Source organism: Pagrus major, chromosome 19, assembly GCF_040436345.1.
Source record: "Pagrus major chromosome 19, Pma_NU_1.0".
NCBI lineage: Eukaryota > Metazoa > Chordata > Actinopteri > Spariformes > Sparidae > Pagrus > Pagrus major.
Window position 1 is genome coordinate 18,710,441 of NC_133233.1, and position 144,179 is coordinate 18,854,619.

At 41.1% G+C, this 144,179-nt stretch overlaps 5 protein-coding genes, 1 long non-coding RNA gene and 1 other non-coding gene across 8 annotated transcripts in view; 2 read left to right on the forward strand and 5 right to left on the reverse strand.

Moving 5' to 3' along the window:
* Positions 1-2,594: 2,594 nt before the first annotated feature.
* Positions 2,595-28,673, reverse strand: LOC141014671 (uncharacterized). Its single transcript, XR_012180509.1, has 2 exons — positions 28,577-28,673; positions 2,595-3,758 (listed from the first exon to the last, which is right to left on the reverse strand). It is a non-coding gene; the product is annotated as an uncharacterized lncRNA (long non-coding RNA).
* Positions 28,674-29,729: 1,056 nt separating this feature from the next.
* myca (MYC proto-oncogene, bHLH transcription factor a) lies at positions 29,730-34,477 on the reverse strand. 2 transcript variants are annotated; one of them, XM_073488920.1, is made up of 4 exons: positions 34,257-34,477; positions 33,227-33,416; positions 31,090-31,774; positions 29,730-30,757 (listed from the first exon to the last, which is right to left on the reverse strand). In XM_073488920.1, the coding sequence occupies exons 3-4, from the start codon at positions 31,739-31,741 to the stop codon at positions 30,123-30,125; spliced, it is 1,287 nt and encodes a 428-aa protein (XP_073345021.1). In that variant the 5' UTR covers positions 31,742-31,774; positions 33,227-33,416; positions 34,257-34,477; the 3' UTR covers positions 29,730-30,122. The 2 variants fall into 2 exon arrangements, with proteins under 2 accessions (XP_073345021.1, XP_073345020.1); XM_073488919.1 differs by lacking the exons at positions 33,227-33,416; positions 34,257-34,477 and adding an exon at positions 32,126-32,364.
* A 1,791-nt stretch (positions 34,478-36,268) lies between these two features.
* Positions 36,269-36,341, forward strand: trnar-ccg (transfer RNA arginine (anticodon CCG)). The gene has a single exon. It is a non-coding gene; the product is annotated as a tRNA-Arg (tRNA).
* Positions 36,342-43,071: 6,730 nt separating this feature from the next.
* On the forward strand, positions 43,072-56,536 carry ankha (ANKH inorganic pyrophosphate transport regulator a). The gene is made up of 12 exons (XM_073488165.1): positions 43,072-43,635; positions 44,646-44,862; positions 45,069-45,187; positions 45,438-45,521; positions 45,616-45,786; positions 46,216-46,350; positions 47,058-47,150; positions 47,249-47,341; positions 53,581-53,710; positions 53,844-53,967; positions 54,194-54,293; positions 55,619-56,536. Exons 1-12 carry the CDS (start codon positions 43,540-43,542, stop codon positions 55,742-55,744), a joined length of 1,488 nt encoding a protein of 495 aa, XP_073344266.1. The 5' UTR covers positions 43,072-43,539; the 3' UTR covers positions 55,745-56,536.
* Positions 56,537-57,392: 856 nt separating this feature from the next.
* On the reverse strand, positions 57,393-69,646 carry LOC141014401 (uncharacterized). The gene is made up of 11 exons (XM_073488164.1): positions 69,301-69,646; positions 67,962-68,305; positions 66,340-66,993; positions 65,259-65,453; positions 64,625-64,960; positions 62,682-62,767; positions 62,440-62,546; positions 62,184-62,327; positions 61,501-61,632; positions 59,993-60,262; positions 57,393-59,442 (listed from the first exon to the last, which is right to left on the reverse strand). Exons 2-11 carry the CDS (start codon positions 68,111-68,113, stop codon positions 59,236-59,238), a joined length of 2,283 nt encoding a protein of 760 aa, XP_073344265.1. The 5' UTR covers positions 68,114-68,305; positions 69,301-69,646; the 3' UTR covers positions 57,393-59,235.
* An 893-nt stretch (positions 69,647-70,539) lies between these two features.
* On the reverse strand, positions 70,540-73,499 carry otulina (OTU deubiquitinase with linear linkage specificity a). The gene is made up of 3 exons (XM_073488461.1): positions 73,295-73,499; positions 72,988-73,109; positions 70,540-71,215 (listed from the first exon to the last, which is right to left on the reverse strand). Exons 1-3 carry the CDS (start codon positions 73,406-73,408, stop codon positions 70,723-70,725), a joined length of 729 nt encoding a protein of 242 aa, XP_073344562.1. The 5' UTR covers positions 73,409-73,499; the 3' UTR covers positions 70,540-70,722.
* A 16,215-nt stretch (positions 73,500-89,714) lies between these two features.
* pou6f2 (POU class 6 homeobox 2) overlaps positions 89,715-144,179 on the reverse strand; it is a 73,281-nt gene continuing 18,816 nt past the window's right edge. Inside the window, exons 4-10 of the mRNA XM_073488854.1 lie at positions 139,054-139,273; positions 120,816-121,144; positions 108,104-108,235; positions 101,572-101,781; positions 99,749-99,890; positions 95,222-95,390; positions 89,715-90,332 (exon numbers count right to left, since the gene is read on the reverse strand). Coding sequence (XP_073344955.1) covers positions 89,825-90,332; positions 95,222-95,390; positions 99,749-99,890; positions 101,572-101,781; positions 108,104-108,235; positions 120,816-121,144; positions 139,054-139,273 — 1,710 coding nt within the window. The 3' untranslated portion in view covers positions 89,715-89,824. The remainder of the gene's footprint in view (positions 90,333-95,221; positions 95,391-99,748; positions 99,891-101,571; positions 101,782-108,103; positions 108,236-120,815; positions 121,145-139,053; positions 139,274-144,179) is intronic.

A 144,179-nucleotide genomic window follows, 5' to 3' on the forward strand; every position in this document is an offset into this window, starting at 1 on the left:
ACTTTGTTGACATATAGCCAACACGGCTCCGTCCAAAGGTAGCAGCCATCATTAAGGAGGTCAAAACTCAAGGACATTGTACTCCCGTTTCCAGTCCTTATGCTAAGCTAACAGGCCGCTCGACACAGCTTCTCATCTACTGTACAGGCGTGACAGTAAATGATGAATGTGATACCTTCTGTTACGTTCTAGCCTCCTCTCCTTGCTGTCTTTTCTGACCCAGTAAAAGACTAAAAGACTCGTCAAGCTCACTTAAATTGACGTTTAAACGGGTTTACTGGGCTGTAAAGCATCGCAGCACATTGTAAGCACACGAGACGACTCCACGGGTCCTCATCATAAACGTCACTTTGTTGCACAACAGAAAGGATCGTCAGTTTTTCCTCAGATCTCCTTAAAACCCCAGAAAACTGTCAAAAATCTGAACTATGTTTATGTATTCATGACTAAATAAGCAAAATGTAGGGTTTATTATTTAGTAAACATTTTTTTAATTCACAACTTCCCTGCTCTGTCATCACATTTTGATTCAAATGTTGCTCAACACCGATTGGTGCCTGGAAACTTGTGACATCACAAGTCCAGCCCACTGGACAAATAGACAAATATGGACATTTCTGATATGAAATAACCACAAGTGCACAAACTTTGGGAGAAAACTGTGTTCATGTCGGACTCAATTGCTCCTAGTAAGAAGCTGATTGAGAAAATAGGTTTTCAGGAACTTTAAACTATGAAACAAGTTTAAAATGAACTTTAGGAAGTTGTTTTTCCTCAGCGAGATGATGGATGATAAAGATTTCGATGCAATAAACACTGTGGAAAGTTTTCTCTTTCGACAGACAAAAAGGAGTAGACGTCTCGGGTCGTAAAAAAAGAAAATGAAAAAGATGAATGAGAGTATTGGTTGTGTGTACACAGACTACCTTATGCCAATGTTTGTTTGTGTGGCTTAAACCGTCGCGTATGATGAGGTGGCACGGTGGTGGGAAACTCAGTCATGCTTTACCAATCTGGGAGTGAAGTCTGCAGTCTGTCTTTGTTTCCTGGTTGCTGGGTGGGCATCCCCGCTTCATTCATTACCTGAAGTCCTGCAGCAATTCTGTGTGGGATGTGAAGCACGACAGCGCATTCCTGTACCTCAGAGAGAGGGAGTGGGAGTTGACAGAGGTTTATTTAAATGAGGTTTTGTGTTTGTTTAACCTCGTCTCTTTTCTTCCACATCCAACCTCGGCTTTCACATGAAAGCAAGCGAAAGAGAAAATCAGACAGGTTGACCCGGCGCGGTCGATAAAGCGCTGTCCTATGAGATCAACCGAAAATTGCGAGGGATGAGCGTTTCGAGTTAAAACCGGAGACATTTATCGTGAAGCGAGGATGTTTAAATAAAGTTACAGGAGATAAAAAGCGACGCTGGCAGAAGGATCTCCAGTCCAGTGAGCGCGACTAACCGCTCAGCTGACCACATCCAAAGGTTTCTGCTGGCCTGACAGCTAAGAGGGATGTAGTGTGAAGTCTAAACCAACATGTGCACCTGCAAACCTGCACACGCAAATGATACTCAGCTGCCTTTGAGCAAGGCACTTCTACACCTGCTGCCAGAAGGAACAGCTTGTCATTTCGGGAAATACATATAACTCATACATATATTTACATTAATCTATATACTGTGTACTATGGGTCAACTTATATTTAGCATTTCTATGATTATGGGAGCATTTGTTTTGCCGGTTTGCACGAACTTATACACACGACACAACTGATTCAGTGCACACCTCTTCTTGGTGATGATTGGCTCGTTGGCCTGTCCTGCGTCCAAGACAAAACACTTCCTCCCCCGCCTCCTTCAAAAACACACGGTTACAAGATAGCCGATATATTTTTGAGGAAGAGGAGAACAACAAAGCACGTCTGCTGCAGAATGGTGACAGCCATTAGTCTTTATTTTTTTATTCTTAAGTTTTGACACAGAGACATCGTGCTGCTTTTTCCTGTTTTGGTCGACTTCATAAGTTTGCTGTAGATTTGTCCACAGGTCCCTGTGCAGAGTCGGAGAGCAATGGCAACTCCTCCAAGGATGCGAGTATGCGCGCATTAAAACAGCTGCGGGGGTTTGTTGAGTATCTGTTATTATTTACAGTTATCTGGACTATGCTAAGCCTTTAACCTCGCAGCTTATTCGGTTTCTGAAGATGTCTGTTTAACGTTGTCGCTGACTTCACTGATCTCAGCCGTCACTCCGGTGAATACAACGTTCGTAACGCCAATAAAAACTACCTGATGGAGCTATATAAAGAAACAACTGTGACGTAAAACACTTGAGAGACTTCAATAACTGGAAATTCTGTGGGACAGCACCATAGTCATGCGTTGTGGTTGTGATCTTATAGTAAGTACAGATATAGCATCTTGTGAGCGTAAATGACCCTTTGTGAGAACTGTGTGGAGCTCATGTACAAAATAAAACGCTTTCACTCTCTGCAGCTGTAAACAGGAGGCAGCCATGCAGAACAAACCAGGACCGGCTTCAGTGTAAGGAACATGCCTCGCTCACTTGTCGGACTCGGAAGAAAAACACACGCTCAGTAGACATCTGCCAGGGTGAAAAATTTATTCAGACAAGGTTTTTTTTTTTTTTTACAGGATTCAACAGTGTTAAAGTGCCAGAAAGATACATACAACATGTAGGAGGCATTATGAAAGTAAAAATGTGTGTGGCTTTAGAAACTGTTGCAAAACAAATTCCATTCCTCTTTCACCTCATTGTGGTTTGACTTCATTTACACAACATCACGAATTCTCACTGTATTCAGGCTCAATAGTGTCATGAACCCAGAAGTTATGATATTTTTAGGTTTTCGAAAATTTGATCGGACTTGTTTCCTTTTTTCTCACGAGTGTGAAGAGGGCCTGCATAGAAATGGAGACGCCTAAGAAGCTTTCCAGTTGATCGCTTATCAAAAAGGTGCAATAATTAATAATTAATTTAGTTAATTTTTAAGAATTTTAGTTGAAAACGTAAAAAAAAAAAAAAGATCAACAGAATGTGAACGTTTTGATGTTATGAGATATATTTACTGAAGTTAGCATGCTAACCAGCTAGCACTGACCAGTCCCGGTCCAAAGCTCCCTGTGCTCACAGTCCGGACCGCTAGCTGTACTGCTAACTGAGCTGAATAGCTAACTGCAGCTACAGTTAGCAGCAGTAAGGGGTTACCCTGGTGATATGCTGCCCTCTGAATTCGGCACATGGCCAAGTCTTACATATTGCACCTTTAAAGAGATATTAAACAAATACAAACAAGTCTTTCTGCATTTTAAGAGACAAGACGATATCCTGATCATTTGGAAACATTCATGTATGATACAGAAAATACCTCTGCACAGAAAAATTATAGATTTCTATAACCATCCATATGGTTAGGGTTTCAAAGCCTTGACAGGAGAAAGTAGTGTAGTGAGAAATCAGCACTGCCCCTTTAAGCAGACCAGCATGACAGTTGTAGCACTAGGTACTTCCCAACCACAATGTGTATCACCACAGGGGCCCATTCAGGGTGTATATCTGTGTCCTCTCAAAGAAAGGGGGAAGTGGCTAGTATTAAAAACATGCAGTATCTCTGTGTGAGCCTGTGTGTGTGAAACCGAATCCAACACCGACTGCTTCCACCTTTTGCATCCATCCCATTCAGATCAGTACCTTCAGAGCGCGACAGCTGCAGCAAACCTCTGCGCGAGGGTCTGCAACACCACCCGGCCTGCAAAACAGAGAAAGAGGAGCATGTTTGACTACTGATATGACTGTTTGTGAGCTGTCCCCTGTTTCATAATGCGAGTTATTACGAAGAACACTTTCATTATGAGTTGGGAGTGTTAGCTGTGGGAGAGTTAGAGATAAACTAAACATGTTAATGTAGAGTTTCCCCCTTGCTTTCCCCTCTTAAGTAGCACTGAAGCCAAACTATGCAATTTAAGTGATAGTGAGATGATAGTGAATGCTAGAGTGAAAGGTAATAGAGTCACACAAAAAAAAACAGTGAATTGACTGAGTAATATCAGTAACACAACAAAAACTACAGCATGTAATGTTAGCTAACATCTGCCACTGTTAGCCAACATATACATTCAATTGATTATTTTTTATAAATTAAATATTTCATTTGAAGAAGAAAGACTGTCATTTATATTAATAGTGATAGTGATAAACCCTAACCTCAATAACACAACTACAGCATGTAACGTTAGCTAGCATTTGCCACCGTTAGCTAGGTGGTGGCACCAGAACAAGCTGTAAAGATGGTGAGTTTTACTTCTTATGAATTCAACTTCTCATTTGTTCAAGAGGAAGATTGTCATTTCTAATAAGCTTCGTGGCCAGTTTATAAAAAGGTACACCTAACGAAGACTAACCCTAACCTCAATAACATAACATCTATGGCACGTAACGTTAGCTCACATGACGAGGCTGTAAAAGCTTTAGGTGTATTAAATTGAAAGAAGGTGAGTTTTATATCTTCTGAATTTGTCTTTTCATTTGTAGGAAGAAGGCTGTCATCTATGTTAAACAAAGTGGCCTGTTAATTAGATAGAGCTAGCTAAGACTAACGCAACAGTCCAGTGTCAAACCTTAACCTCAATAACGCAACAATATCTACACCACGTAACGTTAGCTTGCTAGTGGTCACACCAGAACAAGCTGTGAAACCTTGTATTGAACTGAAAGAAGGTGAGTTTTATATCTTCTGAATTCAACTTTTCATTTGTAGGAGGAAGATCGTACTTTCTACTAAACATAGTGGCCGGTGAATTAGGTACAGCTAGCTAAAACTATCGCAACAGTCCTGTAATAAACCCTAACCTCAAGAACGTTGAGTTTTTGTTAGAACTTCGCATTTGTACCTAATTTTGCCCCGTTTACGACGAACGATCAGTAATTAAGAAAAGGCTATACTGTACGATCATTCTGTGGCCCTTATATTAGTAGTTGTAGTCGTTTTAAGGTTTAGCTGTCCCGTTTTAAATCATTTCCTGACAGGATCAGGTTGGCAAAATATGGATCCTACGTCTATTTAAGCCTCTGGTACAAAAGTTTAACACTTTGGGTGTAACTGAATGGTTCGGTTGGTGGCTGTTGGCTTATAGTGGAAGGTGTTTTCTAATATTTAAGCCCATCAAATGCAAATATTGTGCTGGAGGTGATTTTAAACATCTGTAACATCTCCAAGAATTTAAACCTAGACAAGAACAAAAGACATGTGGGTTTCAAAACAAAGTTTTAGTTTCTAATTACACCTCTCCACTGAGGTTTAAGGGGTTAAAACATCGAGTTGCTCAGACACATTGATGAACTAGATGAATACGTGTTAATTTTGGCCAGCCATAAACCACATGACAGTTTAGAGGAGCCTCTGGTTGTAAAAATCGAGAGCAACGTGTCACAGAAGAAGCGCTGACGTCATAATGGAGAGCTCCGCTTTCAACTGTGACTTCTGAAATTTAAACGAGAAGGCAACGCCAGAGGACGCCACCTTGTTTGCTTGTACAAGAAAGAAAACACATAGGCTAGTAATGTTATTTAGGATGGTGACAACACCAAAGTGCTGGTAATTTTATTTCCCCGCCCCCAAATATCACCAAATTTAGTGATGAAAAAGTCAATTTGATGATCAAATCCGTAAAAGAAAATTGACAAAAACGGTCAACAATCAGATTTGCCCAATTTTAAGCTCACTTTTGGAGTCCAGTGATTCTTTATTGTACGATTAGAAAACACAGTGATCAAAGTTGAGGTGACAGAGGACAAGATGTGATGACTCAAGCTTAAAAAAAAAAACAAGGAAATCCACCTCTCTCATAATGAAAAACCAGTAATGAATAAATGAATGTGTAAAATCTGTGGAGTGCCCCTTAAAAAAATCCAGGTGTGTTCCAGTGAAAACAAACACAAACTGAAAACAGTCAAGAGTAAAACAGTAATAGAGGAACTCCAGCTTCATGTGTGTTACTGCTGATATAGTTGGTGCCTCCATCACTGTCCCATTATAAGGACATTACATGGTTCACACAGAGGTTGACTTCTGGAGCAGCTGAGTGGCTGTAAAAGCAGGAACGCCACGTGTCAGACAAAATGTATTTCCAGGGGGCTGACAGCAAATCAAAAGAATGTGGGCGAGGTTGTAACCAACACGACCCAACTGGCACCGTGCCCTCCTCACGTGACCTCGCACTATTCGTGGAGGTTTGGTATCCGAGCGTGGCCCGGCTAAAACTGGCACTGGGATGAAATCCGCTCACCGGCACTCGGTCACATGTACCTTTACAGTATGCAGCAGCAGCAGCAGCAGCTCTTATGGACATGCAGGCGCTGCATACTCATATCTGAACCTGACTGCACTTTCATTTATGCACCATCTTTATTTATACGTGATGAGCGGCAACCAAACTTAACTGCTGCTGAAACGCTGAGGCTCGCAAGCAGGAGAGCTTGTATGACATTTCCCACCGTGACTTTGGTTCGCTGTGGGAAATCCTTTTTCATCTGACGTTGATTAAACCAGGTCAGTCACTTGATAACCGCGGCGCTCGGAGGGGAAAGTCTCATCTACAATGGGTCACAGAGGGAGCTGGCTGGCTGCCGTCCATAAACACTCACGATGCCGTGATACTGGCAACACATTAGACTGAACCACCGCCTGATATCAAACCAGATCAGATGTGACTTTATTATACAAAAAGGAGGAATATGGCCAGAGGTGCAAATAATGAGCAGGAGCAGTACAGAAAGTAAGAAAGGACTGATAACCATCCTCCATGAATGCACAGGATGTTTTTTCTGTCATTAAAAAACTGTAACTAAAGACAGAGTTCGATGATGTTATGAAGTAGCGTGGGACCATAAGAGTCGTATTTATCTGTGTTCGAACATTGCTGGAAACATTTGGGATTATGTAAGTAGGACTACATAACTCCCATTTTCATTGTTTGCACATAGTCTGTAAGTCAAGTCTATTTAGCAGAGCGATGAACATTACGTACGATCGAGAGGCATGTGTTCATCCTTGCATGAATGACACGTCTGCCCCTTCTCCCCACTCCTTGGGTACTGGGTCATGGAGGATATGTAAGAGCTGCAACGAGCTGCTTCCAACCAGTTGAATAAAAGCAACGTCAGCCCTCTTTGAGTCACCAGTTACTAAACTCGTCCAACTCCAGTTGCTTCGTATCTCCGCTGTAACGTGAACCGGCAGGAATTCGCAGCAGTGCCGACGATCTGCGACACGTCTTTCATCGACAACAAGCTCATTACCCAGAAACCTCTTGACCGGAGTGACAAACAGGAGGGCAACAGTAGGCAGGAACAATCCTGAAGGGAGGTTAAAGGTCTGGGTTTGAGAGACCACCTGAGGCTCACTGACCACCACAATGACGTCTCAAAATGTAGTCAGAAGAGATGTGTAAACAGCAAATCTGCAGATGAGTGCGCTTGAGTGGTGTGCGTAATATTCAGACGTCTGAAACTTTTCTCCGGGGAACCTCGTCACTTAAAAAACGTGTGATGCCGAGTTCAGGGCCAGGCCTTCCTCAAGAGCTGCAGCCTCATTAGCAGTCTGTATTTCGGAGATTTACCCACTGACACGCTGACCGACAGCTGCTCCAGAGGAAAGCCAGCAGGCGAGAGGAGCTGCCCGGTAATGGGGCACTTCCTAAAATCATCCATTTACAAAGCAGAGATTTCTCCTCACACTGACACGCTGTTATCCACTGCAAGTGCGTCCTTCTCTGCCAAAAGCAGAAATAAAATTGGCACGGACTGTTCAGCTACTCTTTGTAATGAGTCAGCATTGCTAATGTTTCTCTTCACACAGCTGCTGGCCTCACATAAAAGTCCATTTTCTGCTGCCAAGGACCACACATATGAAGAACTGGGGGACTTTTTAGTGGTCTCTTCCTGCCTCTCTTTGATTCACATGAAAAGATACAAATGAGACCATGAGGAGAAATGAATACACCTTTTTATTTCTTTGAAAACGGCTTCAATCAGATAGAAGCTAACAGCTGACGGAGGCGGCGTGTCAAATCAGGCTGCTATCAGGTTCAAGGTGCAGAGAGCCTCCCCTCCCCTCCTCCACGTCTCTTTACACGAGGAGCCAGTGAAGTCATCACAGCTGCTGCAGCTCTCCCATAGAGGCCGAGTGAAAGGTCGTCCCTCCAGCTGAGGGCTGTAAATTCAAGACGTAAAACGGGAAAGACGTATGCTCCAATCAACAGGTGCAGATCCAGAATGAATGCTAAACCGTTAGAGGAGGAAGGACAAAAGAGGGACGAGACAGGAGCATTCAGCCTGGAGAACTTACGACGCTTAAACGGCCTTAATTAAAACAAGGATAGTCCTTCATGGGAGCAACGCAAATTAAAGCGACCGGACAGAAAGTTGGCTCGTTCGACTCGTCCTGAGGCGATAATTTCTGCGTGAATGCCACACGTGAGGAATGTAAACAATCAGACACCTATAGCTGACCACACACTGCAGCCACAGGATCTCAAGTGAAACTGGCTGAAAGATGTAAACCCTCTGCACCGCTCCACTTCCTCTTAATAAAAGATCCGTCACATGAGCTGCATTCAATGAAAGTGACCACGGTTGTATATTCAAGCAGAGTCCGCAGGGGATGAATTTCCTGTGAATGCTGATTTTGAACATACATCTTTGTCCTTTGAAAACGAGTTCAAAGTGATGTTTTTTCACATTTCTTCTTAAAAAAAGGTGTATATTATTCTTAAAGTTATACTCAAGAATAAATCTCTTTTCAGTATCAAAAACAAATGTGCAGAGACTTGAAAGCTGGCTGGTATAAAGCTTTAACTTCATTTGAAACTTTAGGAAAGGAAACTCCTAAAATGAGGCTAAATACAAGACAATCCCATGCATGTCATCAGTATGTGTGTGCTGTATTGTGCACGTTACACGGCCCATCTCCTGATCTTTCATTGCTTCTGCTAATTGGCACCCTGAGATGACCGATCAATAAACTTTTGTTCACGTCAACTGGGACGGAGAGAGACGTGGGAAAGATTTACAGGTTTATGACGTCCAAGGGAGAAGTTATTTTTTAGCAAAAACGCCAAATATTTGATGTTTTTTTGCTTCTAAGCTGTATGAATGTCTTTCTGTTTATTTAGTCTCTCCTGTTTTCTGACCAAATACAGACCAAAATGACTTCAGCAGAAGAAGAACTGGTAATAATCACAATAATTATTTGTTTCACAATCAGCTTTATTAGCTGAGAAAGTGTACGTGGACAAGGAAACTGAATCTGGTTTTAAGATTGCTCTCAATGTGCAGAGACAATTCACAGGAAGACAGGACAAAGCTGAACAAGTGAACGCATCAGCACACCCGATTCAAATGATCAGCTCGTCATCAATCTCTGTTGAAGCCTGATAACGACCCGCTCATTTGTATCAGGTGTTCGGACAAGGACAACTCCAAAAGATGCAGTACAGGGTTGAAAAACACAACACTAACAAAAAATACTTGCGCATTGCACCTTTAAATTAACAACCTGCACACTACACCCTGTTAAGGATAAAACTAAGTCACCTTGTAAGCCAAGAGAAAGATTTTGGGTCGCCTACAGGTCACATTAGGTCACAAACTAACTTGATAAACCGCCTGCATTGTCCTCAGGGTGCACCGGTTTAACTCACTTCCTCAAAACATTTAGTAAATTTGTGTGAAATTGTGAGATATGACACAGAAGGGAAAGTTGAAGCAGGCGTATGATCCTTCAGGACAGCTCGTCATGCTCAGCCCATGGTGATATAAGGCCAATTGTTTTCGATGGCATTCGTGGAATTTCACCCTGTTTCTTCTGCTTTAATCTTCATTTCCAGTCATTAGGAAACATCCCACACAAATCCAATAAATGAACAACCGGGCCTCACATTAGCATTGTGCGTTTATTTCCTGCTGTAAAGAATGACGACATTATCTTTCTCAGAAAATCAGGAAGAATTTAGTTAGGGTCTTTCCACATCATAGCTCCTAATTTGACAAAAAAAAAAAAATACCCTCCTAATTCAGTTATTTAGGAAATTTAACTCTTTAACAGACAGTTTAAGAAATACTTGAGCGAGAACTTTCCCCGTCTTTGAAGCGCATCTCTTCCTTCCATTGACAGCTTTGACATTTTCCATGATGTCAGTTCATCTGGTTGATCCAACCGTGAACCCATCAGATGCTGTAAATAATGAAGATATATCTGACTTATCTAAATGTCACAAGGAATTTTGTGTAGTTTTTGTGCCCAGGGGCCAGCAGCTGAAGCCCTGCATGCCGAGGACGTTACGGTAATGAGACGGAAACAGTCGAGGCATGTACAGCTTGAAAAATTAAAGATATATATATATTTTTCCATATCAATAACTGTGGATTATGTACAGTCATCATTTCAGGGCATTTCAAAATTAAGGGAGTCAAAATGAGGAAGTTAAATTGCTTCCCATGAACTGTCCCCCACCCAGCTTCTGACCTTTCTGACCAGACTGTCTGGACACTGGACACCGATATCCAGGCTGTGTTTTCCAACGACAGCCACTATGCTCGTGGCTAAAAGGACCTCTCGTGCCTTTCTCACCCTGCGTCCCAACCCCTTATAACCCCTTTCCTCTTACACACCCCAGTCATTTTGAGGAATAACCAATAGCTAACCCGGCTTTACGGGACAGTGGAGTTTGGATTTGAGGCACATTAATCAGCAACTGTGGTGGGAAACTCAAGGGACACGTGAAACTGGAAGCACTGGTGTCCTACATTAAAAGACACGGTTGTGATTAATTGCTGCCCCCCTCACAATAAAAGTGTAGGTTTAGCTGTGAAGTTTCTTTATGGACATTTAATTCGGCTTCTTTTATCTGGGTTAGCTGAAGTTGGAGCACGTCCTCCATTCATTTCTGCGGCCGCCTTTGAACTCTCTCAAACGTGGAAGGCTAAATATTTACACGTCTGCCCTTGCTTGTTTAATGTTAAAGGCACACTCACACAGCAGAGTAAATGAATGAAAAAGCTTTAGACAAAACACCTCCAGCAGCTGATGAGTACCAGGCCACTTTTACAGCGCCGGTCCCACAGGTCCAACCTCCTTTTCAGGGCATGGGAGACAGTGACCCAGGGGTCTGCTCGGGGGCTCAGCGGAGAAGCACAGCCCTGCTGACACTGCTGTCTCTGTGAAAAGAGGCGATCTGTGCATTTAGAGTTGGCTCAGGCCCAAAGAGATTAAACGGAGGTGGGCTGGAATACCATGTGAGGGCATTACGGACAAAGACAACAAGCCATCTGATCAGCTGCGAGCATACCATTCACGATCACAAAAGGACGAGGTGTACAAAGGCACGTACTAGCTTGTTTTTTCAGTTTTTCTTAATTGACCCTTCACTTAACCCCTCTGTCCAACAGTGACTGTCCAATCACAGCTTAGCAAAATAACTAAGCTTTAGATTTTTCAAAGTCAAAGTGGTGCATGGAGCTGTAGTAAGAGTGAAAACCAAAAACATAAGGAGAGAAGTGAGTAAACAGTGTATTTGCCCGTTCTGTTAGCATGAACGGCCAACTAGCTTGCTGGTAAACTAACTCAACGTTACTTCCAAGGCCAAAGAGCATTTCATACTTTGTTGGACCAGCTAACATAAAAAAAACATAAAAAAAAAACTTAATTCAAGAGTTAAAGCTAATGCTAACGTTAGTGACTGTCTTCTTTGCGACTCTTTAGTGTATTTAGGGAAGTTTACCAACCCCCACCTGAACTCATTACTTGAGATATAATTTAAGGCCTCGCCCTATATGTAAATAAAATAATTGTTTGAAAATACGATGAGTAAAGCATAAATCTAACCACCGTCTTTTTCGACCGAGTATGTAAGGGGGCGTGTTAGCCTCGTCTTCAGCACAATATCATGCACCACGTAGCCGTAAAGTGTCTGTTTAAGAGAGGTCACAGGATTAATGGACCAGTCGATTAATCTCGTTGACTGTATTTAGTGAATGCCAAATGGCAGTGCCAGAGGTGTGAAAATCTGTTGGATTTCAGGCTTTAAGCTTACCGCTGTAATAATGCAACCAAAACTGCCCTTGTGACATTTTTCAGCCCAGATCACCTGGCAGCATAAACCTGAGGTGGGAAGAGACGAAACCTAAGACGTGCTGCAGAAAAAAGGGGAGGCAGGACTGAAAGTACAAAGGCAAGTGAGCAATAAAGGGAAAGAGCTGTGAGAGCAGGATTGACTCCACTCTCTTACTCTTAATCCTTAATTCAGTTTACATTTAGAGAGCTTGCTAATTCTTGCAAATGAAGCATCTGTTTTGTTCCCCATTAAGTAGAAAAAGTGTCTGGGTCAGTCAGAGGAGCAAGATTTCAACTTCCAGGGGAAATAATCAGGGGAAGGAAGCTATTACTAAATGAGATCCGCTGTCAGGGTGTTTCTAAATCTGTCACAAATGCTTTGGACACAGCCTTGAATCGACATAGAGACCAGATACAGGACATCAAAGAGCTTGTCCTTTACATCCTATGGCTAAAACACTCGTGTGTAATGGCATGCATTATGCTATAAAAGCTTCATGTAATGTTGCAGTCTGAAACCAAGCAATCTCACGCTTGGGGACAGGAATCTAATCTGTGGTGAATCAGCAGCAACTGAAAAAGTCCCGTCCTGCTTCTCCCTGATAGTAAAAAAGAACAACAGCCATCAGCAGGAAGAGGAAACAATGTCCAATGTCACCACAGAGGAGAGACAAGAAAAAAGACTTGTTCCATTCTCCAAAAATCTTGAGTGTTAAACAAAAGGATTCGATTTGTGCATTTGTAACAATTAATGGGGAGTTTCAAAACTGTCTCCTCGATCCAAGATGTAGAATTCATCATGAGTCTCAGACAAACAAAGACAATCTGCTGTGCGAATGAAAAGCTCATGAGACATGGCAGAGCACAGACGCTTCTGGGACGAGGCATTTTTCAGTCTGGTGCTGCATTTGTCTCATTTGGCAGAATCTGATGATTAGATTTACAAGTACAAGTGCTTATTTTTTTCAGACAAGAGAGAAAAAAAAAACACGTTCTGGCACAGAAACACTGGTGGATGGTTGAAAACCAGAAAATGTTTAATTGGCTGTTTTACTTCTACTTTTATAGCGTTTGGATCGACCACATGCTGCTCTTATCCAATTAAGAATTACTTGACCCAAAGCTGTTACAGTCCGAGATGCTCCCGAAACTTAATCCTCTGAAGAGGTATCAGTCGATAGATTAAATATATTATATCTACGCATGGTAGGAAGGGCTGTAAAGGTGGACTATTTGAGGATTAAAACAATAAGTCTGTCAATCAATTAAGAGAAAATGAATCTAAAACTATCATTTGAGTCATTTTCTCAAACATAAATGTCTGAAAAAAAAATAGCTTCAAAAATTGATTATTTACTGTCTTTCTTAGTTTTGTCAAAGATTCGCACTGTAGGTTGGACAAAACAAGTAATGTCAATACTTCAACTTCAGCTTTGAGACATTTTGATGGACATTTTTTTAAACTACTTTCTGACATTTCATAGAAATAACAATTGATCAATTGAGGAAACTGCAACAGATTAATTGACGGTCAACATTATCATTTAGCAAATACAGGATGCACTGATCCAACCTTTTCTCTTCCAACACTTAAAGGAGACATATTATGCTCCTGTCTCTTTAAGGCCCCTCCTCCCAAATATTTTGCTCATCAATCAATCTGCTCTGATTGGTCTGCTGACACATGCCTGAGCCAGCACTGCTAACAACAAGAGACCACCTGTGCTAAATCAATTTTTACGTAAATTATGCAAATGTGTGACGTAGCGTGATGTCACAGAGTCACAGAATAAAAGGCGTGACTACTGACGAGGCGTTTCAGGACCAGTGTTTTCTGTGGGAGAGAGGAGCTTCTGTTGGTGCGGACTTTGACTTTAACTTTCAAGAACTTTTACACACACAAGAACAAAAACAAAACACTAAAGGAAAGGAAATAAAACAAGAAAGCATAATAATAAGTCTCCTTTAAGATATCATCAACCCTTCCTGAGTCGTGATTCGATTTTCTCTCTTTCCCCCATTTAAAAGCTGCATACATCACTGAGAGGAACATTTTATGTAAGGCAACATGAGGTCAGGGATCGCTGTGGCGCTACAAACTGAGTTACTGTGAGCGAATGAATGAACTGATCGTGGAACACTGAATTAAATTATGAACTTGATGTCAAACTGCATCTAAGTGACATTTTCAAAGACTTGTTTTGTTCAACCAACAGTCTAAAACTCACAAAGAAGATAATCTGCTCATTTAAGAAGCCCAAACAGCAAATGTTATTATTTTTGATTAATTTTGTTTTGGTCAATTATACATAATTATACATTATATGATGTGGACTCATGTTGCTTATTGTATGTTATATTCATTTTATTTATACTGTGAACTTTTACACGTTCTTTAGTCAATACTTTGCCCTCGTCATCCTCTTCATTCAAAACACTGTGTTGTAAATTTCTATTTCATATTCATGAGTCTATTTGCAAGTCTACTTCTTTATTTTGACTGTAATGCACCACAGCACCAAGGCAAATGGCTCGTATGTGAAAACCTCCTTGGCAATAATTCTGTTTCTGATTCTGACGATAGCCAAAGTCCTTTTGGGCAAGTCTTGTAACTCGGCAGCCATCTTAGCAGCGCTTCAGCCAGGTATTTCGTGCTATCAAGACCAGGTCCAATATCTAAATGAATGGGAAGAGAGCCACAACTTCACTCCCAGTGGCCACCAGTCAAATCTGATTAAAAAACACTGAAGAAGTTTGGTAACTTTTGCCCTAAAATAAGGTTTAAAACACTTTTTTCCCCACAGGTTATATTTCTACTGTGCATGCGCAACTCTTAACTGTACTCGTGCATCAGTGCAACAACATGATTGGCTGATATGTTTACAGGTTGGGCTGTGCAGCAGCAGATTGGCTTTTGGAGGAAGGGGTGGGATATGTGTCATACTGCCTTCTCTGGAGTCACAGACTTCTATTCAAAGGTGTTTGTCTATTCTCTTACAACATCTCTGCTATAGAAGCACAAATAGAGCATCTGGAATAACATCAGAGCTGCATCTATCAATGAAATGCCAAAGAGTTATGAAAAACGCCCATCACAATTTCCCAGAGCCCCCAGTGTCGTCTTCAAATTGCTACTTTTGTGAACAGTCCAAAACCTAAAGTAAACCGAAAGGAATTGATTTACTATCATAACTGACAAAGAAAAGCAGCGAAACATGTAAGAAACACACACACACACACACACACATGAAAATCCTACAGGATGGCAGCACTAGATCAGTCATTGTGCCAGTGTGTCGTCCTCCTGCAGAACGAGGACAAAAGAGGAAAGTCTTAACAACCTGCAGTCCACACCTGACAACAGCAGAGTAATGAGCCGTTGTCTTCGGAGTAACTTTGTGAAGGTGGACGAGTCACAGAGGTCACCTGTAGGTCAGGTGATTGTGCTCAGGAACCTGTTCACTGATTAAGATGAAGGATGCTGAGCGCATAAGGCACGGGAGGTGCAAACGAGCCGGGGGCCCCAGGGGGCCCATCTGTTGTGGGCAAATAAACGGGGGCTTCAGTGAATGGGAAAACAGCCCTGCTCTTCCCCTGCGAGGCACAGCAGACAGCTCCATTAATCAGGACCAGGATGAGCCTGCTGGGCTCGCAGTGACAAGTCAGCAGTGGCACAAACCCTCCTCCTCCTCCTCCTCCTCACACTGTATCTCCATTAGAGGCTGGAGGTGTCAGCTGGCTGCAGCTTCTGTTCCTCTGTTGTCACTATCCATGTTTTCACAACTGTCCTCTAAGAATAACTGGAAAAAGTGACACAGGTGGAGCAGGGGAATAATTTATGAGCTGCCATTAATGACACCAATAAATAAACATCTGTTTTAGGAGCCGGTATGGTACCAAGTGACCAAATGACTTCAGCTTCACTCATATCTCTGAAGCGACTGAGCCTAAACTTAGATCTGAGTTTGACTTTGTTACAGTAAGAGTTATGCAGTAGTGACTGACTTTGTCATTAAGAAAGATTTACTGAACCGGATATTTTTGTTGGTGGCCTTTAGCTAGAGGAAGATGGAGAGATAAATCTGAAGGGTCATGAGATCATTAAGAGAAGAGGAACAAGAAAAAAACATTTCCGCAACACAAAGTTATGTGTTTTTAGACTTTACTCAAATTTTACAATTTTTCAAGTGAATCATTGGACAATTTTACCAATTGAGGTGTTAAACTGTCTGCAACCAGTTATTTTTCATTTATTAAAGGGGTCACAAAAATGGCCTTTCAGATGTATGGATGTATACAATAGAGCCACAGAGATTAGTTGATTCATTGATTAGTTGTCAAGTGTTAAATTTATTGCAAAATATTTTGATAATAGATTTATTGTATGTATGCAGAGTATGTTCTTAGAGAAAAAAAATGTCAAAGTTTGTTGATTTCAGCTTCTTTAATGTGAATATTTACTAGTTTTTTTACTCCCCTGTGACAGTAAACTGAATATTCTTTGTTTGTGGACAAAACAAGACATTTGAGGACGTCGTTTTGAGATTTGGGAAACGTTGATCGTCATTGTTCACCATTTTTCGGACATTTTATGGAGCAAACAATCGACAGATTAATGGTTAATGAAAATAATCATTAGTTGCGAGTATTGACTAGAGAAAAGGACAATGACACTGCTTTAAACACTGGGGGATTCCCCCGTCATAACTTTACTGTCTAATAGTCTTCAAACCCTCTGTAGAGTGTTTTGCCATCTTTTAAATAGGGATTGACCGATATGGATTTGTCAGAGCCAATACATATACCGATTATTAGTAATCAAAGAGACTGATAACCAATGGACTTGAGTACTGTGCTGAAGTTCAATTTAGAGGTTTCCATTTTCTGCCACTTACTTACTTCCACTTCACTACATTTATTTGATAACTTTAGTTTCTATTTACTTATATAGTAAAAAGAAAGAATGCTGCATCAGAGCCAAAATTTATTTTATCAGCCAGGCCGATAAGTTTCGTGCTACTAAACATTTTCCTCGGAGGTTTATCTTTTAGACAATAGTAGGAATTTTGTTGCATTCTGTTTACAATCATTTACAAAATATGTTAAGTAATTAAATTAAAATGTATAATGGGTTCCACCTAAATTATGTGATGGTGCACCTCAGTTAGGCACACCAGTGTAAAAAAGGTGCCCTGCAAACGCATGGATATATTTTTGGAAATGGACCACGGTGTTCATGTTCAATCTTCTCACCAGTCGTGGTTGGACTCACACCGATGCAGAACCTTTTTGTAATGCATTGCTATTTTCGGTCTGAACACGGCCTTAGCCCCAATTGGCAGTCATGTCTGCTGCATCTCTGGCTGTAAGATAAGACGCATCCCCTCAGAAAAGGGAGAGAGAGGGGGGAGGCAAGGGAGGGGACGAGGGGGAGCTCGGGGTGACAGGGTGCGGGCTGAGACAGTGGAAAAGGAAGATGGAGGAGCACTTTAATAGTATGATTCAGCAGAGGTATCAATTCCCACAGATGGCAGGCTGGCTCCTATTGACTTACATAGGAGGGGAGTAAAGAGGCAATCAAAACCACCCCTGGGACAGACAGTCAGCACATCAAAAGGGAGTGCGATCTGTGCCACCAAGGATCCCCATCATGAAGAACGGAGGCTGAGCTCTGTGAAGTGTGAAGGGAACGTACTATGAAATGCGTTAAAATCGAATCTTTAAATGTCAGCGTAAACAAAAACCTCTATATTTTTATTTCTATCTTAATGGATCTCTCCTGTCAAGAGAAAAATAAATCTGACTGGCGTACTGAGGCTCATCTTGAAGACTAAAGTCCAGACAACTGGAAATCCTGAGTGACAACCTGAGGCCGTATTTAGGTGTCAGAGGATGTCCTGTGACACCTAGACTCGCTGGGCGATGGCAGACGCAGACGTGCCTCGGGCTGCTTTCCTTTAGGAGGCCGGCAGCTTTCACACTTTCACACCAGCCGCTTTGAATAATAAACAACAGGAGAAGACAGAGTAAAGGTGAGAAAGCTTAAAAAAGGAACGACCTGGTGGAAGAGGATCCTCATTTGGTGACAGCACACCAGCCGGTCTCACTCCAGGAGAAAAACAACGACATTAACCTTTATGAAGGCACTTTTAATCAGCCTGATGAATTCTGCCAGACAGACAGCCGCCTGACCTCCAACCCCTGATGAGCGAGTGATGGAGAGAGTTGGCTCTGACATGATGCTGTTAATATTTCATTAACGTTGCTTTAATGATCATTAAACTGCACCGTGAACTCCACCTGCAACATGTGATCCTGTGTTGTGCCGTCTGCTTCTCTGTGTCATAAATAAAGATGAATTAGCCTGGTACACACACCTCTTTTCAGACGTGCACTTGATTACATGAATGCATTGGCGACTTTACAAGAAATACAGCTTTTAAGTCACATTTCTGTAGAAGTTAAGCAGCAAACTGACAAGGTCACAGCCACTGTTTCCACAACACAGCTCAAGTCTGAACTGAATGTTGTTTTGTCAATGTAAAAGCTGCATTTTCACAATTAATTTCCAATATAAAATCTGCTTAATAAACCACAAAATCATATTAATGAGCTTTACGTTGTGTAGGACATTCTTCCCATGATGGATCAATCTATAAAAATGTGTTTTCATTCATTTATTCCACATGCATCATGGAAAATAAAACACATTTTCTGCTTCATGCCAACTGCTCACAGTATGAATATCCAGCAGAGGCAATAATGTGCGAGCAGATAGGATTTAAACGAGAGTCACAACCACAACAGACAAAAATGTTTTTTACGATGCTGATACTGTCGGATTTGTAGGTTAATATGCAGCAGAGGTTTTGCTTTGCCCTAAAAATCAGTCGCAAGTGAAATGGAACAAAAATCTGCAGATTTAGGAGATTTTACCAATCGTACTCGACTTGAAGCAACCTGTACAGCTCCGCCAATCTCCTCACTTCTTTTGCTTCAGCTCTGTTACAGGAAGATAACGTCCCTATTCTCAATCAGACAACAGCACTGCATGAAAACGCACAGGCTACACATTCATTTTACAGAGACACAAAGGTCTTCGGCAAAAAAGATAGAGGATCATCCAGAAAATGTGTTGAACCCGGCTCATCTTTGACTGCAAGGTAGCGCAATCTGGCAACACACCAATCGGATACTTATGTGGAAGAGCGCACATTCCTGGTAAGATATATTGTAACATGAACACAATGTTTGCAATTAATTCATACTGTTTTGATTATTAATCATTGAGTAATTGTTTCATTTTTCAAGCAAAAAAGTCCAACATTTGCAGGTTCCAGCTTCTTTAATCTAAGGATTTGCTTCTTAGTAAATGAAGAGTCTTTGGGTTTTGGATTGTTTTGGATGAAACTTTGAGCTCTGGGAAATTGTGATGAGCATTTTTCACAATTTGTGACAAAAATGGCACCATTGACAAGTTGCATCTCACCATCGTTGGGACAGGAGGGTGTCAGGATTACAACCAGGAAAACATCCTACAATGAGCATCAACACCTATCAGAACTGTTTGAATCAGTGAAATAAATTAGAAGGGTGGGAAACAGTGATATAAAAAGACATTATATACATCATCGTCAAGCTTGCGCACCCACTTCAGTCAAGGCGCGTGCTAACTTTTTCGCAGCTACAGTGAAGATTTCACCTTAAAAAAAGGGTGTAAATGATGTCTTTTCGAATCAGTTTGGGATGTCAGGATTTCTGGAGACTTGGACAACAAGCTCTATGGAGCCATTATATTGTATTTTTTCCAGTTGTTCCTTTCCAACGTCTAAAGGCAAGTCCCCCATCTACTTCTGTTTTGCTGTGAAACTGCAGAAATGTTTTGTGGACTATGAAACTTCACCTGACCTTCCATCGACATGAGGGTGAGTAGATAACGACTGCGTTTTCTTTTCATGTTTCATTAGTTTTCTTATTTTCTTCCCTGGTAAATCATCTAATGACCCCTCGGATTGACCTCAGCATGGGAACTACTTGGAAAGAGCCATTACAAAACCCTTGTTCGAATGCCAAAAAGCCAGCGTCACAGGTTCAAAGTGTGAAAATGGTTTACACAGCAGTGCTGGTAATGCATGTCAGATTACTCATCCTATTTGCACAGAGTTGGCATACATCAGCATCATCGCAAACGCATGTGGGCTTTACTTTTAACTGCTGCGGGCAAACAAGCGGTGTCTATCCGTCTTGCACTCCTCCTCTGCTCTGTCAGCTCAACAATGGGAGTTTTGACACCCGCTTATTAAATGTGTGGGATTGTTTCCTTTCAAACTCAAGTCCCTTCACTGGCACAGCGGCAGGACACATAAACACAGTATGTAGGTCAGTCAAACAGTTTGTGTCTGCTCTCTCCCTCCACGCCTGAGGTGAACTGACAGCGAAATCAAACACATTGTTTGTCGTGTGTGACTCATCTCGCCAGGAGAATCTGGGAGGTGGAGTGGGGGGTTTGCCTCCTCCACGCCACTGTTTTTACCTCCACTACAGTTTGTGCCAACGTCTACCTGTCGGATTGTTTCGACAGCAGCCGAGGATCACGTTTACTCTCTCTTATGATTGATGGTTAACTCCGACCTCCTGTGTGTTTATGGCAGTATGTCATTCAGTGGAATAAACTGTGCCGGGCTGTAGCGAACAGAGAGAGCAGAAAGAGATGTCATGGGATGAATGCCGTGAAATCCATTCAGTGAATTACACAGATAAAACACACGCATGTACAATTTCCCATTTGATTTAGTAGTACAGCAATAAAATGTGGCGCCATGGGTTTGCGCACTGAACTTAATATAAGTGTGACAAAGCTTCAATTGAGCTCTGGAACAAGTAGGAACAGAATATATGGGACACTATATCCACAGTGGAAAACTATTTCTTACTTTGAAGCGACATTAAAAGGAAAACTGGGGAATTCAAGTTGGGTTCAAGAGGTTGAAGTTGATGTAACGCTATTTTCAATCCATTTCTTTACACATATAATTATGCAGAGGGGTCTTTGTAGGCACAGCTAGTCACAGGAAATGAAATGTGTTCAGTGATTTAAGCAAATTACAACTGTAATTTTCTGCATTTGTTGACAGCGGATCCGTTTGAAATATGTCAGACAGGCTGCACACCTCCAACTTCTCAGTGAGGTAACTAACTCCTTTACCCTCATTAACGTTATCAGGTTCCCTGGTAGCATAAAGTAAGCAAGTCATGTCATCAGTGTATACCCAACCACTGTGTAACACTGACACCACAGACAACCGCGGCTACAGTCTACAGACAAGCTGGTTAGATAATTTCAACCACAACTGACAACCATACCTGACAACGTCTTAATGAAAGTGTTGGTGCTTGTTGTGGTTTTGGTTCTGTGAGGGATATTTTTGATGTATGAAGCTGTATGAACTCTAGATATTACCAGGACATGTGGAACAAAAGAGTACGAAGCAGTAAATGGCAGACCCTGAACTCATTTTTGGGACTTATCTTTACAGCATGAATATTTTAAATAGAAAAAGCGATTGTGAAAAGATCAGATTAAGCTCATTTTCCAGTCATTTATACAGTTTAAAAATACAGGAGCACTGAGTTCAGTCCGGATGCAAAGAGAAGGTCAGATGACATCAGTCTCATTCTCTTGCATGGAGCATCTCAAGGCTGGTCATCAGTGTGACTGAGTGAAATACCGGGTCTGTGATTCCTTTCCTGGAGGGTGCACAGACAGTGATTGGTGAGTCCTTGGATAGTTTTTCCTCTTCTACCCTTCTGCTCTAGCTGTACACGGTCGGTCTGTCTCTTTAAACTCAACACTTCTACTCTGTACCACGAGTTGTAAACATAACAGACAGACACAGCCTCTCAGGTTTAGTCCCAAAAATGCAAATGAAAGTATTCATGGTATTTATGGTCAGCAGTCTGTAACCAGTGGCATCAATCACAACTGTGACGTCAAGCCCAGTCAGTCTCAAGGAATGAATCAACACAGGAGTCAATAGAGGTGTTAGAGGGCTACAACGCATGATTCTTCTTATTATTTATTAATGACTTAGTGTAGAAAAACGTCAAAGGAGAGTGAAAAATCCACATCGAAGTCAGTTACAGCTAAACACCATCGATAATAACATAAACATTTAAACTTCCATCAATATACAACCATATCTACTGTGTCCTGAGCCAGTTTACTGCAACATTCCTCTCCTCCACCAACGACTTGGCTTCAAAAACCTGCCCTCTTCTTGGCCTCCTGTGTGGAGGTCTGCATACACGGGGCTGAGGGGAAACGCCTGTGGGAGAATTAGCTCTAATCCAGCCAGTACGCCCTGCTTTGATGAGGATTGTCGCCACAATATAGTGCATGACAATGCTCTCCGCACTCTGCTATGCACTGATGTCGTCTGCATGCAAATAGAAAAAAAAAGGGCTGACCAGCTTCAGTGTTCAGCAGCTTTTTATCCCTCAGTGCTCCAACTGAATGATGGAAAAGCTTGGTGAGAAAGACATGTTAGGAGATTACGGCGGTTGAAAGTTAACGCTACACCTTTGAGAAGGAGGGCTGGTAATCTGAGAGAAAACACATAAGAAAAGCTTAAAATTAGTGTTTTTTTTAATGGGAGTTTGGAACGTAAACATGTTTCAAGTCTCGTTTTCTCTTCTTTCTTTATCAAATTGTATATACTAAAAGCATATGAGGTTAGGCAATGACATCATTCACCAGAGGGACCAATAGTGTTACATAACAGCCAGACGTTGCTGTGAGCGCCCCACAACACTGCTCCACGTGGTCTCTCTCTGAGGCTCCATACAGCACAAAGGCCTACTTACTTATTCAAAAACTGAAATAAGTGAACATTTGAGTCAGAAACTGATCTCAAGTGCATTATTTGCTGGCAACAGTTGCGTCATGAAAAAGAGGCCACTAATCCATACCACCCACAAAGTGAATATGTAATGACTTGTAGTTTTAACTCGCTTTAAGGGTACTTAGAAAATGTATTTTATCATTGGTGTTCGTTTTGACTTCTGTACTTATTGAGCCAAAATTGTAATTATAGAGGAGGTAAATGTAACTTAACATCTCTGCAGTGAGCACACTCTCTATATTAGTTTTCTCCAGTGGACAAGTATTTGGATCCAACTTTGGTAATTCGATTTGATTGGTGCAATGTGGGCAAGCACTAAAGATAGTTTGTTATACCATGTCATGTCCAATGAAGTGATATTACATACTATTTCTAGCCTACAGTTAGCTAGCTAATAGATGCCCATAGCTATAGCTCAGTCCCATTTGTGATTTCAGCAATTTGTTACCCTGTGGCTCAGCAGTAGGGCTGGGCGATATGACTTTAAAATAATATTGTAAAATCTTCTCAAAAGCACCTCATCAATGCAAGGACTGGGCGACAAACGACAACTAAGTTGGTCAAGGCAAGTATTAGAACAAGTGGAACAGTCTGATAAGTTTAGAAAATTACATCACTTTATTGTAATGCAGCCTTAAAACCCTAAAACCAGGAACAACACTTTTGCTTTCATGATTTAACCATATCCAAAATCTAAGAAAATATGTACTCTTGTATCACATTAATGATATAATATCAATATATTGCCCAGCTTTACTCAGTAGGTGTTGAAATAACAAACTAAAAGTAATGTCTAGTAATGATTCAGTGCTATTTTTAGCCAGCTAGGCTACCTAGCTTCCCTTTCAGAACAGAGAGTGAGCCTAGCTTGCTAGCTTCATCTTTCTGAGTGAATGTGAATGCGAATGTTGAATGTTGCAAAAGGGATAAATCGCTAACAATACATAAACAGCGCTATGTGTGCTTGTATCAACATTTTACCAGAAAAGGAGTATTCAACTTTCAGTTTTATTTAAAGGTGTAATTTGTAAGAAATGGTAAAAATTCGAAGGTAGCTTATTTCCAAAACTATCCGGGGGCAGCAAAATTCCTGCAAACGATACTGGACTTACTACTTTTTGCTGTAACCATCTTTGGTTGTAGTGACTAGCTGCCATTAGCAAGTAGCAGCTAGCTGTGAAGCAATCGCAAGACAGGGGATACAAAACAGAGGTGATTTACAGCAGCTGTCATCAGGATAATGACTCGGGGAGAAGAAGATGAGGCAGGGACAGGAGAGGCGTGGCAGAAGAGCGAGAGGGTCTGACTTTAGCAGTGGGTGAAAATGGTTTATTTAAAATCAAACCAGAGGTAATTGTGCAAAGTCAAACCAAGACTGTGTGGGTGAATTTATTTCGTTTATGTCGGGTTCGAATTAAGTTTATATCACGCTGACTTAACAAGGCAATTAAGCCTGTCTGACTAAGTGCTATATCGTAGGCAACCAGACGTGTTTCAGTTTCTTGAAGACGTTTTACCTCTCATCGAAGACGCTTCTTCAGTTCACAGTTCTTGTATCAGTTCTCACTTCTTCAGACCTGACGAAGCATCTTGGATGAGAGGTGAAATGTCTTGTTGTGTGCAAATGTCAGTTGTCGGTAATTCTAAGTGCTATATCGTAGGCAACTGGACTTGTTTCAGTTGCCTACGATATAGCACTTAGAATTACCGTGACCTGGATTACTGAAAACTTTCATCAACAAGCTCGTCTTAGTTCGGTAAAAGAAAGAAACTTGAATTCGGAAGGCGTACCGTTGTTTTTTTTTTTTTCCAGAAAGGAACATAAGTGTAAAAATACCTCCTTTCTTGACATTTGACACTTACTGCCTTTATATCTTCCAGCTGAGACTATGATCTGACGATCACCTCTTGCGGTACAAAGTGGTACAATGTGGTACAATGAGACAGGACGGGCCAAGGCTAGCTGGTTAGCCTTAAGTAACTTAAGTAGACGTCTCTGCAGCACAATACATAGCTGCATCTGACATAATGTCAACACTGTTGTCTCATCACACTCTGTTGGTAATGTTAGTTCATTTTTTTAGTTTTTAAACTAAAATTCTGGCCATATCTCACACACCGCTCCTTTAAGTATGAAGTTGATTTACATCCAAGGGCTCATGAGTCTCATTCCTCAGAAACATATTCCTCAAACTCTCACGTGGTAAACTGTCTCACACTAAAAACACTGTTCAAGGAAAGACGCTTGCAGCCAAACACAGGTCGTCACCGCCAATAAAAACACGCTGACAGCTCAAGAGACAGAAACAGAGCATGCAAATGAGGCAGCGTATTCCCAAAGAGGAAAGTGATGTCATCTGATAATAATGATGCTGTAAAATGAGACAGCCGGAGAGAAAAGTCGAGCTGGCGAGCGGCTGCAGCTCTGACTTCAGGAGTTATGAAGCGCTTTAATCTATTCCAGCTTCCAGCTCTGAAAAACAGAGATTACATAACGGCAGACCTCCAATGTATTCCTGGGCCTCTAAAGTATCTGAGAAGTATGTGTGCAGTCACTGTGGCGAGGCAGTGGAGTTTGGCACGGTGCGAGTTTGCCTGGAAAACACACAGATCTCTAAGATACACACTAACATACACAACATTTACTGTAAACGGCACTCCAGTGAGGAGGACAAGGTTTTAGCAGAAGTACCAGACGAGAGGAGAGCTGATGTAATCGTATCAGAAAATAGAAAATTCTCTTCCTCACTCGAGGAATAGCAAATATCTATGGATGTGACTCCCCTGTCCAACGACTGCAAACTATTCCTGTCGCTTTCAACTGCTATTATTTCATGTTTAAATGTTGAGTTCACGTGAAAAACACAGATGTTTTGCTTCTTGTCTCAGTTTTACTTCACTGTCTTGAATGTCTTTGAGTTTTGACTGTTGCAGACAAAAAAAAGACATCTGACGTCATCTTGATCGTTCTGTTTTAGCTACTTTCTGACATTTCAGAGACTTAATACTTGGTGGAATTTATCAGTAGATGAATTGACGGTGAACCAGGATGAATTCATTAATTGAATACAGTTGGGTTTAACGTATATCTTATCAGATCACCTGCGTCCATCTAAACAGTTAAGTTGGAATCTCTATTCAGAATGATTTCAATAAGATGGAAGAAATACAGCTAGAGGTTGGGTCATGATCCTCCAAATTCAGATACGGCGATTGGTCCGTCAACCCGTGTACCGTATCTATCATGCACCGGATGCAACTTCCAGTGTGTCTGCACCTTTACGTGTCAGTTTATCTTACAGATAAATACACAGCAATGTTTGACCCTGGATAAGAGAAGGAGAAGAAGAAGGAGGAGCAGAAGAAGAAGAAGATAATGATGATGAAAAAGAAGAAGAAATGGAAAAAGGAGAAGAAGATAATGATGATGATGATGATGACAGAGGAGAAGAAGATAATGATGATGAAGGAGGAGAAGAAGAAGAAGGAGGAGAAGGAGAAGAAGAAGGGGAAGGAGAAGGAGGAGAAGGAGAAGGAGAAGGAGAAGAAGAAGGAGAAGAAGAAGAAGAAAGAGAAGAAGAAGGAGAAGAGAGAAAATGATGATGAAAAAGAAGAAGGAGGAGGAGAAGAAGGAGAAGAAGAAGGAGAAGAAGAAGAAGAAGAAGAAGAAGAGAAGGAGGAGGAGAAGAAGGAGAAGAAGAGAAGAAGGAGGAGGAGAAGAAGGAGAAGAAGAAGAAGAAGGAGGAGGAGAAGAAGGAGGAGGAGAAGAAGGAGAAGAAGAAGAGAAGAAGAAGAAGAAGAAGAAGAAGAAGCCCTCAGGTGTGCATAAATTACTGGTTAGGAACACAAAAATGTGATATCGATATCTTATCAGTATCAGCCATGAGGTGCAGAAAGTTATCGGTTATGGATAAAGGCTGAAAACAATCCATATCATACATTCCTTTTTTTCTACACGATTTCTACAAGATTTATTTTTTCACACTTCTCGTTGCTTCTAAAACAAAGCTATTGTAATGATCCATAATTAAATAACAGATGAATGTACTTCCGCTTTCAGTAGTTCTCACCAAAACTCAAGAAGTAGCCTAGCTGACGATGTAAACAAGACGAACATGTTGACGTCCTCTGTTCACCTTCTACCATCCAGCTGGTTCAGCAGTGAGGAACATACAGCCCAAAAATATGACAGGTGATCATAATGGTGAGAACTGGGTTTTAAATTTCAGTTTTTCAGTTAGGCGAACCCAAAACACTAAAATTTGTGGCAGCAGTGTTTCTTTTCCGCCGGCCGCTTTTTCTCTCAGTCATGCTGCTTTTGTAAAGTTTTCTTAGCTTAGCTTCCTTGGCTAGTTGGCCAATGTTGATTTATGCATACGAGGCTGAACAAAGCCAAGATACGGACATGTGGTGCGGAGACGAGGATGCTTTTAAACCTGGTACAGGGATGTATGTCGGTGGTAATGGGAGATATACGCAACTGCAGCCTCATGACAACACTGAGGGGACACGCTGCCGCAAAACCGTAAACAACGATGTCATCGTCCATCGCGATGCTTCACTGTAGACATCGTCATATGCCAATTCAGCAGACATCGCCCAACCCTACCATTACCCTGACTTTTATGGGTGTTTTGTCGGTGAAATTACATTTAGACACTTGGATTAAAACTGGTCACAGAAAGAGGATTCACAGAAATGGCAAATAAGTAAGAAAGACATGTAAAAAAAAAGTCACCTTTTCACACAAACGAGCCCAGTTTTAACATAAAATGCATCTGTGTCGACGTCTTTTGGCTTGTAATGACATGAGAGCACCTCTTCCACTGGGATTCAGTACATACAGGGTGGATGCATGTTGTCATGGAGGCTTGAACCCAGGTCACACCGTCCTGCCCACACACTGAATCCACACTCATCCCATCTTTTGTGGTGCTCCAACATCTTCATATCAACTCAAAAACACACCTTAAGACACATTTCTCCTTTTATAGCACACGAACAGACTCCACACTGGCTGTGAGCTGCTGATGCTACTGCTAGATGCCTTTTATCATGTTTTGTTATGGTACCAGCACACTGACAGCACAGATTAAACAACGCTCGAAGCAGTATAGACTTTGTGGTCCATGGAGAATAAAAGCTACAACATGGAGCATTAAAGTAAGCACGAGACAACAATAGACTAGCAAGCACGTGCGTTATAAACACCTCCAGCTCTCAACTGTGCCGTGTTAACAGGCAGTTGGACAGACAATGGAGAAAGCCAGACAGAAAATGACACTTATCCCGAGAACAATAGTTTTAATAGTTTTCAGACAGGTTGCACCACGACAGCTTTTTACACTCACGTCTTAATAAACCTGTGCAAACTCGTCGCCATTCTCCTCTGTCACTATCACCCCCTTTTCAAATGAAGTTTCCAGCAAACAGACTGGAAAGATAAAGAGATTCTACTTCACAAACACAACCAGGCCCTGTTAATGAGTGCAATTACAAGAATTAGTGGAATAATAATGAATGCAGTCGACAGGGGAGGTTATAAAGAGCTCTTACCGCGCTGTTCGGGCTGGTTTCGCCGCCGCTTTGTCGCTTTTATATCCCATTTTTCCTGTTGATGATCAGTCGCGCGGCTCACACACACAAATCTCGACCTCACTTCCATGTGCTCGCGACCAGGACCACGCGCTCAGGGGAGCGCTCGGGATACGGCGCGTGACGTCACGGCGAGACTGGAAAGCAGGGCGAAAGAATCGATGCGACAACAACAACAACAATAATAGTAATAGAGGTTTGTTTACATGTGGGGCTCAACTTGGAGGTTATTTTGATTGTTTTTATTTTATATTATTGAGGATTTTCCCCAAATATTCCCACAAATATTTAACTTTTTGATATGATAAACTCATTTATAATAGAGATTATGAGTTTCTTGTCTAAATGCACACACACTTGGACTGTGTAAATTGTCTCCACAGGCAAATGAGCCCTAATTAATGTGTTTTCAACTCTTAATTGACCTGTTTTGCTGTCAGACACCCAAAAAATGACTTAAATCTGACCTGTGACATAAAATAAAGTGATTATTTATCATCTATGTATGTTTAATCATTCAAGGACTTGGAAGATTTGTCCAAGAACTATGTCCAGGAAGAAAATGATGTAGGAAACTGACTAAAAACTCACTCAGATTTGATGAGTTTCTCCTTAAACACATCTAATTCTGATAGCTAAGTTCACCCTTTTGCCCATAAAACAAGACAAGGAGTGACTTATGACACCTTTATAATGAAATTTGATCACCTGAGTATATGTAATACTAGAATGTCCTCAATAACAAGCTCTCAATTAGGTTAAAGTGTCCCATTGTGCCAGGTCAAGTGCTTCTGTACACAGATCTGACACCATAGTCCAGGCTTACCTTGTCTTCTTTGTGACTGCATAAAAAATGGCACCTTCAAGTGAAATACTAGTCATTTGAACTCTTATTGTGCTTTATGTTTTAGCTCAAGATGTCAGAGGGAGCGTCATCACACCTAAACAAGACCCTCTCAGTCCACGTCACTCATTTAATACAAATCATGCAGTCATTCCAGTGTCTCGTCTCCTCCCGTTGAACCCAGTCAGCTGCAACATGTACCCCCCCAGCTCGTTTTAATGTCAATGATGCAATGTGTGAAGTGTTTCTTTGCAAGAACAAGGACACAAATTCAAGAAGAAACATTTTATATTTCAAAAAGAATCTAGGAACATAATGGAAAAAAACCAAACACTGGGTCTGAACATCCAGACAAATTGAGATCCAAAAATACATTTTCTTAGGAAATATTAATTATATACAAAACATAAAAATTTATATTTTAGTTTGGGCCCTCATCAGGGTAGCCCCATTTTTTAATATTTTATTAATAAAAATAAACTTTTAAATATTTAATCCACCCATAACTTCAATTGAGGCAGTTTTAACATTGAAATCAAACAAGATTCCAAACAACTTAATCCATTTTGCATTTGCATGCAACGACAACTGTACACCCTAAGTCTTGAACTTGCATAAAAAAACAAAACAAAAAAAAGGCCAAAAAAGTCTATGATTCAAACTTTAAGCACGAGAGCCCTGCAGCTGTGCGAGTCTCTGCTTTAAAAGTTCACTTTTCCTCCTCAGCTGTTCTTTGATAGTGAGGAGTGTCTGTTCGTCTGACTGCATGCTGTAGATGCACTCTGTTGCCTTCTTCAGGATCACCACTTTGGCCGCCTTCTCGTTGTTGGCCACCTCGGGGATCTCGTCCCGCAGGGCGAAGAAGCTCAACTTGAGCTCGTTCCTCCTCTGGCGCTCCAGAACATTGTGAGTCCTTCTCTTGTCATAGTCCTCCGTGTCAGACGTCCGGGGGCTTGAACACTTGCGGTTGCTGCTGATCTGTTTGAGGACCCTGCTGTGGCCACCGCCGCCGCCTCCTCCTCCTCCACTACCTCCACTGCTGCTCTCCAGCTTCAGCCTCTTGACAGCCGGCTGCTCGTGCCTCATGGATGGATGGGCGGCGTAATTATGCTGGTGGGTGGAGACGTGGCACCTCTTCAGCACGAGCGGGCTGGGATGCCTGGTCTCTGACGGGCTGGGGTCGCACCGCTTCACCGCCTGCCTCTTCTCCACCGTGACCACATCGATCTCCTCCTCCTCTTCCTCCTGGTCGTCGTCCTCCTCCTCCTCGTCATCATCATCATCTCCATCTTCATCTTCTGCAACACACACACACACAAAAAAAAAAGCAAAAACAGTCACTCTCTGTGATGCATTCACACTGGGTGGGGAGGGGGGCTGCAATCTCTCCTTCCACATCAGTTGATTGCTTAACACTGCAGCCATCCCCTCCAGCTAATCTCCCAGCAGTCTAACAACATGACATGGGTGGAACAGACAGCGTGTCCCCACCTCCCGCCTGGAAATCTGACTGCAAATCACAGGAATTAAAATGAGCTGACCTGCTTTCATTCAGAACAGTGCGGACAAGCCTTTGGGAGGGAGATTCCTAATTGCACAGAGGGGTGTGACGGCGTGATGAGCATCTTACCTGAGTCACTACAGCTGCTGCTGCTGCTGCCGCTGTTTGGAGGCGTATCCAATCCCAAATCCTTACTAGGCGGCGTCCCTGCGCTCTGCTTGGGCGTCTCTGCTATCGGGTAGGGGAACACCACCGACGGATCGATGCACTCGGACGCGGAGGTGTTCAGATCTTGCAGGTAGCTGCTGTTCAGCCTCCACGCGGCTGCGCCGGCGGGCTCCGCGCACTCGCCCGCCGCGGACTCCTTCCTGGCGGCGTGCAGGGAGGCGAGCCGCTCCGACACCACCTTCTCCAGCTTGGCCGCGGCGGAGAAGCCGCTCCACATGCAGTCCTGGATGATGATGGACTTGAGGAGGTTCTGGGAGTAGTCGGCGTCGCAGATGATGCTCTGGTTGACCACGTCGTCGCCCAGGAACTCGGTGACCATCTCCAGCTGATCCGCCGTGGAGGGGAAGAGGCTTGACAGGGACGGCCGGCGGCTCGGGGAGAGGGGAGGGGTCGGCAGCAGTTCAAATTTCTTCCAGATGTCCTCGCTGGGTGCCGGAGGCTGAAGCTGCTGAGGGTAGAAGTCCTCCTCCTCGTTGTCATAGTAGAAATACGGTTGCAGAGAGTCGTAGTCGTAGTCATAGTTTTTACTCGCCAAACTTGAATTCAGCGGCATGATGTCTGTGTTCTCGTGTTCCTTATCGTGAAGCTGGTTAAAGAGGAGGGAAAACAAGCCCGATTAGATGTTTACTCTGAAATGTGTGCAGGTTCACAGCAGACAGCAGCTGCCCGCCCGCCTGCCTGCCTGTGCTGATCCTGTGAGCAACATCACATGGTCACTCCAAAACATCACCCGTGTGTGCACGCCTTGCATGCATGCACCAGTGCTGCAGCAGCAGGTGCTCAACTGGGAAACTGATCGTAAAAGGGGGGGAACCCCATCCTCACTTAAACAGCTACTGGTGATGAATTAGCTTCTCTTTTTTTTTTTTTTTTCCTAACTAAACTAGTGTGGGAAGGTGACGTGCAAAGCTCCTGAAACCCCTCTCCCTCCCCTTACCTTTCAGATTTCAAACTGTCGGCGGAAGAAGACGGGGCGAAATCGACCCAAAAGGCGCAGCGAAACAAAAATACAGGGCAGGAAAAGTTATTCCAACGCGAAAAGACGCATTAAATCCTTCCACGGAGGTGCTGCAGTCGCTTTCAGCGCGGCGGTGCGAAGCGTGCATGGGGAGCTGAGAGGCTGCACGGGGAGAGCCGCTGCGGACGACGCGCAGTCTGTCACGAGCAGCTTGAGAATCACAGCTGAGCGCTCAGCCGGCTGCAATAAAAACCGCCGCAGCACTACCTCCCTCCCTCCGCCGTGTCCTTCCGCCAGTTTTCCCGCGAAACGCTCACCGGCGTTGAAACCTCACGCGACTCGCGTCCACGCCCCAGTTTTATCGCCTCGAAAAATTCCACGCACGCCCTAACAGCTGATTTAAACGCAAAACACGCACTTTCGCCGGTGAATTTCGCTCACAGATGATGTGTTTTTCTTTTTTTTCTTTTGCTCCGGGTCTATTTCGGTGCCGAAGTGGGAGGGGTCATAGTAGCGTAGAGAGCTCCCATTGACGGGGAGGCATGCAAAAAATACTAATGTCAGTAGTAGTGGGAGATAATTAGGATGAGTTATTTTACTACAACCCCGCCTAAAATATCACGACACGTTCAGATCCACCTCGTGAAATCTGAGTCTTTTCATGCAGATTTCGTCCCCATCGAGTGAGATTTTAAAACTCCAGTTAATTCACCTGCTTTTTTTTTTTTGCACAAACAAAACACACATGCTTTTTGATCACATTTTGCAGAAACGCTGTTAATTTGCACGTTTTCCTGCAGCGATTTCAGGGAAAAATGCTCGCAGGTTGCTGCAGCTTACCTCGATCTGTCTGCAGGCACTGACAGCTCTGAGTCGGCTGAAACAGGTGAATTCAACCGGCAACACGCCTAAATTATAATAAATGTGTAAAATGCGTAACTTAACGTGCACCACAGTTAAGACACGAGAAATGATCTGTGCGTCCCTGACCGTGTAATGTAGCTCTGGTTTTTGAGGGTTGGGACAGATTGGCACCAATTAACTACAGGAAGGAAGTAATTAAAGGAATCTGATGGGTACCGCAGTTGGATGGAGGTGGTGGTGGTGCCCTCCTCTCCTCTCCTCTCCTCTCTCCTCTCCTCTGATGAGGGCTGGGGAGGGGGAGGGATTGAGCGGGCTCGGGGCGCCCTCTGCTGGTCAAAGCGCTCCAGGCAGCGGGACAGCAGCCAGGTAGGTGCAGGGTCACACAGATGGAGGTGAACTTTACACTCTAGAAAAATCCCCCCATGCATGAAGCGAGAGGTTATTGATTGAAAGCAGATTAAAGAAAGTGAGAGCTTGTTGGGGTTGAGGATGATTGTCTCAGTCATAAAATTGGGCTGTGCAGTGGGTTAGTGGGGCTGTTTATCGGGGTTACTGGGTCACTTCATTAAAAAAATACAGTTCTGGAGAGAACTAAGTGACAAATGTATCTTAACATGCAGACTTTGACAAATTGGGCTGTGCTATTTATAATTAGCTGAAAAAAACCTCATATTTATTAGCGACATATGAGCCACTGCAATTAAGTTTCTTTTGTTTTGTTGGATTGGATTGGCATCTCACAACCCGCGTAAGTAAAAAGATGATAATAATTGTGAGTTAAAGTAAGCAAGAAAACACAGAGTGAGACCTGTGGAGTTTGTCTCCCATCAATTACACTAAAATATAAGCATTACAGCAAAACAGCATTGCAGCATGGCTTCGTACAGCTCATCTGGCTTAATCAAAGTCTTAGGAAGTCCTGAGTTTGATTTGGAAAGATGTTGTTTACACCCTTGGCGCTCGATTTAACTTCAGACTGGGTGCATGCTGACTCTTCCTGCTTGGCTGCTACAGTGAAGAATTTAGCTTTAAATTGGGATCTTGGGTACGAGCTGTATGGAGATATTTGACTTCCTTTTATCAGTTTTTATTACTTTTTTAAAACAAGTCTCCATCTACTTCAGTTGTTTCCATCAGCATGAGGGTGAGTAGACTATGACATATTGATAATTTGTGCAAACTTATCCTTTAAGATGAATAAACCTGTGAACCAGTCATGGGAATAAAGAAAAGTGTGATGTCTTACCTGGGCGTAATCATACCAGTCTGTTAGAGATGTGTGATTATTAATCCACCGCTCATTACCAGTGTAACAGAAAGAGTCTCTATCAAAGAAATTATAGGTGACTTTGGATTTATGAAGCAATTTACAGCCTTTTTTTGGTACACTATTATATGACAACCAATTTCTTTAAAGTAACTTGGTACTGACAATTTGCCGCCTCCACACACACAAATAGATCTCTGAAAAACCACAACCCCACCTGGATGTAATCAGTCTAATTTGTGCTAATCTGTGCTTTTATTCTGAAGGGCCTATATGGTTTTTCTTAGGCATATTATGTCTCTTAACAAATAGATCTTGATCTCAGTCACACTGTTAGAATAAAGGATTCACTAGCTAACATTGTTTTCTTAGCATTCAGAGTAATTAACAAACAAAGTTTAGCCTCACATTTAAACAACACAAGAAGTGAACCTGCAGCGTTACTCAGTTTTTCTCTAAAATGCTTTTAGTTTGTCAAGTTACAGTTTTTTAAAGAAAACCCTGACAACATTTTTGACTAATGCACAAAACTTCCCTTTGAACATTGTGTTTTTTAGACCTGGTCCATTAATCCACAACTTCTTTAAGACCAAGTGAGATTGTACTATGAATAAGGAGTGCCCATAGGCTCACTGAGGGATCTGTGGCTCATAATGCTCCCAGGCTTCTTCAGGCTTCAGAGGAAGAAATAAATCAATAGTTGAGCGGGTGACTGCAGAGAGAAAAGCAGACCAGAGGGCAGAAAAAGGAGAGAAGAGAGATACAGTTCATGATTTCTCTTGTTATCGCTTGAAGTCCAGAGGAAGTGGAAAAGAAAAACCCAAACTGAAATGACACCCTCTCTCCTCTCTCCTGTCCTCAGTACGCTTTCCCTCCCTTCTCTCCTTTCCTCACACTGCCGTGTGGAGGATAGCGATCGTATCCAGCAGACTCATGTGTTGTGGTCATTGTGTTTATCGGCTCCGGATGTTTCTTGTGTTTGCAGAGCGCCTGGAGACACAGAGGGAAGCTTTGAGACTGACTGGCATCATTTCCTCTGATAAGTGGAGACCGAAGGTACTGGGGAGAGGTTTGATTGTGGGTTTTTTTTCCCTCTCTCTCTCTCAGTTGAACTGGTTCTACCACTTTTGATCAACAGTGTACTGTACATTTGACAAATTATGATAAATATAGCAAAAAGTGCTAAAGACATGACAGTTTAATACTCAGTGCTGAAAAATCTATATTATAAGGATGAAAACCAGCCATTCAAATTGTAATTTCTTACTTTGCAATCTTGACAAACAGTAATTAGCTACTTCAGTCCTGCACGAGTTAAGAAACCAAATAGTTCTGCTAACTGCAAACTATTAACACCCTCTACTGCAAATACCCAGCAGTGAAACCATCGCAGTGCACCACAAATCCATGCAAGGCAGCTTTACTTATTCACTTATAGCATATTTCATGCTCAAAGGCAATTCAAAGTGGGTCTATATAGACATTAAATATGCTGAAAAAGGAATGAATGAATTAAATATGGCACTTAAACAAATAAAAGCAAATTTCCCTGCAGGGAATCTATAGAAACTCAAAAATTAAAAGAAATGAAAGACAATTAGAGGTAAGAGTGAAAAGCTAAGGAGATTTGTGATGTCTCATGATCTTAAAATGCAAATAAAACGAGGCTAGGAACGACGTATGACAATCAAGCCACAGCTCGCTACTACACCAGCAATCCCAGTGACAGCAGCACATTATAATCATGAGGGGAGGAACAAGGAACAAGCTTTATCGGTTAATCTGTCAATTATATTTTAAATTAATCGATTCATTGTTTAGGCTTAAAAAAGCCACAGAACAAAATGAAAACTGTACATCATAATTACCCCTTAACTTGTTTTTGTCCAACCAACAATTGAAACAACACACTGTAAACCTAAAAACTACAAACTGAAATTTTTCTCCTTCTGAGTTTCTGCTTCAAAAATGACTTGAATGATTAACATAATGACCCAGTGGCCTAATGGATAAGGCATCAGCCTCCGGAGCTGGGGATTGTGGGTTCGAGTCCCATCTGGGTTGCATTTAGGGGCTGTGGTTCAGGGGTAGACGCCCCCCTTGTTATCGCAAGCTGGTTTGATTCCCCTGGTCTGTATGTCGTGCTGACCCAAGTGTCCTTGGGCAAGATACTGAACCCCAAAACTGCTCCTGATGTGCTGGTCGGCAACTTGCATGGCCATCAGTGTATGAATTACTGTTAGTCACTTTGGACAAAAGCGTCTGCAAAATGTAATTAACCTATAAAGGTGATTATTTTCATGACTCACTGATTAACCAACTCGGCGTTTATGCATGAGAAGGAACATATCTCAATCACAGAGCCTGTCTGAAATCACTCCCGAGTGCACTAAATTTGCTTTACATCATCACATTTGCGTGTCAGAATTCTGACAGTGACATTTAAGCATGTATAGCGCCCTTTTAGTGTCCACACCATGTACACCAAATTTACTTCTACAATATAATGCTTTTCTATAGGTTAAACTACCCAGCAGTACATAGGAGAAGTAGTTGAAATTAGCTCAACTTTTAAAACATCTACAGCGGCATCAACGTATGCAGCAGCGATACTGAGAACATTTTACTGCACAATGAGCAGGCCCTTTAATTGTGATACATTTCGCATGCATACACACTGTTACTAAGTGGGGTTTTTAGTGCAGTGTTTGTTTTTTGGGAATGATCTGAATTCTTCCACGACTGCGTAAGGGTCTGACGTCTGTGCTCACTTTAGAGTAAACTATTGAGCGTGGGGAGGAAAAGAGACCATAATCATCTTCAAACAGACAGGAAGCAACTTATCAAACTAAAAGAGAAAGCAAAACTAAACAAAAGTCTTCTTACAGAGAAGAATATATCACTTTATTTATTAAAAAACTTCCTTCCTGTCCTGCAAAATCTGAAGATTTTGCCTTAACTATTTTTATTGAACTGATCTTTATATCCAGCACAGATCTACTAATCTGTACAGGGTACTTGTGCAGCACACACACACCTTTTCCACTGAGCAAACAGTTACTGTAAATATATAACTGTTGAATGAGTCATGAGGGAGATTTTCACACTATGGGCACCAACTGTTGTCCTTCCTTTTGACTCAGAGGCTGCCTGTCTTAACTTCCCTCATTCCTGACCACAAACCCAACGTCCTGTGTTCTGTGGTCTCACATATATCACACACACACACGCACACATATATATGCAGCACATTCAGCATACACTGGCTACACCAGCTCTGCTATAGTGTGTGTTACTGTGCCAAAAGTCAATGGTTTTCCTCATGTGGCAGCATTTAGACACATACAGTCGAAGGTGTGTTCAGTATCATACAGCGAGGAAACAGTTCAGCGTGGTGCCTTCGTACGAGACGGAAAATCGATAGTTGTTTAGCTTAGTCGGTGAGAGGAGGATGCCAGCTAAGCAGTCAACAATGAGAGCATGGCACGTCTGTCAGACTACTCAAGAGCTAATTGTGTCATTAATTATTAACAGTGACAACAGGCAGTTATTGACACAGCCTCTAACAGCTACAGAACCAAACCTACACCCCAACCTGCATTGCTTTTATAGCAACAGACTCGTGATTTTTGATTCGGTTCTTCAACTTCACGTATACAGTGGAGATTTAAAAAACACACTTTAACCTCGACAGGGACAAAGCAACCTCTCCAAAATCACTTTATTTCCAGGAACAGGGCGTAATTATAAAAACATCTGATTTTGAATCATTTAGTTTCAGGAAGTTTCTGGATCTCCAATTTTTAATTTCAGTGACGCAGAACATAATACAGGATGCATCCATAAGTGCCAGGCTTTATTGGAAAACATAACATTGGGTGTCATTGGCATAGCAGTGGAAATAGATTGCATGTAAATAGTAAACCATAGGGGGGCCAAAACAGATCCTTGGGGAACTCCACAAAATAAAGGAGCACAAGAAGAGAAGGCATCTCCAAGCATTACAGAGAAGGATTGACCAATCCAGTGCCACACCACTGATGCCATGCAGCTTTTCAGACAGTTGATTAAGACATTGGGGTCCACTGTATCGAAGGCTGAAGTAAAGTCAAGGAGAACTAAAACTGAGTGGCTGCAAGCAATAGATCATTTGTGACCATGATCAGACTAGTCTCAGTGCTGTGTAGGGAGTGAGTGAAGGGTTTATTTTGACCAAACAAGAGTTGGTGATTGTTGAAACAGCGGAAAGATGAACCAAGATGGTTTTGGTAGGTTTCATCTAGTTTCTGTTGAGTTTGAATAAACTGTGTTTTACAATGCCAAAATTAGTTTTTGTAAATGGAGTCTGGTGAATTTGGCGAGAGCGACATATCGGTTTCTTCATGTTTCTGGTTAAACAAAAAGGTTTTTTCTTTAGCAATAAGGTCCATCTCTGTCACCTTCACGTTACATGTTTTTAACTTGACTTCATATCAGAAGATGGAGGGGATGGTGGTGGACTTAGATCCGAGAAGACAGCCAAGCCAGTAGCCACAGTTCAAGTCTGCGATTCAGCATTTGAAAGTGTGAAATACGCAGGATATTTTTTGACAAGAGACCACAGCGTTTTAGCATTTGTGATTTCCTAACCCTAACCACGTGGTTTTTGTGCCTTAACCTAACCAGAGCATAAGCATAATGTTGTTACAAGATCAAATTTAGAATTGAACCAAAAGAAATGTAAAGTTGCAACATGAAGAAATGTAAAGTTGCAACATGAAGAAATGTGAAGTTTCAACAAATCCGTGGTTTGCAGAAATGTACTTTTGAAACTTTTATTCTGGCGATCGTGTTGCACTTAAAGTTGCCCTCATGCATTACATGGCAGCCGTTGCATCCTGCATCACAGCAGCTGGCTGAGGTGATCTACGGGACCAGTTCCAAAACATTTGTACCTAATGGGACCCAGGTTAAAAAAAACAAACACAGAATGACTTGTTATTGTAAGGGAACAATCATCATTCAATTGTCATTCTAGCCAACTGTTTTTATGAGTCCTCGTAAATGATTTTAAAATCCTGTTCCCAAGGTGACAATACGTCCATTGTTCTTTTTATTTAGTTGTTATTAAATCACACATGATGCGTGGTTACATAATCATGTCTTGTATAACAAACTGTTGTGAAACCGGCAGCACCTGGAGTCGTATGATGCAAGTGGCTTCTCAGTAACGGGATTCAAAAACAACAGTGGAACAGTTTGTGCTTTGTTGAGGAACAACATTAACAAAAGCTTCATTTTGTCTTAAGTTGTTAAACCACTTATCAGTTCTCATAGTTGAGGAGCAACAAGTGTGAAATAAAATCAGCTGAGCACCTGTTGCCTCGGAGTCCATTCAGTCCTCTAAACGCACATAATACAATCTGTGGTAAGTGCAGGCGGTTCTGTATCCTCCACATGAAACAGGATCACTTCCATGGATTTTTACTTCCCCGAGAAAACTGGGTCAGCCAGTATGTCAAGTCACTTTCAGTAAAAACAAACCACACCCGCAGTATGACAGACGACAGTTGACGGGTTTTGTGATGTTGTTTTATATTCGGGGCCCCGAGCCAGGAGCTATGAGATGATGACCCGTCATAACAAGAGGAGAGAATATGAAAAAATGAGTAGGATGATACAGGGCAAGAAGAGAGGATAGCGTGAATACTACCCATCATATTCAGAGGGTCTATCCACAAAGACAGACGACGCTCTGCTTGAAGTTAATATTTCTTGCTCTAAAGTCAAATAATTGGACAAAAGCATGAATGTCTTATGTCAGTATCTTCCAATGTAAATGACAGTATTTTTTAACGTATTGTTCCTTTAATATCATATAGCTGCACAGTGTATATTAATTGAATGAACCTGGTTTGATAATCATATCTAAATCAGCAGTAAGAGCTGTTGGACCCCTACATGGCCACTAGATGGCGTGGCGTCTTACCTGAAAATGACCATGAAACATGAAATGTTATTTTGGACAGGGTTTTAAAGGGGCATTATGTAGTTTTGGAGAAGAAATTCAAACTCAAACTTTTAATATTTACAATATTAATGAGGTAATAATACAAACTCAGAAATATGTATTTTTTCCATGAGTGAATAAACAAGCTTTTCTCAGAGGAAAGTAAGGTCCCCAGAACACTATTTGAAGCTAGAAAGGTGGCAGGGTCCGCCAAATATAAACAAAGTAAAACAGTATGAATTGTGTTGTCCTTTAAGGTTGACAAGCTGTCTTTAAGCGAAGTCTTTAAAAAGTGCCGTTCAAGTTTAGGAAACTTTAGCAACTCCCTCTAAATTTCTAATCTCAAAACATGGAGTCAGAGCACCATGAAAACATCTTTATCAGATCAAAAAAGCAGACAGATATTTGGATGTGCTAAGAACCAATATCACCAAACCACACAATGCTGAAGGACAGTTTTATTAGTGTGGGAAACTTGTAAACACATTTTTGTTCAAGGCAGGGAAAATTAATCACCAAATGAACATGTTCATGCCGATACCAGTGATCTTATCCAAAGCTGCCACCTCGTACAGCAACGGCAAGAAAAAAAAAACAACCTGCTGATCTGAATGAAAATATTGTTGATGTGCACATCCATTATTCTAATAAATACAGATTTGTGTCAACAACGTACACAAACTGACACGTCAATGCATTCATACGAGGATACCTTGGCAACTCTCCATGCTTTATTATGACAGAGTGAGTTGTAGTACACACAGCTGGATACCTGCCGCACTAAACACACTTCTGGACTTTTTAAAAAGCTGCTTGTAAAAGAAAACCACAAAGTCATCAATGATTCACAACCCTGTGAACAGTTAGCAGTAGATGTAATAAAACAATCCCCGACATTATTAAAGAATTATATTGCAGCTTTAGGTTTCTAAGCGTACTTGCAGGTATGGGCTCTTTGGTAAACATCTGACTTCAGTTACAGCTGCCAAGGAGAGGCATGTCTGCCTGTAAAAAGACTGAGTCAACTATTAAAATCACGGCAGAACTGCCCTCAGGCACCAGGCAGACGCACAAACAACTCACTGTTTTGACTGAATATTGCTCAAGTTGTAGACTCATAGCTCTTGAACTACCGCAGAGGCATGTTTTCATTCACACTGACTGTAAACAGGCCATATGGCATACTTCTGCATGAGTGGAAGGGAAAGGTCAGTGTTGTAAAAAGACCCCAAAAGAAAAAATGAGTTGAGTTGAATTGAGTAAAAGTCTGAAAGCATGTAATATTACTCAATGTACTTAAGTATCAAAAGTTATTTTTTGGAAAATTGTGGATATATTTACGTGTATACATGTACTATGGGACTGTGGTCTATTATCGGATCAAATAGCCAGAATTTTCCTAATTATCGTTATCACTGTTTTTTTGTTTTTGTTTTTTTTTTTGCTGACAAATAAATCAATATAAAGATATGCTACTTTGGTTCGGATACAGCATGTAATCTGTAAAGTAACTAGAAACTAAAGTTAACAAACAAATATAGTGGAGTAAAAGCACAATATTTGCCCTCAAAATGACAGAAAATGGAAATACTCAAATAAAGTAGAAGTATCTTTACACTCAAACAAAGGTCGCATGTCAACTGTGGAATTTCCCATTTCTTTAATATCTATTATTACATTGGTTTGTGATGCTTTAGTTCCCCTTTGATGAGACTGTTTTTTCTTAGGTCAGCATGTCTTTGTAAGGAAGAGACTGTTGACCTTCCTGGTTGATTAAAAGGAAAATAAGGAGGAATTATTCATTTCTATAATGGCACAACCCCTCCTGTAATGTACACACTCACCTGATATGAGACATATTATGTGAATTTCATACTGACTTTGTTTATATGTGGCGGACCCTGCCACCTTTCTAGCTTCAAACAGTGTTCTTGGGACCTTATTTTACTCTGAGAACAGCTTGTTCTTTCAGTTATGGAAAAAAATACATATTTATGAGTTTGTATTATTACCTCATGTGTTTATCCAACTGTATCTGTGATTCACTGCATTTTGTGTGACTATAACACCATTAAAAAGACCTTGAGCAAACACATCCGTGACAGATATACACTACGCAAAATGAGTTAGGGATATTGGGATTCTTGAGTGTTTCACTGGATTGTTTAATTTGTGACATATGTGAATTTTATTTTGTTTTTGAAGTAGTGTATTCTTGTATTGTCATTTTCTCAAAAGTGATGTGTTGTGAAATATGGACATGCCTATGTGAGGTATTTCTCTAGCTAGCTTTGTCCCCCAGGGGTCAGTATTTCCCTAGTTATTGCCATATCAGGGTTTATTTGTTTATCCTAGATTTTAATGTCCTATCCTCAAAGGACGGTGCAGTGTAAACACTAAAACTCGATCAGGACCAACTTTCCTGCGTGAGGGTTCATGTGGTTGTTTCTCACCATTTAAAATCCAGCTGCACAACCTTTGTACCAGGGTCCAGTCAAATTTCCCAATATTTAGTGGCATCTGCGCGTAAAGATAACATTCCCAAAAATGCCTGTGTGTGTGTGTTTTATTCACCACGACACGCCAGCCGGTGCAACACTAGCTTAGAATGAGGCTATTTCTGCCCTGCTGTAATGTAAACACACATTATGCAGCCCTGATTGTGTGTGTGTGTGTGTGTGCAGGCAGTGATAATAAAAGCCAGGTTTAGACTCGCTGATGATGTCACGGCCGGGATGCCTGGCCCACGTGCGGGCAGCAGTCGGTTCCAGCCTGCGGGGAGGGTCGACCACAGCCGGACTGCGCAGCACAGGCGCAGTCAAACGCGGAGCTCGGAGACTTAATCCAACCAGTTTCGGATTATCGCCCTCATCCCATCCCGAGTCGGCACCGGCGACACCGCGGGACGCTTCCTCGCTTCGAATTCGGCGCTGTTTGATGTCACCTTGCGTCTCTCCTCCCCCCCCCACCACCCCCTCGACGATGATTTGGGAGGAAGATGCGCCGGTCTGAAATTCCCGTTGACCTTCGCCTCCGCTCAGCAGCAACGAAGCATCGCGAAGAAGAAGAAGAAGCAGCAGCAGCGCCGCCGCCGCCACCACCGGAGCGCCCCGCCGGCTCCTGCCGCTGCCCCACTTTCGCCTCCCGCGCTCGCTAGAAAACAACACACAGGTGCTGCCTGACCGCCCCGCCAGCCGCCGACTGTCGTCTTTTTTTTTTAATCAAATCAAGACCGAGGCAGATGCCCCTCGCTCTGTCATCCCGGCTTGTACTATGGTGGAGTTTCCATCTCTCAGTCCTTACTGGCCTCTCATCCGCTTCCTGGTGCCTTTGGCGATCACCAATGTTGCCATCGACCTCGGGGAACAGGTAATGGTGCTTGTGTTGTCTTTTTTTCCTCTCGCTTTAGCGTCGGTCAACAACAAGACTTGTCAGCTTTGTCTTTGCTAGCAGCGGCTAACGGCGTCAACATTTATCTGCTGTGTGTGTGTGTGAAGCGTGTTTCTGTGTGATAACAGCTGCATTCACGTTTAATCTCCAGGAAAAAACCCACATTTTCGACCTCCGCGTCGTCAGTAAGCTAAACGCGGCTGGCTTGTGTTGTAGCCGGAGCTAGCTTAGCTACAGTGGAGGTGTCCATTAGGGTTTTTTTTTTATGTATACATTATTTAGGAAGAGGAGAGGCGTGTGGAGCTCTCACACAGGGAGGCCCCTTGTTTATTCTGGGAAGAGAAGATGCCACCGTTTATATTTCCGCGTTATTTGACACCCAGCCTTGTCCCGGAGAAGCGTCACACTACTAACCTGTGATTTATTTAGCTTTTTGAATAATCAAGTACATCTGACTCAGGGCCTGTTAGTACATGATGGCGGATGTACATTTTTATTGGGGAGGGAGGGGGGGTTCTTGTCATATTTTCTTGCTCAGACATTTCCTGTCCTTTCTCCACCAAAATGACTGATGTGGTGGCTGCCCTCTCCCAGGAGACAATGGGCAGATAGTGTGAGAGTAATAACAACAAAAAGAGAAAAAAGCTGGGAGATGTCAGGATTAAGCTTATGTAATGGCTCTGTTAGCTGGTATAAATAGCACACACAGTTCTGCAGAGGAAAAGGGCAGCTGTAGTAAATGATCTGAAGGTAAAACTGAATGGAAATCATTCTGGTGGGTGTTTCCTGTCTACACATTATGATGACACTGCTCTGCAATAGTCAAAGGTCTCATTTTTTTATTGGGTCACACGACTGCAGTGGAGTCTTTATTTCCATCTGGCCAGTGATAAAGTTAGGCTAAGTCATGGTCATGTGGACTGGTCACGGTGCCACAATCAACTTCCCCTCCTGTGCTGTCTCATTCCACCGTGTAATATCTTTTCCAGGCCCTCAACAGGGGCATAGCCACAGTCAAAGAGGATGCAGTGGAAATGCTGGCCAGCTACGGCCTGGCCTACTCCCTGATGAAGTTCTTCACCGGACCCATGAGCGACTTCAAGAATGTGGGCTTGGTGTTTGTCAACAGCAGGAGGGACCGGAGGAAGGCTGTGTTCTGCATGGTGACGGCCGGCGCCATCGCCTTCGTCCTTCACATCTTGATAGGTGTGTTGTTAGGGGTTGTTTGTGCACGCCTGATGACACGCTGTGCTTAAACCGCATCCTTTAAAAGCGAAGTTTTGGTATTTGTGGCTAACCTTTTAAGTTCCATTGTTGTAGCACCCTGTGCCAGCTCAAAACAATGAAAACAGGGTAGAAATTATCTCCTTAACCTCGACTCACTTGTGGTTTCCTCTTTTTTTCATCTATAGCTTACACAGATTTAGGATACTACATCATTAATAAGCTCCACCATGTGGATGAATCTGTGGGGCACAAGACAAGAAAGGCTTTCTTGTACCTGGCTGCATTCCCTTTGTTGGATGCAATGGTGAGTATGCAGTACAGCAGGATTGTTCTACATGAGAAGTCAGACATTTTATCACTCGAGCATGCACTTTCTGTAAACACACCTGGCCTATAAATAGGTTTTTAATCCTCTGTTCATGGTGTATTTCCTGTTTCAAACTCAAGCCAACTTTCATTATATAGCCTCTCATCCTGCTGTGGTCGAGCTTTTGTTTTTGAGGTTAAAGCTCGGTATCTTGGCATAACATATGTGTCCATTGTTCTGTCTGAAGGCGTGGATTCACGCAGGGATACTTCTCAAGCACAAGTACAGCGTCATAGTAGGCTCAGCCTCCATCTCTGATGTTGTGGCTCAGGTAATTTCCCTCATTTTGAGTTTAATTCATTTTGGAAGCAAGTTTTGCAGTCTTGAGATTTTTGGTGTTTTATGGTCGCTGTTCTTTCCCACAGATTGTGTTCGTGGCCATTCTCCTCCACAGTAACCTAGAGTGTGTGGAGCCTTTACTCATCCCGATCCTTTCCCTGTATATGGGTGCCTTGGTCCGTTTCAGCATCGTAGGTCTGGGTTACTACTGTAACATTCACGACAACATCCCAGACTCCAGTGGGCTTGATGTCGGGGTTAGTGCTGCCTTTTTAATCTTAAACTGTTTAAATTCCTCCTCTAGAGAAAAGTGTTGTTTTCTACATGGTTATATCTTGTTGACCCTCCTGATCCAAAGAAACCTTGACGTTAGTTGAATTTAGTCATAATAAGATAAGGAATTAACTGTGTAGTTTTGGAGAATAAATACAAACTCATGTATTTTTTCCATAACTGAATAAGCAAGCTGGTCCAGAACACTGGTTGAAACCAGAAAGGTGGCAGGGTCTGCCACATATAAACAAAGTAAAACAGTATGAAATTGTGTTGTCATTTAGGTTTGGTCATTAAAAAAAAAATCAATGAAGAGCTTTCTCTTCTGATTAAAATTTCTTCCCCAAAACATTTATAAGAGCAGCTTTTAAATGTGTCTTAGTGATTTATTCGATGTGTCTTAATCCCTGCAGGGCGACGCCACTATCAAAAAGATGCTGAGTTTCTGGTGGCCCCTGGCCCTCATCCTGGCCACTCAGCGCATCAGCCGACCCATCGTCAACCTCTTTGTGTCTCGCGACCTCAAGGGGACCTCTGATGCTACAGAGGTGGGTGTATCATGAATTTAATTTGCCCAAATATATCTCGGCTGTTCCTCTAGAAATCCTTTTTTTTTTAAATACTGACTGTCTTTCATGATGTAAAAGTTTTGTTTTTTACATTTTATCTGGATGTTATTAATAAATTTGCCACAAATTACTCGTGTAATTATAGACTATTGTTCAATATAAGGTGTCATTAACAGGGAATTTACAGCTATGTGAAGCCAGTGGGCCGATTTTTCCCTCAAGTTATTACACATGAAATGCCAGATGCTAACAAACTCCCTCTGGAGCTTTCTGGCTTACAGAGACCCTAACTACTAGAGACAATACAAAGCTGTTTACCAGAATGAACTGGAAATCATTGACAACACTGGCTGCCAGTGGTTTGGGTGATTCACCATGTTCATGTGAAACTCAGGGCATGATTACAGCGAGTGAAAACATTCCGACATGGCCCTACTGTTCCCGCGTAAAGCCTGACACTGCCCGTTGTTGTTCGGGACACAATAACAAGCTCAAGGCCGTTATCCAATCGTAAACTTGTGAAAAACCGCACACCACTGGGAAAGTGAGGGACACACGTGTTGCTTTCATGTCAGCTTTTGTTAGACACCTGTCATTAATTTAGCTGTGTGTGCTGCGTGGGATATTTTTAACATTAAAGCGGTGGCGCGCTGATGACTTATAGCTGTGTGTCTTTGTCATTCCAGGCCGTGGCTGTCCTCACAGCCACATACCCTGTGGGTCACATGCCCTATGGTTGGTTAACTGAACTGAGAGCAGTGTACCCTGCCTTTGATAAGGTAACCCAGACTCCCTTTTTAAAAGTGTTAACTGCAGTGGTAACAGTTTATTGTCGATGGCTTTGTTTATGTCACTAATTTTGCTTTCTTACCAACAGAACAATCCCAGCAACAAGCTAAACGCTTGCACCCCTGTCACCAAGTCCAACATTAAAAAGTTTACATTCTGCTGTCTGGCTCTATCACTCACGGTAAGATGAGGGTGAAAAATGTTTTCACTCGCGTATAATTTGAATGTTTGTGCTTTCAAAATATGGCAGTACTTAGCTCAGAAAAAAGGTGTGGTTAACGGTTTGTTTTCGTGGTTGGTGTTGAAACAAGCCTGAACTTCTGGCTGGAATTAAAATTTATGAGGTGTAGAGCTGAAATGTTTTGACATTTTGACCGAAAATAAATCAGCAACAGTTTTGATAATGAATTCGCCGTCATTAAGCCAATAATTTCTTTGACGCTAGCTTCTCAAATCTATGCATGTTATATCGTTATGAATTCAATTTATAATTCTATTGTCTTCAGGATTTGGACTATTGATTATTGGCAGTAGAGGTGTCTACCTTCTTTTGAATATGATGGCTCTAGATGGCACTTGTGGTCCTCAAAACATATATTTGAAAAACTTAAGAGCAATGTCTCTCTTTTGAAATCACGACCTGGTTACTCAAGATAATCCACAGACTTTGTTGTGAGCGGTTTCATGTAGGAACTCTCTTCTTTCTGTGTCACTGCACGGAAGGACATTTGCATCTACTCATGTGCGAGAGACTTGCTAAATAAGCTAGCTAACGTTACAGCTCAGCCGAGGATGATATATTTGATATGGTTGGTAGGCTCGGGCCAATATTGGATATCATCAAATATCGCAATATTTGCAGTCATATGCAATGATTTTCCACATTATCAAACAAGGAAAAGCTGTTTTCCGGCATCATCTGGCTTTTTTTATTAGGGACACCACAACTGTCCCTTTAAGGCGTTGTTATTCAAACATTTAGACCCACCTTGATAATTGATACAGCTAGCATGAAGTTCTAGTATTCATTTTCATAATAGGCACTTCTACACTAGCTGAGTATTAGATTACAGCCTACAGTAAGGTGTCCTTTATTGAGATTTGACCTCTCCTACAGTTGGTGTCAGTTAACAGCTACCATAGCGCCATACTACAACAACAACCTCATCCAAAGCGAGTCATTTTTCCTTTAAAAATGCCTAATTATACCGCATGATCCATATGTTTTGACGGCAAATACTGCAAATTACAGCTTTTAAATGTATTTCTGCACATACTGATGTTTAGATTCTGTAATAACACATCACTAACATGCAGAATGTCTACCTCAAAACACCTGACCTAGGTTGTCCTCTGCTGTGTTTACCTTCATCAAAACCTGTTGTATTCCAGATTGGAAGATATAAGTATGTCGGTCAGAGTTCAGATCTATGACTGACATATCTAGTTCAGTGTTATGCAAAAACATGTTTTCGCAAAGCTTGCTACAGGCGATGTTGTCAAAGGTTTTGCACTAAATTATCTGCAGAAAAACGAGCACACTTTAGGAGCTCTAAAGGTCTCAGGCAGCTAATTATGCTCGTTCAGCTGTACACTAACGTGCAAAGCGACGGGGGGTGTTCACAACTTAGTCACAGGCGTACTGAATGTACTTTTCCTTTGCTGTCCTGTCGTGGTTTCAGGTTGCAGAGAGAGGGACACACAGTAGGATGGAATTTGTGAAGAGGCTCAGGAGCTTTTGTGTCACCCCCCAACACACCCCTCCGAGCTTAAAGAGCTTAATAAAACAGGCATTCACATAAAACATATCGGTTAACACATCCCTAAAGCCTCTCACAGGTGAACGTTCCTGCTAAGTAATGAGCACTGCAGTCACATTATGTTCGCTGCTGCAGAGTGTTTTTGTTTTTCAGCAAACTGTTTGGACAATTATGCCGGCAAGAACTCTTGATTAGCCAGTCTCTCTGGTAATATTTGGCCTTGACTCAACGTTATGATGCAAAGTTCATTTCTTTTAAGTAAAAACAAGCCCTTGCACCAGTTCATTGTCTTAGCAGCTCGAGTAAGAAAAACAGGAAGTTTGTGGCCAAGGTTGGGTCTTTTTAGGAGGAGGAGAAGGAGGAGGAGGAGACTGGCACGCCAGATGTGGAGTCCCAGAGCTGTAAACATGAATGTGAGGGTGTGTGCTCGACACAGCACAACAGGCAGATAGGTATGGCCTGTAGGGGTGTTGAAAAACTCAAACTGACAGCTCTCATGCCAGGACTTGTTCTGATGCCAGATGAGGGAAGTACAACAGAATGGAAAACAAGCAGAGAAAGTATGCATGGTACATTCAGTAGAGGAACAGTAGAAATGTTTCATAACCAATAAATCCATCTTATGAAAACAGTTTGTGTTCAGGATGTCAAGGCAGCGAGTGCATATGTGTCACCTTGTTTGGAGAAACCGCAGCTGAGTCAGGGGAGACGCCGGCTTTGCTTAAGCTACACAAATGAGTTATTATGTGCCTCCATCTTGCTAAAATAATGATAGATGGTAAGGTGATGCCTAATGAAATCATCATTTGTAAGTAATCTATTCCTATATTTTGGTTCAGGGGATCAAAATACCGCAAAGCCACATCAAAGGCTGTTGAGAAATTCATCATTTCCTACTAGATATGTAAATCTTTCACAGGTGTGTGATGGTATCAGTGAACTCAAAGTATTGTAGAGCTTGTACTGTGTGTCATCCTCACTCCTCCCCTTATTTTCTCTTACCTTGAAGTATGACTGTCGGCAGCATAAAATAATTTTCTTATTTTGCAAACACTTTTGTTTAAACAAATGAGGTACAATCCAAGCCACAGTAGATCAGAGAAGTGTCACAACACTCACATCCTTCCAGTGACACAAATGCCACACAATTGACACAACATTGAGAGCATAAAATTTTAGATTTTTATTAAAGGATAATTAAAACAAGGTTTGTGTACTGTAAGTTAAGAAGAATAGCATCTAAGACCATTCACTTCTTAAGGAGGTAGCACTATGTGGGCACTACAGCAATGCATGAGAGGAGAGCAAAAAGCCAGTCCTGGTGTATCAATACCCAAAAAACCGTATTGAGAGTATTAAAACTGTTTCAAATTTCCATATTGGATATGTATTAATATTTTGATATTTGCCAGTAAGTACTCTGGGAAGAGGTAGCTCCTCAAGGAATTTTTTAGACAGAAAGCTAAGATGGATTTCCTGCGTGGTGAAAGAAAAGGCTCATAAATCTGAATTTTTGAGCACACTATGCTGGTGCTGTGCTGGTGGCCCATATACAGTATAGGTGAGCGCTGATGACATGGTTTGAAAGCCAGCAGTGACAGGGAACCAATGGAGGATAATGAAAAGTGAAGATTTTGGGCAGTTTTTTGACTGAGCTACTGACAGGCCTGCAAGACCCGTGTTACAGTAGTCAAGGCAAGAGATGACCAATGGCTGTACATGGAATTGACAGCCTACACAGTCAGATAGGACATGGTTATTTGGATGTTGTGTAGTGTGAAGTAGGTGATATCCAAAATGTTATTTCACAATATTGTCCTGCCCAAATGATGATATCATCATCGCTTGTTTGTTCAGCTGGGTGATGACCACAAAGATGGCATGCAGCCTCGTTAAAGTCCCTCTGCTCAACATTTTCTCCTACTTGAAACCCAAAATACTGCCAAATTGGAGAGCTGACGTTCTTCTTAGAAACTGAGACCTCCATGTCTGTGTTAAAGCACTGCGTGCATACCACTGCGTTAGTCCAATTAACCTGTTATAACCTTCCAAATATAGGCACGCATTACCTCTGCTGCTACGACATGCTCCATGTGCATTTTCTTTTCAAAATAAAAGCCTAAAGATGCCGTAACAGCGGTTTGATATCCAATATTATGAAAAATATTGAATATGATGGTGAACACTACAATAAAAATTGGTCCACGCCCAGTGTGAAGTAACATGGTTAAATGACAGATGCTTGGTCAACACTAGTTGGTCTTCAATCAGGATGCCCAGATTTCTTAAAGTTTGTTGGTGAGAGTGAGGCGGAACTGAGCTGGATACTAAACAGAAGGACTTGCTGAGATCACTACAAGGTCCATCATCCTTGAGATATTATTGAGGCAGACTAAGATCTGCACTGAGACAGCAGTCCTCTGGCAGGAGGCACAGATACAACTGGGTATCATCAGCATAGAAATGTAAGAAAAAACATTTTCCTGGATAATCAAACCCAGGTGGTGAATACTGAAAACCAAGGGACCATGTACCAATCTTTGAGGTATCCCATTGGAAAGAAAGGGATGCTTGGATTCCTTTGAAAGGATCCCTATTAGCCTGGTGAGGTAGCACTCAAACTAGATAGGTCTAGATGGTATAGATAGGGTTGACAGGATGATTTGGCAGTTCAGTGTCTTCTGACCTCAGGGTTTAATGTAGAACTTTGTATTGAAAAGATAGTAGTGAGACCAGCCTACAGTTTCCAACTTGAGATAGGTTTAGGATTGATTACGGGGTAACCTGAGCCTGTTTACACATTGTGGGGCAATGTCCTAGTAGAGTGTCAATAACAATATAAAGACATTTTGACTGGTGTTCAAATGAGGACTGGTTTCACAGAGGGAATAATTTGGATGAATTTCCATTTGTTGAAATTAGAATGCCTGCGTCACCTTCTTATCCAGCTGCCCGAGCAGGTTTTTTTTTTTTTTTTCTCTTATGTGTTTTCAGTGAGGGATAGTGTATATAGTGTGTGACTGTCTGGCGAGGACAGGGATGAAATTGACTTGTTGACAGTCGACAAGCAGTTCAACTCCGGTTAACTGCAGCATTATAAGAAGATTGATTGAGGTGAGGTGAGGTAAAGGCTGACTTTGCAGGATTTTTCAGGTGCAGTAAGTGATTCTAGACAGAGATAGTTAAGAGTCGTTAAGTCAAATTGTGCAGTTGTCAAATACCAAGGCCCTGGGTTGGCGAGCCGCCAACACAAAGCGTTGGTATTTGGTGCCCTTGGAATGGTATTTGACCTCATTTTAAGGTCGTCAAATACCAAGGCTTTGGGTTGGCGAGCCACTCAACAATCAGCTGTCTTTCTCTAGAATTGCTGATGCCCAGAAACGTCCAAAGGCAGAGGACAGGGTCTCTGTGGATACAGTTACTGCGTGGGTCATAAGTGATGATTTAGAGGGATTATTTTTGTATGAGTCTATAGAGGAATCACTGTGACGTTCTGCTAACAACTGGCAGTTTATTTGCATTGTGGAAATATGCGAAATCGGCAAACATGCTTATTACCGTTGATATATAATATTGATATATAGTTAAACACAGTGGTTCGCTCTATCTGACATTTCTTTATGCTTATTTTATGTACTGTGTTGCTTTGCTAGCATCTTTGATATCTATCCAGCAGCAACATCTCTAACTTCTCAAGCTGTAATTTTCTTACCTGTTGGCCCAACAGGTAAATTAGGTTTCCAAGCTGACATTAGCAAAAGTGTTGTTTTTAATGAGATATGAAAGCATCAAGCATGCATTTTAGATGAATAGATGTATACACTTTGAAATGACATCATGAAAAGAGACAAATTGTATGTTGTATGAATATTTGCTGTCGAGTCTTACATTAACGCTGTCCCAAAACCCATTTTTTGGGCTTTGGAGCTTCGGTAACCTAGTGAGTAATGCAGGGGTTTTCTGCCTGTAGGTTATTGTAATCAAATATTGTGATTGGTTCTTTAATTTTTTCTTTCTTTCTTCTGCATAGTACCTTTTAGATTATGTTGCCTTTTTGTAAAGATGTGGAGATGGCCTGTTGGTGGACTCGCTCAGGTTGACTTGCAGGTCTTTACACAAGGAAGGCTGGATTGCCCTTTGTATAAATACTATGTGCGAAATGCCAGATATGAAACACGATTACTTTTTCCTCACAGCTGAGACAACATGAGAGTGCGTGACTGAATTAGTGACAGTCTAGTAAGTCAGAGTGTAACCAGAAAAATACCTTGTATGGCTCTCTCGGCCCCCTGGTGCTTGTTTTAAGTTTGGAGTGCTCAGAAACTGTCTTTATACAATTTTAAACACATTGATGTATAATTCATGTTCAGGTCTGACAGGTCTATTCAGTGTTAAACCCTCTAATGTGCTTATTATACAGCAATAGCTTTGAGATGCTTTGGTAATGTTGCACGTGCCTCGGCAACTGCTTCTAGAAACAATAACATTGTCTGTCATGCGTTCGCTCGCTCGCTTGTGTTATGCGAGCTTCAAAGGCCCACATTCAATCCAAAACCCCTTGAGTTAATGAACTAATGAAATCTAATGAGGCGTGCCTAGCGACTCTATTGTGGTGCAGCGAACGCAGAAATTAATTTGCTTTTGTTCATTTTGTGTCCAGCTTTGCTTTGTGGTGTTCTGGACTCCTCACTTGTCAGAGAGGATCCTGGTTGATGTCATTGGAGTGGAGTACGCTTTCGCTGAGCTGTGTGTGGTTCCGCTCCGAATTTTCTCCTTTTTTCCCCTGCCAGGTAAGACACTTGATTTTAGATGTTTTTCAGCATCAGTGTCCAGCTGTATTTTCCTTCCCTGCTGTGGCTTTAACCCGGGGCGTAGCTCAGACCAGTGGGGTGATGTTTCCACTTTGTGTGTGTGTGTTTGCAGTGACTGTTCGGGCTCATTTGACTGGATGGCTCATGACCCTGAAAAAGACCTTTGTGCTGGCCCCCAGCTCGGTTCTCCGCATCATTGTCCTCATCACCAGTCTAGTTGTGCTGCCTTATATGGGGTAAGTCAACACTTCAGAGAACACTGTCAGGGTCACAAAGGTCAGCACTGTGACTCAGGCTTACTGTAATATGTCACACAGTAAAATACTTTTATTACTTTTCTATTCTTAAATCCTGAAAAGATCAAACAGGAGGAGGATTCACTGCCACGGTTCTAAAACAAACAGTTTTTGTTTAAAAAGCATTTAAAAACTGAAAACTTTCTACAATCCTTTTGTATTTCAGGGTTCACGGGGCCACACTCGGGGTTGGATCCCTCCTGGCCGGCTTCATAGGAGAGTCAACAATGGTTGCCATAGCGGCCTGCTATGTTTATCGACAACAGGTGAGAACACCTGGTGTGTGGCACTACAGTACACACCTTATTCTGTGCTTTCTGCAAATCCCATCAGCAGCTATTTTGAACTGGGTGTGTCCGTCACTCATTATTATCATCGTGTTCGGTGTGAATAGAGATGTAACTGAGGCTAATCGGTTACTTATGCACACGGAGAGCAAAGACCTCTCAAATATGGGGGACCAAAACTGCCCAAAGAGTCCAATAGTGTTGTAGGAGTGCAATGTAGAACAGTGGACTGCTTTTTTTCAAACCTGGTGCCTACTTTACCAACAATGCAATTTAGCCACTGAGACATCACTGGAGGCAATTTATCAGATTACATGCAGCTTCCTCTGGAGCCACAAAAGGATTTATACTACTTTTTCCACATATACAGTAGTTCTCCCCCCACACCTGTAAACACACTTGGAGTTGGCCTTTGAATGTGCAAATGAGGTGGCTGTAATTCAAAGCAAATCTTGGTCACCTTTTTGCATAGTGGCTGATTGATATCAGAGTGCAGAGATTTAAAAAAACATGCTCACTCATACCTGTTTGCCATCTGAGACAGTCTCAGGTTCACCACACTCCAGCATCTGGTTGGCTTAGCATAAAAAGCTAGGGTGTAGGAGAAGGCTGAAGGCCGACAAAATCAGGAAAAAAACTCCCGCACACTGTCCACTTCCTTTGCAATTAAGTTAATTGACAACAACATTTCGGTACTTAGGCCTTCATCAAGTTATCTTACAAGACAGTGGGGGAGGTTGTCTTGAGTAGGGTTGTGGACTCGCATGGCCCAATCAGGCCACATCGTCTGTCACCTGATGAACGTCTAATTACCGAAACGTTGCTGTCAATAAACTTAATTGCAAGTGAAGTGGACAGTGTGCGAGAGTCTTCTTTCTGTATTTAGGGTCCGAAATGTCTTGTGTTTCTTAGTTTCTATTCGAATAACTACAAGTTTGGAAAAAAATTTTAACCACCTGTTTTTTAGTACAAGATCCCAAAGAGCAGCAACACCAGTTTTCCCAGTTGACAGTTTACTCTTATCACAGTAAACCTTCTAAATATTCCAGTTGGTAGCGAGTTAGTGCTGATAACCAGCAGTGTGACCTAATGAGGTCATCGGGTTCAGGAGGTGTTGCGTGCTCCTAAATACTTCCATCTTCACGTGAGGACTGGATTACTCACAATTATACTGTTCTTCCGTTTTTGCAGCTAATCAAGTACGAGATTAGCACAACAATGGTCTCAGTTGCAGTTCTTGGCACTGCTAGTTCTCCTTTTCTCTGTGTCTTCCAAGCATTATGCGGTTTTCATTGTCTCTGCAGAAAAACGAGATGTCCAACGAGCTGGTGGTGGAGGGCGAGGACTCGGCCCCGATGAGCGAGGTGTGCTCCAGGACTCAGATGGACGCCATCGAGGAGCTCCAGGAGGAGGAGGAGGAACAGGAGTGAACTCTTGAGAGCAGGGGGAAGGTAAAGCCGACCTCTATGTGGAACTTTGCTGAAGAGGAGACTGTCGAGTGTTACAGTGCTGGAGAGGAGCGAGGACCTGAGTATGATTTGGTTTCAGAGGTCCTCCGGACAGACTTTAAACTTTGAATCAAGAGTGACGAGGTCTTCTTCACGTCGACCTTCACACCATTAAAACGCACACTGTAAAGAAAGCCATGCACCTCCAAGTGTTCATTCATCGTGTAAATACCGTTGTCTTCCGACCTTTTCAACAGTTCTCATAGTTTTGCATCATCACACCAGTGGCTGTATTAACCACTTCCATGTGTCTACTGGTAAACAAGGGAAAAACGACACAGGAGAACTTTTTTTCCTCCTCCGCAGCAAGAATGAAACATCTGTCGAGTGGTAGTGGAGTTGCCAAAATACAGGGTTCATTATGTTATTTTATCAAGACTAAGCAGCAAGGCCTTGCTTGAATTCAAATATAGATATGTTGTGGGACTTGTTGGGTTGTGCAATCGTATTTTACATACAATGGTGTACAGATTATTGTTGTTTTATATAGGTAATGCAATGTGTATATTTAATTGCCCAGAGGGGTCAGGAATCCCTCGTTATATCATTGCGTGTGTTACAAAATACAGTTATGATTGTTCACTTTCCATGCAGTCTGGGAGTCCATCTACTTTTGTTTTGCCAAGCATTTTCCTGGTAGTATTCAGACTGTCGTATGTACTGTATATACTGTATAGGCATTCTTATTTGGCTAATAAATTGCTTTATTATTAACCCTTGTGTTTTGTTTTGACATTGGCTTCAGGTCCTCGTCGTTTGACCTCACTGCTGTATGTGTAAAAATAGTAGTAATTGCAAAATCAACCAAATTTTGATCATTTTAATAATTAAAGATGTAGGAAAGGATTTAAAGAAACAGTGCAACCAAAAGTTAAAATTCAGTCACTCATGGAAAGTTGGGTGAAGTTTCGTAGTCCACAAAACACCTTTGGAGCTTCACAGCAAAACAGCGTTCTCCTAAACAACTGAAGGAGATAGGGACTCATTTTTAAAATGTCTAAAAAGAAACAAGAAACGGCTCCAAGCAGCTCGTCCGGCATGATCCAAATCTCCAGAAGCCCAGAGATCCCAAACTGAATTGAAAATGTTATTTACACCCTTTTTAAAGCCTAAAAAGGCACACCAGACGAGCCGTATGGAGCCATTTTGTGTAATTTTTTCCTGTGATTTTTGGATGTTTTCAAACTAGTCCCCGTCTACTTCAGTTGTTCAGGAGAGCAATGTTTTGTGGACTACGACACTTCACGTACCTTTCCAACAGCATAGAGGCGAGTAGACGACGACTGAATTTTCACTCTTGGGTGAACTTTTCCTTTAAGTGTTTGACACAAACCAGTTTTTGCACATTTGGTGAAGGTGACAAAACACTGAAATGACCATAAAGCATGTTATTACACCAAATAAGGAAATGTTTTTGATTTCTTTTGTTGACAGACAAAACAAATGCACAGTATGTTATCCTACATAGTGATGTTACTTGATGTTTTACCCCAGTTAGAAACAGAAATCCAGAAAGACTTGTTTGGGATGGTAGTGCTGCTGAAAGAAAATACAGTCGACACCGATCAGATATAGAGCGTAGGAAAATCCATTGTATTGAACCATGTTTTACAGATGTTATGTCATTTTCTGTAGCATACCTCAGAAACTTCATCAGTTCAAAATCATGTTTATAGTTCTTTAAATTAGGCAAAGTCAAATACCAAGCTGATAAAATCAAACCAACCTTAAATAAACAAAGACTTTTACAAAAATTGTACTTTCATTTTATCTAAATGCCATCCAAAAGTCTGACAGTGCAAGAACGTTCCTGCAAATGGCGTGAGCAATGCTTTTACTGTTAACGTATCACCTTCACCTGCTCTGGAATTAGGGCAAGGAAATGGCCTCTTCTCACTAACGACCAACATTCATTCTTATTGTGCATTATTTCTAAGGCAACATGGAGGACCAAGCGAGCGTTTTACTACTGAATCCAGTGGCTGGTGGTTGGGACTGTTGCCAGTATTTGCAGCAACATTGGCACGTTTTCCCCCTCAGAGCAGCTTGGTTAAAGGCAACATGTTACACATTGAGTCTGACTGACACACACACACACACACACACACACACACACACACAGAGTTACAAACACACACACACGGACCTTCACAAATCCTGCTGCGATTATACTTCAAAGTCCTCCGATCGTAATCTGGTGTGAGCTGCTGTGAAACCTGATAGATCATTAAACCCTTTCATTGACTAATTCAGTCATGTCACTTGCGGCTGTCATTTAAATGCATTTTTTTTTTTTTTACATAATGAAATCAATAAATACGCAAATCAAAGTGCCCAAATTCCAGTGTAAACACCATCCATGTAATCAATTTGGCACCGTTTTGGCAGCTCACTGTGTTTTTGATCAGGATTTTACAGAGTATAAAACATAAAAAGGTTGCTCAGAAAAATCAAAATGACAACCTGCCAACTAATTTGAACCTAACTGAGATGCTCCTGCAATATCGGATGCACGTATGTACAAATACTCGAATAGAAAACTCTGTGTACAGTACAGTGTGTACAAACGTGTAAATCACATCTTGTACAGGGTCTGAATCAGCATATTTTTTTAAAGGAACAGACATTTTGGATCATACGCTTGTTGGCTTTCTTGCTGTGAGTTAATTATGAAGATCGCTACCCCTTCTAGCGAACACTAGGAGACGGTTAGCTTAGCTTAGCTTAGCTTACACAGACTGGAAACAGAGAGGAAAACAGCTAGCCCACTGACTGTAACATGTTAAATATGGACGGAGCTTCCGCGTCTTAAAAGTGAAGCCGTTAAACCTGCGTTCTTTCAAACGGCCAGCAGGGGTCAACTCAACTGGTTACACAAAAGTTGATTTTATATATGCTTATGAGAAAATGACCCTTCTCAGTTGATTTATTACCTCAGTAAACACTTCCTTAAAGAGTTTATCGTCTCAGCCGTGACAAAGAAGAAATAACATGTTAAAGAGCGAGTCCGTCTGCGCTCTCTTCAGGGTTATTAAAATTATTACATGTTAGTAAAGGCAGTTATGTAGGTTGCAGCACTTTCCTCCACACAATTTTCAGATTTGAATAGATAAGGAACACTACTGGGTAGCTACAGAGTGATATAAAAACCTCAGAAAGACCCTTTTAATTAATGAGCTTTAGAGAATATGTAGGCAGATCTGATTACATAAAAGCCAGAGCCAGGCTAGCGATGTTTCTGCTAAGCTAACTAGCTGCTACAGACATGAGTGGTATCGATCTTCTCATCCAACTGTCAGCAAGAAAGCACATTTCCCCAAAATGTCAACCCATCCCTTTAACTGGCGTAAATCTTTTCATCTAGATCGACCTGAGGAGTGTTTGTATGGCAGGAGATTTCTCTGCAGCGGCGATCAGCTCTCGTCGAGCTCCTTGTGTTCCGCGGCTTCTACAACTGGCACATTGTAGTGGCGATCGTCCTCCGTGACGAGGCACACGGACGGCCAGTCATCCTTGTGGTCGTCTGGGTAGTAGGTGACAAACTCCTCCGTGTCAGCCTTGTACAGTCTGTAAACTTGAATGGTGCACTGCAAGGCGTAGCCCAGCAGGAACATCTCCACCTGCACCAAAGGCAGAAAAGGCAGGGAGGTAATTGCACGGTGACAGAATGCATACTTAACAGCTGCGTGAGCACAGGATATCTATGGGTGGGGTTTCTTTATGGGAATCGTTCCTGTAGAAGCTTTAATCAAAAGAGTCAAAATAACAATTAAACCACTCGGCACCTTGTTCTTTTTGAAACCTCCTCTGGCCCGAGGCTGGTGATGCAGAGATGTTACAGCTCGAAAACAGAGAAGCCACACAAGTGCTGACGTGTTTTTACTGTTCAGGTTTGAGATGATAAGAATGTTACACACCCAAACTCATCTTGTTGTTGTTTTTTTGTACTTTACCAAGCATGACCGTGGTTTATTTAGCAGAATTAATTACTGGATTCAAAAGAAATTCCCAGTAGCTACTTTCTTTGCTACACAAGCTTCCTGTGAATGCTCCCTACCTGCCAGGAAACTACTGTATGCACCCAGTAAAACATTAATTACACGTCTTTAAAAGCCCATTGGAGTGAATCTGCGGTTTGCAAATAAAAAGGAGCACTGGGTGTTCTCCTACCTGCTCTAGCCCGGCGCTGAGGCCCACGTGGCTGAGGTGGTTGGAGAGGAAGGAGCGTGGGCAGTCGGACGAGTCCCGGGCAAACAGCAGCCAGCAGAAGAGCGGCACGTCGCCGCCGGCCTGCATGCAGCCGTGCAGCTCCACCGCTCTGCCCAGCATGAGCAGCTTGAGCGCCTCCAGCAGCCCCAGCTCCTCTTCTCCTCCGTGAAACACTTGCTCGCACAACTGCTGCCGCTCCACAGCAGAGGAGCAGTCTACTGCTGCCTGCCACTGGAAACACATCGAGGAAATTCATCAATAACTTTTTTTGTAATTATCAAGTGCAATGCCACATCTTTGCTGCTTCGTATTAACAAATATGAGGACTGATGTCTGTTAGTGTAACAAAAAATGTGTTTTGTGAGGTCACAGGGACCTTGACCTCCGACCTCTGGCCAGCTAATCAGTTCATCCTTGAGTCATAGTGGACACTTGATGTCTGAATAAATTCCCTCAATGTATTTTTGAGATATCACATTCACAAGAACGGGACAGACGGTCAGCTTGAAAACATAAAGCCTCCGGCCACGGCCCAAACAAACAACAGTGATCTAAACGATACTCTGTCCGGCCATGAATGAATGATATTTAGTGTTTTGATAAGTGAGACACGATTTTGGGTGTTTTCAGCCTTTCCACCTCTTTCCCTCCGCTCAAACATCGCTAACTGCAAAACATCAGAGAAACACAATAATTCTGTGTTGAAGAACAAAAACCAAAGACGCTTTTTAATCTATTATTGATCCATTGGTATTAAACACAGACAGGACTGTAAAAGAGGGAGCTGCAGTTGTTTATTTACTTCCTGGGGCTGTTTGGTCGAACATTTTTTTTTCATTTTCAGAAACTGCAGCCTCAAAAACCAAGAAAAAAAATCATTTTAATATTCACTGAGGGGAGAAAGGAAGGTGTTTTTCCCCCATTCCCTGCATATACATATACAAAACACACCCCCCAGTCTATCTGAGTGCAACTATATAGAATCCATAATGTCAGGCGCAAACCAGCACACAGCTCCCCCTCATAAAGCTGAAGGGGTCTGACTTTTAAAAAACGTGTGTGCAGTAAACACCAGAATTCCTCACAAGCTACCAGCAGCAGCGTCTGACCGTAAATTCTGTCTGGGGCCTCACTCTGTTATAGTAAAGACAGACACTGTGGTTTTAACAGCTGAAACAGTTTCTTTGAGGCTGAGGGTCCTTCTTTACCTCCAAATTCTTCAGGGCATTACAAGGCTGTGTGTTAATGACACACAGAGAAAAAAAAAAAGCCATGAGAGACGGAGCAGGCCAGCATTTAGAGGACTGCCTCCCTTTAACATATGGTAGCAATCACAGCTAAAAGCTCTGCGGATGAGTATCAATACCCTCACTGTCCATGGATGGCACAAAAATAGCGCTGTGGTTTGGTGGCTCTGTGTTTTTAAAATACTTTCTCACATGTTTTCCGGGCAGATCTGGAGTCGGTACCTTATTTCGGAGAAGCTCCATGTAGCCTTTTAGCTGCAGGGAGGCATCTCCAGTCCCATCTCCCTGCAGGCATTCTCCAGGAAACATCCACTGACTTATCAGACCTTCCTGGGCCTCGAGTTGCTTCGGCAGCTGTAAATACAAAGATTAAAAAAGGCTAAGATGTCATTTTAACTGCGTGCAAACGAGCTGAATCACTGATTGTTAAAACATGGATGTTAGAGTCGAGTTTTGTGGCTTTTCTCATGTTATCTTTTCTTTGCTCTGATGGTCTTGAGTAATTACGGTGCATTCCTATTATACTGGGAAGTCGGAATTTCTGAGTTCGCAGTCGGAAATTTCAACCAAACAACGCCCCCAGAAGTCGGGAGATCCTCACCAACCCCAACCAGAAAATCCAAGATGGCTGCTCCACGCATCAGCAGCAAGTGAAAGCTGTAGAAGATGTTTATTATCACCTCCGTCTTATTTGTGTTATTAAATCAGTCGTACACACTTTGCTCTGCCATGCAATACGTTGTTATCAACTGGTATTGCTAACAATGGCTAACGATGGCCAACCAAGCTAGAATTGGTTTTACTAACAAGTTATCTTCGACTTTATTTTGTAAAGGTAAAATCTGCTAAAATGATGGCGCTTGACCAACAGTCAAGTCATGGCATTTCATTAAGTGCGTGTTTACCATAGTGATGTCCTCGTCCTGCAGCCACTCGGGCAGCTGGGTGCTGTGGGAGAGCACCTGGAACAGCGTTGCTCTCAGGGCGCAGTAGTTGTCCCCCCTCACTCTCCTCAAGCTGCCAAACTTCTGGGACATCTCTTTGTAACCCTGCAGCAGCACACAGGGACACCACAGGAAGTCTTTTAGCCATTTAATGTGCAAAACAACAACTGGCTTTAATCTGAAGCACTTCTTCCCGGGAGCTGCAGGCAACACCGACCTTTCTAATTAGAGCACTTTTGGCAGTATTTCCTTTCCACTCTCTCTCACTGTAAGACAGAATATCCATCGCCGGGTCCAAACTGCATTTGTCCTCCACCTTTAAAACTGAGGAAGAGAGAGGAGAGTAAAGAGGAAGTGATGGATGCAAACAAAAGGACCATTGTCTGTGTTGTACATGACAAAACAAAAGCAGTGTTGTTTCAAATCTCTGATGCAATTTCACTTCTTGGATTTACTGACGTGTAGTTTCTGACACAGACGGCGGTCCTGGTTCATCCTCTTCTGGTGCTGACAGCTCCTCAAATCCTCTGTACAAGTCTTCTTCACTGAAAAAGGAGAAAAAATAGCTCATATTTTTCTAATTGTCAACAGATCCTAAGAAAAGAAGACAAACCCTCGTAACAAATATGGTCCAAAGACAGATATATATTATTCTGCTGTGCCACAGACCTCCAATGTCGTCCAAAAACTATTAAAAACACATCAGTGAGCCACACTGGGTCACATGCTGCTTCGTTACCGTGATCTCACACACTAGTTTATTTTGAGTCAATCCCACATGCACTGTCCTGCTGCTGTAAATACTCACTAGTGCACCAAACTGGCATTAATCCACAGCCGAAAATCGTCCCCCAAGAATGCACTGTTTGTTCCTGCTTGAGTAACGTTTGCCTATAAAAGGGACTGTTCACCCCAAAATCAAAAATACGTACTCTTCCTCTTATCCGCAGAGCAATTTATGCATCTAGACTGCTTTTGTGTGAGTTGCAGAGTTTTGGAGATATGGGCCTTCCTTCTAGCACCACAGAACGAGATAGCGCTCAGATGGTGCTCATAGCGACAGGCTGCTGCACCCTAAGTGTGTGAAGGAGCGATATCGCAGGTCCTTCCTTCCTGCTGCTGTTAAGACTGTACAACCAGCACTGCTTCCAGTAGACCCCCCCCCCCACACACACACAAACACACACACCAAATCGACTTCAAACTGTGCAATCTCATTATCCTAATGTGCAATTTCTGCGTCTCAATGTGCAATGGTGTAAATATAGTTTTTTATATTTATATATATATAAATTGTTCATATTGTTTCTACTGCTATCCGCCTTTGCTGCTGTAATATTGCAAATTTACCCCGTCGTGGGACTAATAAAGGATTATCTCATATTAAACACCAAAAAGATGCATCTAAAAAAACTCAACAGCGACGTCTCTTTGGAGAAATCATGACATGATTACTTAAAATAATCCGCCGAACTATTTTCTCACTGTCACCAACCATAACACAGCATGGAAGTTTATGTGCATCTACTCACGGACGAGCGACTAGGTAACTAAGCTAGCTAACATTACAGCTCATCTGAGGAGGACGACGTTAATGTTTATATCCCACATTGTCCTGATGAGCAGGAGTCTTCATATCTTACAGCTCTATTTCTAGCCGCAATTCTATTTCTAGATATAAATATAAGTAGTTGACACATATTATAGTTTAATGCAAACATTTTTACAGTTATTTTAGACTTTATTACTTGTATATAGTATCTTTACTTACTCCTATTTATTAGTCTCTTATTTAAATCTCTCTATAGTGTGATCTTTCTATTCTAGAAGAAGCAACATACCAGTTTCACCAATTTTTTTGAGCACCAAAAGCCGAGTGCCATCTACTGTCCCTTTAAGAGATGAACGGAGGTTTAAAAACTGAAATATACTGCATGTTTGTGCCACATTTTTAAGAGTGACGGGTTTGAGGTCAGCAGACACTGTTGATTTTGGTGTTTTTATGGAATGTTGTTGACAATAAAAAATAAACACCAACCTCGTCCTTTAAACTCCCGATAGACTAAACCAAACCGTGGCAACATGCTGTATGCCAAAAATATCAATAGAAATAGTATTGTCTCTGTTTTTGCATCACTTTCACCAGAGAACTGTGTGTTCTTAGTGGTCAATCTGAGGCAGTAATACACTCACTTTTGTAACGATGTCCGTCTCTGGGGACGATGATGTGTAAGCGCTCTCAAAGCTGGAGACTAAACACGTGGTGCTGACTGTGTTGCCACACAGTTTTAAACAGTGCCTTCCTGTTTTGTAACTCAATCTTACTAAATGGCAAACATGTGATGTGTGTGATGCTTAAATCAATTCACTCTACAAAGCCGCAGAAACACAACTTAACGAACCTGTTCCCCAGGCCGTCTTCAGCAGAGTGTCCCTTCTCTGTGACAGATATCTCTTCAGGCTTTACACCACTGGACGAGCTCGCCGGCTGCTCCTCTTCTTCAGTCACCTCCTGAAGCTCAGCATCTTTCCCGGCCTGAGTCTCCGTGGGAGCGTTTTCCGCCTCCTCCTTCAACTCATCGTTCTCCTCCGCTTTGGGAACATCTCCATCTTTTTCCTCTCCCTTCGGCATCGTTTCCTCCCCAATATCCTGTTTGTTGTTCTCCAAGGAAGTGAGCTCCTTTGAGCTCGTAGTTGCACACTCAGGATCAGGCTTTGCATCCTGGTCGGACTTTGAGCTGCAGAGAGAATACACCTTTGTTACTTGTACCTGCTTTAAATGTAACTAGGAAGTTTACTATGTATGTCTTTAACTTAAAATCTTTAAAGTGCAATGACGATGATGTTTATATCATGAAACGTATATTTAGTTGTACAAATATTGCAGAAAATATTCATAGGAAGTCTATCATTCTGATATTGCAACAGGTGGTGGTGTCAATATGCCCCCTAGTGGTCGCTGTGCGGTTTTTCAAAAACACAAGTTGATGTAAACAAGTGTCTTGTTTTGAGGCCGCAAACTCTGAACCGACTGACCTCGCGCTGGCGTCCTCCGGAGCTGTGGTCGCTGGCTCCTCGACACAGTTGGCTGAGAGTCCTTCACCGCTGTGGTTGAGTCCTGTGGGCTCTCGTCCAGAGGAAGACTCAGGGACATCATGGCTATTTGTGACTTTAGGAGCGGCCTCCTCTGTGGACACTGAAGATCCACTCCCTGGATCCTCTGTCACAGCGCTAGACACAGAGGGACAGAGAAAAGAGGTTCATTTCTAAACACCATCAGTCTGCTAATGCACAACAATGACTCTACAGAGACAGGTTGGACTAAACAAGCTGCTATCTATCTTTCTTTGTTTTAAATACTTGACAACTAAAGTCATCATCATACTGTTTTACCAGCTTCAAACAGTGTTCTGGGGACCTTATTTTCCTCTGAGAACAGCTTATTTATTCAGTTATAGATAAAATAAATGTGAGTTTGTATTATTACCTCATTAATATTGTAACTATTAAAATTCTGACTTTGAATTTCTTCTTCAAAACTACATAATGCCCCTTTAAAAGGAATGAAAAGAGACAGTGACCCTGGTACAGGGTAACACAACTGTAAGAAAACAACAACTTGCACGTTTAACCTTTATCAAAATATTGCAGCTCCTGCCATTTGGATATTGCACTTGGTCACATCTCAACTTTAATGAATCGTTAAGCCCTCGTCTACAGGAATATCTGAAGATGTTAAGGTAAACTAAAGAGCCAAATTTATTAAGTAATTCACCAGAAAAAGATGAGGGAAGTCTGAATGTTTTGCAGTAAAAATGTTTTTTTGTTTTCTGATTTCCTATCCTTTTTATCTTCCCACAAACGCCTCATGATTAACCTCTTCCCCAACCACCATCTCAGGAACCGCTGGTCGACAGTCATCAGTGTTTGCTTTACGGTATATTGTTTATTTAGACACCATGTAATTTTAAAAAAAAGACATGAAAATACTAATTACATAACACATAGTAAAATTAATATTAAAGCACTGCTGAGCCATTAGATTCTGATGTTTGTGCACTTTGTCAAAACAAAACAGAAAGTGAAACTTTACAGTTTGTCTCGTCATGTGACTCACCAGCTCGGAGACTCTTTGTCGATCTCCTGACTGACTGCAGAAATGGAGGACACCTGACAAGCTGCTGCAGTGAGCTGAGTGTGATTATTCTGAGAAAACTCCCCCGATGGCTCGGGTGCAGCGTTGTCAACCTTGACTGCTGTTTCTTCATCGTTATCATGAGTAGTGGCCGCTCTAATGTGCTCTCCCGTTGCGTTTGTCTCAGTATGGTTTTCTGCACAAACTGCCTCGGCTGTTAGTGAGCTGCTATCAGGGATTTTCTCCTGTGGTGAGGTGGGATTTTTTTCTTCTGGTGCCACGTTTGTTGGTGTAAAAGCCTCCCAATCAGCCTTCGTGGGTTCTTTCTGCAGGGAGTTTAAAGTGCATGGCAGAAGCTCAGGTTGTCTGCTGTCCGCAGGACGGTCCTTCATCCCTTCATCTTGTGCTCTGGTGGAGTTTTCTTTGAGTTTGGACCCTTTCCTGGGAGAAGGTGTTGCTTTTTGCGTGACCACCTCCATCATGGGTCCATTCTCCTGAGTGTTATTGGGCTCTGTCTCTGCAACCTCAGGAGTCGGCTTCACCTGTACAGCCTCAGCCTTCACCTGTACAGCCTCAGCCTTCACCTGTACAGCCTCAGCCTTCACCTCCGCCTTTATATTGGCCTCATCAGGTGTCCTGAGTGACAGAACACAGAGAGGATGAGCAACGTCACATCACGCAACAAAAAACAGCCTCCAAACTTTGAATTAAACCCCCAACTAAGTTGCAGCTTTGAAATCTTGAGAAATAACCTTTTTCATGACCAGGAATTATGCAGAGCCCAAAGAGATGTCTTCAAATTGCTCTTTTGTCCAACCAGCAGTGCAAAACTCTTCATAAATGACAAAAAGCAGCAAATTCTCACATTTAAGAAGCTGGAACCAGCAAATGTTTTGACATTTTTTTCTTGGCAAAGGACTGAAATGATTAATCAATTTATCAAGATAATTGTCAATAAAATTCCATTCAAACGACTCGTCTATTAACGGACTCATTGTTGCAGCACTAACTTGTTATAGATAAGATTTTGTCGCAGACTCTTTTCAACACTCTTTTCATATTGTAGGTCTGGAGGAGGTCATTGTTCTGTAGCGTCTTCCTGAAAACCTTTAAGCCCTCGGGAAGTCCCCACCGTCTCATCCTCCAGTCTATGCCTCCTCACCAACTTAGTTTCAATATTGACAATTGTCTGTAAAAAGCACTCGATTCTTCCTCTATTGAGTCAGTTCTGACATTTGTTATGATCTCAGACCGAAGGACAGAAACTACGAGGGAAAATTTGTGACTGTTTGCCCAAAGGTCACTGATCTTTGCTTTCTCGGTTTATTTCTTGTATAAATGTTTTTATTTCACTGGCTGATGACTCTGAGCCAAACTGCCTCTCTACAATGTTCAGTTTAATCTCTATTCTACATCTGTGGGAACATGAAAATATCTTTCAGGGTGTGACTAGCTGCTGAGTAACCGGTTTAAAATAACGTCTTGATTTTTTCCCCATAAGGAAGCTCAATGTCATCAGATCATGTAGTGATATACATAGTGCTGAAGTAAAACATAAATGGATGCTTGACGTCTCCAAACTATTATTGAAATCATTATCTCACCTCGTGTCATTATCATCTTCTCCAGGGCCACGAGTGCCCACCCTCACTGTTTCACATGCGGGCCCTGTGACCTTTGAGTCCTCCTTCAGCAACTCGCTTCTTTCCTCCAAACTGCTACACGGACTCTCAGCGTGACAGCAACTGCTCCCCATCTGTCCCCACACGGCTCCGACTCAGGTTGTAGGCTGAACGGGGACCTCGGGTCCAAAAAACGACCACAAGCGACCTGATGAGCCGCTGAAGCCTGAGGACTTCAGGAGTCCATGATGATAAGCGTCAAGCTGCTGCTGCTGCTGCTAAAGCCAGGAAGTGACCATGATTATGTCTTGTAATGAAGTTGATACCTAAGAAACACAATGTGCAACATCAGTGAATGAATGATTAAAATCGCTCCTTGCTGTTGGATGTAATTCTGTGACTCATCAGATTCTGTAACCTGATTAGGAGTAGGGGTGGATCGGTTATCGGCCATGGCCAATTATCGGGGCTGATAATCAGCATTTTCAGATTATCAGTATCGCTAATTTTTCAATCAGATTGCTGATAACATAATTTAATAGTTTGCTGCTTTGGCTCTGAAACAATGTCCGGCCCACAACACTATCTGATTGGCGACGCACCACAATTAATAGCCTAGAAAACACTGAATAATCTGAATCTGCAAAGTAACTAGTAACTAAATTAGTTATCAAATAAATGTGGTGCAGAGGAAGTATAAAGTAGCAGAAAATGGAAATACTCAAGTAAAGTACCAGAGCAGTACTTGAGTAAATTGTACAAATACTACTACTAATACTAATAATCTGTATTGGCCATGAAAAAGACATACTGGCTGACCCCTAATAAGGAGTTTTAGCTATATTGCTACTACAAATACTTATTTTTCTTTTTTTTTTTTAATTACTAGACAAGAGGATTTTTTACAACATGAAGAAACACCAAAGTTTCGACCAAATATTGTCACCTGATGTGTCAGTGCTGTACAGACAGACCTGTGCTGTCACAGCTACTACAGATAGTCACTCTCTGAATATTATGGTCACAATATTTGGTTAACATTTTGTTGTAGCTACTAATATAGTCTGTGACAACATAAACCAACTAAACAAAAACGTTGCATTACATCTTAAACTCCAATTCGGGTCACATAGTTTCCTGTGACACCTGCTTCCACGTTTCAACAACATGCCTTTAGTCCAAAATTAGCTTAAATCAGAGCTACACCCTTTTGCTAATGTAAATACAACACAAGGAAGTAACGTTATCGATAATGACAGCACACTTCACACCACACATTTAACTGGCACTGCCATATAAATAATGACCAAAACAAACATACCTCGACGGAGCTTATTTAGAGACGAAGTCCACAAGCTTTCAGTCATGTAGCTCCGATCCCTGTTTCACTTTTGGCTAGCTGGAAACAAGCTTAAGTTAGCTAGCCAGCTAGCTGTGGTAAACTTAAAATATACACATGCGCTACTAAATACTGACCGCCGCTCATAGCAATCACTGCTGCCACGCTGGTTACCTTCTATAATCACTGAATCAAGGTCGTTTAATGCGAAACATTTCATCAAAAAACGGGTATTTACTGTGTTTTATGCGCAACATCTGTTGGTACGAACCCCTAGCATAGCCGGAGCAGCAGGTCACGGCACGGTCCGAGCGCATGACGTCATACTCGTGTGCGCCCAGAGTTCTGTTGCGTTCAAGTGCTCCTCGGAAACTCGCAATTCACGTGAACCGCGCTGTGTTTAATACACAAAATAAATCCGGACACGAAACGATAAACAAACCGCACTGTCTCCAGCTTTTCATACATTTATATATTTAAATGGAATATTTACATTTACAGATGCTTTCTCCTGACTTTCCACAAGGTGAAACCACTGAAAATGGTATATACGTGTGTTTAAAGAGAACATAAATTAATAAATAAATATACAGATATTAAATGATGTTCTGTTCCACTTCTGGAAAGGAGACCCGAGGCATGCGCCCAGATCTGGCCCATGCCATATTTCACTATTTTCTGACCCAGCACTGCAAAATATAAATGTAAATGCAGTATACTGTATTAGTTTTTTAACCTATTAAGTCATTTAAACTTGGTAAGAAAATACTACACATTACAGTACAGGTACAGTGAGGTAACACACATTTTTTCATTGCTATTATCAAGTCGCAACATGACATTCATCTAAAATACTTTCTGCTAATCCAGGATGAAACATCATGGTAATAATATATCTATTGATTTTCTGACTCAGTTTACCTCAGTCTGTCATGTCAATGAGTGTGAAACTGTACCGGACACTTTTGCATCCAAGAAAATCAGTTTTGTGGTATTTTCTTGTTGTATAAATCTACCTCGTACTTTTCTGTGGCAATGTTTTAGTTTATATGGATTTAATAAAGGATGGATGGATTGCAGAGGGCCGAAACATTTCCGACATGTTAGAACAGATTTATGGTAATTCTTCATCGCATAATGTGTATTAGGACAATAATAAAAAAAGAGGTGATGTAAATGTTTGCATTTAGGTTGACAACAAAATACTTATGAGAACAGAAGTGCAGCAAAAATAGGAAATCCATTTTTATTTTTAAATATCCTTCAACCATCTTCTGAATGTAAAATATTTTATATTCTACAATCAAAAGCTGCTGTGTGTAGGAAATGTACACTAAAAACTGTTTTGTTTCATAGTTCAAGTGCTTATTCAAGTATAGTCCAAATGTCCCTGATGTTCAGTCGCTACATGTTCCTCAGCTCCTCTATGTGACCGATGAGCTCCTGTGGCAGCCCGAGCTCCGACACCACATCCCTGCAGCGCTGCAGGAGGTCGTTCATGCCTTCACTTGAGCTGGAGGAGCAGTCAGTGGACCCTGGATGGGGTTTCTGTCGTTGCTGAGGAGCATCCAGGTCCATTTTTTCTGCTCCCTTGCAGCAGTCTGTTTTATTACATCCTCCTCCGCTGCAGCAGTCTGTTTTATTACAGCCTCCTCCGCTGCAGCATTCTGTTTTATCACATCCTCCTCCGCTGCAGCAGCCCGAATCTGCCGGCTTCACCTCCAGATCCTCCATACCGTCAGAAACAGAGCTCACACTCGGAGGAGGATTCTCCAAAGCCTCCTTGATGCGATTCATGACTCTGTCTTCGTGCTGCGAAACCCGATGTAGGAGGTCAGTCACAGAGGCCGGGACGGGGCTTTCCGGATGTTCCATCTGGCACCAGCACAATATAGCACTGTGACGCGACACACAAAGGGGCAACAGTGTGAGACAATGGCACAGAGGAGTGACTGGGACAGAAAAGAGTCTTCAATAATGAGCCGGACAAAAGAGGCTCAGGATGTTTCTGAGCAAGAAAGAGGCAGAAATATGACACATGGGAGGGTTTTTAAAAGAGAGGGTGAAAATATAAAGGCAGGTCAAAAAAGAAGAGTCATGTAAACGAGCAAATACCTGATTCCAACATAAATGATGAGAAAAATAATCACACATACGCTGTCTGGTTGATGTTTACCAACTACTACAACACGACTCTGCAGCTTGATTTTTAATATTTAAAAACCGACAGAAGGACAAAAAATACAATAAACAATATAACGAACCGTCCAGCTCTACAGTAACACATTGTTCTGCCCTTTTAATCATTTAAAAACACGTCATCCGCCCACCTCCACCTTAGAAGCTCCACATTTTAAAGGTTTTTATGGAGGAAAATAAAAACCACGTGTCACTTTTCTCCCTCTAGTGGTGAATGCAGAGCTCAATAGATGAGATGCAGTTTGGGACTAAGTTAATTAAATATTGTGCGCTCTGTTGGCTAAAAGAGGCTTCATATCAAACCTTTATACATTTATTTGTGTAAAAGGAAAAATGTCGACTACTGACATAAATGTTTGCTCAATGTATCCTCTCTTTTTACAATTGATGACTTTTCAGTGATTTATTCGCTTTATGACCTTCTGTTTTACTCTTTTTTCTCTGTTTTCTGTGTTTAAAGTTTTGTCTTCTAGCTTGTTTTATTGCATTTGTGTATCATTTGGTTGTGTAAAGCACTTTTAAACTGTATTTTGAATTTGCCATATAAATAAAGTTTATTATCATTACTTGTAGTTCTGCTTTGACTCCTAATTTTGACAGTTTTATAATGTATTTTATTTAGGCAAAGTTTTCTTTACCAACATTTGACTTTTGGCCTCTTTTGTCAAATGAAAAATGGCTTTTGTAGCAAAACACGTTTGTATTCCTCAACGTAAGGTACCGACAAAAACTATAACTTTGGCGTCGACGTTGAAATGCCGTCGTAGCAACAGCGTAACAAAAACATTCAAGTAATATCCGGACCTTTTGCTTCGAGTGATATTAACAGTCGTGCTCGGCCATTGTGCCGAGAAAACAAATTCCCTATAACAATTTATCACAACCATCGATACTAAATGATAATTTGATAGTTGATTAAGCGTTACTCAATAGTTATTTCACCGTTAACAAACAATGAAATGTCATTTTAGCCATTCGTTAAGCAATTTTAGTTGTAAATGATTTTTACAGGACTGTGAATGGCTGACAAATACTGTGTAGTTCATCCTTAAGCATTATTTGGATGGCCACTGTAAAGATGCAACTGATGTTCATAACTTTTACAAATACTTCAATAAATAAATTGTTTATAAAGCATTTCTGTCTGACTACCAATAAAGTTTGGTTAACTATAAATGTACCATTTTTTAATGATTATTACACCACGTGTTGCCAGATGTACTTCTTCTTTTTGAGTGACACTCAGTAAGTTATAAGCAGAGATTTCTCCTTCTTAGATGGTTGATTTGAAGAACTTGTTAAAGGCGTAGAAAGATGATAGCATCCAGACTTTCACAACAAATAAAGAGCTGAAATGTTGATAAAAAATATACATAATTTTATATTCTCTCTACAGATCTCACTTTGGCCTTGAACCCTCTTGATCTGGGGTTTATTTACCTGTGCATGACAACTTATATGGTGGTTTACCTGGCTATTCCTTTGAGCCGGCCCACGGCCACAGTCAGAGCTGCTCCTTCGCTGTAGCCCAGGTTGAAGCCGGCCTGGAGTGAGGCGTCCTCCCCGGCGTCCGCTCCGTCTACGAAACCATCCTGTCAGGAGGGAAACAGCTCACATTAACACACTTAACTTCGCTTAACAACTGCCAACACACACCACAACTAACACCTGTAAGATTTCAGACTGATTATTCACGCACAGACGCGTATTTCCAGTGAAATGAAGCCAGCGAGACACATTTTAAAAAGCTAAACTAGCTTAGCCACAGTAGCTTTACCCGGATCCTCTTCTTCATGTTGGATGCCCACTCTTTGCTCGACAAGTTAAAATCGTCCGCACTCTGGTCGAAAACATCGTCTGCGCTCAACGAAACAGCTTTAACCCAAGACATTGTGAGTTTGTATGAAAATCTGGGGGGTTTTAATAGGCTGTTAATGTATCACGAGCATCACAACAGTCTCCCGGCTCGTAAACAACGTTGAGGCAACACAGGAGCAACTTCTAGCTAACACGTCATCATCCCGCGCCACACAGGAAAATCCACCTGAAAACGACATTCGTGCTGCGCTCACTGATAAATTACAGTGCTGGCTGTCTTTATTGGAAATAAATAAATAAATAAATAAATAAATAAATAAATAAATAAATAAATAAACTTTAGGAAGGAGAGGAAAGAAGAATACATTTACACCTTTTAAATAACTTTTTACCTCTAATTTTTCCTCTTCAGGACTCAGTAATTTATCCTAATTTATTTATCCTAAAGTTGAAACCTCTCACATTTAATTGTATTTAACCATGTGAGGTGTTTAGAAGGAGAAGCTCTCTTTGGTCCACCTGACAACAACCTTTAGACATCTGGAAAAAGAGCAGGAAATAGGCTGCTGATTTAATCTTCAATAATATATTATACTTTCTAAGATGATCATGTTTCATTGTTTTCATCTTGTTTGAATATGAAATCCTAATTGTAAAAGTATATCTTAAAGATAGTTGTAAAATAAATGTAGTGGATCAATACACATTTTTGTGATATTTCTTCCTGATAAGTAATCAAATAGTGTCAAGAGGCACAAAATGGAAATGCTCCGTTAAAGTACAAGTACTTTAATAAATTAATCTGAATTGATTTGTTTTCTTCAGACTAAATTAAGTTAAATCATAGAGCTTTTTTTCATACTGTGTTACCAAATATTGTGGTTGACAGTCACAAATTGATTCATTTGAAGCAAAATTACATTTATTTGAATTATATCCAACTCAGATAGAAACAAACCATTTCAATTGATCAAAACTTTAACTGTGGATAAATAACTGTCATGTACCTCAGTCTCTCTTATCTTAATTCATTTCACTTGTTCAAAATGTATTTACATAAAAAAAAAATTGTATAAACTATTTTTTCCTGCACTTTGTTAAGCTTGCAAAAAAGGCGACACAAAACATTTTTATTTTTAAGGTGTATTTTTTTTCTTCTTCTGTGGTATTTGTGTATAAACTGTGAGGCTGCGGCGCATCACTGCCATCTAGCGACACTACACATGAGATCACAGTATCTTAAAAACAGCAGGGGGCGCTAGTGGCTCACTGTGAAACTGAGACAGCTCAGCAACATGAAACATCCTCTGACACCGGAACTGACTGTGTTTACAAAAGAGGGGAGATCAATTAAAGCTGTGAACATATAGTTTTAGCTTCATCATCATCATCATCATCATCATCATCATCATCATCATCACCATCATCATCATGAACAACGGCTCTTTTATATTTTTTATTGTAGCCTTCATCTGTTTGGCTATGGATGTGTTTTTATTAAATACTTTCTCTCTATATAGTCATGATGCCAAGGACAGTTTTAACAAGGTATATCAGAAAATACTGTTGCTGCACAATGTAAAAACCACACGTCTCCATATTTATTAACATTTATGAGTTAAGACGACTCTAATGTATCAAAAACCCTGAAAACTAATTGAAAATTAACTATTTTAAAGCTAAAATCAGGGCTGTGACTAAAAGTTCTTATAGCATCTCAAAGAAGTGTGGACAATTAAATGTCACATGTCTATCTGATCAGTGAAACATGGGAATAATTGGTCATTTATTTGCATTCAGTCAGTTTAAATCAAACCTCAATTTCAGGCGAATGTCTTCATAGATTCAGATGAGTATTATTGATTTTATTGTTTCTACATTTATAGAATTAAACACAACAGCAAATATAATTAAAAACACAAAATAATCTTGCTTTACGTATGCATCATGAAGTCGTATCCATGTGTTCAGACAAGAAATCAAAATGTTTTCACGAATGAAATGTTCCAGGGGGCTGATGAGGAAAAAAACATGGAAGAAGAATCAATTTACCGTCACATAAATGAATCTAACGTGCGTTCTGGTCAGAAACATGTTGTCAGAGTGTCAGAAATCATGTCTGCTGTTGTTGCTTTTTAGCATCTGTGCAGCTTCAAATCACTGTCCAGTGCGTCTTTATGGCTTCCTGTTAAAGATTTCAACAAGAAAATGTCACCTGTCATGACAAACGCATTATTCACTCATCAATAATACATCTCACCTCCCTCTTTTCCCCCTCACCGTTGAGTAAAAAGATGAGTTCCTTGTTGTTTTATTTTTCAGATTCTCTCATTCCTCATGCTTTATGTAAAAACACAGGAGAGAGCAGGGACAGACAGACAGATGGACAGACAGACAGACAGACAGACGGATGCCTTTTTCACCTTGTTGGAAGGCATTTGCAGCCGCTGGACAACAATGGCCTTGAGACCACTCCGAGGGCCACGGCGGAGTTGTCTCTGTTCTGGAAATGGAGGCCTCATTCGCGGGCAGCCACACCTTCAGTCCCCTCTCGCTCAAAGAGTCAAAACAAGCAGCCGGGGCAATCACCTGACACATTTCCATCCAATTTCCACTGCAGAATGTGTTCATTTTCAGGCTAATGGCATGTCATTTTGCTGGAGCCTTTGGTCAAGAATTAATCCTGGAATCAAAACAGATTTTCCGGGGAGCAATCTTCCATCAAGTATTGATTTTTTTACACTCACGGAGCCTGTACTCCCTAATTTAACCTGACAGCCAGCAGCACAATGGACTGGGAGCACCTTGGCATCTCACAGAGGGAGCTCTCCTCCTCCTCCTCCTCCTCCTCCTCCTTTCTCGTCTCCATGAGGTGAAAGAGAGATTGGGAAGGGAAGAGGAGAAAAAAAGGACTCCCAGATGTATAAAACAAAGAGTGTTGCTTACAGAAAACAGAGAGATAAAGCTTCCGTCTCTCTGTTTTACCTCTAATTATGTTTTCTAGTGTAGTGCAACTTGGGCAGGTAAGGCTGAGAGGGAAAAGGGGAGAGTGTTCTGGGGCCATCAGCTATCATTATGTGCCTGTTGACATCTCCCTGTCTTTGAGTGATTCTCATCTGTGATTTCCCCTGGCCATTTTCCACAGATGCACCAAGAGGGGTTTCATCACAGGCCTCGGTAAAAAAGGACCAAAGTGTCCACACAGGCCCTCACTAATAAGAAAGCAAAGATGTGTCCGACCATGTCACTCCTCTCCCATCCATATCTGCTCTCATGATGCCTTCAGATATGCAATCATTCTCTTCTCTCTCCCCCCCCGTCTCTCTCTCTGCATGTGCTGTAAGTATACTATACCGTACGTAGAGGTCAGCGGGATGAGAGGATGATGGAGGGCAGGGCCGGTTATTTTCCTCCAGCTCTTAAAGCCGCGATGACCCATGTGCAGGAGAGTTGCTCTTTGCCAGAGGGGTTTTTTTTCCCGCACGCTGCTTACAAGCTACTTGACAGGAGGGGAAACTGGTTCACGTTTTCAGCTGCTGCTTTTAACTCATAATCATCCGTCTCAGGTGTAATGTGTGTGGTTTCATTCACATTAAAGGATGAATTCACCTAAAAAAAATAAACATTCGGTCATTATCTGCTCACTGTCGATGGAAAGTCAGGTGAGGCTTCGTAGTCGGCGAAACATTTTTATGGAGCTTTGCGGCAAAACGACGTTGCAGCGTCCTCCTGGACAACTGAAGTAGATGGGGACTTGTTTTAAAACATACAGCTCATCCAGCGTAATCAACACTTTTTTGCTGCGACGCTCCTGAAATGTTTTGCGGACTACGAAACCTCACCTGACTTTTCATCGACGTAGGGCTGAGCAGATAATGACTGAATTTTAATTTTTGGTTGAACTGTTCCTTTAAGTTGCACATTTTTACATGCATTACATTTTGTTGTGAAAAAAAGTACCCAGAAGTCATAGTTGAGTAAGATATTGTGTTAAAATATAACTTTGGTCACCATTTTGATTTCCAACGAGTCTTAAAGTGTCTGATATTAAACGTACTTCAGCATCAAAAGTCAATTTTATATATTAACAAGTCAATCTAGAATTAAGTGGAATCAACTAATATTTTCTAATTAACTCGACGTAAATATAGTTATATAAGTATAAGTTTTATTTATTTCAAGTTAGTTAAATTTAAAATTTCTAGTTCGTCTAACAGGAAGTCTGTTGACTCAGAACGATGAGTTGTATGAAGACACTGTACAGATTTCAGTTCCCAGCATGCATTGTTTCACAGTTCAAACTCTCCTGAGACCCTTCTTCTTCTTCTTCTTCTTTTTTTAAGGAAAACATACTTGATGGAAACTTGTGTGTCTTTAATATATTTTAAAATAAGTCATTAGTTTGTTTTCCTGATGACGAACACGTTGCTCACCATGATGAAGGCGTGTAGGTTATTTAATTCAGTCTCTACCGCCTCACGTTCATCTATCATAAATGTAAAGTTTAACGGGAGCTGCTGCTGTTTCTTTGAGTGGAATGACCCTTTAAACTGAGAAAATGCAAAAGAAAATCAAATCTCTATAATATTTCAACGTGTGACTCGACAGTTGTTGATTTAACATAATATATTCAATTTGTTCAACACGTTTTCTCAATTTCAGTTAATTTAAAAATGTCTTTCCCAGAGAAAGAAAACTTAAAGGCAGACTTACAACTAATCATCCAAGTTAAGTTAACTTAAAATATTTAAGGCAGCAGTTGAACTTACATTTTTAAGTTGAAACAGCCCAAAACTATACAGTGTTCAGAGTTTTTTCTGATGATTTGAATCTTTTTTTGATCCGATTCATGATAAAATACATGGAAAAGTAACTAGTAACTTAAGTTATTAAATAAACGGAGTACAAAGTACAATATTCGCCTCCAAATTGTAATAGAGTGGAAGTTTAATGTAACAGAAAATGGAAATACTCAAGTACAAGAACCTCAAAGTTGTACTTGAGTAAATGTACCTGGAGACACATTATTTCCATATATTATTAACACATACATTTTTGGATTTCATGTCCGTTTGTGGGTTTATGTGCATTTATAGTGCAAATGTGAATATATATATATATATATAAATGTTACGTGACGTCAACACCACTGATTTTCATATATAATCTTTCCTCCATAAAGAATAAAGAAAGGTGGAAAATGTGACCTTTGAAAAAAAGCAAAATAAAAAATGTGGTCACCAAAAGTTAAAAATAACTGTACTTAGTTTCACTCCATCACCGGCCTTAAGCACAGACCCATAAAACCTTCACCCGGCATCGCTGCTGGTCACTTAGCATCTTTTTAACTGTATTTCGCAGGTTAACTGGAGCGCCGACGTTCTTTTGTTGGTTTCATTCATGCTACAAACGAGAGACGAGAGCGGCTCTTTGAATCCTTCCCAAAGCTCGTTGCCGCAGCAGGTCCGCTGACACTTTAGCTGTCACATTTCAAAACTGATTTCCAACCTTTGCTGCTGACGATCTCGTATAAACCAACGGCCACTTGTCTGCTCCACAGCGGGAGAGTAACTACAGTCACAGTCAGAGTGAGAAGAAAATATGGAAATATAAAAGACACAGAGGATAAAAAGTTCAGCGCCGCAGTAAAAAGTTACATCTTGTGTGGATGTGTTTCCATTCCAGGGACTATTGTTTTAATCAGCTGCCTGTTGTGGAGTTAAATATTCAAATTGCTTCATGTTTCTGATGCAGCGGGTGATAAATGTTGTTATTATCACTTATATATATAAAAAGTCTCTTCATCAACTTTGAGTTTTGTTCTTTATTAATGAAAATTTGGTGGATTGGTCGGATTATAGTTAATTAAAGTTATTTCACTGTTGACAAACAAGTAAAAGCTTTATAAACATTTATTAAGCACTTGTTAATTATACCGTCTGTCTCATAAAGGGGCAGTGTGTAGTTTTGGAGAAATTCAAACTCAAATACAAAGAAACATTTCATTTTCTATAACTGAATAAACAAGCTGTTCTCAGGGGAAAATAAGGTCCCCAGAACACTGTTTGAAGCCAGAAAGGTGGCAGGGTCCGCCACATATAAACAAAGTAAAAACAGAAATTGTGTTGTCCTTTAAGGTCAGTTTGTTTATTCAGTCATGGAAACGGGAGCGTTTGTTTATTTATTTTGTTTAGGCATAAACAAATCAGTCGATGACGATCTTTCTCTTCTGATTAAATGTCTTTCCTAAAACTACGTAGTGCGCCTTTAATATTTACAGTATATTGAAATCAATAATCGATCAATCTACAATTCAACACTTGTTAATATGTGATTTAGAAGCAGCTCAGCTACTCTGCTAAGCTAAATAGCTTTTACAGGAGTTGTGTGTTTATTCTTCTCGTCATAAGTCAAATTAAAAGTTAATTACAAAAATCAAAATGAATAATAAATCAATCTACTCATCATTTAATCATTTATAATACGTAACAACCATTCGTTATATGCACTGCTGTCATGAAATGTATTTATTCTTATTTACTCATTTGTTTATCTGATCGAAGCGGAGCAAGTTAAAGAACATCAGCATAAAAAATACAAAGAAAAAATGCAAAGATTTAGCGGGACCGCTGATTTTCATCCACAGTCCCGGAGCACGAAACGATGTCGTGGTGAAGTGAAGTTTTATTTATTTAAGGAGCTCTCTGAGGGTCGTCCTTGAAAGACTGACAAACTCATTGAAGAAGAAATCAGACGCATTTCAAGACGTCTCTTTGTTTCAGTCTTGGAGATTTCTGTTGTTTTGTTTCTGTTCTTTATGCTGTTGTGAGCGGAGGGGTTTACATCATAACGACCATTTTCAGTTGTGTTCAATGCGTCAAATTGTTAAATCAAAATTCAATAGATACATGCTAATGAAAGAAGCTAAGCTAAGGACGAAACTCTTCATCTCTTCCAATCCTGAACGCTGTGATAATTGTTTTGATGCTCAAGGTCGACACAAAGCGAGCCACAATCTCGTTTTTTCCCTTCTTAAAGGACTTAGCACGCCGTTATTGATTAGAGTATCTATTAAGTAAACTATTTAAACTATTCACTGACATTTCTTTCTTGTTTCCACCACGTCCTTGTGTTTCTTAATGTGCCGTACATTTACTAAATTCAAAAGAAAGTGCGTGCGCGGGGGACGAGCCATTAGAGCTGGACGTGAACTTTCAAATGAATCGTTATCGATCACCTTCTTTCTTCCGCGGCAATGTAGAAAATCCAGAGCGGAGACTCGCGCCGTCTCACCTGAGCAGTGTGTTTGTGAGACTTTTTAGGAGAAGATTCCCGCACAGAAAACAGAGACATCACAGCCTAAAGACGTGCATTCAAAACCCAGAAAGTGAAATGGACTATGTGTCGATGCAATCAGCGGCTCAAGTCAGACAGGTGTCTCTGTAAAGACCCGGGCTATTAACTCCTCTACCTGCAAATACCTCACAGTGTGTCATTGCTAATAATGCTGAAAAAAAAACCAGCAGAGAAACAACAGTGAAAGCAAAAGGGATCATATGCATGGCCAACCTCGATTGCATGTGAGGATTGGTAATTGCACCCCCAGAGGCATCTGGGTGTGCAGAGCAGCAAAGTGGGAGACGCCTGAGCAGCTCGGGCTTCACAGTCAGTGTACCAACATCTCAACCTTGAGGAGGAAGTGAAAACAAGAAGGCGGCGGCAGCGGCGGCGGCGGGTTGAGGGATATACAGACAGTTCATTTACCCAGAACATCAGCCCACCGCGCATTGTCTGAAAGATAAGGGAAGTGAATGCTTCATGCCTGATGGAAAACAAAGGCAGCAATTTAAAACCATCTGCATCCAACACATGCACTCTCTCCCTCCACCTCTCCGTTTCTGTGTCCTGACTGATATTGAAACATAATCCATTTGGAGCGCCGACATGTCATAATATTTCTATCCAGGCCTCCCTCTCCCTCCCATTCAGGACAATTTCAGGTGGTTGGTATGTTTTATTGCAACAAGTCAGACGGTCGGCTGAAAACTCTCCACTCCGATTCTGTTTGTGGGAGAGGAGACGGAGGGACGAGAGGAGAAGGAGTTGACTTTAAATCCTTCTTAAGGAGACCTCAGCTGCTCCTCTTGCCCTCTTCAATAAATGAGAATAAAGCACAAGATCCGGAGATCAAAACGCTCCTTTGCCGCATAGAAAGATCACAAACAACAAAGACTTTGGTGTGTGTGTCCTCAAACTATGCAGCTCTTAGTTCTCTGCTGAGTAAAGAAAAGAGGATTTAGCTCGTTCACTCCTCGGTGAGCAGAGAAAGGTTTCCTTAAAAATACGAGTTTGATTCTGGATCTGAACACAAACTGTCACCTGTTTCACTTTCAGCTGAACGCTTTCAAGTCTGCTGGTCCGACTTAAAGTACTGAGTTGGCTCCACTTCCTGAAATTAGTCGGATCAACTCTATTAAATTAAGTTCGACCAAACCCTCGTAAATAGGTTGAATCAACTCCAATACATTAAGCTGACGCAGCAAAGGAGCTCAACAAACACATGAAACTATTTTACATTTATTTATTTTCACATCTGATTAAAAGTTACATTTCTGTACTTTTCTTTTTTACACGACGTGCTTTTCATTACATGACACATAAACTCACCGTCCACTTTATTATGTCCACCTGGCTAAATGTTGTCCAACACAACAGTGCTGCAGTGAGATTAAAATAAAGGTTATAATATAAATATATAAGTTTTGTTTCAGCTGTTTTAGGGGGGTCGCTTATTGAAAGTGCCTGAGAGGCGTTAAATCAATCAGACAAAATATGAGAAACATTTCTATAAAAGTCTCATTTTTTTTACAGTGTTTTCACATTAGACTGCGTTAGTTTTCGAGTATATATGAATATTTTCTATTTACTGAACACTGTCATTGTTTTTTGTTATTACCAGTGTTGTAAAAAGTACCAAATCATACTCGAGTAAAAGTGAAGACGTCGTGTTAAAATATTACTTTGGTAAAAGTCTGAAGGTATCTGATGTTAAATGTACAAATTGCTGATAAAATAAGTTAATTTAAAAACGACTCTGATGCAGCAGTCTGCAAAGTTTTATGTTTTTTAATGTAGTAAAGTAAAATGTACAATATCTGCCTACAAAACTTAGTGGAGTGGAAGAATCTGGAGTACCTCAAAGTACAATTCTGAGGTACTTTACTGACATCCATGTAATGCTGCAGTATACTTCTACTCTTTAGTTACTTGTTACTTTGCAGATTGACGTTAATAACACAAAATATAATCAACAGAGAAAAGATGATGTAGCTACAGACGCAGCAGATAAAAATATAAAATATAAAATGAAACTTCACCTTTAAGAGCTGTGACATCAATCACATCAATCCAATAATAAGATTGTTTTGAAATTGAAACAGATGTAGCCGGAGTCACTGGAGTTATTGCCCTTTATATTTCTAATAATGGCAAATTCAATTGTTTATGTAGTTTATATATTGTAGTTCTCTTAAAACATGACAGGGGTAGAATATTTTTTTATGTTGTGACTGATTTCTCTATTCAAAAAATAAAAACTTTCCCTTTAAAACTGTAATATACTGTAGAAAACAATGCATTTTGGGCAATTTTGTATTGTCCTGTATAACAAAACAGTAATATAGCTGTAAAATAAACAGCAGAATAATGTGTACAGTGTACGATTTTAAAGCTCTACGACTACAATTTGCTTTTGCTGAACAAACAACGAACCTGTTTTTCGTCACACCAACATTTGTCTCGTCACAGAAGGAAAAGCACCGGTGTAACCAATAATATTCATTTCATTTACGCGTTTTTTTCCTCCTGTGAAACGTCAAAACGCCTCCTGTGAAAAATGTTTTTATCGTATTAACATTTCAGGTAATTGAGACACCTCGACAGAGTTATGAGCTCCATCAGAGGAGCGTGACAGATGTCGATTACGGTTGAAAATACACAATAAAAAGTGAGGATCTGTCTGATAAAGTGGCTCCTTTACTCCTTCTACTGTTTCACATGTGTGCAGGTAAAAGTGTGAAGAGGCTTCTAGGAACAAGGGATCTACTTTCTTGTACATACGCTGTTAAATCCCCGATACTATAAAACTAAAATTGTGCACAATTAGGAATAAAACTTTTGTGCGTGACACTTTCTCATCAGATTCACATCCAGGAATGATTGATGAAAAAAGCCTCTGACATTTACTCTATAATTCTGCGTTAGGATGCCTTTTAACTCTGCTGTTACGCTTCGTTCAAACAGCCTTCGCCGCTGCAGAGAGACAATAGAAAGTAAACTTTTATCAGCGGCGGGAAGACAAACAGTTTGAGAAAACAGATATGGGTCAGGAGCTGCATCTGCACAATTACATTGTTAATGGGAAAGACAATGAAAATGGCGCGGAGAGACAACAAAAGAAACATCAAATAAGTCGGAGGAGCCGTGTACACCTCAGCCATCACCACTCAAAAATACATCCAGTGTTTTGAAATGAAGGGGGGGGGGGGGAGAGAGGAGAGCTGAAAGGAAGACGAAAAAGCATCGCGAACATCAGTTTTCAGTCTAATGTTAATAATTTATGTTGTCTGTGCTTTTTATTATTATTATTTATTTATTTACTACTTTCTTTTCAGCAGCCTGCCCGTTTTTCAAAGGCATCATGGACAGGGAAGCTGTATCAAACTTTTGAGTTTAGTTTCAAAAGGCTTTCTCCCCCGTTTATTTATATATTTCTTCTTCTTTACACTTGTCTTGTTGTTATTTGGTGAGGCAAACACATGAAGCTTTGATGAGAAGCAAACCTGACATCTATTCTTCTCCACTGACCCCCAGGAAATCTAAATAAATTGCTAAATATTGTATGTAAAGGCTCTTTTCGTAACCCTTTCTCTCATTAAGCACATCAAATATTTAGCCGTACTTATTCATCTGCGCCGCAGAAACGGGTTAAATGTCAAACAACACTTTAAATATGGAGGTGTGTACAGGTTTGTACGCTGCTCTTGACCATGACCTCGCAGAGAGAGAAAGTCAGAACAAGTCTGGTTTTATTTGCCGTTTTCAATAACCGTGTTTATGTGCGGAGTTGAAAAAGATGAAAAGAGAAGTCGGTGGTGTTTTTTAGAATATTTGTATGTTGCTGAAATCTTTGAACTCTGCACAAACAGTTGCCTACCTGTATGCTTATATCGCACTTTTTTATATGAAATACAGAACGGGCCATGAACTCAAGCTTTCTTGATTATAGACCAAATCAGCCAAACAGCTCAGAATTAAATGTGTTTTGCTTCTGTTAATATTTACAGATACTGAAATCAGCGATCAATCAGGATACAATCTAACACATTTAAATATGGTATTTAAAGGTTAACCACACTAAACTGTATGAATTTCACTTTATATACTTGTAAATCAATGATAAATGAACCTGTAATTCAATTCAAATGTGTGATTATCACACCGAATCACATGAAGTAGAGTCGATGACTAAGATGGCAGTCCACTGCTATCTACTGTAGTTATAGTTAGCAAGAGTTTATTTTTTTCCCTGCCTCATTCATGACTGGATTTAGCTGTTGCCTCATTTGGACTGAAATCAACCATAAATTAATCTGCAATTTGATCTCACTATATAGTCGAAAGTTGAGTTGGCCGCTAACTAGCTAGTTACAGTTAGCAAATTTCTTGAATTTAGCTGTTGGTTCATTTATTTGGCCAATGTGTAAACTGGATTTTAATAAACTAAATTTAAATGTGTATTTTAGAGTTATCTTAACACCAAATCTCATGAATTCAACGAGAGTCAAAAGCTAAGATGGTCGTCGATTGCTAGCTACTCTGTTAAGCTAGTTATAGTAAACATGAGTCTAGCGTGGTTTTCCTCCCTACTGGGTTCAGCTGTTACCTCATTTGGATATTGTATAACAAACTGAATTTAAACTTTGAAAACTATGAATACAGCTTCTATTTGATGGAAATTAGTCTACTGCTACCCATCTAAACTAGTTAGTTAGCTTCAGCGGTAGTTTAGTTTTTCTGTCATGATTGAATTTAGCTCCTGCCACATATGTCATTAGAGGTAGCTAATCACACAAAATCACTTGAATATCACTAGAGACAACAGATAAGATGGCTGTCAAATGCTACTCTGCTAAGCTAGTTACCGTTAGCAGAATTTTAGCTTGTTTAATTCTCTCCACCCTGATTGGATTTAGCTATTAGCCTACCTCATTTGGTTATGTGGAATAATAAACTGAATTGCAAACATTTACATCAATGATGAAATAATCTTCCATTTCATAGATTTAAATGTGTTTAATTCATGACTTCAACTAGAGTCAGAAACTGAGATGGCAGCTAGCCTACTTGTTGAAGCTAGTTAGCTTCAGCAGTAGCCTTGTTAAGTTTTTCCATCATGATTGAATTTACCTTCTGACACATTTTGTTATGTGTAATAATTCAGAATTACCTAGATTAATATAAGTAATAAATCAATCTATTTACTAGCTGCATATGTTGGTTAGAAGTAGCTAATCACACAAAATCAGAGCGAATGTCACTAGAGTCGAAAGCAAAGACAGCCGTCGACTTCTATTTGCTAACCGTAAGCAGCTTGTTTTTCCCGCTCAATCCTGATTACATTTAGCTACTTAATTTAATGTGGAAACAAAACTGACTTGCAAACAGTGAAATCAATGACGAATTAACCTTCAATTTTACATATTTAAATATGTGTTTTAGCTAATTCATGAATTCAACTACAGTCAGAAACTGAGATGTCAATTAGCCTACTGCTACTCGTCTGAGCTAGTTAGCTTCGGTAGCAGATAAGTGTTTTTCCATTATGTTTGAATTTAGCTAGCTTCTGACACATTTAGTGTGAAATATGTGAAGTAACTGGCAACTAACAAGACTTATATTAATAGTTAATTCATATATTTACTAGTTTAATAACTTATGTAATTTAGAGGTAGCTAACAACACAAAATCATATTCCACTAGTCCACAGCTGAAATGGCAGCTACCGCTACTCTGCTAAGCTCATTAACTTTAGCGGGAGTTTAGCTAGCTGTTTTTCTATCATGATTGGATTTAGCTACTGCCTCAATTAGTTATGTGGATTCAAAAATAATCACCCAATTAATGATAAATGAATCTATAATAAACTAACTAAAGATTTAAAGGGAGCTTACTCACACCAAGTATAACATTTGAGTCAAAAACTAGTTGCAGCTAATGTCACTGCTACTCTCCAAAGCTGGTTAGCTTTTGCAGGACCTTAGCATGGTTTTTCTTCATCATATTTGAAATTGTTACCACCTCGTTAATTATGTGGAATAACTACTCTAAATCCAAATATGTATTCTCTGCATTTTTGGCTTTACAGGGCAGATTATATGCAGTCTTTTTCTATCTTTGCACTGAAAACAGGACACACAATTCATGTCAAACAATTGTTTATTACTAATTATGGTACAAATCAATGTGACATACTTGAAGCTTTTTTTTTTTTTTTTTGGAAATACACAAAGTGCTGCTTAACTGACCAAACAGATATTGCTCTATAGATTAAGTACAGTTTTCAGTCTATAAAAAAATGAAAACCAACCTCTGCAGGCTCTTCAGCTTTGGTTTCGAGTTCTTTCGACTATTAACAAAACGTCAAACCAGTTTGTCTGTGTTAGTAAAATTTCCACAAAAAAGCGTTGAAAGGTGATTCACAAATCATCCTAATTGGGTTAAGAGCAACATCGCCGTAATCTCCTTTTTCCTCTACGCGGGTCTACAGGTTCTGTGAAAAACTGAGAGGTGAACAGCCACAACGAATGAGAAATAATGCAACCATAATAAAAAACAGATGACCAGAGAGTCACATGTGGCTCGAGGAAACCACTTCACGAAAATAAAACAATCATGTGTCACATAATAATAAATAAAACACGAGCCTCTCCCTCCACTTTGAAGGTGAACATCGACACACACACGCAGTGCAGAGTAATCATCTGTCTTTTCTACTGACCTGCTGCTGCTTGTATGGCGTTTTGTATGATTCTCACAAGAACAGTACTGAGGTAAACCTTGGATGAACGACTGTACATTTCTACTCTTCAATTCTTTTATCTCAGATTTTTAAAGATTGTCAACATCATGAATCTATTTCTCTGTACAATGTGCATAACTATAGAGCTTTGGTCCAGCATTGAGAAGGTGAGCGAAGGCCCTTTCTGTGTCTTGTTTTTTTTTTTTATGATTTTGGTTACAGCTTTTTATTTGTTAAGCCTCAAAACAGATCCATATTCTACCTGCAGGAGCCTGCTGCTTTCTCTTATATCTTTATCAGGTGGGTGGAAGTTTCTTGGCCTGAATGAAACATCGGAAGCAACGTAAAAACAGCGATTAAAGGTGCAAATACAATAAAAAGCTAATGAATCTTTTTGCCGTTGACGTGCAGATGAAACTTAGATTAAATTATATGAGAAGTCTCTGTGCACCTTTCCTGCAAAACTCACTTCCTTCTATTAAAAAACAGACATGTGAAGCTTCTTTATGTGTTATTTAACATTTACCACGTGTGTGTGTGTGTGTGTGTGTGTGTGTTTTACAGGCAGTGAAGAAGAACACAGCAGTGCACAGGCGACTGAGAAATAACCAATGTGACATGGAAGGACAGATATCGAGCAGACACATGATTCTGAATAAATTGCATCAAATTTCACCTCACTTCAAATTAAGTTCACTCGTTCTGACATGTGACACTTATTCTCAACATTCACTTCTTTTTTTTTTTTTTTTCTCTTTTTTTCCTGTGAGGGTTTTTTGTGAAAGCCGAGTATTTGGATCGACGGTCCGGGAGGTTCTCGTCCGACAGCGTCGACGTGAAATGATCACTTTAGTACACAGTGATGGAGAGTAAATTAATCACAACATCAGTGGACTGAAATGAAATCAAATACAAAACCATAAACACATGAAATCTTGAAGAAAATCTGAGCTTTTTTAAGCATTTTTACCGTCGCAGAAATCAATTCACAGGTGAGGAGAAACACATCCACTGATTGTAGCATCTGTAAACCTTCACTTAGCTGCAGGATATGAAGACTTTCTTCATATTCGAGTTGAAATATTGAGATTATAAAAACAGCTGAACAGGAAAGAGCTCAGTAGTTTGGTCAGTGGCAACAAACAGGCTTCAACCACACACGTCGACTTAATTTTAGGGCTTAATTAAAGGGTTAATCATGGAAAATAATGTGGTAATTTTCAGTGAAATTAGCAAAAAATCTTATCTGTAATAATCCGTCTTCATGTGGTTTGAGTTGAAGCATGCAGAGGAACGTTTTTGCTTAAAAGGAAATTCATCCAACATCTATATTGCCGTGATTACAGCGGACACGGTCGCAGCTGTTTGACATGATAGTGTTATTTTTTTAATAACTTGACCCACAGAGTGAAACACTTTAGAAAAAAGGGGGAGAGAAAGCCGCGTGAACAAATAAATAAAAAGTTAAAATCTTCACCAGTCCTTGAGCTGAAATTTATGTGTTCTTTGGCTATCAGGCTTTGGCAACAGAATGACACAGTAGCTCGAAACAAAGCTGCAGTCGACTTGACAGACACTGAAACCCCTCATCATCATCATCATCATCATCATCATCATCGTCATGTGAAAGTCCTTGGTTTTACTCTCCCTACGTCCGTGCTCTGAAACAATCTCATGAGATCATTAATAAATACCTGTAAAAGTTGTACAAAGTTACACCGTGACTGAAAATATTTGCAGATGAAACACAAATCAGAGGCAAACAACATTATTATGCAATTGTTTAACAGCAAAGGTTAAATTTTTTTTTTTTTGTCCAAAAGAGAAACTTTATCAGCGTGATTTCAATCAGAAGACAGCGTTTTTCAGTTTTTTTTCCTTTAAAGATATTTACATACAAACAATGAAGAAAAAAGTAAGCGAGACAAAGATAAAATGTATACTCAACCTCACACATATAGCTTAGATTTGCCAGTACAAATGTAAAAATTTAGAGCACATTTACATTACAAAATTATTCTTAGTACTCAGATGCAACAGACTTTGGTAAATAGTGTTTTGATTTGGTATGATCTCTTTACTAAATCCCTCCACGTGGGAACCAAAATTTGGGCGATAGTCTGGTCTGTAAGGCCAGAATCTAAAACTCTTTGAAACAGCACACCGTATGTTTTTACATAATTCTCAGATATTAATCTCTTTTTTCATGTTTTTGGTTTCGCCAAGGTCATTTACATAGCTGTGGTAATCACACTGACAACACATAGTTTTTGTTTGCAAACTCATGACTGTCCGTCCAGGTGACTCGGGAACATTTCTCAGTTCTCATGTCAAGAAGAGTTCATCCACCTTTGTTGTTTTTAATGGCTGCCACTTTTCCACTTCGCTCTTTTAGTCGGAGGGGCTCGTTCATTTCGGGAGCTCCTCTAGAGAATCGGTGAGAGGGTCCATTGGTGCAGCCGGGCCGAGGTCGGGCTGTTTCAAACGCTTTATTGTGTTTTTCAAGGCTTGCCTCTTGTTGCAGAACCAGACACGCACCACCTCCCTGTCATAGTTCAGTTTCTCGGCTATTTCCGTCATTTCCTGTCCGGAGGGGTGCGTGTTCTTCTCAAAGTGGCTGTTGAGGATCTCGAGCGCCTGCGGGGTGAAAGAGGTCCTCCGCTTGCGTTTTTTGGAAGGCTCGCTGCCGATAAACTCAGTCAGGTTCTGCATGCCGGATCGGTGGCGGGCTTCAGCCTCGGCCATCCAGCGCTCCAGAACGGGCTTAATCTTCTGGGCGCTTTTAGGGGTGATGTCCAACTTCTCAAACCTGGCAGGATATAAAAGGCCAGGGTTCAGTTTGCCTGTCAGACTGTTACCTATAGTGTTCTCTTGGGCTTCCTGTGGTAGGAAAAAGTGGCTTCTCAGGATGGTGTGTCTGGGGAGAATTGAGAAAAAAGAATCTTACTTAGGTGCCCTGCCAGAACAAGGGATAAGCTGCCTGCCTTTTTAGTCTCCTCAACCAGAATGCCACAGGGACTGAGACTAACATCCAGGTACACATCCGAGCCAAACTCCTCTGTATTCTGCACCTGGAAACACCTCAGCTGCAGCAGCTGGAGGTGACGGCCGCCAGTAGTGTGTTAATTTTCTGGACGACGCTGTGGTTCTCTGTCCCAGATTGGCAATAGTGGAGCAAGGAGATACTGCCAACGGCTAAAAACAGGTCCAGCTGAACCAAAAACAAACATCTACCTAAATGTTTTAAATACTGTTCTTCAAAAAATCAACAGAGAAACAAAAGAGGAATTACTCCCAAATATCCCACTTCTTTTCCCTCAGGTGATAAAAACCAAAAAATCCACTAATGCATGCAGTTAAATATGGCACCATCATTTATTTACAAAAAGAGCTTGAATTATTAATCAAAATGTACATTTAATACATTTTTCAAACTTTCTTTCATCCCCCAACAACGTCTCATTTTATATTTAATAAGAATACATTTACACACTCTAATCCTGAAAGTTCCCGCAACTTTACGGCAGCGTGACACATAATTCTGACTTCGCATATACTTTTAGCGAGTCACAGTCAGAACGGAGCGTGAAGCTTTTAATAAAAACACTGGCAGCTCAATGACTCTGTCAGGTGCTTTTACTGTGATGTGAACAGAAACTGTGTGTGGTGTCAAAATAAAATATGATGAAGATGATGGTAGAAAAGATTCCTCTCATGTCTGTAATGTTTTGTTTAATGGTGGTTCGTACTTTTACTAAGAATATTTACTGAAGAATTAAGAAAAATCTGAAGGCAATTTATCAGAAGATATTTTTTTTTTCACTAAATGTGACAAATGAAAAGGGATCTTTAAAGCTGGTTATTAAAGATTATTTTGTATTTGGTTTTTGTCATGTTTTAGATATTTCGTAGATTGATATAACACCACCCTGACAGTTAATGTTGGTCACGCTCTTTCATCGACAGAATGGGACCTGATGGTTTAAAGTTCAGAGCAGAGAGCTGAACTGATCTGACCGGATAGATTTAAATCATTCTTTGGGATTTGTTCGTTTGTTTTCTGTCTTTTCACAGAGAGACAGAGGGAAAGATACGAGGATGACATGAGATAAAGTTACGGTTCGGTTCTAGCTAATGACACTTAGTCATCTTCGTTAATAAGACATCTGGGCTGTCAGGACGTCTCATCACAGAAATAAGGACTCAATGTTAGTCTGAAACTGTCTGGTTCAAATCTGAGTCTTACATTAGAAAATTAGTGCGTATGGAGGTTTTTTAAAGATGGGAAAATCTGCTTAAAATAGATGAATGACACCTTCCTCATTGCCAGCTGACAAGTTTGCCTTTCAGTTTTGGAGGCCAGAGACAATTTTAAATATGTTTTACTTTAGTCAGCCTTTCAAACGCAAATGCAGACCGAGTGATGTTCGAGCGCTGCTTCAATGAGACGGATGCCAAACTACTTTCATGTCAACTTCCTTTACTAATGTGCATCATTGCATTGCGCCAGAAAAGGCCATCACAGCCGCTTGGAGTTGAAACCGATGAATACACCAGTGTTACCAGTGTCTGTGTTAGTGGCTGATGTTCCTCTTGAATTACTGGCTGATAATCCAAAGAATATTTGTGGTCGTTCTAATATGCGTGTCTGTGTTTTTGACGATCTCGATCTGAGCTTTAAAAAAATAAATAAACACGATAATGAAATCTTCATTTTACTTCTCGTGTCTATCAGTGGAGGGAAAGTTCTGTTGCTTCTGGGACAACATGAGCGTGACGAGCGCGAGCGAATGCTTTTAGCTGACAGCCCTGATGGAAAGACAGCAGAGATCTACCAGGAGTCTCCGGCTCTCTGTGGAACAAACAATGCACACAAGACATTTTTAATGGCGAGGTGAGCGGCTGCAGACAACAACAGTGAGGACCAAATGCCCATGCATGCATGAACTTCCTCTGTTTCTACACCTCGTTGGTGCTTTCCTCCTTGTCGACAGGCGGTATTATTTATAACCCTCCTCCTAAACAGTGGAAAGAGGAGGGCTCCATACTGCGGGGAATACATTAGTAAATATGAGGAGTCACCAGAGACAGGACATTTCATGGATCAACAGGAAGCGCAGATACTAAAATGAGTCGAGAGCTGCTCAGCTGGGGTATGCACTCCTTCCACTAGTGCATCAGCACGAGGGAGAAATGGCCCTGAATGCACCTCCAGCCTCTCTGGCGCTTCTTAAAAGTACTGTAGGAGGCTGCTTGGACATGCTGTGTGTTTAGGCTTACAGTCTCCCTGAAGGTTTACAGTCATGAACCAGAGAGAGCTGCGTGAGAGGTATACGCTCAGAATCAGGACGAGAGTGACCTAAAATCTACAGTATCTGGAGACAAATGATGAGATTTCAGCACAAGTCACCTCACCCTCACGCTGGTTCACTTCTTACACGTTTGCACTGTGTTACTACAGTATGAACATTTAAATTAGGGCTGCACGATGTGGTAAAAAATACAAAAAACGTCATATTGCAGTTATTTTGAATTTGATGTTATGATTGTGATATGATTCACAGTTAGTGGGAATGATCATTTTTGGATCACAACTGAAAAAACTAGTAAAATAATAAATATAACACTAAAAAATGTGACTTTTGTTGTGCTCTATCTCTGCTGCACTACAGTAGTTATAACGCTGTTTTGTCACATTTTATCTTAATCAAAAAATGACAGCTTCAGGGATTCGATAATATTTCAATTAATGTGTAGGCCTAGTGTAAAGATAGAGACCATTTTATTGTATGGTTGGTTAAACTTTTGGAAGAAAAAAGTGACTGCTTTATATTTTATTGTCTGTTTTTAGACATTCATTGAAAACTGTCAAGGAGGAGAGGGTGATACTGTAACTGTCATAAACTGTTTATAATGTGGATCGATCCTATTCTCTGTTTTTTGTAGAACTTTGTTGGTTATGTTGAAAATCATTGAAAAGAACGTTTCTTTATATGACATTGAAATCATTGTGATACATTAAGTGCTTTAATTTGAGACATTCGTGGCTGCTCATTTCACCCATTAACAATTTCTAAACTCACTTTCCAGACATGTATTTTATCAAGATATATACTCATATATTGACGGAGATATAGACATATTTTATTCATACCGTTCAACCCTCCTGTCCAGTACAAGGACTTTAATGTATTGTGCTGTTCTATATAATGTCCACATGAATTCTCAGCAATGTAAAGACAGAAATTAAGGCACGTTATAACATTTCTTCAAATGATAAATGTCCGACGATTTAACATCTCTATCAGTATCTTTCCTGTTTTGTTACATTCATATTATCTAAACTAACCAAATTCGAGGCCGAGGACACACTGCTCCATCATTGGTTTGATGATGCCCTCTTGTAATGCCTGTGCCTGTTTAGATAAACTAATAAAGTTCCTGCAAACATACTGAGCAATGAAAGGAGACAAGATGGAAGCATCTGTCAGTGTCTGTTCACTGTCTGGGTTCAGAGTCGGAGCCCCAGAGCTACCGTGACGTCCCGCCGCTCCTCAAACTTCATGTCTATGTTGATGTTAACTAAACTAAAGCATGTGAAGTTTTTGCCCCTCTACTTAAAACATCAGGATGTCATGTCCGATGTCATACAAACAAAAAAATTGTCTTAACGGCATGCATAACAGCCCACAGAGTGTTTATTTTTGAAGCTAATGGCTTTTAATGTATGTTATAAATATTTGAATTATTCCTGGCCGTGAATATTTCATGTGTGATTTTAAGACTTTAAACATTAGTCGGGCCTCATAAGAACCCCCTGCTTCCGTAGTGTTTCACATTTTATCGCCCGTTTGATGTTGATGTGATGAAATTTTTAAAAGAGCGTGGCAGCGCCTTGTCACATAAACAGTACAGGTCATCAGCAAAGCACATGCGCTGCAGAGGGACATTAAAATTAATACAGGAAAAAGAAAGAACAGGAATTTTACTGAAAAAAGGGGGAGAATATTTGTCAAAACAGGAGGCCAAAGACACTTTAATGGTGTTAAGTTCTGTGTGTTTTTGGCAAAGAAAAACACAGAAAATTAACTATTTAATCAGACTTTAGAAAAGACTTGAATAAATGACTTCTTCTTGTAAACTTTTTAATTAATTTTACACTGAGAATTAATAATTTTGCTATTTGTTTCTGTTGAAAAAGTCATATTTGGGCACGATGTAGCCCAATTTATCTGACTTGAAAGGGAAATACGGCTCATTTGGCATACTCAGGCAAAGTGTTAGTCAAGTGGAACAACAGGAGGGATGAAACACTGATTGTCTGATTGTCTCATGAATATATAATGCACCATTTATGACTAAACTGTCCTCGTGGCAGCAGTAAAACATGGCAATCTTATTAACAGATCATCGCCGTCAAGCTCTCTCATGTTCAGGCGGAGCGACCGGCATCAGGCCTTAGTAATTATTAAATGCTTTAAGTGCTTCGTGTAATACTTGTGTATGTATTTTGCATAAGTAACGCGCGGCTGTCATGTCAGCTGGTGAGAGGGAAGCGAGAGGAAGGAGGGTAAGTAGAGATGTGAGAGCTTCATTTGTCAGGGTGGTGATAGTCAATTATGTACTTTAATATCTTAATAATGTCTGTTAAAACATGGGATGAAATATAGATGACAGTTATGAGCACCAGACAACTCAGAGAGACTGCATGACTTTATTTGCTTTCATTTGACAGAATTAGGACATATTGATCAGAAATAATGAGTATTTTATTGTTAGAGTTTTACCCTCTTTGTTTGTTCGTACCTGCAGATGGCAGACTGGCTGTACGCCGGCCCCTCGGCGGCGCTGAGCGCCTGGCCCACCTGAGTCTGTGTCAGGCCCAGGGACAGCCGGCGGATCTTGAATGCTTTGGCAAATTCACGAATCTCCTCCAAGTTGACCCCGTCCACCTCGCTGGGGGCTGTCTGTGGGTCTACAATACAACACACACATCTCATTTGATTAGCCCTCTGCTCCCCTGTCGCTTCCCTCATTTTTCAGAGTGAATGGAGCAAACATCCAGACATATGTGATCATGATCGTCTTCAACAACTTAAAAAAAAAAAAAAAATTGTCCTGCCTCTGGGTCAGCACTTATTATTTCTCTTTGCCCCTGTGCTGTAAACTGCTTGTACCTGAGAGATGTTTTGAAGAATAAATTCATCTCAGGTGTGAATGCAGGCGTGTCATGGCTCTGACTTGCAAGTGTAAATCTTTAATCTCACATACAAAAGCAATATGGACAAAACCATACGACACAGAGCCCGTCAATTCAATAGATGGATAGATTTTGAGGAGATAGATACTGTAGGTATTTTCTAATTTTCTGTATGAATACACATATTCTAAAGCTGGCACTCTCAAAATACACATGAAATATGTATATAGGCATTATTTCATCCATCTGACCCTCAGTGAAGACAGTTCAGGCCGTCAAACCACCAGCGAGCCTCATGCACAAAGAGAGAGACCGCTCTTTACACAAAGAAATGCTGTTTGTGAATCTCCACATCTGAAAAACTTCACTGAAGCATTTTGAAGAATTTCCCTGCTAATAAAAAGTGATTTCACATTGTACATCAATGTCAGGTGCCCCGGCATCCTGCTTACTAAAGCAAAGTTTGTGCCTCTGAATTATTCATCTTGGTCATTATCAATGAATTATTAAAGGAATCCTCCAAGCGTATTTAAGCAAAAATCTATGGGGCTGCCATCTCGTTGTGCCTCATAAGTGACGTGTAGCGTATGCGGCGTGCTCCAGACGTGTGAACACTTGGAAGATGAGGAACTAGAGACTAAATGGGAGGGATGAGCACTCACAGCTTCGGGTCCCATCATCTCCACATTGATGAGCATCTCTTCATCATTCCCAACAGAGTCTATTTACTCAGTGGTTTGAAAGACTAATGGTACTCTAAAGTGGCAGTGCTCGACTGGCCTAAACTCTGGATCCATATTTGTCTTTGAACATCAAGTCACAACTCAAACATGATTTTAGATTTAAGCCCTTCTAATTTATTTTGTGATAATGAACGGTGGAGTAAAGCTTTCACAAAACAAACAGAAAAGTGAATAAAACGTTTCAAAAGCCAATTAAAAAACGCTGAAACAATGGAGACAATCAATTTCTGGACCCTAAAAGCTTCTTTTCTTTACAGCAATAAAACACTAACATGCTTAATAATTACAACAACAGGACAATGTCAAGTTAAACAGTCAATTTCTCTGCTGATAAAGACAATTAGAAAAACCTTTATAAACAACAGACAAGACTTGTCTATTATGTGCCGGGACTGTCTGGTTTGTCGACACTCATTTTTTGCTGAAGACGTTTGTGTATCACTTTTTGCAAGACTTGGTGATCTTTCAATATTTTTTAAAAGCAGCTGTAATTAATATTTTTATAACAAGGTATCAAATAATGATGTGAAAAACAACGACAACACTGGTTATTGATAGTGAAAATTTAGAAACACAAGTGATGGAATTATTCGAGACTTTGCAGATTCAAATTATACAGGGTTGATTATTACTACCTGTGATGTGTTACCAATCAGGTATTGTTTTGGGCTGACAGGGGATTCAGACAAAGATCAGATTCAGAGCCAAAGTAGCACGTTGTACGATTAATTTCATCAAGATCCATGCACACGCTGGTAATCTGTCAATCCACATTTAATAGTATATTTCAGCTTATTGTTTAGCTGTCTGGCCAACAACTGTCACTATTCTGGGTCTCTCAATGCACCGTTAGCGACTAGCTGGTGAACAAAATGGAGCAATTGTCAGCTGAAGAGCCAGATCATTTTCTCAGTAGTTGGTAGAGACCAAAACAGAGCTAAAAGTGAGTAAATATTGGACTTACATTTGCCAGAAACACTACACCAAATATGCATTTGTTGTTCGTAAACTGTTGGAACAGCTTTAAGAATGTGGCCACGCTGTACAGATTGCACCTGTCTGACATCTGATCATAATGTAGGGAGGACCACCACCAGATGTGGATCTGATCTGATCACATTTTTATCACAGGATGTTCTGAATGAATTCAAATCTGTATCAACAAGCATATCCAGACAGGATATCCAGCTATGGCATAACTTACATATTGCTGGGTGTAACTAAGTAAGTGTCATTGAGAAAGGTAGTTAAACCCACTATTTTAAAGATTATAGCTGTAGTGGTGAAATGAATGGCAGGTAGTTTGTTTCTATGCTCAGCTGACGTTCTCTGGATAAATAAGAAAAAACAACCTCAAGGCGAAACACTGCTGACATTCTTCTTTCTGATTGACATTTTGCCATCTGATTATTTCATATAACAGTAACAGACATTCTCAATTTTTTAATCTGTTTCTGCACTTTGTTTGTGGCCAGCGAATGCAATGACATTTCATCTTCTCTCCTCTGCAGACGACTCTGATTCTGTCATGGGATTTTGCTTTGTGTATGTATGCTATAAGCGATATTGAGAGGAAGTGATATGACTCATACTCAGCATAAAGCATTAATTCTATTTACCTCAGAACTGAACCACAATGATTTTGTGCAGACTCAAAAATGGTTTATAAGATATTTTCCAAGCTACGAGTAAATACAAACTAAACACAGTGTCTACAACAGGTTGATCAATGGCGACTTGTTTTTTTATTAAATTCAGCGGCATTGTAGCTGCCTTTGAAATGAGTTTACATGGAGTTTAGGGGAATCGACTCTGACAAATGAAATTTATCTGAATAAAACAGACTTTTTAAAGGCAATAGCTGCATGCTGACAGACTGTGGCCCAGTGATTTATAAGGCTCTGCCAAAGGCCCCCGCATTGGGAGAATGAAACTTATGTTCATTATACATAACACACGCCACTTTGGATTATCTAATAAACCAAAGAACTGACAGTCAGGAAAAAATAAAGCAATCGTAGGATGGCGGGGATTAGTCAAAAGCTTTCCACGCTGAGGGTAATGTAGATACTGAGTGTCCGCCATGTTGAATCTTTAGACAGTGCACCCAGATTACAAAAATATATGTTTATTCTCTTACCACTGGCGGCATCTAGCCATGTAGATAGTTTTGATTTTATTTGCCAAAGTTTTGAGTTATCTGTCATTTGGATTTTTCCTCCACCTCGATACAGTGGAGGTCATCAGAGTAGTGCAACAGCAACTTAAATAAATCTAGGAATAAATAATTCCCTTAAACTTACTTAGGAACTTAACATAGGAAGGTTTGCTTGCAGCACCTGTGTTGTGTTAGAGCAGCGAAGAAGAAATGTTTTCCGGTGTGTAATGTTAAGCAGAGCTAACTGAGCTAACTGTGAAGTAGCAGGATCCCCTTTCTAAATTACCTGGGATTGGATCAGTGCATAGACTCACGTACTCGCCGATACCAATACCAGCATTCGGCAGTATCAGCAGCATTTCCGATAGTGGTATCGGAATGAGAACTCTGTTTGCAGGCCAGGACATCTCTGCAGCACTACAGTACTTTATTATAAGGCTGATGTGTCACAAATATTACCTTTATCAAAAACTTGGCTTTCTGAGAAATCAAGATTAAAAGAGAAATATTCTCACTGCATCGGCAGACTTTTTTCACTTAATTTAAAGGTCCAGTGTGTAGGATTTAGTGGCATCTAGCGGTGAGGTTGCAGATTGTAACACCCCTCGTCTTACCCTCGACTACGGTGGCCACTAAAAAGGTCAAAGGCCCTCTCTAGCCAGTGTTTGGTTTGTCAGTTCTGGGCTACTGTAGAAATTTGGTAGTGTTACATGGCGGACGGGCCCGCTTCCTCTGTAGATAAAAGGCTCATTCAAATGTCACAAAAACACCATGATTCTTAGTTTCAGGTCATTATACACTAATGAAAACATTCTTGTAAATATTACAGTTCAATTCAATTCTGCCCCTTAATCCTACAGACTGGACCTTTAAAAGGGGACAACACCAACAATGGAGCCATTTCTTGACAAATCTTAGTCCTCTGTGCCCCAGTGTTGTCCAAACACATCAAAACATACTGTAGTGTATTTGGAGTAAGTCTCACATGCACCATCCTGCTACTCTAAACACTCACTCGAGCACCAAATATGTATGAATCCGCTGCTGAAAATAATCCCTGACATATACGCTGTTTCCTCCCATTTTGCTAAAAGCTACGGTTCCCAGAATTTACTCTTGACCTCACGTTTTAATGCACATTCACTGTCATATTGAAGCTACTAGAGTCAGAGGATTTTGTTCTGTGTATTTGAAGGCATGTTGAGTTTTGGTGAGCTGTGTCGGACACTTACTGCTGACCAGCTGCCCCACGCTGAGAGCCGAGGAAGAGGAGGAGGTGGAGGAGGAGGAAGAGGCCTGGTGGAGAGGACTCTGTCTGTGGGGCATGTGGAGCAGGTTGGGCTGAGACGACGCTGGGCCTGTCTGACCCTGCTGCTGGACACACAAACACAAACACACAGAGCTGACACAATAATTTGACAGCATGAAGTACAGAAAATATCCATTATTTCCTTTACTTCATCACGATAATCAGTAATCATGTCATTATGATGACTGGGCTGTAATATTAAATCTAATCAACCAATCAACGGCTATTAAATTAGCCACTTAGAAGCTGAATGTAATGAGATTTACCTTGTAGCAGATGATGAATAAATGTTAATTACTGCCTGGAGTATTTAGACTGACAGAGCAGAATATAGTGTCAATAGTCTGCTCAATAGACTACAGCAGTGAGAGTCAACTCGGGCACTCCACTGTCTCTATAATCGCTTCTTTGCAGAAAATCAACTGAGTTAAAAAACAGGAAAAGTGCTCATGACAATTAGAGTCTTCTCTCTCGTATTCAGACTCGAGAGGATGCTAATAATGGCAGCCTGAATGTGAAATAAAAACATGTGGACACAGCAGTACCCGTATCAAACATAATTCATGATCCACAAGCTACGTGCTCTGATGGCGGAAAAAACGATGTATTTTCATGTTTTATGCACATTTGAATTGCTTTTACAAGATCAAGATGGTACGCCTTCACTTTTAAAGTGAAAAGCTGTCTCCGCTATAAGCTGGGGCCGGCTTCTCCTCTCCTTCTTTGCAATTAATTATTTTCTCTGTGGCATGTGTTTGTTTGGATGGTGGGGGGTGTCAACGGCGATGCACACACTGTCAGGACTGTTGACAGGCTCGGAGAATTATCTAGCTTCACTGGAAATATTCTAGACTGCAGGCTCTGACAACCGTAAATTATGCCCGTGGAACAATGTGTACATGCAGGCTTTGAAGTGGAGACAAAAGCATAAACATTATCACAAACGCATTAATTCATTCAAGAGTATGATCTGGTGTTTTCGGGGAGCCACAATTAGGTGTCCATCTGCTGAGAGTTCATCCATCCCGCACTGCGCCGGCTTTCGATGTGAACTTTTACCCTGTAATTCTGTGCTGACATTGCCATTATCAAGTCAATAACAGTCTCATTGTTGTGTGCATGCATCTGACTTCACACTGTTGCACCGTATAGATCTTTAAATTGTTTGAGCTTCTACGCTTACAGCACGAACTCAGAAAGAAAAGGAACTTGTTTGTCTTATTCCTTTAAATCAAAACAAAATCTTTCTTGTTCAGGTCAGAGAGGACAAATCATAAGTCTGGAGAGAGTGACTGAGGAAGGAGAGAAGGAGGGAGGAAGAGTGAAAAGACAGAGAACAGAGAACCGACGCAGGAGTCTTTGAGTTTTAAGTGGGGTGATGAAAAGTGTTGCTTTGTTTTTTTGGGCTCTGCAGGGGCGCAGCAGTCTGAAAGGTTGGCTGACAAGTGCCTTCCAAGCATGCACAGACACACACTAAAACACACACACATACATTTCTGAACAATCGTACCAAATGCTGCGATTTTCCAAGTGAGATGATGCAAATGAGCATTGAAGCAGGAAAATATGAGGTGTTTAGCATACAGCAGACCGTACTTTTATAAACAAACAGAGCTCTAGTCTGACTCCACTAGATGTTGCTCATTCAGCGGTTTTAAAGTCTTGATCTAAGTGTTAAATAAGCTGCTCTATAAGATATCTCCCTCTGTATGTGTGTGTGTCTTTGTGCATCAGAGTATGTGTTACCTGCTGTCCAGGCTTGATTGGTGACAGCGTGATTCCCTGGGTGTTGATGACAGGCAGGATCTGATTGCCGATCACCGTGGCGATGATCTGGCCTTGAGCGTTGGTCAGAAGCTGAGGTGTAATTGGCTGTACCTGCAGTGCTGGGTTGCCACCCCCTGATTGGCTGGAGGGCCCTGCAGAGTTGGGCATCAGTGGGATTGTTCCAATTATCTACAAAGGGGGTAGAGAGGAGACGAAATCAGCTGGGCGGTTTTAAAAAGAAGATGGAGCAGAGAGGGTAAACGCTACTGGAGGTATCCGTCTTAATGATCTCTGCCGCTGTGAGTCTGTTATTTTTGGGGGGCTTTTTGTGTGTGATCAGAAACAAAACACGAGCCGGTCATTTTGCCGTGTTTCCAGGCTAATCAGAGCACTCAGCTTTCCAGTGGAGAAACATGCACAAGTGTCCACTGATCATCTGTCACTGAGGAGGTTTTACAGGCTAGAGCAAGTGAAGCCAAAGCAGACTGCTGGGAGCGCACTGCAAAGGTCAGCGCTGAATACCTGTGTGTGTGATGGTGCACACCACTGACTGTATTATCCATCACCAGGCCAAGACCGGGATGAGTGTGCGTGTGCGTGTGTGTGTGTGTGTGTGTGTGTGTCTAAGTGTGTTTGTGCTTTAAGTGTCTTTGTCTGTCTCTGGTGAGAAGGAGTGAGGCTGCTGAGAGACAGAGACCCCCATTTCACCCTCTCTCTCTCTCTCTAACACACACACATAGACAGAGAGGAAGAAGCGAAAAGAAAGACCAAGAAAAGAAACAATACGAGGGAGAAAAGAGGAGCATCAGAGAGTGAGACAGGACCCTGTGTTTCTAATTCAACTCGGGGTCCCAGGGGTACTTCACCCCTCCTCCACCCCCCTCCAGCCCCTGCTTTCCTCTCCTCTGTGGCTGTAATCAGGAAGGGCAGATCAAAGGGGGCGGCAGAGTGTCACTGCAGCGTTTTAGCTCTCAGAGCTGCCAGAGTGTGGCCAAGAGTGGCGCTTTAGGGGGGTCTTAGCACCTCTTCACCATGATGAAGGTTAATGTCATCTGGGGACTGGTTCTGAGCAGCTCCTGAGCAGCCGTCGCCCTGGCCGCCCCCCCCGCTGACATCGCTCCTCCACCAAGCCTCATTACACCGGAGAGCGGCTCAACGTGGATGAGACGCCCATCAGTCTAAATTTTGTCCCACTTTTTGCAAAAAAATGCACTTTTCTTTAAGTTTATATTTTAGTAGAAGCTCCTACACCTCAACTCAAAGCAACACAAAACTGTAAACAGCTTCTTAACAGCATGAACCAACCATTTTCTCCCCCTAGTCTGTATCGCCACCACTGCTGATGTGTTCCAGCGCATGATTCGCCTCCCCCTCTTCTCTACCCCGTCTCTTTGACATAATAGGGAGGGATCAGTGAGAGAAAGGTGGGCCGACAATCTGTAATTCATCCCTGCCACGGCTCATTTGCTTACGTTGCTTCGCATTAGGGGAGAGATAATTTATCTCTCTCTCCGCGCCGGCTTTACAAATTCCCTGTAATGCTCTCCTGCCACTTAACATATTTTATTGCCTTGCCTGACGCTCTTGTCTCCCGAGTCCCACTGATCCCGCTTTGCATGCCACTGTGGCAGGGAACTTGTTCCGCTCAATTATTCATCGTCATTGGACTAAGTGGTTGTTCTATAAGCATAATAAAAGAGCAGGCGAGTGACAGCTCAGCTCTCGTCCCTGTCCCACCATGCAATGCTTCTCCATCTGACTATCTCGGGCAGATGTTTCATGGCAGAGTCTCAAGGCTCTTCTGGGGCTGGAAGAGTAGAGTCCGTAGTGTAGACAGCTGTTTGAGTGTTGATTTATAGACAGTGGGCAAAACTTTGTTATACATTTTTGGGTACAGTGGCCTTTAGTTTACAGTTTTAGATAATCAAGGCTGGATACCAAACCTCAATACATTATGAGTAACAAGATAAATGCATCTGTAGCACAGCAGCAAAAATGTTATTCTTTTAACAAACATTTCCAGATTTAAATAAAAAAAAGCTTATTTTTAATTCAGGCAAAGGTAGTTATATAGAGCTGCAACAATTACTCAATTAGTTGTGAACTATTAAGTAAAGGCCAACTATTTTGATCATCAATTAATCGAGTCAGATTTCTCTGATTGAAGCTTCTTGAATGTGATTCTTTTCAGGTTTCTTTACTCGTCTATGACAGCAAACTGAATATCTTTTTCGGTAGTGGAAAAAACAAGACATTTGAGGACATCACTGGGCTTTGGGAAACAATGAACAATGTTTTTCTTTCTTTCTTTTAAATTTTTTTTTTTACCCTTTTCTGACATGTTATAGACCACACAACTAATTGATTAATTCAGGATATAATCAACAGATTAATTGACAATGAAAATAATTGTTAGTTGCGGTTGATTTTGTGTGTTTCTTGTGAAACTAATGCTGCTCCAGAAAACTCTGACCTATTAGAAAAAGTACAATGGAACACCACTAATCCACTTTCTTACCCCGACTACATTATTTATATAAGGCTAGGGAGTTAAATGTTTAAATATGTACAAGTATAAATGTGCTGTAAAATAAAATGTATAACGGCGTTTGTTGCCTCATGTGTCGTTTTTCCTCTTTTACTTTGTTTACAATGCAAGGAGGCTGAACTGCTGTGGGGGTCAATTGTGCGTGTGTGTCTTGGCATCTTGCACCTGGAATGCTTTGAGGTCGGAGGTTGGAAGTTTCAACGAGGAAATTCGGACAGCAATTGACTTTACTGAAATTACTGGTTCCATAGCAAAATGTCATTGAAACGCATCAGTTTTTGCTATTAAATCCTCATGTTTGTACTGATAACAAACACTAGTAAAGTTACACATAAAAACATTGCACAGCTCACATTTGGTGAGTGTGTGCTTTCAAATCTGCAGTACTCAAAATCAACCAGCAGGAGATTCACTCTCTCTGCAACTAGCCTAAATTTGCTGAAGGTGTGCAATCATTTCCATTTCTTAAGGCGCAATTTCATTGTACCAACATTTCATAAATAAACAGCTTTCAGTCCCTTCTCTCATCCCTCTCCTCAGTCATCTTCCAGTTTCTTCTCCTTCCTTTGGCTCCCTGTGTTTGCCTCCTGCTCCAGTTCGTATGACATGTGCGTAACGTGCCTCTCTCCACCCGGCAGAACTCATTAAGATTATGCTGCTCTTGTTTCCACAGAAATGTCATCTCATCTCTCCAGCCAGGGCAATCTGTGTCTTTAGCCATGGTCGCCAGGCAATATCTCTGCCCATTTTCTCTCCTCCACTGTTCATGCAGTGAATTGAGACCCAAGAGGGAAAATGTTTGGGAAGTTGGGTCCTAAAGCTAACATTCAGAGCAAATCAAAGCCTCAAACAGTAGACACATATTGGTGAACTGGAGAGAAGACATTTCCTGGGTAGGGTGGTAGGTATTCCATTAATTTAAGAGCATTTGTTTTATTTCCTCAAATATGCAGATATAGTAAATTAGTGCAGCAATGATTAGTTGTTTAACAGAAATTAGCTGATCAACGTCGAAGCTTTTCTCTGTTTTTATATCATAATGAATTTAATATCTTTAGTTTTTGGAACGTTGGTCGGACAACATAAGCAATCTAGGAACTTGTAGGGCATGGACAGATTGATACAGAAAATAATCAATAGTTGCAGCCCAACAGTAGATTTACAATTACAAGGTCAATAGCAGTTTACAGTGATCTAAGGGCTGGAAGCTTCCATCAATACACAGAGCACACTTGTGTTGTGGTTCAGCTTCACTCACTTTACAGGCTAACTTGCTTTTCAGGTTAACTGTGCATGTGATTCTTACTAAAGCGCTCAGCAAAGGCTGTGAATGCTCTGAGTAAAAGGGAAGGATAGCCTGACAGTCCACATTCAGGGTAGAGAGGGTTTCCATACACCAAACTGGGATTTGCCAAACACAAAAAACATTTTCAGGGTCTTCGTCTTTCATGACGTTCAGTGTGCTGCATGAAACAGTCCTTAATGTCCAAACTTCCCGACATATTTTTACTGCCATATTAAAGCTGAGAATTTGCACTGAACAGAAGATGTTGACAAAAATGCCTCAGATTCATAAAGGAAAAAACATCTCAGCAGTGAGAGTGACTTCACAATATTCTGGCTTTTATCCACAGACTTAATCACTGTTGTAGAGGCAGCGGGGACAAAAGAGCCTCATTGATTCTCCTTGGAGAATAAAAAAAAAGGCTGGGGCCAACATAATTAAGGTTTAAAAACATATTGAACTCCACACGTTCATCAAACCTGCCACTTTTCAAGGTCCCCAGAGCTCTCGCTTATGAAAAGGTCTTTTGACAGAGTTGTAGAAGAAATTAAGAGTTCAAAGACAGTATACTATGTTTTACGTTCAAGGAGAAGTGACTTTTTACTCATGCAGTACATTGATGATACAGATTGCTCCATAAATTCCAATTAAACACTATTCTGAACAGATAAAAAAGCTGCTCTCTGGTAAATACAAATTAAAATGTGATAAAAAACTGCTCCACTGCCTTCTGTTTTGTAGCCTTTCAATGCTGACATCACAAGTTCTCAGAGCGTGTTTGGTGGACCTCCAGCCTTGTTTGGGGTATGTATTAGCCTGTATAATCTCCTCAGTGTTGGGGGGAAAGGGGGGGCTGGACCTTCTGATAGGGTAGTGCATGTTTCAGAGCCCTCCGTTTGAATAATGCTGCGGAATAATGAGGTGGGGAGCAAAGGCTGTAGCCCAGGGCTTTGACCGCCTCTGTGACCTGATTATGTCAGGGGCTGTCAGCCGCCAAGACACTACAAAAGCACAGAGCATCCCATCAAGTCCATATCCAGAGTGATCTGTCCCCAGTGCTCCAGGCACCTTGTGAGCCAGGGAAGTCCATACTGTCTCATTAGCGACGTTTAGCATCAAGCACTCAGACAACACTTTACTGTAAACAATGAGGCATGGTCACACTGGTGGTTCTGAAACTTCACTCCAGTAGACTAAATGTTAAGTTTAACATTAAAAGCAACTGCTTTCTTATGCTAAGATATGTTTGGTTTCACCATGGACAGTACAAGTGTTGAAAGATGAAACAGGGGTTACGGTAAATAACACAGAGTGGCATGAAAGGGCACATTGTCCATACAATTTTCCTTTAATATGTGCTGTGTGCACCTGCGATAAGATGATTCATTAGATAGGGTCCCACAATGACAAGCATCATCGTTCAAGCCTCTGGCTACTGATGGAACAATTCTGCAGCCACCCTGTAAATATGACAAGGTCAGCATTTTACTGCGACAGGCGCATGCGGATAACAGAAAGAAGGGATTTGTTTATTCCCAAAAAGCTTAATATATGGTGGGGTGGCTACTAGGGTGTAGACAAACGGCTCCAACACAACACACAGACCCACCACTAGAAATCTATGAGGAAAGATCAGAAATACGATACAAATGTTTGATTTGGAGCTGCACATTCATACAAGATAGATGGTGCAGCAGCAGCTCTTACAGAAACTGTTTTCTCTCTGCAGTATTTAATTATCTGTTTGTATAACTGATCATTCAGAAAGTTTTTTTTAGCATCTTAGCGTTAGCCATAAAGTGCTTCCCAGAATGACCACTAAGCTGTGGTGGAGGAAGGGGGGGCATATTTGACAACATGAAAATGAGACAAAAAGAAAAAGAAAAAATCTCCAGAATCATTTTAAAAGTGGGGCATTCTTCGTCAGCAGTATGTGTTTACAAATCACCCAAGAAACACATCACACATTTCAGATTTTTCTCCTTAGCGATTCTGTTTTCACAACAGCAGGTGAGCCCTGTGTGTATTTTGTAAATGAGGTAGCCTATCAATGAAAACACTTACAAGCTTTTATGTGAAGACAGCATAAGTAGGCATACATTAAAAAGGACAGGTTGCATCACGATCAGTGCATTAATGCATTTATAGGAGGGACGTGATACCGGGGAACGTCTCGCTCTCTCTGCTTCAGTGCAGTTCATATGTAGAGCCTGACCAGTATTCCAAATTTTGGGGCAGAGCCGATACCGAAATTAGGAAGTAAAAAAATCCGATATTAATATATCTGCCGATATACACACATCTTGCATTGATCCTACAAATGTGAATATCAAACACTTGTTACAAAGATATTAAACAGATGCAGTTTAACAATAAACTCCATTGTCAAATTATCCCAAGCATTTTTTTCTGCATTATTAATCTCTAAAAAATAAGTTTCACACACGATACTTATATCACTTATATGTAACTTATATATCAGCTGGGCTCTAATCATATGTGATTGTTGTTAAAATGGAGGGGTTGAATGTCCACTAGTTAGTCAATCGCAGATGCTGTTGTTCTCTCAAATGGATAAAAAAAGTAAGAAAAATGCAAAAATGGGCCACCAAATATACCTGGACAGCCCGTCCAAGTAAAGTCTATGTGTGGGAAACACTGCAACATGAAATGCTCACCTGTCCTTGTGCGTTGGTGACCAGCTGTCCGGTGGCTCCTTGCAGGTTCGACAGGGTGTTTCCAAACACTTGAGAACCAGCGATGGATCCCATTGCTGCTGCTGCTGCCACCTGGCTGGCCAGCGGATTCAGCTGTTGTGGGCAAAGAAATCATTCGTCAGAACTGCAGCTGTTTATGTCACTCGTGCAGATGTTTACAAGTATACTGCAAACGAGCAGGTTGAGGAAGGTTTGGCGTGGGTGGGGGCTTCACACTTCTTTGTTGAAGAGGTTGGAATAGGCTAACTGCAGCGTAGTTTGTATAGTCCGGCAGACAGGGCTACGCAGTCCATCATACAGTTCCCAGAGGTCTGTGCTCCTGAACCCAGTGGGAGGCTCGAGGGTAGGGAGGAGCAGTGAGAACGGGGAGGGTGGCTGTGAATAAGTGGCCATTTTACCACTCTAAGTGCTTCCTCTGGCCCCCAGGGCTCCCCATGGGCCGAGCCGAGTCTCTCCACCCGCAGCAACGGCCCAACAGCATCCCGCTCTCACAATAGAGCTGGGCGGTGTGGCCATGCATCACTGTATCGTCAACCGCTTCAATATGCTTCGACTAAGAATTCCTCCTGCGTCATAATGCACTAGCACACTGTTACTTTTGAAGGAGAGGAGGGTTAAAATGACCATCTTTACCCTCGCTGTAATGGACTCATCTGGTCTGGCCTGTGGTTGTGAAAAGAGGCTCCTTGCGTCGGGGAGAGGCTGTAGAGCCCCGCCACATCGACGAGATTACCCATATAAATCAAGCTAACCACTTATTAGGGGGCTGAAAATGCACTGCTGATTTGGTTGTAGTGCAGCAGAGCAAAGTCTTATTAGGTTGAGTAAGTAGATCAAAGACCAAGAAGAGATAGGAGACCTCCCAATTACTCAACAGAATAGAGAAATAATAGAAACACTGCTTTGGAGCAGGCTGCCTGCTCCCTGCTGCTAATACTGGCCGGCTGCATTCAGACAAAACTGCTGGAATTAAAAGCAGAGGTTAGAAAAAGGTATGAATAACAAAGTATTGCGTGTGTTTCATATGTTGTTAAGTTTAAGTAAAATGCAATGTGCTGTAAAAGGAATTCTTTGCACGCTCTCTGTACTCTGCAGGGGATTCAGCTTCGTTCATCTGAGATCATTCAGTTGCCATTCATCTTTTATCGTACCCCACCACCATATATTATTACACTTTCTGAAATCAAATGATGAAAAAATGCCACAGAGCGATCAATACTTTTTCATTGACAGTAAAGGTTAAGCACATTAAGAATGACACTGCATTTGTCTTATGAAATCATATTTCATGTTGGTGGCCTCAAATTGGCCGTGATTGATATTGCCTCCTCTCGTCTGAAAGTCATCCAGTTTTTCCTCGATAATCGCAAGATTGTCTTTTATGTGTCCAGCAGTTGTCCTTCGGAAAATCTCAACATCTCAATTGTTAGAAAACCCGATTCTGACTTTACGTGCAAAAGTAATACGATAACAGAACTTTAGTCAAGCTGGAATTAAACTGCAACATTCGACAGTCAATTTACCAAAGTTACTTAACTTAAATGTAATATGGGGGAAAATATTGACCAATTTGGGTGCTCTAACAATTAAGTAATATTACGTTAAGTGTATTTATTATACAGCACACAATACATCCCAAAGCGTGTCATTTCAAATAACAACTGTATCTTGTAAAAGAATAAGCTGCGTCTACATTACCAAACTGTCCGCTATCCAATATGCTTTGGACATTTTCATTCATGTGTGACTACAATACAGAGTGCGATACAGGATGAAACAATCACTGTTATTAAGCCTGGCTTCAAATAAGGCAGGCATATTTTTGCAGAATCAAATCTAATGCAAACTTTTGATTTTACATGTGATTTTGCTAACTTTTGCAACATCGTGATATTAGGGCTGGTCAATATGGTCTCAAAATAATATTGCAATATATTTAGGCTGTATCACGATACACAATATATATCTCGATGTTTTGAAATGTCCTTAAATGCATTTCATAAATGCTAGGACTGGGCGTTAAAATCAAATAACACGACATTTTCTACCAAGTATCTCAATATTGATATTGCAACAATATTGTGGGGACGATTATCATCAGTATTGTGGATATAATGACTAAATGGGTAAAGGCAAGTATTACAAAAAGTAGTACAGTCTGGTAAGTTCAGACAATTACATCGCTTTTCTGTGATGCAGCTTTAAAAGCAGGAAAATACAGACAACAGTTAACAGAATCTAAGACGATATATAGTGATAATGATATAATATTGATATATTGTCCAATGTTTTATCAACTTCAAATATCCTTAATATTCAATAATAAATGAAATAATTTCAACCAGCTTTTATTGATATAACGTAAATATCTTGATAAATGCACAAATGGTTAAATGATAGTTTTCATTATTGGTGATGAACAAATGTTTATTATAGTGGAAGATGGTAAAAGTAAGATTTGTGTTGGAGGAGACAGAAAAATAAATCTTTTACTCAACTAAGCGACAAAAGAAACTTTTGTTTTCAGCAGCAGTGTCTTAAAACAGTAGCACCAAAAGGAGACATCTTCACCTCTCTGTGGCGAACAATGACATTTTTCTTAGTTGTTAAAATATATTTTAAATAGGAAGAGTTTTGTGTTATTTAAATGGTTATCAAAGTCACATACAAAGATGGATTTGGCCAACACATCAGTAATTGTTTAATGTACAACTAACACTACTATCTTCAAAATCCTAAAATAATATAAAGTCAGATGTGATCAGTTTGAGGGAGTTTTCTTAAGACAGTCCTTTCTGGATGTTAATATCAGTGAGTAACTATACTCAGTAACTATACAACTATACTGATACTAAAAGTTGGACGAGCTACTGTGGTACTGTGAATATAAAAGACGTCCCTAAGTGTTGACAGTGGGGGTATTTAAACCATGTTGGTGAGAACACAGTATTATGTTAGTTGTGGCAGTGAATGGGAACACAGACAAAAGCCAACACGGCCAGTTAAGCAGAGTTAAACAGAGCCTACAGATCAACACACAGATAATGTGATCTGCTCAGGCGAGCACACCCAGAGTCTCCCTGAAAATCTGCTGTGCTCGGTGTCATTGCGTGAGTGATAGGTTGTTGTAGAAGCTTTCAGATTTATTTGAAATATTATCATTGTGTTTCATTCAATGATAGCCCTTTCAGATGCTATGTTATTCTGGTAAATCTGGGTGAAAAGAGAGCAAGCTTTATTGCTGCATCTCCTGGCACTGGGTAATATGGATAGCAGTTGGAAGGAGAGCCAGGAATAAGGAGAGGCGCGGCTGTGTTCAACACCTAAACAGGTGATTTTCCGCCACGGTGACTCCTCTCAACACCTCGGCGGGAGGCACAAAATGACAGACCCTGCCTAGCATTTGTACTGATTGCATGTGTTGGAGGAGATAAACAGTGATCTTCCAGTTTGCAGAGCCTGCATGTTAACCATTGTGTTTCATTCTTTTCATTCCCCGTGAAAAGGGCGTCAAGAGGATTTTCAGTCGCTCTGGTCAGCCACACAAGTGTTGGGATAACACAGACACAAAAAATAAAGTGGAGTCAGGGTATTTGTTAAAGAAATGTTTGAGATGTTAACATTTAATTCAAGCAAGAAATGCAGCAGCAAACTTTAGCACTGCCTCCATTATATGATGTGACATCATCTTGTCACCTTTAAGTCTGTCCCTCTCTGCACTATCACAATTTAATATAGCCAAATATACCGGGCTACACAGGGATCAACAAACACAAAATAAATGTCTCTAAGGGGGGAGAAGCTTACAAATTGTTAAAAATGCATCTTTTCTCTGTGCGGTATGAAGAGGAGGGAATCTAAACTCCGCCAGGCTCTCCGTCGCCTGTTTGACCATGAGGGTCACCTGGTGCAGCAACCCGTGTAATCTCAGGAATAGAAGGAAAAATAGCGTCCCTGCAAACCGTGGAGAGACCCCTGGAAACCAAAATTGTCTGACACAAACTAACTGGAGTTTATTCTTGGTTTTGCTCTTTTCATGTGGCCCGTTGGAAACTTAATTGCTTTTTTTGTTCTGGGCCTGCACAGGACAAAAAAAAAAAGGGAAAAAAAGAAGAAAAAAAAAAGAGCACAGATAAATGGACAAAGTGGTGCAGACACCAGCAGGCGGGCAGATTTGTCTAAGCTCAGGCTTCAGCGGCGTGTAAAACTTCTGTTCTGCTCATCTATGATTCAACAACAGAATCAAACATTTATCTAAAATATCAGAGAAAAATTGAAAGAGAATAAAAGAGCACAGAAAATTATTTAGCAAATTAGTGGCCAGTAATGTTTTTAATTTACAATGAACACAGCTTTATGTAAACTTTTGTCAAGAAAGTGATTGAAACAAAATATTTTCCTGTTCATGAAGTCTCTCAGATTGATTACAGGTGGAAGTATGATGTGACGTGACAGGGTCTTCATGCTTTACTCGCTACCATCATCGTGGCTCAAACAGTGTGAATCAACAGTCAATAGCAGTATTGTTTCTTTATCTGTGGAACAACATGGAAGTTTCCCTCGTTCCCCACATCTCTGTCTCTTCCTGCTCTTTTCCCACTCCGGAGTGAATGTAATCAGCTGTGACATGAGAAAACACGTTCTCTGTCTGTCAGGACTCTGCTAGTCTTCCGCTGACAGTCCTCCACTGACTCTCCTCCTCCACCCTCCCCCAAAACGGCCTCTATCCCACCTCCCTGTCTCCCCTCCCTCACATCCGCTGTGCTTATGAACATCAAAATGCCATTAGGCCCTCCAAAACACCTCTGGTCCCTTGGTTAGCGGGGCCTCACACTGTGGTCGTGCACTCTGAGCCCTCCGAGCACCGACTATTGCTCACCACTGGGCCTCTGCTGCAGCCGTTGTGAAAAATAAACCCCAAAAAGAGCCGTTCTTGAGGAAAAATATTGGGAAGTGAAAGACGGATAGAACAACTGGGGCAGATAACACCCACCAAAATACAATAACGCTGCATCCGGTGACGGTTGGACATTGTAATTGCTCGAGGCAGTGGAGGGATGGTGGGTGCAGCGGGTGTTGATGTGGAGGTGGCTGAGGTGGCATGGCGGGTGCTAATGGAGTGATGTCATATGAAGCGCCAGAATGACAGCTAGTTAACTGAGGAGGTTTGGCTGATCAAATAAAATGCATTAACTCCAGGAAATGGATATCGCGGGCAGCCCCAGAAATGGCCATATCTAATGAGGCAAAATGCAAATGAAGGAGGAAAAGAGTCGTGAAAACGTTTAAACTAACTATAAAGGGATGATGGAGTGTCGGACAGTGGCCGTCAATCTCCCCGCTCATTACCTTCATGTGAAATTAACAGCAGCTTTAATCATTACATAAAATCTGCTCCAGCCCATTTGTTGATAATTGTGAGGCGCAGAGGTTCAGAGTGGGTTCTTTGTCATCAATCACAGCAGCAGTATATTTCCTCTGGTTAGGGGACACTCTGCGAGTAAAAATATAAGTTATACTACATTCCTCTTATACGATTTCTCTTCCTGAGGAATGATCTATAATATTTAGCTGTTTCCAGATGTATTAAATTTGAAACTACTTGGTGATTAAGTATCTACAGGAAAGTGCTGACCGTTTCAGCTCATGATGTGACATATTTGGTGCAGTTATTTCTGTATCACACTAGTGTTGGGTCGGAAATCATAGCGGCTTTAAACCGGTGTTGCAGTAAATCTACTTCTGCTCCAGCTATGACTTTAAAGTGGATACCTGGCTATGTTTTTGGTTGCGTTGAGAAAATGAAATTGGAGTCAGGAGATCAGACTATGAAGAAATTATGAACCATATTATTTTGCTGCATTATCAAAGACCCAGCCTTTGGATGACAATTACCTCAAATACTCAATACGTAATAAAACATATTTCTTGATTCTAGGAGCTCTATTTCCATTGCGCAGACTACAACCCATTCATTTTCGTTTAGGTGGAAATGCCGTCTATTTTCACTCTGCTGTTGTTTGACATATAAATATAGCATTTGAATGACTTTAATATCCTCCTAATCAATGTCCAGTGATCTTTTGATGTCCTCAATTCAATATAGGAAGGGTCATCCATGCCGCAGCTTTATAAACACAATAAAGGTAAATGATTACTCTCCACTGTGGTGTCCAAAAATACGGCCAGTAATGAAGAGAAATGGAGGAGTTTGAGGGGGAGGCCTGTCATGTGTCATTGGCCAACTCTAAGCCCTAAGATTAATCACGAGAGAGGGGCTCTGTGGCTAAGATGTGGTCACCCTTGATCGATAAATCTGCCTCCCTCCCCTCCCCTCCCCTCCCCTCCCCCCTTCTGTGTCTCCCTGCTTCACTGTCTCTCTCACTTTTTCTCCCAAATATACACAAGTGTTGGCACAAGCTAAATCAGCATAAGTGGAGAGATGAATTGATGACATTTCCAGGCATATTTGTATTGATTACTGCAGTTTTGACTCCCCTCTTTGAGGAGTTGACTGAAGAAAATGCACTTTTCTTGCATTCTAGTTGAGTCTATTTATAAAACCATCAATTGCACATTCCTACTCCTAATGAAAAAGGGCATAAAATCAACAACCAGGGAAAAAAAAGTGCAAAATGTTCCTTGTACAGTTCAAGGCAGCAGAGTACAGTTCAGAGGAATTTCAATTCATGCAGCCAACTATGTGTACATTGCAAAATATATACCAAATCTATCTCCGCTATCCACGAAAACACTGTGGAGAAGAATTTCTGATAATATTCTGCAGGGACCACAAATGGGACTTTTGACTTGGTCTATGAGGAGGGCATAATGCAATAACATTGCATTAGAAGGGTCTTTTTACAGCGTGGCAGAGCTGTGTGGCTGTATTCCTTGTGTGAACCCGGTGCTCTGTTTGCGGTCACTAATGGGCATCAGAAATTACAGGCAGTGGAATCGCGCCCCGCGGGGGGACTGGCCTCCTCAGCGGAGCGGAGCACTTAGACAGTGTCTGGGAGCCTGCTGGAGGAGGAAGGGGGGAACTCAATGTCATAGCCCTGCCTCATAATTAAAGAAACCCTATTCCTTATCCACTGTTAGGTGAGCCCTAGCTTGGTGCTCCATCTGAAGGCTCCCCTGTGGGCGTCTAATGCGTGTTGCCCCCAATGTGCATGTGGGCTGATCAGGGAGCTGTTCCTTTCTGCTGGGTGTCTGAGCTGGAAGCCCTCTGCCCGCCGACAGAGTAACGGGGCCAGGTTTACAAGAATCGCGGAAATCAAAAAGCGAAGAAAATGTCAACTTGGTGAGGTCTGAAAACCCAACAAAACCAGAAAGGCCAAAAAGGAAGTGCAAGACGGGCTGTAGGTGTAATTTTGAAAGTGAAAGTGCCTTCACAGTTTTCCAAATGTTGCCTCTGGAATATGATAAATTTAACTTTCTCCTTATTTATAAATTCAGGGCTCATCGTTGGTCCTTAAGTCTGTAGATTTTCTTCCTGCCTAATCCCTCATTTGAAGTAAATAAAAGTAGTAGAGCTGTCATGGTCAGGTTGTTTTCCTCATCTAGCTCCCATGCTTTATAATTATTCATATGAAATGTGGTTCTGTTGATGGGCAACAGTCTTATTTTCTGCTTCAGTCAACAGTGCACATTTGTATTTCTAAATTGTGGAGCGCTTGTTATGTAAGGCAATTTTCTGCCTTCTTAAGAGCCGGATCTCCTGTGCATTAATAAGAGGCTAGGCTGAGCTGCTGGAGAGCTGAGGGCCTGTTCATGCTCTAAACCACACAGCCAAAACTAGCAGCACAGCTATTTAAACACACAGGCTGGCACCACATACCAGTTATACATATTTTAAAGTTTTATTAGAAAATTGTGATTTTAAAACAGGTGAAATGACGGATAATTATCAGATGTGAGAATGCGTAGAGTTATATGTAAGAGATATATGTTAAATGCAAGAATACAACTTTACCAGACATCACCACCATTTATTTACTAAACTTTATTTACCCTATAATTATGTTTTCTGACTATTTAATTCTGAACATCGTGGTCTGAATGCTTTTTTATGGCTCGAAAAAATACTCAATACATATTTTTCCTCCTCTATGACAGACAACCGAATATTTTCAGGTTGTGGACAAAACACACTTGAAGACGCCATCTTGAGCTGACATTTTTCTTGATTTTCTTACATTTTATAGCCCTAACAATTGATCGGTTATTCGAGAAAATAATTGACAGATTGATAGTTGATGAAAATAGTCGTCAGTTGCAGCCCTATTTGTGATTCTATAATAATACAATTCTGACTCACATGAATTTGTTTGGCTTTCATGAGCACATTGTAAATGTCAATCAAATTAAAATGATCAGAAATACAAAAAAAGGACAAATTTCCTGCAAGAAACTGGCTGAAAAACATCTATAAAATGATATTTCTATTAATAAACTCCGTGATCTTTTTCCACAGACAGAGACACCACAGTTGAGTTATGAGACATGAGATAGATAATGGACTCTTTCCTCAACTTAGGCGTTGCCAGTTTCATCGACAAGCCACAGTATGAGCCATTGGGTCTACATTTGAGCATGTCATTTTAATTTTGATTTAATACCCCATGGAATGATGGCAGCCCGTTTCGCTAAATTGAATAGACGTGGGGCTGATCTGGAAAATCAATTAATCGATGTGCAAGGCTCATTTAATACACATGTTAATATAATGGGAGAGACGCCCACCGCCCATAAAAAGAGAGACATTTGGAGCAAATTGGACAGTGGTGATTTTAACAGCGGTTGACATAAGTAAAAGTGCACTGCAGCGGAAAACAGTGACATGAGTGTCTGAAGGGGCCTCAGCTGGAGACAAAAGCAGCAGAGATGGTCCCGAGACTTGAGGAGGATGGTGGAGCGAATGGGAGGGGGAGGAGGAGGAGGAGAGAATGGCAAGGAGGTGAGGAGAGATGGAGAGTGCAGACAGCCAGGCCTCTGAAAGGCCGTTGTGGTTGGCAGCCGCTGACCTTGGTGACGATGGGTTTTCACCAGAGGCTTCTAATGAAGGCTGATTGCCAGGGAATAGTGAGGGAGCCAAGGGGTAGAGAGGGGAGCAAGGGGGAGAGGAGGAGAGAGAGCAAGAGGGAGTGAGAAGAGAGAGGGGAGAGAGAGAAAAGGATAGAGGAGAGGCTCAGGTAATTGCAGCACTTGTGGGTCTGAGGCCCTGCGGTCCTGTGATGTCGGGGTGCAGTGGGGAAGAAGAGAGATGTCTGTGGACGCTTTGGTGGTAAATTGTGGAGCACAGGGATAGGAGGCAGGCCCCTAGGCTGTAATTACCCCTATGAGTGTGCGGATGGAGAGTGGACAGGCCCAGTGTGAGGCTCTGACAGCGATCAAGGAGACGACTGCGAAGGGGAGTAGAGACAGACACACAGACAGACGGCAGGAGTCTGGCAGAGGGGGAAGACAGGACGCCTCCATCTCCGCCAGGCCCCCCGAAAAACCAGCCAGCCAGACACTGGACCAAGGTCAGAGGCTATTAGCTAACACACAACATGCTGGTGACAAGACAGCTATGACAGGAACAGCAGAGAGACGGCGCTGTGTTGTTGAAGATGAAGAAAGACTTAATGCAGAAGGATTTGGTGAAAAAAAAAAAAAAAAAGGTAATAATAAGTTACTAATTAGATGAGAGCCACAGAGAGCGAAGCATGATGGAGCTCCACTGGATGGCGCAGCTGGGTCAGGAGGGTCCGGGCCATACGAACTGGAATAAGAGAACTGATAGGCTGGCCTAAGCTTCCCGCTGCCACGGATCAGTATGTACTGCCTCTCCTCTCCCTGCCTGGGCTGATGTAACTCACTGGAGTGGCAAATTACACCAGACCTACAGCTGTAGCCCGACATTATGATTAATTTGATCAGTAATTTCTCCTGTTTTTCATTTTAATCGCCGCGACCATTCTGCTGTGGCAGGTCTTTCAGATCTAATTAAGATCAATTCCGGTGTAACAGACTTGGCGAGCGCCTTTACCCCGTCAAATCCCTGAGCTCTCTGGGCGTGGAGAAAACCCGCAGCTCTAATCAATCAACTTCCAGCAAAATCCAGCGGGCTCCCACAATCAGCCCATTAACACACTTAAGCAAATTTTATAATCTCCCCCGTCTATTTGTCATCACCGTGGTGGCTATTTCAGGCAGCCACAGACTGCATCTCACTGTACTCTACATGTTGGGGAGCAGAGAGGGTGAGGGCGGGGTAGAAAGGTACATTTTTACTCCATTTAACCAAATTAGTTGCAGTAATCTGAGTTTAGACCATCGACTCAAGGGGACACAGTCTGTTGTGGTGTGATTTGTATTCTAATAGGGATATTAATGAGCCAATTAATGCATTTTGTCTCACAAATTAAAAACACAAAACACTATAAAACACCAGGGATGTAATGAATGCTCAGGATTTCCTCACTATGGGTTTATAGAGAATATCACACACCTCCCATGAGAAGAGAATTACAATGGGACATTAATTGGAACATAATGAGTGTTTGTCTCTCTGCAGCTCTGCGCTGTATTTTCAGCAAATAGTTGAATGGCTGGGTGATTCTGCATGTCGGAATAATGACAGCAGGAAATAGGGGTGTTATCTGTGTAATGCTGATTGTATTATGGTAATTATGACTCGACTTTACTCCACAGAACAGTTCCTCTGGGTGACGCCAGAAATGCCCTTCTGTGTCTTCAATTAAAACATACAAAAGGCCAATCACAGTCTGTGTTTGCGAGTCTCCCTGAATTAAAAACTTATGTGAATCAACCCGCAAGATGCTCAGTGATTCTGGGCCTGAAAATCCAATCACTGACCCAGGCAGCGGAGGGAGGCGGAGCTGACGTTTAAATCCTATTGCAGCCTTGAGTGGGTGCTGAGGCTGCGGCCTGTCCTTGGGCGAGCCCCTCGCTGGGTGACACCGGCACTCTTTGAAAACACCAGCACTGACCCAGAGAAACTAAACCTTTTACAGCCATTCTGCTTCACCCACCCACACACACACATACACACACCAACACACGCTCCATAATCCTATTTGATGAGGCAATATCTTAATGATACCTGATGTGGCCCCTTTGGCCCCCCTCAAGGGAGGTCTGTCCTCAGTCATCATAATCAGCCGTGCTGCTTCTTTTAGACATAGACAATCTATCTAAAGCTAAGGGTCTCAGTCTTATCAACGCAGTGTGTTTGTTCTAAAATAACCCTGCTCCTGTTGTCTTTGTGTCTGAGAATCACAGATTCTAAGAAATTTGAAGAATAAAAGAGGTGGTTTCCTCAGAATTCAGAAACTCATATCTGTTATCCAAGGTCTTTGTACGCTGATGCAAGCCTAATGTGTGAATCTGTATGTTGGTCAGAAGCCCTTGTATCCACAGTCAGACTGGACAGTGTGTTTGGTGCGATGTAGCGGCTAGCCTTTGGAGCCCATTAAATCCAGAGGCTGTTTTTCCTGCTGAGTCTCACTAGGCCGTGACAGGGCCGGAGAGGGCTGCAAGGGGGGAAACAAATAGCCCAACTCATCCTGGCCATAAAGAAGGTTGCACCACAACCCAATAAGGGTCTGACGCTGATGAATGTGACCAGGGACAGAAAGGCGACCCTGGCCAGTCTCCACCAGAAATGAAACCACAGGGATATAAAATAGGTTATTATCGTCACACAGTGACAGCCAGACAGACAGAAGGGCAGAGATGGATGGACAGACAAAGTGACTAAAAAGGAGGTTGAGTAGGAAGAGCAGCGAAGATTAAGGGAGTGATTACGTCCGGAAAGCCCAAGGTTAGATAACCTGAGAATCCCTCTCTGCCGTAGGAGGATCGTGCTTCTCGGCTGAGGTTTGATGTGCTCAAGTGTGTCAAGGCTTCGGCAACAAGAAGCATATTCTAATAGCTCCACATAGACAGCTAGCCTCTATTCAAATACTGCCACTTGATAAAGATCAAGGGCTGACACAGAATCAAGAATTGTGTATCCTGCTTAAACACGGTGTTTTCTCAAGGTTGATCTGCCCAAAACGCACCATCATCAATGACACCATTCAGATGCACACTTCAGTTCTTTAAAGTGGAGAATTACAGGAATTATAAATCTAATTTGCACGCGATATAATGTTATGTATCTGTAGTAAAATAGCTGGGTACTTTTGATGGTTGTCAGGATGTACCTCATTTAATGTGTCCATTAAAAATTATGTGAATGCTGTATCTGTGTGCAATAGTGTGCATTGAGATTATTAGCAAGTGAATACTCAAAAAGCTGTGTACAAATCTTACATACTAGACCGGTACTGCTGTTGAAGTTGAAGTAACCAATCCATATTAAACCCTGTTTCTAGGTAATGTTTCATTATAAAGTTGTAAAAGCACCAATTTTTTTTTTTTACATCTTCTAGAAAGATAGACTTAACATTTGAACAAGCCTGTAAAAGGTTGGTGTATGAACATCTAAGATACGGCCTCATGCTACCTTTCACAGAGAAAAATTATCCTAAATTTGCATTCAGTGACAGAAACAAATTTGAAATTAAAAAAGAAAATCAAAGAAAAAGAGAATCAGTATCAGATGAGTTTGAGGCCAATTCTACCACGAGTCTAGGAAAATGTTGGATCTGCGCAAACTCACCGGCAATGGCATGGGCGGGGTGACGGGCGAAGGGAGGCTACGGGCCGGCGACTGGTTGGGCCGGTGCGGCGGAGACTGCTGCGGGTGTCCAGAGGCAGAGGAGCAGGCAGAGCCAGGAGATGGGACGGAGGTGTGCTGCTGGCTGGGTGGGGTCATGTGATGCTGGGATGACAGCTGGTTCTGGGTGTGGGAGTGGGTCTGTTGGTGATGGTGTTGCTGCTGTTGCTGCTGATGTTGCTGCTGTTGCTGTTGCTGCTGCTGGTGGTGGTGCTGCTGCATCTGTTGGAGCTGCTGCAGGTGTTGGAGCTGGGAGTTCAGTGATGAGGTAGCTGTTGATGAAAGGACAGTGAGTTGTTTGATTTCTCTCTGTGTTTGAGACCTGAACAGGAATGAGTTTGGACTGACAACATCTGCTTGAGGAAGCCCTCATTATTTGAAGAATATGCTCACACCTCAGATAGATATACACAAACACATGGAGGTGTGGAATGCATAGGGTGAACAGTGAGAGACATGTAAATAACATGATGCCACAACAAGGTCCTCCGGGGTCTTTTCCCTGCATGATAGAGTCAGTGAATTTAATTTAGCTTGCTGGAGGACAAAGCTATCAAGCCTGACTGATATAATTGCTCTCTCTGGAGCCAAAAGTCTTCATTGTCACTTGGAGAATGTCAGAATCTTTGGTTTAATGGCTTAAAATCTCATAGGAAAGAGACATCCATCTTCACTGCGAGACTTCAGAAATAAACCCATTAACTAATTGGATCCAATAATGGCACGCCATTAGAACCTCATTTCTACATTTAAATTTTTATGCTGTTTTTAAAAAAAGACAGGTAACACTCAGGCTGAGCCGGGCTGCAGACGCACCAGCATGCAAATACTCCCATAAACTCACAACGTCCATCTCAAATATACAATAAATGTAAAAATATCATCTTTATGGTAGTTTCCTTTGACTTAAAAACACTTAAATACAGAATTCCGTGGATTAGAAGAAATCCATACCACAGCGTAGTGTCTACAAAAGCTGTCAGCAACCACAATACTATATGTGGAGAATTGGTCTTAAAAACAACATCCAAACTGACCTTCACAGCTACTTAAATAGAAAAAAGGACACGTTTTCATACAGATGACAGGCAGAACCATTTTTTATCCAGGTGCTCACATTCAGAAAGCCCTTGACAGCCTATTTTCAGTCAAACATGCAGGAAAAATAAATTATATACGGTAAAATATGTGTGCATTGGCACAAAAGGTTATTCACAGGTCATGCTCAATGCAAAAGGCATAACATAAACAAATGACTTTAAACTTTATAATATGTTGTTCTGTTGTCTTTGACTCTGTGATGTTACTCTAGATAGAAAACAAAAGGATGAATACAACAGATGACCATGACATGATTTTCTGTGGATTAAAAGATAATACAAGCTTTGAGGGGATGAGACCTGATCTGTATGTTGATACTGCACTTCACACACTGGACAGCATTATGGAAAGAAGCAAGGTTACGATAGTTCCCATAGCTATGATGATCTAAATAGTTTCAAAAAAGTATTTTCCATGACCAAAAAGCAAGATAGTTATGAGGATTTAAGCATACTTTATACATACTGACTAGAGGACTAATCGATTGTACTTACTGAAAAATAAATTCATTGTGCATTTTCAAACAAACAATTAGCTTAGAATAGTCACATTGGTAAAGAAATTCAACTGGACTGGAGTTATAACAGAGAAAAAAAAGAAACCACTTTTATCTCTAAAACAAATTTCAAAGAAACAAATTGTCTCTCCAGGCTTTTCACAAAAATATAAAAAGAAACAACATCTCTACCTGCATTCAAATTCCCTAAATACAGCAAAGTTATTATGTTTAACGCACATATAAAGAAAGATGCCTCACTACAACATAATATCTACAGCACTACATAAAGTACATCCACAGTTTACTATCAAAATGACTAAATACACAAAGGGCCGAATAACAAACGCTGGTTCAAAAGAGTGATCTATTGATAACGCAGCCAGCCATTGTGAACACAGGCGTAGACAAGCTTGTATACATACAGAATCAATGCACTTAAATAATTTAAGTATGGTTGCCTCATAAAAGATGAATAAAACATCAGCGCAGACAAGTCTTTGATTAGTGTGGTCACTAGGACTCCAGGACAGGCACAGATGAACATTTGATGAAGATCAGATCATCCTCCTCTTTCCTCACTCCGCAGAAGCACAGCCAAAGAAAAGCCAGTAAACAGTGCACTTTTACATTTCTTCTACCTCCTGACACATTGACACCTCTCTCACACCCCCACCATGAATTATATATCGTCTTGTGCAAACGGCAACAGTCCAATTCTCACTTGAAATGTTGGGGCAAGTTGTCTAGCGAGCGCCGGAGCCCCTGACAGGGCCGGCTCTTTTCCTTTGCAACTTCACAACGACAAAATGTTGAGCCCCATTTAAAGATGGAATAAGAGGGAACAAAGACAGAGAAAAACAAAAGCGAGCTAAAATGAGATTTCTGTCAGAAAATTATCGAAACTGGGCGAAGATCAAAGACGATTGGAGAATTTCCTCCAGCGCCGACCATTACGCCGAGGAACAAGAGGTACAACAAAAAATACGAGGCAAAAGAAAACAAATACAGAGGGAATATGGAAGAAGCCCCATGTGGCCTTATTATAAGGGCTACACCGCAGGTACTATATTCTTTAACAGCAGTGCTTTATAAATTCTGTCATCTTGTTAAGACTGTCAGGACCACTGACCCTCCCTTCCCCTCTAACTGGGCAACTGGCATTTTGAAGCTCATTCTTTTAACCACAGCTGTCTGATTGCTTTGGTTGAGCACATAATCCAAACGGCTTGTCTCAGCTAATTGTTTGCGCTCCTTCCTCCAGCAGACACAGGGCCGAGGATGAGAGTGGGAGCTTCACTTATGATGGAGAGAGGGCAAGAGGGTGCCGGGATCCTATAGTGCTCATTATATCTCCCACTGTCTCTTTGTTGTGTTTCATATTCACTCGTTCTCCGACTGCGAAGCAAGCAGTGCTCCCACTTAGTCATCATGCCAGAGGGTTGTAAGAGCACGGGTCCCACTTTTCGCTGCTGTCACAACTCGCCTATGTTAATGTTTATAATGAGGAATGAGCCAGATCATAGAGGGGAGTCACGCAGCTAAATGACCAGACACGAGCTGAACTGTGGCATTTTTTGCTCCATTTAAACATTTAACAACAATCATATGGGACTATGAAACACCAGCACTGAGAAGTCTGAAGCCTCCAACCTCAGTGCTTTGAAGAACTGTCTGCCATCTCTCTCTCAGAGCTCTTTTTGTGCTTTAGTGCCACAGTAGAAATCAACTGTTATCTTTGACTGTCCCGGCCCTGGCTTCTGAAGTAGTGGAGGACGAAGCGAGACTGATTGTCAGAGGTCGAAAGGGTAGGTCAAAGCCGGCTCATTCGTCAGACAAAATGCTATTTTTGTTTCCTGTGTGGTTGAGGAGTAACGGGGGGAGTGGAGGTGGGGGGGCAGACTGCTCTCTCATTACCAGCGCTATCTCAGTAGTCCCTGCCAACCCCCCTATTACGGCACTTTTCTCTCTGGGGCTGATTCAAGCTCGACTCCTTGTTTTCCTCTCATTGCACAACACCTTCCTTTACAAGTCTTCCCTATGAGTTACCTTATACGATGTTTGTGTGGGTACATGTTTGTGTACAGGTGTGGTCAGGTCAGGAGACAAATGTTTTATTAACATTTCTGCCACATTAACATGGAATCTGATTTTTGAAGAACATAAAGGATATTGATGCTGGACAACTGCCACAAATGCACAGTGCTGTAAGTGTGAAAATGAACTACATTTTGGCCTAAGTTGTAGTTAAAGGGGCAGTTCAACCCAAAATCAAAAATACATATTTTTCACACTACAACACTAATTGCCCTCCTCTGCTGAGCTGTAACATTAGTTAGCTTATTTAGCTAGCCTCTCATCCATGAGTGGATGCACGCCTTGTTCTGCGTGGTGATACGGTCGGCAGGTGTAGCTGGGTAGAAAGAAAATAGTTCCTACATGAAACTGCTCACAACAACGTCTGTGGATTATCTTGAGAAACTGGGTCATAATTTCTGTAAAGAGGCATTGCTGTTGAGTTTTCAAGCGTTTTTTTTTTTTTTTTGGTGCTTTGAGCACCACAAGCCGAGTGTCATCTAGTTCCATTATGATACAGAGAAAGCAGACATCGCTACAGCCGATATCTCCGAAACTCAGCAACTCACACCTACACAATCTAAATGAATAAAAAACACTACAGGTAAAAGGAAAAACTTATTTTTGATTTGTAGTTGAAATGTCAAGTCATACCAATAGCTCTGTTAATGAATTGTATTTAATGAAATACAAAAACATCTACAGATGCATTGAGGCCTTCGAGAGAGCATATGTGAATAAATGCTCATCATATTATAGCCCTTAGAAAAGGACTAGCCAAGGCCAACACGAACAATGACTGCAGTGTACCACCAATCGCGTCTACATAAAAGGACTTAGACTATCTTTCATTCTATCGAACTGTTTGTGCAACACCCAGCATAAAGTACTGTCAGGAGAAGGCAGAGGACTTCATATTTTCTGGCCATCAAAAAGGAAAATATAGTTCAAAACCAGCATGTACTGAGTTCACAAGAATGTACTGAGTTCACAAGAATGAATAAAATCTATAGTTGCTTTTGTGTAAGACCAGTAAATAATAAGTACTCTGGCACTGTATGCTCTTCTCAAAGATATGGTTATTGCTTTTAAAGTAGTTCTCATAGTTGGAATATGTGCAGCACTTCTTCTACTCAGTTCAGATACATAATTAAACTGAGAACAGAAAAATGTCAACCCAAATCATCTCTAACTGCTGTTGTACCATCTGAATGTCTTTGGCATCATTTAGCAGCGCTGTAAATTAAGAGCTAATCAGAAGCTGCCTGTCAGGAGTTAATGAAATTGTCCAAAGTGAGCCACCTTGTATTTTTAGGGACCGCTCCAGTCTAAACACAGCTGTCGTTCTCTAACAAGAGAGGTGAGAAGGGACAAACAAGCTCCCCATTACTGCTCTGCCTCACGTTCCACTATGGGAGTCCATAAACCACTGTCTCAATTGCCTTTTCAGTGAGTCGCACTGATAATTACTCCACTGGAGGTAAGGAGATTTAGACTCTATGAGATCTGGTAATTACAAAGATGGTCAAAGGAAGGTCATTTTTACTCTGTGGATTAGATCGGAGCACTTGTACACTGATTAAGTGGATCACATCACTGTTTCTGCACTCATTCCTTCACTTCCACTGTTAACTTTAATCACTGTAGGTCACTTTGTAACATTGATTACACTCTATGTAACGAAACATTCATTACTTTGATTATATGATCAATCTGTCAATTACGTTTTTTTAAAGAATTGTTTTGTTAATGAATGATAAACCTTTACATGTAATCGGAAGGTGGTTTATTAAAACAAACAAAAGAAAGAAAAGCCCTTCACTGGGCCGGACCAATCACCAGTGATGATGGAAGAATTCAGATACTTCACTCAAGTAAAAGTAACAATACTGCAATAAAAATACTCCATTACAAGTAAAAGTCCTGCATTGAAAATGTACTTAAAGCATTGAAGGTAAAAGTACTTATAATGCAAAATAATGTGTGTTATCCTATTACTGTATACTATAATAATGCAATACTAAACTATTGGATAATTATTAATCAAGCATACATTTCTAAATAGTGTTAAATAGTGTTTTTAGTAGATCGAGGTAGAGCTAATTTGAATCATTGTATGTGCTGCTGGGCAGTTTAATCTATAAACAAATGTCTTGTATGTAAAAATCTTAACTATAGCTGTAAAATTAATGCAGTGGAGTAGAAAAAAAGTACAAAATTTACTTCTAAAACATACTAAGAAAGTATAAAGTGGCGTTAAACGGAAATACTCAAAAGTATATGCATCTTCAATGTGTACTTGAGTATAATACCTGAGTAAAAGTACTTGAACTCAACTACTGCTCATCACTTAAATGTATTTTAACAAGGTTGTAATCTAATCTTCAAAGAAAAAGCAGAAAAACAAACAAACAAGTAACAAAAATCTTCTTATCACACAAACTGGAACACAAATTGGTGTTACACTCTTTTTACCAGCGAGTCCATACAATTGGTAATCATGTTAAAGGAATGGAAAATAGATTCCTGCCTTGGCGATGGCTGTAATAAACATGGAGAAAATAAAACGCTAAAGGAACTAGTGAACTCCTGAATAAAAACATTACTCAGAGCCACAGCAGGCAATATCACTGCTTCAGTCCTGCTGCAGGAGGAACTCAGCGACTACAGGAAAAAAAATATAGGCAGTTAAGATTTGAGCGGAGTCGCGGAGCCACAGGGTTTTAGAGAGTAAACCACATCGCTTGTAGGGATCCAGAGATAATGCTTTCACTTTGTGATGCAAGGCAATATCAAGCTGTGTTGTAGAATTCTCACTCTGGGGGAAGCATTTCAAAGAATCAAATCCTCTCCATGGAGATGTTACACATACAAGAAAATCCCTGTGTGCTTGATAATGTTGCCCTTTTGGTGTTGCTTACGCTAGGTTATTGATTTCCAAAGTGTGGTCCAGGGACCTCCAGGGGCCCTTGAAAGAGTTCCAGGGGGTCCCAAACAAAGATTTCCTTCCTGAGAGAAGATATATAAAGATTATTGTGGATTGTAGCTTTTTTTTACCTTTTAATACTGACCTGTGCTATCAAACTAAGTGCTAATGAGTCTGAAAGTGTGCATGTTTTCTTTCTAAATAAAGACTACAGAAGTTAAACTCTCTTTGCTGAGGGTGTGGAATTAGTTGGTTCACTATCTGAAGGTCTAAAACTAATAACCTCCTCAGATGTGGAAAAAACTAATTCAATGACATGATGTAGAATTTGGTTATTTGGTTAACTTTCATTCTAGGGAAGATTTATGATTATAAACTTAAAGATACAAGTAACGGATTTTGTTGTTTCTTTGCATTTGCATGCATTTCCTGGAAGTTTTAAATGCTTAAAATTTTAAGGGGAAGTTAGGGGAAGGTCCCCTCCAAACATACTATATATTAAGGCATACTTAAAAAATTAAGTATTTACCTATACTTAAGAATAGAGTGCTGCATGGATGATGTATTTGTAGGCTTTTTAAAGTCCCTTACAACCTGTTTAGTCTCATTTAGCAACCTCAGTTTTAAAGACACTGAAACGCTTTACGATTCAAATGTGGGGTTACATGAAATTATCTTAAACTTTTGTAAAAGCTTCTGTAAGCGTTGTTGTCATTTTAGCTTAGTTCCTGTCTGTTTTGCATTTAGCAATCCCTCTCTCTTCTCTACGTCACCACATAAACGCTAATGTGCTAACTTAATCGGTAGACATAGCAGGAAACTGGAGGATCCTGCTCTCAGGACCGCCTCTTTATGGTGTTCTCTGTCCTGATTGGGTAAAGTGGGAAGGGATACCAGAAAATTGATTTTCTCTTTCACTGCATGAGCGGGGGGAGGAGAGACACAGGTTGCTGACCAAACACTCTATAACAGTGATTATTGTTCGAATATAGAGCTATTTAATTTTCATTCTGATAAAAATAAATAAATTTAAAAAATCACTTACATCAGCCTTACCCACAGACCTTATTGACTTTTGAGACAAGCGAACTGAAAGTGCTAAAATGCTAACTTACTTCCGGATTTAAGGACTAATTCCTTCGGCACTCTATATTGTTATAATCAACACCTCAAAACACTTCCTTAAATCAAATGAATGACCAAAAAAAAAACTCTGTCATGCATTGAGAAATACATTCACTCTTATTTCAGATATTAAGTCGACAGTGTATAATATTGTGGCACCGAGTAAGGGGTCCCTCGCTTTTGTCCTTCAGAGTCCAGAAGCCGCGGACCCCCACCACCCCATTCTTTAAGAAAAAAGAGCCTGTCTGCCTGGCAGGACAGACTGGGTTATTACAGCGTGTTCATGGTCCCATCATGTGTCGTCAGACCAAAGCGGAGGCCGCGAGTAAAAGCCTCATGCAAAATTTATGTTCATGCGGCTGTTTCAGTGGGTGGAAAAATCAATATTGCGGGCCTGATGCACGGAGATGACTGAGTGCTCTCTGACTGACAGTAAAAGCTGAGAGAGATTGAGGGGCTACATTTACTGCTCTAGAAATGGAGTGGAGTAGAGTTGGCATAGTCTAGTTCACCTTAAATTTGAATTTCATTGTGGCTTATTTTTGTAACAACTTGGATATTGAGGTCTTGAAATAATTACGCCATTAGAGCAAAAAAGAACAAATGGAGAATGAGTGAGCTTGTATTGAAATCGTCTAAAACACATCTTGCATTGCAGTTTCTGAGCAGCTAAAGTATTGTATATTATGGGGTTATTAAGCCTTTCCCTTCCTTTCCAACTTACACAGATATAAAATGATTGTAGAATAATCAAAAGACAATGTGGGTATGAGGAGGACATCATAGGGCTTTTGTTCTGCGCTGCTTCGCTTACATATGCTTTTGATAGCGCGCCACATACCCACAGTGCATTTGGGGAGGAATGTGAGAAGAGAAACGAAAGAAAGTGAGAAGAAGAAATTCAGTGGGATGAAATAACCCCAAACAATGGGATTTGCTTTCCATTCTTCTGCCTCCATCTTCTGTCTTTAATTATTCCCTTTGGTTGTCTGAGGGAGCGTGTAAGCACTTTCACGCAGCACAACATGCCCAGCAGCACAACACTGTCTGCCTTAGTGATGTGGAGACTTCTGAGTGACACTGAGCCTCTTGTGATTATTAATGCTGTTTAATACAACACAGAGCAGCCACTATGATTGAGGGGAAAAAACAGATTTCAAAATGCATGCATTCGAAATGCAATGTGAATGGAATTATGTACAACACGAGCACTGCACTTGAGATACATCTTTCCCACTGCTACATAAACAACGTGTACACCACGAAATGAACACTAATGTTTTGTAGATGCAACGCTGAAAATGTGTATTTGATAATAACTACCAAGTGTGCTCTATTTTGTACACAGTGTTTAATGGAACTTCAGCTGATCCTGGTGGGATCCTTTGTGCCGGTTTAGTAGTTTCTTCCTGAATCGCATATGAGATATTTGAGAGCCCAGAACGATGTATGATGAATGAAGTAGCATGCTACTTATACGCTTATCGTGCTCACTGACTAGCAACAGGTTCAGCAAAGGGCAGCGGCAGTAAATGAAATTCCGCACCGGGACAATATATCATCAAAAGAAATGTATGCACCCGAAACTTACAAGCCTTCTCCAGATGCGGACAAGGTGCCTGACGGGGTTGGGGGAAGGGGGTGAGGATGGGGTAGTAGGGAATGGGGGGGGGGGAGTGGGAAAATAGGGGGGAGTTTTTTTTATTTTCTGCTGGATGGGTGAGGAGCAAGCAAGGGGGAAGCAGCAGATTTTGTTGAATCAGTTCTATTTTCATACTGGCTGATCTGTGTCTTTTAACCATTTCACTGCAGCTGGAAAATGAAAGTACCAAGGCTAATTTCACAGTGAGAGCTCACTGAACAAAACCCCCCACGGTCTGTGGAAAAAGGTGCTAAGTCTACTTTGTCATTGTGAATTACGGCAGTGTAATTCAGGAAGCTGGGTTTGTGTGTATGAGAGAGAAAAGTAGAAAATACATGCTAAAAGAAAAGCCTTTTTTGTTCTTGGAGAGGTTTACTTATGATCTGTAAGTAACAGATATCTCCCTCCAAACGCGCCGTCCTGTACCGATGCCACAGGATCCATCTGTGATGTGTCTGCAGTTAGTCCAGAAATAGCACCCACGGGACTTAAACACGCTCCTCAGGCCTCCTACGGGACCTTTTAAGCTGCACTGATACTGATAAAAGCCCCCACAAATCTGGCCCCCAGATACCTCGGCCATTAATTAAGGTAATTAGGCCCTGGTCAGCAATTAGTAACCACAGATAGCTTTTAGCAGCGGCTGAGACGTCCCTGCTGGTGAAGGGTTTGGTTCCATACCATCTGCTGACAAATGTCACCGCAGACTCTTTAGTTTCACAGGCAAGGAACTGGAGAGCCGTGTTTAAAGATGACCTCTGTGTGATCCAGGCTGGCTCCCAGACTCCCACAGCTTCTGCTGCTGCACCATCACTTTGTTTGTTCTTTCTCTGGTTCTTTTCTCTTATAAACATGGAAGAGCGAGCTCTATGAAAATCCATATGTGCTGCACACGGCCAGAGCGGGAATAGGAAACATTCACTGCACAGGGTATCGATCAAAATTAGAACATCTGGTCTGAGTGTAAGTAGTATTGATCAGAGAGTAATGCTACATTGATTTGCTTGTATTATTAAGTCCATGATGGATCCATATTGATAATATGTTTGTTTACATTATAATGTTATATACATTATATTGAAAGTGAGGATATATCAAAATGAGGCAGTACATATAGTAGTTTCAAGCACATTTTCACACATAAAATATTATTACTGTACTGTAAGTTGATTATACATAACAGGACATTCCTCTAGACAGTCTAGAAGTGAAAAAACAGCCACTAACATCCTATTTAATCTTTTGTTTATCGTACCTGTGATGCAAATTCACAGGGAGGCAGAGCAAAAAAGCAAAGACCTGCTGAATAAATGTGAGAAACATTCAAACACAAATGTGGCATTTATACTAATACCAAAATACAGCAGTTTGTGTATTTCATCCCGTGGCAAAGGTGTGTGATATAAGGCGCTGTGAGTAGAACAGACTGATAAAAACAGGCTGAATACACACATTCAACCTTAGAGAACAGATCATGCAATAACTCACATTACTGGGGAATGGGAAATAAAGGATGCAGCTGTGCTACTTTACACAATTCCACATTTGAAGCAATCGGTGATAACACCATTTTCATTCCGGTTCAGTCCCATAAAATTACCATTAACATTACAACTCATGCAGAACACAGATAAATGTAAAATGTCACCCAGTTCTGCCAGGCGGGAATTCCAGTTCCACAAGATTACCATCTCTGTCTGCTCTCTCCCACTGCACCTTGTCTAATATTTCATTTACAACATTTCATAAGTTCATTTTCCCCTCACTGACCATGTAAATCACAAATCAATTTTCATTTAAAATGCTTGACTACAGATTGTTGCTGAAAGCTTCTGAATTGCGCCTCAGCAATATGGCAGACCTTTAGCAAATCTTTCGGAAGCAGCCGGGTCGGAAAGGAGAGGGGAAAAAAAGTGAGATGTAATTCCTACAAAACAACTCCGGGGCCAAGTGGTCAAGGCATTTACTGGAAGCATTTTACAAGCGTTGAAATATCATGAAAACAATACGCTGTTACGTGTTGTAATTTATATCAGATTCACTCCTCTCCTAGACTTGTGATCAGGAACAATAGGCTGATTATGTGATGATGAAACGACCTCTATTGATTGTGCACAATTGTTGGTGGTATCTAATCAATAAATGCAACAAAAATACTGAATATTTATTAAGGATGTCAGTGTGCAGACCACTTCAGGTTCAGATAATTGAGGCTTTATTACAAAAATATCCACACAATTTATTTTATAATGTTGAATGGTTCATTTAGTTGCATGCATGTTTCTTCAGTAATTACACTGGGGAGAAGTTAACATGTTGTAGCTCAGGAGCTAAGGGAACAGAAAACAGCTGGATTAAAATTGAATCATTTTGCATGTTCCTTATTCATAATTGGAAGCTAATTTGAAAATTTGTCATAATGAGATTCAGACTTCAGACTCCCTATCCTCTCCTACTACACTTCTACTATAAAGCCCATTTAAATACACCCTGTGCATACACAGTGCAGACAGACACAGTGTGTCATGTCCAGAGACTCTCTTGTATGCGTGTTTATGGCAGGAGGTTTGCAAAAAGCCTCCCTCAGTGTTTACCAGTGAGGGCAGATGTCAGGGTTTGCTGTGGAGGAGCAGACACAGCCACATCTGATTAACAATATTATTGTCCTCCTCCACACTGCCATAAAGACTCATCCTCCGCCCTTTCCCTTCCTTTTTTCTCTTCTTTCTTTCTATTTCAGGCTCTGGCATCGTGCTGTCCTGTGGCATGGCTGAGCCAGAGTGACACTGCCACCATCCACAGAAACAAAACACAAGTCAAGAGCCAGAAGGTTAAGACAAACAACACAACAGCATCTTACCACATAGAAAACATAAAAATCTCTTGAGATACTTTAGGGAAGGGAAATATATTGTTATTATTTATTCATCATAATATTAGTGTTGTCTATTCCTGGTTTTAAATGCTTCTTTACAGTAATCTGATGTAATTTCTGAACAGACTGTTCTACTTCTAAAACTTCCCTTTAACCACATAGTCATTATATCCACATTACTGATAATCATTTATCAAAAATGTCATTGCTTTAATATTGCGTATAAGTTAGGTAGGGGATGATAAGAAAATTTAATGTCACGATTTATCCTCTCCAACTTAATTGCCATTCACGATATTATTCTGATAATCATGAAAATATTCTTATAATAAAAACTAAAATTGCACTGAAACATACTGGAATCAATTTAACCTTACATTTTGTTAGAAAACAAATATTTTTATTGCATCACAGAGAGGACACGCATCTTTTTTTTAGTGAAAAACAGTCAAACTAAGGTGACCAGATGAGAATGGATAAAATCTGGGACAGGGGAGTTGGGGGTGGGCGTGGTCATGTGGTCACGATGGCAATGATCAGTAAAAAACATCAGTCAAAACTCAACGCTAAAATAATTTTTATTCATGAATTCAGCTGTCTGTCATTAGGACACCGGGATCCATGTCAGTGATGGATGGTTTAATTTCCCTCCATTATTCTTTCTTTTTAATTCAACGTCATAACGTCACCTTCGCAGTAGCTGTTTTTTTAATTTGTGGCACTACTGTACACAGCTAAAAAAAAAAACAACGTCCATAAGTCATGTAGGATACAAACTGCTGTAAAGCCAATGCAGAGCCAGCTGAAGTGTGACACCAAAACAGTGTTTCACAACAATCAGTATTTCATGTTTAAATAGGCTCTAGCTAATCACAACTCTGGTTTAGTCAAATTTATGGGACAATGAGGACAAGATTCAGGGCAACTGCTTGTAATTCGAGCCTGTCCCAAATTTTTCAGTCTGGTCTGGTCACCCTCAACCAAACAAAGAATCCTAAATAAGTAATAATAAATCATAAGGTCTTCATCTCCCTGTCGTTTTTTAGTTTGAAATCTGATTTAACTTGTTTTGCAGAGGATACAATGTGCAAGCCATGCCTTCAGCCATTGTGACAGGATAAGGCAATTCAAAATAAATCAGGAAACCAAGATAAGACTGTACGCCAGCAAGCTAGACAGCATTTTTAAGTCATTCATGTGAGGATATTTACAATTATCTCCATTCACTAGTCTCCCAGTAATGAAAATTCACCGCAATCAACTTATTGTGAGTGTTTTTTTTATCGTGATCCACAATAAAATCTTTTACCGTTAAGGTTGGGAAATATATCAATAGCATATTATCATGATTTAAGACTATATATCGTCTTAGATTTTGAATATCATTATACCATGATAAGGTATAAATGTTGTCTTTTTACTGGTTTTAAAGGCTTCTTTACAGTGAAGTGATGTCATTTTCTGGACTTACCAGACTGTTGTACTTGTTCAAAAACTTGCCTTTGCCCACTTAGTCATTATATCCACATTACTGATGATTCTTTATCAAAAATCTCATTGTTTTAATACTGTGTGAAAGTACCAATAGTCATCCCAACAAAATTGTCTCAATGTCAATTTCTAGGGAATTTGTCAAAAAATATTGTAATATTTGATTTTGCTGGTCTGTTGTAGCATTTTTTGAGTGCTTTTGAGAGCATTTCATAAATAATGAGATGTATATTGTGTATCACAATGCAGCTTCATAACCCAGCCCGAGGATACATGCATCGAAAGAACACAACATACATTGTATTCAAATACACTGTGCATCATTTGTGCTTTGTAGTTATTTGTGTGCAATTATGAAAAATATGTAACATGAATTCAGAACAAATCATCAGCATGTCTGCAACAAGTGAAACACCAGGGGGTAAAATTTACTTACATCTCAGCTACAAAACAAGACATCAGAGTATAAATCATGAGTCTCGTGGGAGTGTCTGTGTGCTCATATGTGCGTGTACAGTAAACCTGCGCATGAGTGTAAATCTGTGTGTTTGATTCTAACCCTCTCATCGCTCCTCTGTACATTTTGATTGGTGATTTTTTTTTTTTCCGTCGCCAAACTGTCACAAAGGCAGTAACCTTGCACGTTTCCAAGCTGCTTATTGAAGACAAACAATAAACCACTGGCAGATATCAATGGCAGAGATGAGAACCCGGGTGCCATATCTGCTGGGACTGCCAGGCGAACCTGCTTCTGCCTGCGCTTCATCTCCAGCAGCACCTCTCACTCTCAATTATTTGGCTGCTGTCACAACAAATCAATCAAATTACCGCTCCAGGACTGTGTGCAGCTGCTCCTATTGCACCGCTAGTTGCATTAGCTTTGAAATGTATGAGGTCTACATTTTATCACTGTTATTTATTTAATGCAGCTCTCTCCCCTGCGAGTCATCTTACAACCACAGCAAAGTTAAATCATTAAAAGACGACGTGGAATACATACTGCTTGAGAACACTTCAAATTAAACAGCGATGAGGGAGAAGGGATGGGTTTGGCCTCTATTGTGTTAAAATGGCAGATGTTGATGTGAGGAAATGTGGACTGCTTGCACTGGGTCCTCTTAATGCACTCCTCTACTGGCTCAATGTGTGCACAAACAATAGCTTATTTCTTTTCTTATCCCAAAATGATTTGACGATCCACACATGAGAGAAAGGAGCCCGCAATGAGCAACTAGTGTGGCTATAACAAGCCCAAAAAGGATGCTTGGAATTCTCCGGCTCCAATAAAATAATGGGTAAAGGGACACAGAGGCATTCCCACAGCAGACAGAGGTTAAGTCAGTGGCCCGGCCCGGTGATCTAACCTCTTAAAGGAGCAGCAGTCAGCTGAGGCAGAAAAGATGCAGTCTGACATGTCTAACTAGTGTGGAAACATTTGGCTCTTCCCCCAGGAGCCCACCCTTTGGTGCTGTAATGAGCACGGTGATTTCCCTAATTTGTATCACGGCAACACCCGCAACCTGCGAACGACACCGCTGAGCGTTTTCATCAAAACGGCAGACAAGCCTTTGATTGGCATTGACACCGGGTCTCATTACTGCAGGTGAGTGGGATGTCGACCTTTATCAGGAAGCTTGAGTGCTGTTTTGTGTTTCCTGCGGACGAGTACAGAGGAACAATGCTCTCACCTCAGCATTAGAACTCGCTTCTCTGATGTGATGCGCTGCCTGGCTTTCTGCTGAGAGCAAATAAGATGGGATGTGCTTATTAATATGAAAGAGCTCCAGTAAACTAGCTTCTTGCATTACCTTTGAGTGAGTCATAGAGAAGAGGAGTAGATAGATGAGACTTTGTTCTGCTTCCTCCCATTGGGCATTACATGTACAGTGCTTTGATACAACTAGTTTTACAAGTATGGTAATCATGCTTTGCTTGTTATAAAACCATGTGAAATCTAAACCTATTAAAAATGCAGCAGAAAGTTAGCATCATTCTAACAACAAAAACCTGCAGATGTTTTGTCTGCATCAGTCGCACATACTTATATCTGAAACTGTGAAAATCATGTAGGATTTTTTTTATTCTTAACTGTCATATTTACAGACCTCTAGCATGACCCAACCTACTTTTTGCCTCTGTGAAGTCAGCTAGAATTGTGTGCACTCTGTCACAAAAGATAACTTTCTCCCTTGTTTAGTTTCATTGGGAATTTGTTTTTACTGCATGTTTGCAGGCATAAATCATTCTGACAAATAACCAGTTACACTGGTGCCTGTGTTTACTGAGTCTGCCACAAGATGCTACTCAGTTTTATTTAAGCAACCGCTCCTACTTTATAGCACAACCCTATTACAGTGATAGTTATTCATCACAGTCTGAGGGAGCTGCCCTCCTAAAGCTCACAGCAGTCCAGCAGTCTGTCAACATTCATTCTTACAGAGCTGGCTTTAATTAGCATGATCAAAACATGTGATCGAACATGCTGTTGTTACTGCTTGTTCTGATTTTGTTTTTTCATTTTGTCTCCCTCATTAAAGCTGAATATGAAAACGTATAAAAACTGGACTGAAAAACTTGATATTGATATTATATAACGTTTTAAACACTGGATTCTTACAAAGACTATAACAGACTATAAGCATGCTGCTTTGTAGTCTCATAGAATACAATTCCTTCACCCTTAACCGCCCATTCCCCAAGACAAACAGCCTTATTAGTTGGTCATTAGCCGCCTCATTACATTTAAATACAGCCATTGGCTGGGCTCCTCCTGGAGTCTCATTACTGAGCCGCACAGTTGTCTTGTGTCTGATCTGACGATAATTAGCTAGCAGCGTGTGCTGTAAAGCACACTTGCTCCTGAGGTCGTGAAATGAGCTGACTGCTCCCCGGCGACAGCGCGGCGCTGTATTATATGTGTGATTAATCAGGCCTAGAGACCCAGAGGGGCAGGGTGGGGAAGTGAGGGGGATGCTGGGGCAGAGGCTAGAGTTGCAGTTGTCTGACAGAGGTGCTGTGCCAGCAGGCCTCATTCAGCGGAGCTGTGATGAACTCAGACAGGGGAGAGTGGAGGAGCGTCGCGTGGCCAGAGGGGCCCGGACACAGTCAAGACATTTAGCTTCACTCGTGACTTGTGTCACTTTCTCTCCATGGAGGTCCCTTCAATGCATCCCCTTCAGATAAGAGGACGTGCGAACAGGCAGTCTGTCAGTCCACACGCTTAAAATAAGATCTGCCACAGAGGCATTTCTCCACAACAGTTTTTTTTTTTCACTATCTCTCATGGATGGGGAATTTTATCAGGACACTGGATTCCAGACTGTCTGTTGGTTTATTTAGCAGTGGACAATAAGGATGACTGAGAGGTGTTTGTTTTGGCGTTCTGACACCCTGACAATGTGTTTGTCGATCAGTTCATCAGATCACTGTAGCCTCTGGGTTGTCCCTCACGCACCAGGAGGAAGATCTGTTGAAGTGTGAGTCAGATGGGCCTGCTGGGCCCATTATCGTCCACTACTGATGGATACATTGAAGGGCTCACTGGATAGATGCGGGTTTATTAAAAGCTCTGCCCACAGCGATGGCTGCTGTTATTTATGCATGTTTGTGTCCATTAGGCTTCTACCTCCACATTTCCTCACTCAGGCCTTCTGTCCATCCATTTCCTCACATGAAGGGAGCCTTCCCTGCACTTTGTGCTGCACTGGCATTATTGTAATCTTGTTCCTAAAAACACACTGCTTTACATGTAGCCTGGCATCTTTTTACATTAGTGCGGCTCTCTCATCCAAGATTCATGACAGACGGTTTCCCCATCCATCCCTCAATCTAATGGTATAAAAGAGACAATGTTTTAAACATTAAAATGAAAACCATTTACAACTATGATCAAAAGAGAACACTTGGGCATTAAAGTTTAAAAGGCAAGGATAAGTACAGCCATGTGGATGGACAGATGAGGTGGAAAAGAGATAAAAAAGTGAAGTACAGTGCACTCTTATGCACAGGAAAGAGGCATAAAGTGCTTTTGCGCTGCACTGCAAAACGTTGACCTGTAATTAATATGGTTGTTCCTCTGGGCAAGTTGAGGATAGCGGCTTTTTGGGATACAAACCCCTGAAGGATTCCTACCTGCTCAGAAGCTTTGTAAAGCATTTTTCTTAAAGAAAAAAACAGAACTGTTCCGTGTCATACAGCGAACATATAACAAACTCTTGTTGGGATCAATATTTCTTGTATTTATTCCTCATAGCTCCTGGTATCTTATGTTCTATAAATCATCATGTATAAAAAGTGAGCATGAGATCAATGTCTTTTAAAAACATCTATCAGCTTCCTGCAGTAGCTGAATTACTCTTGACTTTCTAACTCTGATATCATGTTGACCCTGTTTTGTCAAAGGAAGGAGTTTTTTCTGTAGCTTTGTGTGTACTTGGCCCTGTTTCTTACCTTGCAGGTTCTGGAGGGGGAGCGTCATGATGCCCCCTGCAGCAGCAGCAGCCACCAGGCTCTGGATGTTGGCTGTGGGCAGGGAGAGGACGAGGCCTTGCTGCCCGCCCAGATGTCCGCCTGCGTTGAAGGGGATGAGGATGGGCTGGTTCATGCCTGGCGCCGCACCGGACATCACGCCACCGACTGCATTGGCCAGCTGCTGGGCCACCAGGAGAGACTGCAGCAGATACAAACAAAACATACATGCATAGCATTAAAAAACTATATAAAAGTATATTCTCTACCATTATTTTAATACCCAACCTAAAGACACAGTGAAATGAAAACATACTTATTCAAAATACAAACTCTCGTTCTTTGTACTTGTGTTATTTGCTCATTTTTGTTTATTGTTAAATGCTAAATATTGTTTTATCAAGTGTGTCTCTTTTCTCTTCCTGTAAAACGTAAAAATATTTTTGATGACTGTGATCACTCTTTAACTTGTAGAGGTTTAATCATTTTGACCAATAAAATGTGATTTGGGGCAACTAGCTAACTCCACCCAACATATAAAACCACACTCGACCAATCGGTGCATGTGTTCTACCGGCATGGTGTGTGTGGAGGTCTGCAGCTCCCTCTACAGCTTAGCACTGTGCAGCTGTTTTTCACTGAGCCACACCCAGTTTTTCACAATCCAATCACAAGTTATGAATTACATTTTTTAAATCCTTTTCGAGGCAGGTAGGTGGAGCTGCGACTATAACTCATTACTGGCATGTAGATGTCATCCATCAACCATGTGACGTTTGGGCAGATTGAACAATGTATATTTGAGTTACAATAACTTCCTGTTACATTACAGAAGCTTAAGATGCTCCAACATCTGTTTCACTGTGACTAAACGCACAGCGTATAATTTCTGCCACTAGGGGTCTGTCAATCAAAACAAAAGACCTAAGTAGTGGGTGTGAGTTGTTGTCTTGATGATGAAAATCTATCTGAGGTGACTCAAAGCAGAAATGTTCACGGATGAGGTAATGTTTAAAAGTTTTCATTTGTGTTATGGTTAGCCTTGTTCACCGATTTCCTTCCTCACTCTCTCCTGTAAGTTATAATGACAGGCATCCAAATGAAACACACCCTTACCTACAATAAACTGATAGATTTCTCAGAATTCGAACATTGTTTATCACTTAACAAAATATATAACCAAGGTCTTGTCATTTTTAGACATTTTAAAGTAGAAATGTTACATATTCTATCTTTAAATCTAAATAAATATTAATTATAAAGTTTTTCCTTTTAAAGATGTGTCAAATCCTCTGATGTTTTACAAGCATCTTTAATAAATATACAAGATTATCTAATGGATTACAGTAATATCTTTTTCAAAACCACTGCTATAACGCTGGATGATATTGTTAAAATCATCATCATCATAATAATTAATACATTTTCCAACAATGGTATACATCACAAAATGAAAAATATATGAAAAATCACATTAAATAATGATAACGATAAAAGCAATGAACGTTTTATTACAGCAAAGGAAGTATTACATAGACAAACTCTTTATATGTGTAAAATGGTCACTTCAAATCTAATTTTGATAGTTTATAATTACAGCTCATTAAAAATCATCAACTCCAGAATTTTGTTGAACAATAACATGATTATATTCCTCTGTAGTCAATAAATCAAACATTACATTTTTGCCGGTCATTACTTTTGTGAGCTGAGAAATGTATTTTCAAATTTAGATGATGAATATACACTGTTTTTTTTTTATCCTTGGATGCTTAATTGAGACAGGTAATGCAGTAAAGCAGATGTGACCAAAGTGACTGTAACACTAATCAATGTGTTTTGATTAATGCGGGTGTTTGCAGATGAATTTTGTGCTTTGCTGTGTCACAGACTGACAGTCAAAACACACTGCCGTTGGTACTGACAGAGATCAAATCCAATCTTTGTGAAAGAGCTGAGAATTTTTCTTTCACGGAGATGCAGAGCGATTTATGTTTCATCCCATTGAACAAATCTCTGGTACCACAGAAATGTGCCTGAAATACACAGTGCTTTTTGAAAAGAAAAAAGTAGCAGTACTTCACCCTTTTGATGAGGGATATAACACATCACTCCCGTCTCTTCATGTATCCATTCATTCATATTAGTTAAAGTGGAATCTGTGCAGTCATACCCATAGAGGAAAAGATATGTTATCAGAAGTATCGCTCTGAGATATTTTACACAGTAGAAGATCTCTTCAAATGTATTTTCCGATGAAGTGGGTTTGGAAATACACCAACACATTTTTCATCGAGAGCTTTGAGCCACAAGTGGGAAGGTTTGCACCGTGGCTGAAATCTCCATGAATACAATGGAATGACATCTTAAATTTCATTCATTCTGATAAAACCTTTTTCAAATTACGTCAGCGTTTGAGCATGTCAAACTGTATTTACACAGGAGGCACGAGACAGGAGATACTGAGGATGCTGCAAAATCCAACAGAATTACTGTTTAAACATGGGATTGTTTGGTATAAAATAATAAAAGTACATTGTCAGCTTGTGTTGTGTCCACAGCGAAGCAGCCTTTAGATGTTGCTAGGTAAGCCTGGCTGCACTGTGTTGACTCCTCCACTGTGACTTACGTTCACAAGCCTTTAACTCCAATTGTCAGCTATCTGCTTCTGTTTTGCATGGTGTGTCTGCAGCTTGCACAGGATGCAGAGCGGGCTGACTGGTGCGAAGACCCCACCATACTCCCGAGCCTGGTACTCCTGGGTGACAGGCGTGTCACTGTGATAACCCTGCATGGTGCAGAACGCCTGCACCCACTCCGACATACATGTGATCACAGTTTAGGAGGTACGGGGTCATGTGGGTTTAAAGCCACAAAGCACGGAGAGATCTCAGGGTGAAATATCTGCACTTAGAGACAAACGAATACCTGTTTGTGTTTCTACGCTGTTAAAAGAATAAAAACATACAGAGAGGTGATTGTTGCTGGCAGAAGTAATCACACACACGGTATAGGAGTCGTCTCTCTCAACATTTGCTTTGATACGCAACAACAGTGCATAACAAATGACAAAATCTGACGCTTCTGAGAGCATTCAAAATGACATTTGCCATTAACGTTAAAAAATGAATTAATAATTCGGGAGTTCAAAGAATCCTCAGAGGAACACAACAAAGGCAACCCCGTTTGTTAGCTGCAAGTGACATATGTTTAATCTCGCATTTTAAACTAAATGTAATCTCGAATCGAAGCAGCGTATAATCAAAGACATTCTTTGAACATTTCATCTCGGAGTCAAACAAAATGAGATTGCCAGGCTTGACAGCAAAGACGGCCTCACATATAAAGGAATAACATTAAAAGACAATTCTGCAATTATCAGATGTAGCCCTGATTTATTTATCATTACAGGCAGCTTTGGAGAAACAGGCAGCTGTTAGGCACACAGGCAGCTACAGAGAAAAAGCACTTTGGAGATTTTTGTTTTAAAGCATGCAAGTGCTCTCAGTCTTTAGGCTGTTTGTTGTGCCAGTTTAACACTGATTATGATCTTCATCTGAGGTGAAAACACCGTACGTGCACACGTCACAATCAGAGATAAGAATACATTTAGCATGAACGTAATGAGCTCAACTTTGCAGCCACACAGCACGCTTTTACTACAAGAATCCCCAGCATCACTCATCCAGATTTACAAGCAGTTCACCTTCTGCCTTCTCGCCTGGTACTCTCACTCCTCCTCTCCATAGGTGCTGTTGGAAAGCTGCTGTACAGTGCTTGGCAGGCCTGACAGCTGCGTGTTGAGAAGTGGTCTCCTAGGGGCCACACGGACGCGCAGGCTGGGTGTGTGTTGGGCTGCGGATGGGGAAGCAGCCCAACTCAGGACTGGATGTGGTACCCAGCCTCTCTGCCCATCAGGGGAGAATAGGCCCTTCTATCTGCTTGGCAGCTCTGGCACTGAGAAATTGCCCATAATCACCCAGATAGCAGACTTTTGTCATCCTAACTGCGAGTGGGAAACAGAAGGAAGGTGGATTCATGTTGGGTAAACTACCATCGGATAATGGTTGTTCGAACAATATCCGGCTCTGGAGCGAGAATCTATCAAAACATATTGATCCTGGAACAAGAGAATTGGGTATGGCATGCGGAGCGCCTTTGTTTCTGAAAAGTGTTAGCTTCACAGAGACTGTACTGACAGCATTAATATATTAGATGGTGACTGTTGAGAGCCGCCTGCTGAGGCTCAGACTCTAACTGCTGCCTGCTCGAGATGCTTTCCCTTTTGTGCTTATTTCTTATCTATTACCAAAAAAGTGGCTTTGACCGGCGAGGGTACCTGTAATCAGAAAAGTGCTTTTAATTAAGCCCATTCTTTATCTCCACTTGCAGCAGATTGACTCTTTCACTAGGGATTTCTCACCCTACAAACCTGCCCGACAAAACTGAATGGCTCTCCTCTGCTCATGTTTCCTCTTTTGTTTATCCTGATGAGGATTGACTGTCATTGAGTAACACTGAGTGCAGGCAGAATGGCCTTATTAAAGAGGGTGGAGGAAACCTGACGCTCTCAGTGTGTGCTGGTGTGTGTTGAGCGGTGACATTGAGCAACACTAATGAGATAGATGTTCATTAAACATCACCGAGCCACCAGGCTAATAAATCCGATCAGATAGGACAATTCCTGATTGAGCTATTAACAGGGCTGCGGGCTCGGTCTCTTTGCTCCCCTGCTTGTTTTGACACGGCCTGTATTGTCAGCTCATTAGCGCCACAACTCAATTACATGTGTAGATGATGTGTGATGACAAAATACTTTTTAGCTGGATATTATTCACGGTGTGACAATCAGTGAGGGAGTGTTATGTTTTGTGTTTCACTAACCATACGCATTAAAATAATATGAATGTAACAAGACTAAATCAATGATTTTATCACTGAAACTGATAAAACTTCATGAAAAACACCTTGATCTTCATCTCATTATGGCTGTAATCTGAGTAAACATTGACAATATGTTTTTAAAATGACTCTTAGTGTGCTGAATTTAGTTTCTTTCCGTGGTTTTGTTCTGCACATGAGCAACAACGGTCATCGAGTGAGAAAAG

Excerpts from the sequence above, each read along its gene's own strand:
- myca (XM_073488920.1), bottom strand. The coding sequence starts at position 31,741 with ATGCCGCTGAATTCAAGTTTGGCGAGTAAAAACTATGACTACGACTAC. Across the intron at positions 30,758-31,089 it reads CAGCAGCTGTAGTGACTCAG|AAGATGAAGATGGAGATGAT; the intron begins GTAAGATGCTCA and ends TGTGTGTTGCAG.
- LOC141014401 (XM_073488164.1), bottom strand. The coding sequence starts at position 68,113 with ATGGGGAGCAGTTGCTGTCACGCTGAGAGTCCGTGTAGCAGTTTGGAG. Across the intron at positions 66,994-67,961 it reads GAAGATGATAATGACACGAG|GACACCTGATGAGGCCAATA; the intron begins GTGAGATAATGA and ends TCTGTCACTCAG. Across the intron at positions 62,768-64,624 it reads GAAGACGGCCTGGGGAACAG|TGAAGAAGACTTGTACAGAG; the intron begins GTTCGTTAAGTT and ends CTCCTTTTTCAG.
- otulina (XM_073488461.1), bottom strand. The coding sequence starts at position 73,408 with ATGTCTTGGGTTAAAGCTGTTTCGTTGAGCGCAGACGATGTTTTCGAC. Across the intron at positions 73,110-73,294 it reads ACATGAAGAAGAGGATCCGG|GATGGTTTCGTAGACGGAGC; the intron begins GTAAAGCTACTG and ends CCCTCCTGACAG. Across the intron at positions 71,216-72,987 it reads CGGCTCAAAGGAATAGCCAG|TGCTATATTGTGCTGGTGCC; the intron begins GTAAACCACCAT and ends GTCGCGTCACAG.
- ankha (XM_073488165.1), top strand. The coding sequence starts at position 43,540 with ATGGTGGAGTTTCCATCTCTCAGTCCTTACTGGCCTCTCATCCGCTTC. Across the intron at positions 45,188-45,437 it reads TCCCTTTGTTGGATGCAATG|GCGTGGATTCACGCAGGGAT; the intron begins GTGAGTATGCAG and ends TTCTGTCTGAAG. Across the intron at positions 53,711-53,843 it reads CTCCTTTTTTCCCCTGCCAG|TGACTGTTCGGGCTCATTTG; the intron begins GTAAGACACTTG and ends GTGTGTTTGCAG.